The sequence below is a fragment of the Xyrauchen texanus genome, chromosome 17 (assembly GCF_025860055.1).
Source record: "Xyrauchen texanus isolate HMW12.3.18 chromosome 17, RBS_HiC_50CHRs, whole genome shotgun sequence".
Classification (NCBI taxonomy): Eukaryota; Metazoa; Chordata; class Actinopteri; order Cypriniformes; family Catostomidae; genus Xyrauchen; species Xyrauchen texanus.
The window spans coordinates 31,630,296-31,740,783 of NC_068292.1; the positions used below are offsets into that span (position 1 = coordinate 31,630,296).

The 110,488-nt window shown below is 36.9% G+C and overlaps 3 protein-coding genes across 5 annotated transcripts; 1 reads left to right on the top strand and 2 right to left on the bottom strand.

Moving 5' to 3' along the window:
* Positions 1–15,816: 15,816 nt before the first annotated feature.
* On the bottom strand, positions 15,817–75,506 carry LOC127657547 (R-spondin-1-like). Of its 2 annotated transcripts, none has more exons than XM_052146392.1 (6): positions 75,426–75,506; positions 38,646–39,243; positions 29,819–30,010; positions 25,291–25,434; positions 22,053–22,262; positions 15,817–17,470 (listed from the first exon to the last, which is right to left on the bottom strand). In XM_052146392.1, the coding sequence occupies exons 2-6, from the start codon at positions 38,746–38,748 to the stop codon at positions 17,313–17,315; spliced, it is 807 nt and encodes a 268-aa protein (XP_052002352.1). In that variant the 5' UTR covers positions 38,749–39,243; positions 75,426–75,506; the 3' UTR covers positions 15,817–17,312. The 2 variants fall into 2 exon arrangements, with proteins under 2 accessions (XP_052002352.1, XP_052002351.1); XM_052146391.1 differs by lacking the exon at positions 75,426–75,506 and adding an exon at positions 42,752–43,192.
* A 16,540-nt stretch (positions 75,507–92,046) lies between these two features.
* LOC127657926 (nucleolar GTP-binding protein 2-like) lies at positions 92,047–105,613 on the top strand. 2 transcript variants are annotated; one of them, XM_052146919.1, is made up of 17 exons: positions 92,047–92,204; positions 92,875–92,959; positions 93,131–93,225; positions 93,415–93,431; positions 93,468–93,554; positions 95,971–96,155; positions 96,512–96,578; positions 96,681–96,839; positions 97,454–97,567; positions 99,398–99,526; positions 101,635–101,739; positions 101,832–101,990; positions 102,681–102,785; positions 103,228–103,706; positions 103,875–103,954; positions 104,375–104,451; positions 104,580–105,613. In XM_052146919.1, exons 1-17 carry the CDS (start codon positions 92,141–92,143, stop codon positions 104,709–104,711), a joined length of 2,139 nt encoding a protein of 712 aa, XP_052002879.1. In that variant the 5' UTR covers positions 92,047–92,140; the 3' UTR covers positions 104,712–105,613. The 2 variants fall into 2 exon arrangements, with proteins under 2 accessions (XP_052002879.1, XP_052002878.1); XM_052146918.1 differs by having other exon boundaries at positions 93,415–93,554.
* A 1-nt stretch (position 105,614) lies between these two features.
* LOC127657927 (axonemal dynein light intermediate polypeptide 1-like) lies at positions 105,615–109,959 on the bottom strand. The gene is made up of 6 exons (XM_052146920.1): positions 109,778–109,959; positions 109,139–109,275; positions 108,871–109,040; positions 106,730–106,908; positions 105,812–105,976; positions 105,615–105,729 (listed from the first exon to the last, which is right to left on the bottom strand). The coding sequence occupies exons 1-6, from the start codon at positions 109,853–109,855 to the stop codon at positions 105,688–105,690; spliced, it is 771 nt and encodes a 256-aa protein (XP_052002880.1). The 5' UTR covers positions 109,856–109,959; the 3' UTR covers positions 105,615–105,687.
* Between the last annotated feature and the right edge of the window lie 529 nt (positions 109,960–110,488).

Sequence of the window (110,488 nt, forward strand, 5' to 3'; positions counted from 1 at the left end):
AAAGGAGGAGACCGGAACCGGGTGAACAATCACAAAAACATTTAATCAGACACAACTCAAACATTGATGCACACACACAGCTCCGTGTGCATATCTCTCTCTCTCTCTCTCTCCCGAACTGGCTTCTCCAACTCCTCCTTATACACCTCCCAGCTGATTGGTGTAACTCATCACCAGGCGTCCATTCTTTTGGCCTGGCTCAATTCAGGCAGGGGAACAATACGGCCTGACTAACCCCACCCCCCATTCCTGGAGGGGATGTGTTGCCCTTCCAGCAATTCCACAGCTGGCTGGTCTCCCCGCCTCCTGGGAACATGAGCAGGATGAGGTGAGAGAGTGGGAGAGCCTGAGAGAGAAGAGAGAAAAGAAAGAAAGAAAAAAAAAATCTGGTTCCCGACTACGCCGCCCACCCGGTCCTCAGCCAGCTGGAACACCTCTGTCAGCGACACTGGGCGATGGCACTGGACTTGCTCAGCTGTCCCATGGCCACCACCTCTTGGCGGTCGGCAGAGGGCTCCTCCACCTCCTTGCGGACCACATCAGTAGCCTGCTGATGAACTGCTCTATAACCACCTGATCGTGTATTCTCGGCATCGCGTTCTTGCGAGGTCTCCAGGACAGCGTGGTCCTACACGTTCATTGCATCTTTTATTTTCATATTGAAAATATATTGTGACTGAAGCTATCAGTCCCCAATATTCACCCTAACACATTCTTTTGTGTTCCATGGAAGAAAGAAACTCATATGGTTTAGAAAAACTTGGGGGTAAATAAATAAGTTTTATTTTTGGGTGAACTGTGCTTGAAGTGTAGCCAAAAACAGAGTGGTCATAAATGTATTGTGATACAAATTCTGACTGATGTTCTTCTAAGTAAATTTTCTTCAAACATAACATTGCTGATGTTCAGAGGCTGAAAAGTTGGCAATGTTTTCATTTTAAACCTAAATATACAGTATTCAGCAATATCGCTTATGTAATTTGTGCAAACAGAATTAGGCAGGATTCCTTGAAATCTAGTACTTTAATGCTTATGTATCCAAACCATGCATAGCCCATCAAGAGAGACATCTAGCATAAGAAAGTTTGACATCTAAAAGCTTTGTTTATTAGGTGCTGAAATGTTCATAATAACTAGCATCACTGTTTTCTCCCACCTGTCAAATAAAGCCAGATGCTCTATGAAAATAACAGTCAATTTAGTGAACACAGTGCTGGTTCCCATGATGACACTGAGTGGAGGATAATGAAGCACTGTGGGAAACAATAGCTTGTTTAGTTTTGGGGTTTTCTTCAGTTTCATGTCCCTTGATCAAATTATTTATCAAAAATGCTGTCCTATTTGTGTCAGGATTTGGCCACTTCTAGACATAACATATCAAAATCCATTGACCAGACACCCGATATTGGTTTGTATGTCTGGCTCTTATTATTAAGATGCATTTTCAACTCATGCCAGAGACATCATGCTAAATTTGTCCATAAAATCGGTGGGGGGCTAATGGAACTTAAACGCTCATTAAAAGTGGGACTTCAGCTCAACAGGAAGTGGCTCTATAAAGCAGAGTTTAGGCCTTCAGTTTAGCTTCATATTGCTTCCATATGCTCTGGATTCAGGATTCAGAGAGATCCATAACTATTACCATAGAATCCAGTAAGTTTGGAAGCTATGCGATAACAAGTTGGTCACACCACATGACAAACCCTTTCTCGCAATTTGTACAGTATTGTGCACAGTGTCAAATTCGGAAGTTTTCCTTTCAAAGCACAGTTTAGCGCCTCATTTAGAGTTTGCATGTTCTTAATTGTAATTCCCAGAAATGCATTTAATCTTGTTTCAATTAAAGAGGCCTCTTAATGTAGTTTACCCGAATAAAGCCTTAATAAAATCTATGGATGAGTTGAGTAGAGAGATCAAGGGCATATTTGTGGGGAAAATGGTCTATTTGGTCTCTGTCAAAGACCATAAAAACACAAATAGGGCATATATGATGGCTAAACAAAATAACTGTCCATAGCAATTTGGGAGCTAAGGAGATTTGCAGCTGGTGAGAAACCTCATTTCGCAATTCATGTTGATTGCGCATTTCAACCCAAATTCTTCCATGTGTCATGACAATAAGAAAGGAAAACGTAACATTTACTGTCATCAATGATGTCATAGCAGATATAGTATCTCTTAAAAACAGCTGCTGTTTACAGTATGACGAATTTCCAAAGGCAGATGTCTAGACAAGCTTTCAGAATTATTTGTAAGCTTGATTGGTGTTACACAGAGTCAGTTATTTTAAACAAACCATTAAAAAGCAATAACTTGACTGTTCTCTGATATCATTTCAATCCAAGATGACAGAATAAGTAATCTGGTAACTATTGACAAGAACACTTGCTGATTTTATAAGTCGCATGGGAGACTCCCTGGCACCACTACATGTCACAGCTGTTTGGTTGTGAGGATTGAGTAGGAGGGAACTGGGAGGGAAGTGTTGGCCCTAACACTTACAAAAAAGTAACTCTGCATTAATATTTTTTATTTCAGACAATGTACCAAGGTAACACCATGGTATTCTTTGAAGTATGGTAGGTGGTTGCCAGGGCATTGCTATGCTCTTGCTAAGTTTAGTGGTTTTTACTGCATCACTATGGTGTTCTGGGGGGGGGGGTTCTAGGGTATTGCTAGGTACCCCCAAGTCTCTGAAATTATTCTTGTTCCTAGATCTGGCTTGTGTCCCTCATTCAACATAAGCCTATGAGTTTTTCATAATTTATCTGGCTAAATCATTGTCTAATCACTTAGAAAGTACTAGCACTCTTCAGTGTTTCCTGCAACATTTTTCAGCAGTGATGCTCTGCCACTACTGAATCCACATAAAGTTATTTTGTAATAAATATTGAACAGAGTTTTGACTAAGCAGTCTACAATTAAGGCAATGGAATAAAAACTGTTTATTTAATAATAATTTGTGTATCTATTTACAGCTGAAGTCAGAAGTTTACATATACTTAGGTTTAAGTCATTAAAACATTTTTTTTACACCAGTTCTGTCTGGAGGAATGGGCCAAAATTCCAACATCTTATTGTGAGAAGCTTGTGGAAGGCTACCCAAAAAGTTTGACCCAAGTTAAACAATTTAAAGGCAATGCTACAAAATACTAACAAAGTGTGTGTAAACTTCTGGTTCACTGGGAATGTGATGAAAGTAATAAAAGCTGAACTAAATCATTTTCTCTACTATTATTCTGACTTTTCTCATTCTTAAAATAAAGTAGTGATACTAACTGACCTAAGACAGGGAATGTCTTAAATATATTTGGCTAAGGTGTATGTAAACTTCTGACTTCAAGTTAAAGTCAGAAGTTTACATACAAGTTAGCCAAATATATTCCAAATCTATAATGACTGAGAGGCTATTGGGCTGTGGATGCCTCCGATGATGTGTCACGTGACAGCCAGTTATGTTTTTCAACCTCTGGTGTGCAGACAATGATTGCACAGTTTGAATGCTGAATTATTTAAAAATCAAAGCATCCTGAAGAATTCCTATAAACCGTAGCGTTTACTACCTCATGGAAAGTGAACCTGCCCGGGCAGAATTGCTCATTTTCCATTGATTAAGTATAAGCCTACTATGTTGCAGGCTGTGACGGAGATTATTTTTGTTCGACTTTAATGTGATTTTATCATTTGAAAATCTATGTATTGTAATATTTAGGCACATAGCTCACTGTGTTTTTTCTCTGCTATTTGAGATTGTGTATGACTCATTCATGGCAATAAACGTTCTTGATTCCCGAGTCCCAATAAATAACAGAATAACTGTTCATGGACTCTCACGGTTAACCAAATATTACAAAAGGTTACCGTGCACATATTTGGGGTATTACATTTTTCTTTATCATTAAACTTTAAATGCAAGCAGGACTTAAACATTTTAAAGTCCTCTATACTACTGCATGAATTCTGTCTTTTAAATGAATTTAAACCATCAGCTTTGTACACCGCCAGGGTAAACTGCACCTGACACTGTTCTCTGTAGTCCTTTAAATAAACACACTGCACCTGTGAGATGCAGATTCCCTGAGCGCGCACTCGTGTGACTATGCTCGCGCAACTGTCGTCCAGCATGCATTCGGCCGAACAAATGTTATTTCACATTTACCTAATTTATCCTTCAACTCACAATTAGGCTGCTTTAGTTAGGTCTTCTGGAACCAGAAACCAGAAGCACTGATCGTGATCTATATCTCTGCAATTAATTAAATGGCATCTATGCTAATATTATTCTATTTGTTTCCCTGTCTCAACCTCGGGAGTCCTATACTGAGGTCTCCAGAACTGGTTGGATCCAGCTCCATTCCTGCTTCGTGTTGGACTCCACTGCTACATGTCTCTGAGTGATGATGACTAAATGCAGCCAGTGCAAGCCACACATCACTTCAGTCTATCACAATGGACCTCAGAGGATGAACTGATGCCAACTCCAACCATAAGATAAAGGATACTTCATACACTGTAAAAAATAAAATTACCATTTGTCCAGCGTACTGTGATTTTTGAGTCACATATATTAGGAATTGTGAATAACTGTGAATCTACATAAAAATACATGTTAATCCAACAGAATGCTACAAAATGTCACACTACATGTTAAACAATGTTTTCTGGACAAACGTTTTTATGTTGACCGGCAAAGCTGGGAGCAAAATAGTTTGCGCATGCGTGATGAGAAAAAACATTGCGCCAAATGCACAGGGTTTCCTTCTCCATTTTGTGCTTTAGCTTCTCGTTTTATCGGTCCCATGTGGAATTCGCTCAATCCTGATTCTACGAGGATCTAAATATTGCCCTACTGCTGTAGGTGAGTATTAAAATTACTTTGAATTTCATGCATGCAATGAATTGTATATTCCTGAGCTGACGGTGTTTTATTCAGTGGTGATTTCGTTGACGAATAATTTTCGTCACTGAATTTTTTACAGACGATAACTAAATAAATAAACCGTTTTGAATGGGAAAAAACTATGACAAAAATCTGAAGTTTTCGTCAACAAATAAAAACTAGACGAAAGTGTTAGATATGGAATATTTGGGAAGAGATCCAGTCAGAGCATGTCCTGGGTTTGTGATATGTGCTTGCAGAAAACTATGAGAGCCTGGCCACTACCTATTACGTTTAAAAATTTTAATGTTTAAATGTATATTAGCTGTTTCTATGTGCAGTTTCAAAGTTGAAATTTCACACACGCATAAAGACGCGCCGATTTATGTTTCTGCCGGTGGATGCTCTACGTAAATTTGGTCCGTTGGTACCTATGGTTGCTACACGTGAGTGCTCGGCATTCTCCGTGAGTGCTCGGGCCCTGAAGCACCCAGGGGATCGGCGCCTGCACGCATATGTATACGTATATTTGTGCTTATAGAACAATAATTCTTAAAAGATTTCTTTGTACATCATATGATTTTAAATATGGGGACATAAAGATATTGTTTAGGTGTAAAATGTGACTCTTAAATGCATTACATTCTATATTTTATAATAAATGTAATTAATATAAAGTTGAGATTCTTACAATTTAAGGTTCTAACTGATCATTTTCTATTTTCCAGGATGATCCAAGCACTTAATGCAGTGTAAAAACTGCAAATTCAGCAGTTCAAGTGAAGATGTCCTTCTGAAGCACTACCAGCTGCATCACCAAAGACTTTCTAACTGGCCTTGCATTCATGCGGAGTGCGTTTGTGTTTTCAGAACTGCAGGTGCTTTAAGATCCCACCTATCTAAATCACACCCCATCAGTGACACGGTCAATCGAGAACTTTCAACATTTAATTGTGAATTGTGTGAATTCGAGAGATTTGTAATGAGAATTTATTTTTTAGTCAGCAAATTCAGTGCAGTTTGATATTGTTTTGAATGTTAATGGATCTGGTTTTGCCTATGATTTTTTCTAAAGACATCTGAAGTAAATTTGGACAACTATTTCCATGTCTACATTTTAGTTTAAATTGTTAATTAAAGGGAAAGTTCACCCAGAAATGAAATTGTCATCATTTACTCAACCTCAGGTTGTTCCAAACTTGTCGCGAGTTTCTTTCCTATGCTGAACACAAATTAAGATATTTTAAAGAATGTTGGTAACCAGACAGTAGACAGTAGAAGTAGACTTCATTTGTGTTTTGGAGAGGAAAGCAGCTTGCAAAGATTTGGAATAACATGAGGGTGAGTAAATGTTGACCAGAATTTATTTCTGGGTGACTATCCCTTTAAGATTTCAATAACACTTAGAATTGACAAAATATTTTATACATTCTTAATGCAATGTTTACAATTTGCATGTGTTCAGAACTGAAATAAACGGATGAAGGAATAAGAACATGTTTGTCATTTGTAAATAGATGTAGAATCACTATATATATGAAAAGGATATGTGCCGATGCTTTATTTGGCCAATTAAATTTTTACATCCAGGAAACAGAAAAAAAATAATAACCTCAACAACAGTAATTGTTGTTTCAATTGCTGTGACAAGAATATATTTATTTGCAAAATACGAAGATCAAAATAGCATGAACGAACAAATTTACGTTGGCTAAACAAGGTAGTATTAATGAAAAGAACTAAAAAATAATTGTTGAGACAACTCAAAAGTCTTACTGCATCAAGTTGCCTCATATTTTTATGTTTTCTCAACTATTTATTTTTTACAGTGTATGCCATTGCCTGAACCTCCATAGACTTATAGGGTATACTGAAATTACCAGCTGGTTGAACTGCAATCCGCCTCACTGATCTCTGCCTGCATCACCTCGGTCTACTGATTGAATTAATGATTGAATTAATGACATTTCTGTACTCTTTTGAACTGGTTCTTATAATGAGTATTTTAAAACACTCAAAAAACTCAAAAGTTACCAATTTAAATCTGTCTGACAAAACCTTTACTGACTGACTCAACATTTAACTCACTTACTGAACTGAAGTTATTATTACTTTCAGAAATGAAGCAAGACCTGTTTTGAATACTTAAGATTAGTTCACATTAATGTTAAAGTGATTGATTAATTGTTTGTATATATATATATTGTTTGTTTCTTTGTTTTAACTTATAAATCAATAAAAAAAATTATTGCAAAAAAAAAAAGAGATTAGTTAAACTTAGTCAGTATTCCTGACAGGTTGTTCATGTGACAAGGTGTAGTTTAAAAGACATTTGCAACAGTAATGAAGGTTTTTTTGTAATAAATTATATTTTAATTAAGATGTATTGTTGAATCGTTTTTGTTTTATTAAAATGTTTTGTATTTATTTGTTTTTAAACTTAATATATAAGGCTCAACCTGGGCTCCCCTACTGCAAAAACAGAAATCTGTAGTAAACACTGACACATCCCTACATTACAAGTCACACAAGTCTGCGATATCAGCAGTGTTGGAAAATGTAAACGCAAAGTTTCTTACTTAGGGTTAGGGGGTTGTTCAAAGCACCAATGCCACTGTGTGGTCTAGTTGAACATGTTGTGGGCGTTAATGTTAATGCATTAATTACTGAGATGGGAACATATCTCAGTACTCAAGGGGGCAATAGAGTTTCCTTCAAAAGTCATTAAACTCCATGTGATATTATTCTGGTGAGTACAGTGGCCCAGAGGTGCACAACCCAATTTACAAAGCAAACCAAAGTTCACAACACAAAGAAATTAAGCCACAACACTTAAGAAATTAAGCCTCATACATTTTCAGTCTGTGTTTTAGTAAGTCTTCTAATTTTGGCTTCAACATCTGCAGATGAAGCTACATTTATTTTCTTCTGTACAAGTCTTCCATGGTTGTTCATATTATCATAGCTGAACAGCTAGTTCAAGTAGCCAAGCCCCACACTCACACTAAAGGTTTAGATAGAAAGAGATGGGTTGCGCTGAGCGGCCACTCTGTTTTGATAGTGCCTCCGAGGCTTTTGGTGGAGGTAAAAAAAATGGCGTCATTGTAGTTGTCAATGCATAATAAACTGGGAACGTTGACATAAAAAAAACACTTCACCTTTAATTTCTTTGTGTTGTGTCTCAATACATTTTTGTTGTGGCTTCATTTATTTATGTTGTGGCTTCATTTAATTGTGCTTTAGATTAATTTCTTTGTTTTGTGGATTAAATTCTTTGTGTTGTGGCTTAATTTATTTGTGTTTTGTCTGGGTTTATTTGTTATGTGGCTTAATTTATTTGTGTTGTGGCTTGATTTCTTTATGTTGTGAACCTTTATTTGCTTTGTAAATTTCATTGTGTTCTGCACCTCTGGGCCACCAGAGGTGCAGTAAGTTGCTATAAATATATTGACTTTAATCTACAGCAATTTTCTCTTCAAACTGTTGCTCAACCTTCACTGTAGTTGGCTTGAAAAAGAAAACTCACCATAGAAGTAAACAGTTAACACTAATGTTCATGAAGTGCCCCTTGTGGGACATTGTTCGGTCTGACATATTTTGGAACATAACTATGCATGAAATCGAGCTTGTGTAGCTAGAAACGTCTGCAATTCACATACATGTGTAGAGTATGTTTTGGCCTTAAAGACATTATAGCCTATAAAGAGAAAGAAAATTATGATTCTGTTTTGAAGTAAAATCAAATAAACACAGAGCGGTACTCACTGTTTAGCTGATTTCTCTCTTTCTCTTTTCTTCATGTACAGTATATGCACACATCATATCTGGACATTTGAGATCTCTACAGGCTACATCATAATTTTGAGGTTTGTTTAAACTAGCGAGAGACATGAACAGAGGGGTAGGATGAGGAGGGAAAAGGAATTATGGAAAAAAAATAGATGACCTTTCAATGTTGCTTCTGTGAAACGTGGCACTAGGCATGTGCAGTGTAAAATCATGCAGTACATTCCAAGGGTTTACACATAATCTTAGAGAAGATCTCTACTGGCCTCTGTCAAGGTTTGGTTTAGAAGGGGTGTCCACTAGACACAGTGCCCTGGCTTTGACCAAGGACGTGTCTGTGCAGTCAACATTTGGAAATGAAGAGTTTGTATATGCAAATGAAAAGGAATTAAAGGGATCACACTCATGTTGTTCCAAATCCATATGACTTTATTCTGTAGAATGCAAAAGGAGATGTTGGGCAGTATCTTTTTTACATGCAATGGAAGTGAGTGTTGACTGAGGCTGTTATTGTAACTCAGATCTCCATTTGTGTTCCACTGAAGAAAGTAAGTCATATTGGTTTGGAAAATCATTGGATGAGTAAATGATGAGAATTTTCATTTTCGGGTAAAAAAAAATATCCCTTAAAGAAGGTTCTGACCAAATAAATTTATGGTCTCATGAAGAATGGGATTTTGTTCAAAATCTATTCCTGAGAGGAATTAAAACTGGGCACAAGGGCTGTTACCCCATCAATATTAGTCAAGTTCAAAAGCACAGTCAGCATCTTTGATATTTTTGTCAGGGACAACATCAGTGAGGTCTAGTACAGCAAAAGGATCCAGATTTGTTTTTGCTGCAGACATCTTTCAAAAACTCATCACTCTTGATTGCTGTCATCACGATGGTGATCTTTGGAGCTGCAATATGAAATGAGAAAATGTGATGTGTAGTTCAGTGGCAAAACACAAAATCTGCTGTGTAAGTCTTAAGTGACACCCTCAGGCTTGATGTTTAATGGTAAATGTTTGGAAGCTGTGTCCGTGGTTTAGCCTTGCCCAAAATGTATTCCACCACCACCTCTCTCTCTCTCTCAATCTCTCTCTCTGAGGTCAAGACTTGTCTTGCCTGTGGATGGACTATGATGGTTTGAGTGGTTAAGAAACAATCCATTCTCCAAGCCGCCATTACTGTGAGTGAAAAAGTGTTGTGTTTTCTAAATATAACAACCTGTCAGGGCTTACAGAAAAATACCAGAGCATCATCAATTACATTGGTGGCAGTATATGACCAAAACCCTACTTGGCAAAACTGTCCTTCTGATTCCCGGACATACATATGTTGTTGCATTTTGTCAAGCTGAAATGGCTGAAACTGAACATTGTTTATTTTTTTGTATGATAAGCTATTGTTATAATTGTGACTTTGTCTAAAAAGGAATAGTTATTTAAAAAAATGAAATTCTGTCATCATTTACATGCCCTTATGCCATTCCAAACACATATGACATTCTTATTTTTGAGGAATACACAAGGAGAAGTTAGGCAGAGCAAAAAGTGCAGACTTCTTGTGCAAAAAAAACTTTACTGATTCTATAAGTGAACCTCATGGGACACATTAAATTAATAAAAAAAGGCATGCCATCTTTACATTTGCAGGCCATCAGGATCAGTTTGTATTTCACCAGTAATTGGTGTATTACTGCTGGTATCATAAACTCCCAGACATGCTTTGAGTACTGGGATGCGTACCTGGTGGTGTTCACTGAGACATGGCTGCATTTTGATGTCCCCAGCTCACTGATTGAACTTGATGGCTTTTCCCATATACGGGCAGACAGGAACGAAACATCGAGAAAAAGCAGAAGAGGGGCATATGTGTGTATGTAAGAGACAGCACACGGTAAGAGAAACGGTGTTTAGTCATGATGTAGAACTTTTGTGTTTATCGATGAGACACTTTTATCTTCCATGGGAAATTGGGAACATTCTAATATGTGTAGTATATGTACCACCGGGAGGGAATGCAGTTATAGCCTCAAGTTGTATTACAGACTGTGTTCATCAGTAACTGAAGCACACTCCAGGAGCTACCATCTTTATCCTTAGGGATTTTAATCATTGTAAGTTAGAATTCTCCCTCCCTGGATATGAGCAATATGTCAGGTATGATACTCGAGGAAACAAAATCTTAGATAAGTGTTATGGGAATGTAAAGAAAGCGTACACTGCAAAGTTTAAACCCCCTTTGTCAAACTGCGATCACAACACAAATAATTTAATCCCAACGTATAAGAGTATTTAAAAGATTAGTGAGCCACATACTAAGACAGTGGCAGTGTGGTCGGAGGATAGCATTGAAATATTAAGGGGTAGTTTTGCTTGTACAGACTGGAAAGGTTTTCATGATATGGACATTGATAAGACTACAGAAACTATAACAGTTTAACAGTTAATTTTGTGTGGACATGGTTGTTGAGACAAAAAAAATTACAATGTTTCCTAATAACAAACCCTACATCACAAAGGAAGTAAAGGATTGTATAAATAGGCAACAGAATAGAGGTTTAACTTAGGGGACACCAAAAACTGTGGGATGCCATGAAAAGAGAAACAAAAATGGATTCATGCAGGAAGAGAGATATAACCAATAATGATATGCAAAAGGAGAACTACCTAAATTATTTTGACCTTAGATTTGAAGTCCTCTGTGTCGGTGTTCCATTATGTAAGTTGAACAGTTTCAAAAATGTATTTGTGCCAACCTCAATCAGGCTTTAAAATAAGATTTCTCAAGAATTTAGAATTTTATGTGATAGAATTGTATATTTTATATGTGCACATGTATTTATATTTAAATACTATTTCTTAAGGTTTGGCACTATAGGTCCATGGGAACTATTTTGTATTTTGTACATTGTGTGTGGAATGTATACTAAAATGATATTGCTCTGTGTTAGTATATTTTTGTTATTTTATTTTATTTTATTTTATGCTATTCATGTTGTATGTTTCTGCTGTCCATTGGCTGCTGTGCTTTGAGTCCAAGACAAATTTCCCTATATGAGACAATAAAGTATATTAAATTCAATTATATGTTTCATTCCATTTTGGTCAATGGTCAATTTTATTGGGAGTGGCGCCCTCTATAGCACAGAGAAGTATACACAATCTTCTTTTGAATGAATATGAAACATGAAGTTTTTACATTACATGTGAAGTCTGTCGTCTTGTGGAATATTCGAAATCTATTAAATTAATAGACTCAACTAGTTATCTTATGTCCTTTTGTGATTACATCAATACTTGCAATTGGAATATACTGAGACATTGCATCAGATGACTGAATACAGAAGTAAAAAAGGTTTTAGTGATTGCTAAAGATAGCTCTATAACTTACTTTTTAGCTGGGCTGAATGGTCAGGTGGCTGTTTCTTTTACAAAAACCCTGTCTTGAATTTGTAAGTTTTCCAAAGGTTTTTCTAAATCCATTTTGCGTTTTACAGAAATATGTGTCACCTCAACATTGCAGAGAGCTTCTTGGTGTATTTGCCTTCAGGAGATTCAGGAATAGTCATGAATAAACAGGGATACAATGTATATATTATACATGTTTTATACACCAAAAAAATATATTATCTTGTCTATATTGGCAGGACCTTATTTGGTTTTTGATTTTAATGTACAATGAACCTTAAAACTATAGACATATCAACAACAATATCAATGTATCTAAACACCAACATAACAAAACACAGAAAATGTAATTTGTGAATTAGTGAAAAATCCTTTCTCTCACCCTGAAAAAGACCATCATACTGAAGCCATTAGGTGTGCTACTGTGCAGGAACCAGTAAGTGGCAGCACCTCACCATAATTTTGGAAACTTGTATATTCACATATTTAAACAATGAGAAATAAGTTCAGTTGCAAAACAAAATGCTCTTCGTGAGATTGTGTTAATCTGAATGAATGAACACCTTCCAAATCACATCCATGTTTTTGTGCTCATCTTTGTTTTGCAGTTTATGCTAAGTAAATAGGTTTGATGAATTCTCTGGGGCATGATCAGAGCAATTCTTTGTGCACTTTTGGTCATGGGCAAACAAATGTACCTGGTTTGTCATTTTCTCTTAAAGAATCATTTAAAAGGGATAGTTCACACAAAAAGGAAAATTCTCTCATCATTTACTTGCCATCCCAGATGTGTATGACTTCCTTTCTTCAGCAGAACATGTATGTCCATACAATGCAAGTGAATTATGATCAAAACTGTGTAGCTCTAGAAACCACATAAAGGAAACATAGAGTTATCCATGTGACTTCAGTGGTTAAATCCATATCTTCAGAAGAGATATAATAGGTGTGGGCGAGAAACAGTTCAAAATGTATTTATTATTTTATCTAAATCGCCACTTTCACTTTTACATATGAAAGTCACATGTGGTGTCTGTTTAGTTTCACTTTCAAAAGTGAAAGTGAAAGTGGAGATTTAAAGTAAAAAAGGACTTACATATTTTTCCGTTTCTCACCCTCACTTTTCTTTCTTCTGAAGATATGGATTTAAACATTGCATATGCAGGGTGCCGATGAGCAGGGACAACTGAACGTTGGGCTTGGGGGGGGGGTCCATAAGCGCAATCAGCGGGATACATGGATATAAACACAGAGACAGCAAACAACAGCGAAAGCGTAAGCCTCCAGGCCAGCATACATTGATGGTAGAACTGTCCTAGGGTTGTTTCTGTTAGTGTAGATGCCCATCACCTCAAAAGCTTGTGTACACTTGAGTCCTGAGTCCTGAGCCAATAAACCAGTATCCTGCAAAGAGTGAAGAACATGATAGTCAGTTTCTTCATTTTCGTTTTTATTTTTACATTTGGAAAACAATAAACTGTGCTACAAATTGCCATTTTAATAACTCATTTGTCATATTAGTGTACCAAAATACCATGCTTGGTCTAGCTTCTGCATTGATTCAATTCAGTTACATTTAGCCAATTTCACTCTTGTAAAATTCTCTGGGGTTCCTGTTGGTCAGATACCGCACAGATATTGGATAGATATGTAGATCTTGAATACTGGCATGATGCCTTACACACTTCATCACGCACTCTTCCAGAGGCACCCTTTTAGAAACATGCGCTTTTGGCCCCCATTTTCCCTCCTCTCAGATCTCGGGCCATATGAGAGGCTGGTGTGTTTCAGAGCAGGAGAAATGAAAACTGTGGAGCAGTATCCTCTCTGGGGAATCCCGGAGTTCATGTGAGTTGAGCTGATTCAGTTATGATTCAAAAAAAGACAGAAACTGGGTAATTGGTAATAACAGTGGGAGAGCACTGGCTTATATGCCGAGTGTATATGACATGCGAGAGTCTTGTGGCCTCATTTGCCCCGGTGGAGTCCGTGACCTGAGAGGGAGGATGGAGGACTAGATTTTTGTGACTAAGCAAAAATGCTTGGCACTTGCACAGCAATATTTTCAGATGAGACATACATTGACAATATTGAAAGGCAACTATTTGAATGTTTATGTTTTTCATATAGGGGAAACTGGGGCAACACTTTTTACTACAGTCAAGTTTAAGTGCATTTCTGTGTAGGGACATAGCTTCAAGTATGGGCTACAAAAAAGCATATAAACATTTACATCGTTATTGCTCAGGAAAAAGATTGTTGATTGAAGACACATTGACCCCAAAAGAAGGGTACGTTCCCACAATGGAACCTGCCATTAAACACTAAAACAATTTTGAAACACAAAGCAATTAATGAAACAGCAAAAAATGTAAAAGGTATAACATAAAAAAATATCAAACCATTGATTTTGTCAATAATATCTTTTATTAATAAATTGTATAAAATTCATATAAAACTTGGTCCGACCTGACCCTTGTCCTGAGAACAAAGTTCAGCCTTTGAGTTAAAATGTATCTTATATTTGACCCTTGCCTGAATGTATGCCATTTTATTTGTATTACATTGACTTGTTTACCCAACAGCTAGAGGAAAAATATGTCTGAAGGATAGAATTCACAAAAATACTCTTATTTTGAACTACAGCATACACATTCTCTGCCAGAGAAAACACATTTGTCTAATTGGAATTTTGACTAAAAACCATGTAGTTACTGAGATATACCCCTATGTGACAACTAGTCCTGGTGTCTTCTACGTATATTACTTTTTTATTCAATAGGCCAATTAACAAGGAAGCAATAGCTGATGAAATGACAAACATGGTGAAATAAGGGCAAAAAGAGGGAGAGAAGGGGAAACCGTGAAGGATACAAGATGAAAAGTGTAAAGGGTGCAAGGGAGAGAGAGGATGGGAGAGAAGGGAGAGTAGAGAAAGAGGGTGAACAAGAGGGAGAGCTTTGTCCCATGGAGCCGGCGCAAGAATTTATGGTGAGGAAGGGGGATGAAAATTTAATTTACGGCCCACTCTCTACCATTCTTCTGCCCTCCCCTCTGTAATGAGAAACGGCTGTTGCGTTTGGAGGGTGCAGTCATGGTTAAGCTCCTCCCCCTGGCGATGACACGTTTTTTTTAATAGTTTTTATTTTTGTCTGAAGTTATACAGCCCTTGCCCGGACTCCAAATATTGCAGTGCATTCTGAAGCTGACCCACAATCTCTATGTTTCTTTAATGCATCGCACGCACATGTACACTCACACCGTTCCTCCCAAATATTGTCTCCCGTCGTGCAGTCGTGGCCTGGATGCATAGATCACCAAAGATTAAAGTGATAATGTGATGTGTTTACCTTTAAATCTGAAGTGTGTAACTTTTTCATTGTTAAAATACTTTCTCCTGTCCCAGCTTAATACTCAAAGAGACAACTAAATGTGAGCCAATTCACATGTTAATTTTGGAGTAACCCGTCCAGCCTTACACAGCAACATTAGCTCAGCCAATGGCGTGAGTTGAGGGCGGGGCTATCTGTTTGTTTGATTACCAGAAGATGGGCGTTTTCAGAAGGCTGTTTGAACATTGTTTACTTATGCAATGCCATTCCTTGACACTAGTGGTTCAGAAATTACACATAGGTTTGCCCTATGTGTAAAAACAAAAAACAAGACATTTTTTACACAAGAATGCACATAAACCTGATTACACATTACAACACAAAAAAGATGCCTCAAGTTCTTTGTAAATATTAACTGCATTTAAATGTTTATTCAATTGTACCTTTCCTTTTATTTGTATGCAAAACATTCATAGAAATAGATATATAATTACAATACATATGCTACATCAAGATAAACGGAGGCTGACATATTCAGTGTCATATTTCTCATTAGGGGTGTATATGTTATAGCCACTGATTAGCTCAATATGCTGTGCAAAGCAAACAGACTACAAAAGCTACAAAAAGTGTCACTGGTTGTTACATTTAAATAAGTGTATGATAAATGTATTATTCCTTTGATAAAACTGTAGTGTGTGTTGCATTATGAATTATGTGCTATATCAACCCTTTTGCAAACATGATAAATGAACAATGAATAGCCTATATGGATGAATCTTATATTTGGAGGCTTGTGGTGACTGCAGCTTTTTAAAAGCATTATGCTGGTGCAGTTTTTTTCAATGGCTAGGTCACAAAGAAGTGTATAGTAGACTTCTGTTGACAATCTCACTTACATTCATGGCTACATACTGTATATGGAAGCATTTGCAAGTAGACCATTTTTTTGCCTCTGTCTTTCCACATCTTAAAACATAGAGGACACAGATTCATGAACATACAATTTGACATACATCAGACATGCACACAATCTCTCATACACATACATAATTGTTGAACATTCCTCATATTTCTGCTACCTTTTTATGCAGAAAATACTGTATTTATTTTCCCCTAATCAAAAAAGACATTTCTTGTAATGTACAATGACTGTGAACACAATTAAAACTGGTCTACCAGTCCTGTTTGTCTCTAATCACTTTTTGGTGATGCTTTGGATTGTTTTCTCCAAAAAAAAATCATAGAAAAAGTTAATCTTTCTCCACATTCTCTCTGTAAACCACAATTTCTGTTCCAGTGCCTTTCTTTTGTTATAAACAACAGGGGAAAATATATATAAAAAACAGAGCATTATAATACTTTTCACTCCAAGTCTGTTTTAGAAAATGCTACCTGTCCCGAACTTAAGTGGAGCCACCAACTTTGGAAGAAATAATGTGATTACAGTTGGATTACGTGAACTATATGGGATTCTTATATATTTTAGATTTCTTAAAGCCATGTAAGGATGGTGGGACTCATTTGCAGTGTCGTCTATAGCTCGGAAAGAGTCCAAGGCATTTTGATAGGTCTAAAAAGGAACATATGGAACATTTCAGCAACCACAAACAATGCTGTTTCCTGTGAGAAGGCTTATGAAAAGACATCCTTGCACACACAGAGTCTCTCTGTGTGCTTCCAATAGCATAAGAATAACCAACCCGGCTCCTTGGTTCTCATAAGCTTTACCTAGTTAACACAATTCAATAATTATTACAGCAATCCTCCCGTTCTCATCAGGCAATTATGTGTAGCAGCGTTATTCCTCTTTTTTCCTCATCACGATATTGTCACAATCAAATGCTGTATTTCTGCAGCCCATGTGGGATTACCAGATGTTCTCCATTCTTCGGCCCGCCTGACACCATTATAGGGTTAGGTCACCGTGCTTGTCGTTAAGGTGGGGGCAGTGGTGGGTTCTTTTTGTGGGTTCTTTCTTCTCTTATTTCCCCCTCTGCCACCCTCCTTGGAGTCCCGGCCACGGTTCTTGCCATTTTTATCTGCACGATTTCGTGAGTTCTTCTTATTTTCTCCTGAATAAAATAAACAAATAAATACCATTAGAAAACTCATGATCAAATCACAAAGATTTTTATAAATTTTTTTCATCTGAGGAAAAACTCTCAATTTTAAAACTTCCTTCAATGGGAATACAAATGTGAAACAAGTTGTTGGAGGGATTTGAATGTAAGAAAGATTTGTGACATCAGCCCAAAAAGGAAAGCAGTTTCAGAGGCAAAGCAAGTTATTACATTTTGATAAGAGATTATAAACACAAACATTTATGTACTTGGAATAATGTGCACACATGGTGCATTAAGAAAGTGAATGTTGTCAATGATGATGTCGTTTTGAAAGAGCATAGTAACACCATCAAAGCAAACATTTATTAGTAACACTTTACAATAAGGTTCCATTTGTTAACATTATAAGTCAATATGAATTAACAATGCTTTTACAGCATTTATTAATCTTTTCAAAATATATAAAATATAATAACAAATTTTAAATCAAAATGTATATTATTTAACATTAGTTAATTCACTATGAACTAACAAACACTACACACACATATATATATATATATATATATATATAGTTTGTTCATGATACCTGATGCATTAACTAAAGTTAATGAATGGAACATTATTGTAAGGCTTTACCCATTTATAAGAAGCATGGCAAAGTTTGAAAGCTGAAAGTCTCTTTAGAGGGAGTTCAAAAGTTACTCTATATGTGAGGTATGCATAGAGCTGCGTTTGATGTGAGAGAAAAGTTTGAAACTATAAATCATACAAATAAATACTAAAAACGTTTATATCGAACAACAGCATGGTCCAAAAAAAAAAATACATGAATAAAAGGGTATGTAACAAAGTTCTTAGGATGGGGGCAAGGAGGAAGCAGGAGACGGGGAATCCAACTCAAAAGATACTTTTATTTGTATACTTTTCAGTATTTAACACACTCAATGTTTGCTTTTCAGCAGAACTGCTTTTTGATTCACACATGCTGTAAGCTCAGCTCTCTCTCCCGGGACTGGCGTCCGGCTCACTCTTAAAGCCCGTCTCCACTCTCACTGCAATGGCAAACAGCTGTTAGAGACAATCATTGCCAGGTGATGATCCATACCATTCTTATCTCCTGATCTCGCTCTCCATTCACAAACTGTCACTTAGCCACGCCCCCGACACCACACGGTAACACAAGTTACTTCATTTCCCATTAGCCTTGCTTTGAATAAGGGGGAGTCTGGGCCTCCGAACTGACTGATATTTGTTATGAAGTTGGTTTTGTGAGTCTCAGTGTTCCCTGGAAACCAAAGTCAACACTCATACAGGGCTGGAGAGCATTTGCTCTGCATTTGATAACATGACACATACACAGCCGCTTTGTGGCTCCTGGAAATACCTCTCTGCTCATCTTAAGCCCCTGATATTCCACCACAAAATATTATGCATTTTTACATAAAATGCAGGACTAAAAATAAAATGGAAAGGGGGGAAACACAATGAAAAAAGAACCCTTCTGGGTTCACTAATTTTATAAAATTATCTGTACACATTTGACAGACTTTTCACTTGAAAAGGCAGATTGAGTATATGACCATAAACATATGACATCATTTTCTAAGAGTGACTTAAACTAAATATATAAGGGATTATGCACAGTCACTCTGTTATTATCACAAAATAAACACTCACAAGGTGATTGGGACTCCGACACGAAGCAGAGGGGTCTTGTATCACCCTGAAAAGGTTTATTTTCAAATTTTACCAATTTTATAAAAATGTATAATAAGCAAGTCATTATACAAAAATATCTGACAACAGAATGCTGTGACTGACCTATCAGAATAGCCACATGATAAAAAAACTATTAAAATAGGCTTATCAATAAGAAGAATCCTGTGGAGTTCCACACACAAAGCAACATGAGGACATCTATCAAAACCAAGATGCAAAATTGTTTGCAAGCGTTCTTTACTCTGAGAGCAATATTATTCACATGAGGAAATTAGAGGCCTTGAGTTCACAAACGCCTCCATTCTGGTGTCAATTTAATCATGATTTAAAAATCGTAGAGTCGAAACATGTGAAAACATGGTCTCTGCACTCAAAGGAACTCAAAGGAAGTGGAGCTTTAAACTTTGGATCCACATGTTAGCTTTGATAATAGCGGTAACAGCGCTTGGGGAGGATCCCTCATTTATGACAGCAATGATTACAGTGCTGCTCAATCCAAACTAAACACCATTGCTTGACAAAGGCAATCACGCGTTTTGCGCATTCAGTTTTCGTGCAAAGACATTTATTAAGCTACACGAAGGGGAAGAGAAAGGGTGCGCTTGGCAAAATCAACACAAATCGTGAGATCCACAGACCAGTAAATCACCGGTGTTATACAAGCACTGCCCCCTGTGATTTTTACAGCAGCCCTGTCAGCTAATTTCTGCAGATGCATTCACAGCCTTGCTAATTTAGCATGTTTATGCACTGGGAAAAAAGAGGACATTCCGGTCATGCAACCCATGCATGGTCTTTAACACCTAAGTTATATTAATTCTTTTACCCCTGAGAAGTGGCTGTTGCTGGTTTGCTTTGGACCGCAAGGATAAGAAGCTTGTGTAGTTGAAAACATTCCATGTTTTCGCTCTAGCCAAGAAAACTCTTTGCTAACTGATAATATCTTAACATCGTTAAGGCGAGCATGATATTATGAGATTGACCTACAAACAAATGATTTTTCGTGTCCAGCCCTATTAGTTCAACATCTCTTTGCTTGCTTTCCGACAAGTGGACTCTAAGTTTAGAAATTTGGCAGGCGATACAGCACTTTTATGGGGCAGTTTATAATATTTCACAGTTAATTATTCTTATGGACCCTGGGTGGAAATTCTTTCCACAATACAGGCGTCATGCAGAGTAAATTTGCCTCTCATTTCTCAAATGGTGCTGTCACACCTAGTCCAGCATGGAGCCCACGTCTCCCCAAAGAAGAATGGCAAGCGCTTGATCTCAATGAGGCTGTTCACACATAGAAACATAATTTCCAGGAACACACTGTTTCTCAACTTTCCAAAAAACGGAACAGATATCCTATCATTTGTTTTAAGAACCACTCAACGGGTGACTTTAAAACTATTACCTAAAAGTGAGTTCTGATATGTGAGCTATAGCGTATACAGTAGACTGAATGATGTGTTATGTAATTCCCTAAACACAAGTAGACAAACTGATAAGAATGTGTGGTACACGTTGTCCACACTTTTTCCACACAGACTGTAGCACCTTAATGTGAATAAATGATTTGGTTAAGAATCTCTACAGTCTCATGTTTTGGGAATTATCTACAGGAAGAAATAAAAGAAATAAAAAATGACACTAATACCTATGAAAGCCTATAATATACTTATAATATGTTAACAATTCTTATTCAACATGATCCCACCAGAAATCGACATGTTGCTTCCAAAAGTAAATGTACCCAGAAATAGACTCTAAAATTCCATTTTTTAAATTTCATTTTTATTCTACTTATGGTTGGGTTTAGGGTTGGGGTTTGGATTAGGGCAAATGGTTAATAAAATATGCATTCCTGTAGACTGTATCACATAATTTGCAACTAGAAATACAACTCACTTTTGGCACCACTCTGTGGACATTTCACCCGGAAACTAGGCCGCAAATGTAGGCTACCATTACGTTCAGCAACACTTCAAGGTTTGGCCACTGAGAGCATTGGTTCACATTTAAGTAAACACAGAACAAATTCACAGTGTGATCCGTCTGTCTTATTTGGCTGGTTTGACTTCTGAAATGTAAATCTTACAGGGCTTAGCTCATTGTAATGTTGCGAAGCCTGTTATAAGCTAATAATTAAATTACAGCATTCATTAAAACAAGCTAATCAAACAAGATATCTGTATTTCCATTGCAATTCATGCAAAGTGATGAGCAGCAAGATTGTTGTGCTTACTAATAAACAAATGTCATAACGAATTAGCCAATGATCAGAAAACTACATTCTTAATAGGGCAGCTGAAGGCTATTTTGGACAGCCATGATTTGAACTTAAATATTATGCTGAAATCTACAGGAGCGATCCAGGGAAATGATGGAGAAGGGGCCAACTGGATATGTAGAAAGCAACATGTTCCGATATTCTCTTATAGGCTTAAAATATTTATAAACAGCTTATCCAGCCAACAGATCAGCTACGTGTCCACTAACATTCTGTCCCTCTCAAGAGCCAGAACAGCATATTGTTGTTAACTTCACTTTCCAGTAATCTAAAGCAACAAACAAATAGCCGCCTTCAGATCCATTGCCAGTGATGGAAAGATTACAAACCAGCTGGGCTTCTGTTTTGTTTACTGGGTACAAAACCCAATGATTTATTTTCAATGTGTTGTGTCTGAAATGTAAATAGAATAAATCAAATTAGATTCAGATACTGTTTATGTGTTTCAGAGTGGCCAAACAAGATAAATGATCAATAAGTCAACAAATCTGTAATTTGCAAACACATGCATCATAGTCTGAGAATAGATTCCCTGGTGCAAGTATTTCCTATCCTTTGTCTTTCCAATATTTTTTTGGTTCTCTGATTTACCTTTGCAAGGGATCTTTTTTTTCACGGTACATCTTTGGGTCTGTTTCTCTGGGACACAGCCCGAGGGAGGAGCAGTCCCAGTGGAAATGGCAGGACTTGGAAGCTGAACAGGCTCCCTGGTACGGGTCTGGTTACCCTTTTTAAAGCCACATGTTTTGTTCTTCTTCATACAGGGACCCCATGAACTCCATTCACTTAGATCACATTGAACTGCAACAGAGAAGAATCAAAATTACCAATTTTCAGAATGAACCTAGAATGCAACAGTTACACATTTGAGGGGTGCCTGGGTAGCTCAGCGTGTGTTGACGCTGACTACCAACCCTGGAGTCGCAAGTTCGAATCCAGGGTGTGCTGAGTGACTCCGGCCAATCTGTTAAGCAACCAAATTAGCCCGGTTGCTCTCAATGGGGCATGTGGTAATTGTGAGTGGATTGTGGAGAGTAGCATGATCCTCCACATGCTGGTAGTCTCCGCTGTGTCATGCACAATGAGCCACATGATAAGATGCATGGATTGACTGTCTCAGAAGCGGAGGCAACTGAGACTGTCCTGTCCTCCACTACCAAGATTGAGTAACCGTGTCACCATGAGAACCTACTAAGTAGTGGGAGTTGGGCATTCCAAATTGGAGAGAAAAGGGATCAAATTAAATAGAAAAAACAATTACACAATTTAATATCTATTTAATATATATGTTTTTAGATAATGGGAAAAGAGCAAAAATTATTTGGTGTTTGAACATTTTGTTGCTCTGCATAGGGCTCCAGATATTCCAAACATATGTAGAGAAATGTTATTAGGAAACTGCAAAGAATTCACAAGAGAGTCTCAGACTGCTTACATTTTACATCACTTATATTTTCCAATTAATATTTTTAAAAGGAGAGCCTGTGTTGTGATTGTATGAGGTAGGCTTCATTTTTATTAGACATAATGACAAGCTGTCATGCTCCAGGCTTTCAATTGGAATGAGCTGTTCTGAAGTTTCATTCTAAATGTGTAGACATCTCAATGTTATTTCATAATTAATTTTTATTTCTTTGGGCAGGAAGGTCAAAGAGAAGGTCACTTGTCTCTGCCAAAAACAATCACCGGCCGAAACATGCACACAACAAAGTGTTAGATTGACCTAAGTTAATGCATCACAAGCCTTGGCAAAATGTCACACTGGAAGTTGAGTCTCTGCATTTAAAGGCCAAGCAGCCTGGAGGAGCCAGCACCACCAATGCGAGTAATGCTTTTAGTGCAGGGTTTGCTTGCTTCTGACAGAAATATTTTTAAAAGAAATCATTAAAACATTTATCATCCAACAGGCCTTTTGCCAACGGTCCTCTCAACAGCGATTGAGAAACCACAGTGAAAAGGAAAGCAGAACATTGGGGAATTAAAAATTATATGGTATTTGAGAACTTTTGAGTTTCTAGTTTCATTCCATCAGCATAATTGATTTATGAAATACAAAAAGCTATATTATGCGAGTATAGAGGGAATGTGTATTAAAGGGATAGTTCACCCAAAAATGAAACTTGTGTTATCATTTAAACACCCTCATGTTTTAAACCTGTATAACTTCCGTGGAACACAAAAGTTGATGTTAGGCAGAATGACAGCCTCAATCACCTATCATTTACATTAAATGGGCAAATGATGCAATGAAAGTGAATGGTGACTGAGACTAACATACTGCCTACAATTTGTATGGGTTTGAAAAAACATGAGGGTGAGTAAATTTTACATCATTTTCATTTTTGGGTGAACTATCCTGTTAAGAGTATATACAAATAAAATAAACAGTTAATAACAAGCCCACAAACACATCCTATTGATAACATTTGAAGGCCACAAAACATATGATCTCATGTAGTTTCAGCATTTTCAGCTTTTATCTAATTGTTTCATGTTTGGATAAAAGTGTCTTCTCATAACCAGGAGTTAAATTTGAAAGAGTTGTACCCATAACAGATAGGGTACGACAGGAAGGCTCCCCGGGAAAAGGCGCATTTGATTTTATTTCCTCCCAAATCACTAAATAGCAACAAAAACTATCCCAGTACTTCCTAAACACCTGTTTGTCACAATGCACTGCTAAATCTTCCTGATCCATGAGATGCCAGTTTTGGGCCAGTGGTGGCTCAGCGGTTAAATCTCTGGGTTACTGACCAAAAGGTCGGGGGTTCAAGCCCCATCACCACCAAGATACCACTATTGGGCCCTTGAGCAAGGACCCTATCTGCTCCAGGGGTGCTGTTTCATGGCTGACCCTGCGCTCTGACCCCAGCTTAGTTAGGATATGCGAAAACAACTACATTTCATTGGCTCTGTACCTGTACTCTGCACAATGACAATAAAGTTGAATCTTAATCTTAGATCATTGTGTGTAATGTCTAAAGGTTGATATTGAGGCAATTTGATCTAATATGACATGTTTTTAAATGCTGTAAAATTATGTAGCTCATAATCCCCCAATGAAATTCTCACATTTTATTTTGAGACAAAATACGTATTTTCAGATTTGTTCAAGGTGATAGAATCAAATTTTTTTTAATAAATGCCCAATAAGTGAGAGGATGGCAGTGAGGTAAAAAGCCCTCCGGTTCCAGAGGCTAAAGTTCCCTATAAATCTCTTTGTTTTTCTTAAGTGTGGGGAATAGATGTATGAAAAATGTTCAAAGTGGGCTCACATTGACTGATCCAGTCACAATAGAGATTAATTTGTTTATTGAATACTTGAAATGTTATAAAATGCCACATGTTTGAAATTAACAGGAAAATGTGCACTCTTTTCTGAAGTAGTTATTTTGAATTAGCATTATCTTAATTTGTTACACATAAAAAACATCTGGCTGTCTCAAAATTATTTGCACTAGTTGACAAATTGTGCCCTACACCTATTGCCCCTACCTCTACAAGATATCACTATAAGCAACAACATTAATGTCAATCTGTTACTCATACAGAGCAATTGAATGACTTCAGAAGACCCGGAATATAGCTCACAAGTCATTTGGACTACTTTTTGGTGCATTTGCATCCTTATTGAAAACTGAAAGATCCAGTTTAATTCTAATTGTATTGGAAAACATGATCAATACATTTCTCAAAATGTCTACTATTGTCTACACAAAGAAACCCCAAAAATCATACAGCTTTGTCTTGACATCATGGTGAGTAAACAGTTACTGAATTTTCATTTTTGGGTGAACTATCCCAAACCTGCCATGTGGAATTCACTCACCTGCACACTCCATAGTGTCATTGACGGTGCTGAATCCTTCTGGACAGCTGGAGTAACACCGCCCTCTGTGTGAGTACAAGCCCTCCTTACATTTTGTGCAAAAATTTCGGCTAAAACACGCCTCACAGTTTTCTATTTTGCATTCTGAAATGAAGAAAAACAAATATTAAGAGTTGTACATTACTCACTTTTTCAATTGATTTTACCTAAAAATGTGTAACAATATGACTCTGTGGTGCTTTCAAAAAATTCCTCTGCTTGTTTGAGCGGCCCCTCATTGGCCCCATTGGTGCAACATTTGCTTGACCAATGGTGAGTTTAGGGCCAGACTATCTGTTAGTACAACCAAAGCAAGTGGGAGTTTTCTGAAAACTGTTTGAAAACAGTGATTCATTTTTAAATTCCATTTGGTGATGCTAGTGGTGCAGAAAACAAAACACACACTTCAGCTTTTAATGAGATGACTGAATACCCCTGTCTGCTGATTTATTGTTTGGGGTGGGTAAGGCGAAGATTAACGGAAGCAAATGATGCATGTATGCAAGCATTAAAATATCTTTCAAACAATACCACAATCATGTATCACTCATGTGCATCCACCTCTTTCAATTACACATTCAGTAAAATGTACTCCATTCATGACACCAAAGCATCAAGATTCTCATGGTTTCCACACACCTCATTGCAAACTCTGATTCTTTGGTCAAACTGCCTCAAATTGGGGGCAATTATGTTTTTTGGCAATATGAAAACAAGACCCCTACCAGTGAGACAGATCCACTTCCCCACATACTTTTTAACAATTATCATCATTATCATATTCTGTTTAAAACCAAAAAAATCTTACATATTCATCTCCATCTGTTCCTTTGGTCTTGTAAACCCGAGGGGATAAATATCATGATTAAAGTTTTCCTTCACACATCCAATATTCTCAATCTTCTGATTGCCTCTAATGACTAATTTGCAGCTACAACAATTAAACTCTAAATCAAGAAAGAGTGCACATCATTACACAAAGAAGACTCCAATGAATTGTCATGACATATGCTAAAATGTGTAAAAATAAAAGTTCTTAAACTTCACTGAAGATCCGGGACACTCTCGGAGCAGCAGCACACGCATATCAGCCTGGCCAAAAACAGTAGAGACCCTAACAACTTTCTTCAGCCATGTTTTCTGTTATAACCTGCTCTCAATTATTACTTTAAATGCCTGACAATTAAATTTGACATTAGTAATGTTTGGAGCAAATTATTTTACACTCAAGCATTTACAAATGTACCCTTAATGCAAGACAAATGTTGTTATCAAGACATCATGGGTATTTGGAGGGAAATCAAATGTGCACAGCTGACTGAATAATTGCAGTGGGCCAGCCAGAGAGAAAGATGCTTTCACACAGATGTCTTTCAAATAGTCCAGCAAAAATGGCATATATCAGACCCACACATGCAAAAGCACTTGAACACATCAAGGTTTAAGGTTCAGTGAGAGAAGTTGTTAACAGTAAGAAGTCCTGTGACAAGAGTTTTGACTATTAGAGTAATTTGTGAAGGAGTCAACACCTGTGTGGATACAACTTATCTCAGGCTCAATGCGTGGGTCATAAAGATACTTAGGCTAACAATCAGACAGCTGCATATGCTATTTCAAAGAATACAGTCAAGAAATGATGAATTAAAGGCTCTAGAGTGTTGTGAAATAAAAACACCACTCCACTCTCACTTCCCTTGATGCTAACGTTCAAATTTAAGGTTATCTAGAATGAAAGTTTAAACCAAAAACATCTGAGAGGTATTACGGGGTGTGATGCAAGAGTGTATCTTGGTAACAAAAGTATTTTCTTCCTATAACAAAATATAATGACTCCAAGATGTGGTTCCCACTAATTGGCTATCAAAACATGCTAGAAAAAGGATCAGTATGTTCAATTTACAACTGGAAAAGCTTTGGTGGTTTTAAGTTAGAAAATGCTCAAACAAAGCTAATAATGTCCTTGCACAACAGGAGTAAAAACATACCACCAATCAATTTATGAGAAGTATTCCCTTATTTATCCACAGTTCTGCCCTGCTTTCTTTTAGTAAAAATGCTCACACACAGCTGAAAACCTAGAGAGCACACTATTAAAACAAAGACTATGATTGGAGGTAAATCCTCATAAGACTTTTTGTGTGGGGTTTTGCGTAGAATGGAATAAAAATGTGGTCAGATCTGAACTAGCATAAACTCATGTAATAATGTAATAACATAAACTACCTAGCAGAAACAAACAAACAGTGCATTACCAATGTTTTGCTTTGGATGTTTTCCCCTAACCATGTTTTTCACCCACAAAGTAAGAGAAAACAGATCACTGGCTCAGTATTTGGCATCCCTAGTTCAGAAATGCTGGTTTAATGCCAATGGAATACAGTACTGTGAATATAGTGAACAATATAACTGCTTTATCATTTTCCTGCTTATGTTAAAACATGTGTAACTGATGTTGTAAAACGAGTAACTGACAATATAAACTTTGAAACGGTTATACTATATATATATATATTAGTGTTGAGAGTTCGAGCCCACCTTAGTTGAGTCCGAGTCTTTAATCAGTCGAGTCCGAGTTGAGTCTGAGTCCAAAAGCGGCCGAGTTGGACTCAAGACTGAGTCCATAACAGTCTGAGTCGAGTCTGAGTCCGATTTAATCTGTTCGTGAATCTGAATTAAAATTGTAACCGTAAACTCAACATCAATATTTTAAGCTTATATTAAACTTCATAAGTAAGAAAAAAAAGGTTTGTCAATATAAATGGAACAAAAACACATCTGTTGCATTTTATATATACATTTTATGATTTGTATCCTGCTGAACAAACTTCAGAATAAAATCATATCCTTTAGGTGTATGAAGACAGAACTGTTCTTATTGCGGTCTGTTGACATTTCCACTATTTGTTGCTTTTTCCCCTCCACTCAAACATAGACTAAAGAAAGTGAAAGCTGTGTTAGTCATTACAAACAAGGTTATAATATTTCCAATTTTAATTTAGTTTTTATATCTACTTATTCTTCAATTTGTAAATTCAATTTAATTTAGTTTTATTTAAAATGATCCCTATCTAAAGAAATATAACAGTCTATACTGAGATTTTTTCTCTCTGCCGACTGAATGCTACATCCAAAAACACTGGAAAAGCCCACTGATAAAATTAGGGCCATGTCTGACAGGATTTTCTAGTTAATTTGCGTGCAACCACACAATGCAGGGCAGTTCTGCATGCTGCTCTTGTACTCTTCCGTGTGCATCTCACAGCCGCTGCCGCAGAAGATAAACGTTTTTTTTTTAATATTTGCTTGAGCAGCAGTTGATCTGCATTCAGTGTGAAATCTTTAAATACAACCAAAGAAAATTTCATTGAGCTCTTCTTTAACCGCAAAACTTGGAGTATAATAATATTGAGTCATAAATTTAACAGAATTATCCTTCAAAAGTGTCAGAGATATAGGCTAACAAAAGACATGCATAAGTCACCCGGTGTTTTACAATAAAAATATAATAAAATAAAAGTTTAAAATAAAAACGTCATAACCAACTAAATTCAACTTGTAACATGAAGTTTAGCTTCATACACAAACTCTGTCATCAAATAATATATTTATTTTATAGTCTATAATGAAATTATAAACAAAACATTTCACTGCTCAAAATATCCTAATATTTTATTGTGCATGGTTGAAAGTTGTGAATGGTGGACAAATGCTGTAAAAGAATGTATTTTAAGCAGCTCGTCAATCCTTTGAAAATAGTCAATCAATCCCTGAATATTTAAAAAGTTACACAGTTAATTCATCAAGCTATAATGGACCTGTTCAAGCTGACAACATTGCGTGGACCACAAGAGACTACAGAAGCCTACAATGAGTCCCAAAGGCTTGAGTCCGAGTCAAGTCCACGTAAAAATGCATCCAAGTCCGTGACAAGACCAAGTCCATTCAAATTGTCCAAACTCGAATATCCCAACTCTAATATATATATATACACACACACACACACACACACACACACACACACACGTAACTGATATAAAAACAAACTGTCAAACTTGCGTAAAAAATCGAGAAATGGACTTTAAACCCTGTGAAACAGTTAAAAAAAAATTTGTAACTGATGTAAAAACCTGTGAAAATGATATAACAAACCAGGTAAGTGACATTAAAACCTGTGTAACTTATGTTAATGATAGAGTAACTGACTTTAAAACCTGTGAAACGAATAATAAAAAATGTATAACTGGGTTGAGGCTAAATTTCAATAAATTCTCATATTGGACTAGGGAGAAAGTATTGAGGTCTGCAAGTTACCATAAGTTTTCAAAGTTAAATTTCTTATGATATATGAGCCCTAAAAAGGGAGCATATAAAGGTACATGTTCAGAAAAGGATCATTTTAGACAATATAGTCCAACTGTGCAACTGTGCATCTTCATTTAACAGTCCTTGTTGATTTACAGTTTTGTAAATCAGAAGAGCAAAGACTCACGTGTGCATTTGTTCATATCCCGATTTCGAATGCCATAATATCCAACAGGACAGGCAGTAAGGCAAATGCCTATCTGACGGATGTCATTCCGCTCCAGTAGGATGAAAAGCCTGGGCCGACATTTAAGACAGCCGTTGTACTCCGAGCAGATTTCACAGCCATTCGAGCATGATGGTGGTACTTCAGTGCTAACTGATGGAACAGAGAAAGAGAAAAAGAAGGTAAGTATGATACTGGCCATATTTCCTTAACATTTAGCAGACACCAAAGTGCTTTAATTCAAAGTACTTAATGAGAAGTTACCAAAAGGTGACAGTGCAGGGTTACGATCTCATCAACCCTACCTGAATTTAAAAGCTGCAAACTTTGATTGAGCATCCTAAGTTCTTACCCTACACCCCCAAATAAAAATATGGTATAATCTCTGCACCTTCCCTGCTGAAAAGACTGACCTAGACAAGCAAGAATTTCCATTCTGCTCTTGTGCTGGTCTAGTTGGTGGACCAGCAAAGCCAAGCTTTTAACAGGCAAAACTGATGAGACTAATCAACCGGCACTGTATTTTAGATGAAGCTTGTTTTTTGCATGATCACATTGTAAGTCAACATGTTGTGGTACGCCAGGATCGGCCACATTTTGCCGACTCACAACAAGCGGGATATCCTATCAGATATTTTTGCATCGGCTCCAGCATGTTACCTTCCCTTGTGGCAATACCGGAAGCGTGGAGATTACTGTACATGTAATACAATAAATTTAAGTATAGTCAATGTCACTTTAAGACAAGTTTAGTCATCTTGGTAATGCCCCCGGGCAGCTATTGTCAATGTATACAATAGGTATACAACAGGGTTCCTCAAACGGCGGCCCGCAGGCCACATCCGGCCCGCAAGAGACAAATGTTTGGCCCGCACTAAAGGCCTGTTCACTGCAAATATTTCCAAATACAACACAAACTTCCAAAGAAAGGTCTATACACACAGAGTATGTAAAAAATAAGAATGAAAAAGAATTACACCCCTATAGAGTCGGCAGCGCTGTTGCTCTTCTACAAACATTTATACCAGTCTCCTGCCCAGCTGTCAATGCTAGAGATTTATATATTGTTTGCCGTTAAAGCATTTATTTACCTAATTTGGCATTACTGTTTCATTATGTTCTTTCCATGGTGTTGATGCATTTTGAGGAGTATATAATCTGTGTTTTCATGTGACTGAGTTGAGCACTGTTGCACCTCCTATTTGTATTTGAACATGTATTTTGCTACAAGTATATTCCAAACGGACTCACAAAGACAAGTAATCTTTTTATAATGTCTGTGTTAATGCCTGGATAATATAACACAAGTTACTGTGATACTAATACACGTTAAATAGTGCACATTAAGAATAACATGTATAGTACAGTATAAAATATGACGCATAGCCTTGTAATAAAACTATTATACATATAAGAAAACACTGGCTCACTGTCTTTTTCTTTATTGAAATTATTCTAATACTTTGTTATATTATCCGACAAATAACAATATTAATTCTAATGAATGAATGATACATTTATATAGCACTTTTCTGACACTACACACAAAGCACTTTACACAGTGAACAGGGGACTCTCCTCAACCCTCACCAGTGTGCAGCATCCACCATCCACCTGGATGATACAACAACAGCCATAGTGCACCAGTACACTCACCACACCCCAAGAGGAGAGAGGAGTGATAGAGCCAATTAATGGGCTGGTGGTTATTAGGAGGCCATGATTGACAAGTACCAATGGGGGCAATACAGCCACAACACCCCAACTCTCACTCCCCAAATCTCATCTGAGGGACAGTGCCTTTTTACAGTATAGTGTCCCCATCACTATACTGGGGCTTTAGAATCTACATAGTCCACAGGGTGAACACCCCCTGCTGGACTCCCTAATACCACTTCCAGAAACAACCTTAGTTTTTCAAGGAGGTCTCCCATCCAGGTACTGACCAGGATCAGTCCTGATTAGCTTTAGTAGGCAACCAGTCTTGAGCTACAGGGTTATATGGCTGCTGGTAATAGGTCTAATAATTGAATCTGCAAATAGGGAAAGGGCAGAGAGTAGCTCCTTTTTGTAGATGAGCAAAAAAAAGTTGACTCACATGGAGGACATGGATATCCAGATTGTTCTTTAATTTGTATTTATTTCAATTGTATTTATTTTGTGTATATGTATATAAACAAAGTGTTCAAAATTGTTTGTACAAATAAAACAGGCTAATAATACTGAGAAAAAAAATAATATGTATGCCAAGACTCTTTTAATAATAAAAACTAAAATAGTAATAATAACAACAACAATAATAGCAGCAGCAGCAGCAGCACAAACCATTTGTCATTACATTGTGGACCGTGGTCCTTGACATTGCAATTTTAACAGAATTTGGCCCTTGGTGAACATTTTGGGGAATCCTGGTATACAAGCATAGCGCCCATCTACTTGAATGGGGAAAGACCAACATCTCCAAATCTGATGATCAAGATGGTCAATAATATACTTTGAATCAACAGTAACATTCTATCATCATTTACTCACCCAAATGCCATTCCAGATGTGTATAACTTTCTGTCTTCTGCTGAACACAAACAAAGATTTTTAGAAGAATATTTGAACTCTGTGGGTCCTCTCTTTATAAGTGAATGGGTACCAATAATCTGAAGCTCCAAAATGCACAAAAAAGCAGCATAAATGTAATCCAAAAGACTCCAGTGGGTAAATCTATATCTTCAGAAGCGATATGATAGGTGTGGGCGAGAAACAGTTCACTGTTTACAGTAAGCCCTTTTATGGTATACATTCTCTTCACTGCCCTGTTGGTGGAGATATGCATGAAGAATGCGAATCGCCAAAAACAGTTGTGAAAGTGAATGTGCAGATTGATAATAAAAAAGGGCGTTTCTGAACCACACTAATCATGTCACTTTTTACGATATGGATTTACTTTTATGCTGCCTTTATGTGCTTTTGGAGCATCAAAATGTTGTACCCATTTGCTTGCCCTAACCTAACCCTAACCCCACTGTGAGGAACTACAGAGCTGAGGGTGAGCAAATGATGAGAGAATTTTTACTTTTGGGTGACCGATCCCTTTAACTGGTCACCCAAACAAACAAGGTTTTTAAGGTTGATGCTCTATTGAGTACTGTTAAATGAACTAAACCTACCTCACAAACATTAAACTTAAATATAAACCTAACCAATGGTGTCATAAAAAGCAAATGTGAGATGAAAAACAGATGAGGTTTTTAAGGTTACGGCTCTATAGAGTTTTCACATTCAGAAAACTGCCCTAAATCTTAAGCCTGATCCTAACCGATAGTGTCAAATATAAGATGAGAAACATGATTGCTAAAGCATCATTTTATGGTTTTATGATCATTTCGCCTCACGTGTCGACTTGCATGCTCTTCTGGACACATACCACAGTCCTTTGCACAGCAAGTACGCACTATTAATTGAGCTATCGCACAATTTGATAGCGCTTGAACAAGCCTGTAAATATAAATTATTTTGTAAAGCAAAATTAAAATGTATCACATTACAAATCATGTGAATAAAAGTATTTGTTGTTATAGCAGCTCTAGTGTTTATTTCACCAGGAGACTGGCGTGATACGTACCATGAGCAATGTAAAAAGCATTTCTTAAAAATGTAGTTTGGCAAGGGCTTGGTTGAGCATCCTTCCAGGGAGAGAGGAAGCGGTAAGGATTCATCCCTGGGTGATAATTAAGTCTAACCACTGTTTCTTGTTGCAGTAATTAAGGACGAGCGATAAGAGAAGCCCATGCCAGAGCCCAGACAGAGAGAGAGTATTACACATGCTGAACCTACACAAGTGTGCTTAAAAATATACAGACTACATTGAGAGTGAATAAAGAAGTGTGACGTTACCTGAACCCTGCTTCCTCGTTTCTGCAATGTCCAGACCTGTTACATGTAGGTACTGTATAGTAATGTTATTCTGAGACCAAATTGCATTTTCCTGCTAGTGGCCCATCTCCTCCCCCTTATAATGACCCTCGTATAATGTAATTAATTTGGGAGTACACTGGGAGAAAAGGCATCTAATTATGACACATTAACATGAGGTTTTCTTAACAGTACTTCAGATTGCAGGGCTATAAACATGGTAATGGTTCATTTGATATCCACAGTGTTCGGTGTTTGCAGCTAATTTACCCCAATGTATGCCAAACATTTGTGTGGAAATCCTTTTATTGTAAGAAACCAAGGTATTTTTTATTGAAGTGCTGGGTGTCAAATCAACATCAGGAACGTCCCACTCATGGAAATAAGGCCATGGAAATGGAAGAGATGGTTCCTTTTTTTTGTTTGTTTGTTTTCAGAAAATCAGTACTCATCTGCCAAGATGCCCAAAATCATGCCCACATGATTTAATAAAATCACCTACAGAATGTAAGAAAACTCACTCATCCCTTGTGACTTTCCATGCCTTGCTTTCATGGTCCAAATATTTCAACCTTTGAGGCCAAGTAGAAATAAACGATAACTCTTAAAGCGTGTCAGAGTGCACATCCTGTTCCTGGTAGGCCCGACTGCAGTCAAATCTGCAGTCATTTGCTTTAATTTATGGGACTATGTATGTATCATCAGCTCTAAATATGCACTGTCAGAGAGTTATCAATCTGTAGACCCTGTATCATAGGGATGCTAAAAGTAAAGGGGCTTTTCCACTGCACGGTACAACTCGACTCAACTCGACTCACTGTGGATAGTACCTGGTACCTGATCGTTTTTTTTTGTACCGCCTCGGTTGAGGTTCCAAGCGAGCTGAGCCGATACTAAATGTGACATCAAAATCCTGCAGATCACTGATTGGTCAATGAGAATCGTCACTACCAGCGTCACTGGATTTCCGACACGCGATATCAACCCGCTAGTTTTAAAGTTAGCAATAGCAATAACAGTATCATTTGTTCACGCAACTTTCGAATTGTGAAAAAATAAATGGCTGTGTGCAAAACCACGCTGTGATCAATAAACGAGGTGCAGACTTGTGACTACAGAACCATCAAGGAAAAGTGGAAGTGGTTTGACCAAATGGACGCTATCTAAACCAGCGAGCAATGGGAGGGAGAGTGTCCTGGACTGGTGTTGATCCACGATGGAGGATGGTACATTTTGTTACGTTAACTCTATACTATGCTTGAAAGCTTCACTTTATTTAGTTGACCAGCTACTGGAAGCTTGCTTCTAAAACAACCAGGCCAATTTAACTGTTACACTTGTGTAAAATTACCATGCAACAACTGCACAATGAGCTAGTAGCTAACAGCTAGCGGTTGTGTTATTATTTTGGTCAGTTTGTGTCGTGTTTCAGATGATGTCACGGCAGTAGAGGCGGCCAACTATGGCGATCAGCCTATAATCCCACCCACGTTGAGGTGGCACTAAACTGCAATAGAAATGCAAACTCAGAAATGTAAAGCGAGTAGAGTTGAGGCGAGTCAAACCGTAACGTGCAGTGGAAAAGTGCCATATCAGTCCTGCTGTAAATTAACTGCACCTATGATATGTGATTTAACCTAATGAATGGATGCAAGCACATGAGAAAGGCAAACACTTGTCACATATATAATGACATTTTTTTTTTTATCATAATTCCATAATATTAAGTCAGGTGTAACTGGTCATGTACCCAGAACCAGATGGAATATTTTTAGACTTCTTTTTTGCATTCTCTGTGCTAATTATTTTGGGGGGGAAATAGGCAGAATTATGCAAAAGTGATTTAAATATGGTAAAACATGTTAAACAGAGCTGATAGTAGGCCTACTGCACTTCTATTGGTAGATGAAAGCAAAATTAAATTAGCCACAATTCAAAATCTATTCTCTCATAACACCAGAATTCCTTTTGTGTCATATTTTTGTATGTAGGAGAATCATACTGTTTTTCTTTATTGGTTAAATTTGGTTTTAGATGGTCTAGCTGTTCAACAAAATATTCCCTTCATGAATATTTAGACCACAACTAGCCCTATTACTATAGCAAGAACTCCCAGAGTATTTCAGGCAGGGTCAATTTGACAAGGACCACTTACCCCTGAAAGTTCTACAAACACATCCTCAGAAATGTTTACTCTTTTGGAGCATTTTCTGAAAAAAAGGACATTTTTCATCACTGTATTCCTTTTTTCCCTTTCTAATAACAGAAATAAATGGAAAAGCGTTTCAGCAGGAGCAACAAATTATTAAAAAAAAACAACTCCAAGATCTTAAAGGATTTAGTTCTTACTCAACAGGTAAGATATTTTATTGATATGGTTATGTATAGCAGTGTAATCACACACCTGCAGTGAAATACATATTATACTGTAATCGGTGCAGAACTTTTCACTTGCTAGCACAACGTGTTTATTTTATAAACAGCAATCATTTATATAAATAAATCATTTAGTCCTAGGCTTGCCAAGGACATGTAAGTCTTGAAATTATGTTGACCACTGGTCGGTAACAATGACAATCTATAAATTAGTTACTACCATGGTCTATTTGGCACAGAATATCCTGTAGTTGTAAAAACTTTAGAACGTTTGACCTTATCAGACTAGCAATCATTGTGTCTAATGTTAACAAATGTTGCCTAACTTTTGTAACATCATTTATTTCAAAACGTCAATTTTTCCAATATGTCAAAACAACAGCATAAGATATGGCACTTCCCTGCTCAGATGACATGTTTTCAGATATCTGTTTTATCCTTTTTATCATTATTTATTTGTCCATTCGCTCTGATAAGATGGCCTGTATCCTTGTGTGCCTCGAACCACATTCATCCGCGCAGAGGAGCAGAGCCGAAGCACGACTTACGTCATTACCAAAAAAAGTTACATAGTGTAGCTTTAAAAACCTCATCTTTTTGGGAGAACATTAACTCACTATTAGCGCCCCTCAGAGGAGATTTCACCATAAAACTACAGTGAAACATAATGTCATTTTGCAAAAATGTTGCCACAATCATAGAAAATACATGAGATCAGGCTGAGAAAAGACCTGCATGAATAATATTCAAAAAGAAAATTCCACAGAAGAAATGTATATGGGTTTAGAACATGAGTGTGATTAACGATAGAATTTCAATTTGATTTGATTTCAGACACATCTGTCACACAATCTCACAAAGGTAACCAGAAGTTCAGCTGATGAGCTCACAACATGACTTTTATGAAAACATGCATCTGTTTTAATCTCCCACCTCTGTGAGTGGGCAGAAAAACTGGATCCCTCCTTTCTTGGAGCAGAAATTGCATTAGGCACCGTGCCATAGAACGAATGTACAGCGCAGTATAACAATTTAAGATAGTTTATAGCATAACCGTAACTAAAAACTTAGGCAAAATTAAATATAGATGTTTTTGTGGGTTTGGTTGGGATATTTTTAGAGAGAGAGAAACACAGGAAAGTGCCGACAGGCACTAAATTCTGATAGCTGATCAATCAAGTGTGCAATAACAGTTGTCAGGGATGTTTGCTTCTATTTCGTTGATAAAACAGCAAGAAAATAATGACTACTATTAAGAAGGTGGACTGCTCATATCAGATACAGTGAGGTCATAAGATTGTGAAGCATCTGCAAATTTATTTCAACAAGCAACTTACTCTTTTCTCTACAGATCATTAGTGCTTGATTTCCACTTCTAATCTTCCTTATGGTATTAGCTTTGGCAACCTGTTGTGATTGTCACACTGCTATATATGCTCTTTCTGTCACCATGGTAATAAAGTGTCTGACAAACAAATAAATGCAGATGTTTTAATACTATTACCTATTGATAACTACTGCCGATTAACAAGTTGTAACCTAAAGAAAATCCAATGTTACAGATTTGAGAGAAACCAACACAATGTTGATCAGAAATGTATCTGATTGTCAGGTTGATTTTTCAACATTATATCAAAGCCCTAAATTATCTACTACAGGTTTGAGTATATTAACGGAATGCAAAACACACACACACACACACAAACACACACACACACACACACACACACACACACAAACACACACACACACACACACACACACACAAACACACACACACACACAAACACACACACACACACAAACACACACACACACACACACAAACACACACACACACACAAACACAAAAGGCACAGCAATGATAAGTACTTTTTACTGAGATAAGCCTTCTCCCATCCACGCAAATGTTATCAGCACTCTTACTATGAGATGTGCGTGCACATAAGAGACCAGATGCAATATTTCAGAGTGAGTTTTGATGCAATGTGGGAGTTTCAAAACTAACATTTCCATAAAAGAAACAAAACATTAAAAAATGACATTTTCAAAATGTCATAAAACATGTACGGTTAGAGTTGCTCCGAAGCCAGATTAATTTGCAATAAATACTATGTGCTAGGCTATGCATTATATTTAGGTATTCAGACAGGAACGTGTGCAATTTGGCCAAGCTTTGGAGCATGACATACTCATTAAAAATTTGCCTTAAAAAGGTACAGTATGTTCCAGATGATAATCAGCCAAATGCACCACTAAAACTGGCGTGAGAGTTAAACAAAGATTAAAAACATGCCAAGAAGTCAGAAAAGCTCTAGTGAGTAACATTGACATGCCAATAGGAATGAAAATAATAAACAAAATGCATTCTTCTGTGCAGCAGTTTCAAGTTGCCAATGTGCCTCAATGGACAGTGAACCACTTGGCAGCCACTCAGTTGTGAGACATTAAAAAAGAAAGTGTGAGAGAGAGAGAGAACTCAAGTAGCACATATGTGATGACTCACTCCGTCTCTGTCTTCGTCCTTTGGAGACCTTGAGGTTATCGGCGTGACCCATGGTGAGGAAGCTGATGAAGACCACTGCCAGCGCCACCAGTCCCAAATGCATAGTCCCTGTCGCTGGGACCCCCTTGCAGGCAGACAGATCACAGCTGAGGGGGCCCCTTTCACGCTGTGGCAGGTGGACTGCTGGTGTTGCCACTCTCAATCCAGATGCGCTGAAAAAGCCAACTACAGCCGGTTACAGCCCCCTTCGCTGGAGGCGTCTGCTACTGCAAGTCCAAACATGCTTGGAGGACAAACCATAGCACTCAAGATGATGGAGATGTTGAAGGTTGGGTGCAACACTCAGAAGTGGGGATAGATGTGATCTTGTGGACAATGCAATCTGCCCTTCAACCCATGAAGCCGGGCAAAACTGAGAGGAGAAAGAAGCCTACAGCAGTCTCGGCCAGGAGATCCTAATGTGAGTGAGCAACCCAGCCTAGAAGCATGTGTCTTATTAGGGATGCTGGGAGGAGGAGGGGGTGTGCCAAAAAAACGAGAGAGATGGAGAGAGGTTCTGGACTCCTACGCGTGACAATGCATTTGTCAGTGCCAAGATCTGTTGCGGAGAGACAGAGAGCGGGAGAGAGAAACAGACAGACAGAGAGAAGGAGGGAGTTGGATGTTGAGAGGAGAGGGTGAACGGGGGGAGAAGAGTACAATGAGACATGTATATACAACGGTACTTTATAAAGTCAGCATGTCAAAAGAAAGTCATAATATTTTGCCACAATTTTTTAAGCTACAAACTCAATTTTGTGCTTTCAAAAGCAAAATAGATCAAAAAGACGATCTCTACATTTTCTGTAAACTATAATAAAATATTCTTTTTGGAATCAAGGAAAAGGTTCTTACATAACTGCATTCTGTCATCTCTATCACTGCACTTTCTCAACAAAGTTCAGCTTTTCTGCGTTCCAAATTTGTTAAATTGATTAATGGAAGTCTGGTCTGGAATTGTAAATATGGACACAATAGTTTGTGCAACATAACCCAAAACTGGTATTTTGTCAGTTAAAAACAACCATTCTTGCCATGCTTATTTTTCCTTGGTCAGATAGATGCATGAGCAGGGAAAGCAAACAAATTGTTTTCTTTTCACTGTAATTCCCCCATTAAAATTGACAAGGCTAAAAAGTTCTGTCACTTAAGCTTATTCTACTGAAAATAGGGCACAAACCGCAATAATATTTAGTCACTTCAAAATGCCTTGTTGAGAGAAATAATGAATGGAAAAACAAGTTTACCTTATCCTTCAGAAAACAAGCACGGTGGTCAGAAAAAAATATGTGTCTCAAGAAGCATAGGAAAAGATAGAGATCAAATTCGTGCCTAGCTATGAAAGAGATATGTTTATAAAATTATTCTTAATCACATTCCAACAGAAATAGATGAGCGTTCTGGATTTACGTAAGAGGGACTTCATGCTTGGACGTATCAGGATAGGAGGACCATATTTGGCTACAGGTTCTTTAGATCTTACATCATTTTTTATAAGTGAAGGCATCATTTGATAATACTTAACATACCAAAAAGTACTTTAAAATGCAGACAAAGCTACAGACTCTATATAAATTTTGTGACTACAGATGACAAGAAGTTGAAGGTAAATGTTTCAGTGTAATGAAACATTAATTATTAAAAATAATTGAACCAACATATAAGACAAACATGATTTTCCCTCAGTTTGGTTTACAGATGAACACAAAACTAATTTGATAATATGAACACATGACTAGAAAGCCCGTCAACAGCAATAGGTGAAAATATGAAAATATAAAGCTGAAAAGCCCCTATGTGGAAATATGCCATGTCACTGTGAAATATTACAAATGAGAACTCTAAATGTAATAGTAAAATATACATTTTTAAAGTAATGTCTGAGTGGATTCTTTTTCTATGTTGACAAGATCTTTTACGCACAGCATTGCGATCCAGCACCGATTAACAAACCGCACACACAGATGTGGTTGTGGATGCATTTCAAATAAAACATAACATATTTCCTATGTTTTAAAAAGGAAAGAAGCGAAAATAATGGGGAAAGCATAAACAAATAACATTTATCTCCTTTATCAAGCTTTAGAGAGATGAGAAGGAATACGATTTTATCTTCTTATAACCACCTCTCTTTCTCCACTAAAATTGGTCCCACAGGATTTCTCTTCTACCAAAGTTTATTTATCTTAGATAATGAATAATAGTTAAATGTCTTAGACACCTTCTCCGTATTTATTAGCCAGGGCCAAAAAAACATGAGGCACTCATCAGCAATATTAATTAAGAGACACATGTCAAGTCTGATGCACTGATATGCCATCTCCCTCAAACAAGATTCTGTTCAATTCTGAATTCTGCCTTTTCCCATCTTGTGTTCCCAGTACTCTGCTGAACATGTGTACTAGTGGTTGTATTAGACAGCAAGTTCAGGCGGAACCATGAAAAAGGTCAAAGCAGTAAACAGGCCATAAACAGAGTATGTATTAAAGCACAGTAAAAGCAGAATGGATGTCTGGTCTGTTCTGAAACCACTGGCCAGACCAACTGAAATTAATTCTCTCCAGGAACTCCAGCGAAATTAACAACGACAGTTAAGCCTTCAACATCCACCACAAACAACTTAAGATAAAAGCTAATGGACTAGACTCAAAAGCAAAAATGGTAACGGCTGTGTTCAAAAGCTGAAAAATGCAGCCTTTGCACCTTATAATTAATGCTGCCGTGCACTGCATGGACACAATTGGAATATACTATATAACCAGATTGGTCACAAATTCTATTGACAAATACATCAATGGGAAAACAGAGACGAAGGACCAAGAATATAAATCTAAGTCAGCACAAAGCAATCCAAAGCAAGCATGTGACACAGCACACCTAGGGGTAACTGGATAAATGAGTACAAACACACTCTTTTTCCGAAAAAGCTTAATTTTAGTTAATGGGTTTTGTGCTGTATCTTTAGAGTGAAATGGACAGCAGATGTGGATCAATCCTGGCCTTCCTTCACTTTGCCATCAACATCACACTCTCTCTTTATCTGAGGAACGCAAACCCAGCACCGTCCTGTCCTGCACTCCATACTAATCAGGACTGTTGAGTCAGGACCGACAGACAATGATACTGTTAAATCTGTTTACTGGCACCATGGATGAAGCTGTCAGACTGCACCTGTCTTTATCCCTAGCGTCATCTCTCCCTCTGGACCAGTCTCTCAACAAAACTGGTTTTAGCACAGAAAAAGATTATCTGAGACTGGGCCAGAGGCAGTTTTTTAAAGCCGTAAGAGGTGGATTATAGAAACTGGCAGCACAAAACTTGGAAATCCCTCTATTTTTTATTTCTTTCTTTTTTTTTGTCCTTGAATAGCTACTGAAATGGAACCTGGTGAATTCACATGGGTGCATTAGGTTTCACTTCTCAAATAAACTTTTATTTATGTGGCAGACACTTTTATAAAAAGTGTCTTTGCGACAATGCACTCAAGGTAAACATTTTGCCAGTTTGTGTTTCCTGTGAATTGAACTCACAACTGTTCCAGGTGCTCTACCAATTGAGTTTTAGGGATTTGACCCCCCAAAAAATAAGAGCATGTCAGACAGAACATGTCATTGATGAGGTTATTAAAATTAAATGTAACTATATTGTAAGCAGAACTTTTCAGAATGACATAATAGTAATAATAATAATAATAATAATAATATAGTGTAATAATTAGGAAGGGAAAATAAAAGGAACAAAGAAAAAAATCAAGTGTAGGAGCAATCTTTTAAAAATGTATAAGAAAATAATAATGCTCAAGTATTAATACTATCAAAGAGTAGGGCCACCATGCAATCGATTTAATAAAAAAAGATCGGTCAGATAAAAATAAAATAAAAATTCACTCAAGTGAACTCTATGTTTAGTGTATTATAAGCGAGCAAGATTATGAAAAAGCTCTACGATTATAGTAATAATTTAATTAAATTGGCCCTCACTAAACTTTTTAGATAAACCCATGATGTGAAGCATTGTTTTGATGCAGTAGAAATGTTGCACAGAGAGACGCTGACAGAATAACCTACCAACAGTGAACCGCGCGCCTCATACTGATCCACAGTGCGCGAGGCTTTAAATGAGTTTAATATGGGGATCTCCGCGCGAGGTTCTCAGATACCACCATCGGGTAAGCAACAGACTGTCAACTGTGATTGTTATGGGACAAGCGTTTCTTAATTTGCTTGGACTTCTGTATAAATGGCAAACCATTTGCTCACATCAGTGTTCCCGTGCGTAATCGGAGTGGGGAGGGAGAAAAGAAAAGAAAGATAACAACAACAAATTACTTCAAATAGAATATCCCACGGAAAAAATCCCTATAATTCCACAGAACTGCACTTATAATACAGCAACCAGGGACCTGGTTTTATTTTTCGGTTCTCTGTCGTAATTCTGAAGCGAGTCCCACATAAATCCACTTTTAAACACCGGACAGCATCCAAGAGATTGTGGGGAGCTTCTCCCTCAAGAACTTTGCGTCCAACTCCATCTAGAGCAGTTTCGGAGTGCTGAAGGTTGAGCTGGCCCCACCCATCAGACACCACATACTGAGAGACGAAAAACCTGTGATGGAGTTGTTTCGGAATGATGTTTGTTTACATGTTGTCCTATTTGTCCAAACAATAAATATCTATCTATCTATCTATCTATCTATCTATCTATCTATCTATCTATCTATCTATCTATCTATCTATCTATCTATCTATCTATCTATCTATCTATCTATCTATCTATCATCCTGAATTCTAATGATGATTTTTGAGTAACATAATATCCTATCATAGGTGTAGAGGACAGAGGACATAGGACAGAGGTTGTGCCATTGGGTCTTTAGTATTAACATTATTTAATAATTATTTAACTAAAATGTTTCTTTTAACACATTTTCTCACAGAAGCTCATTTGGTCTATTTCTATTTTTCTTGAGGTAATTTTGGAGAAGCATCTTTGACCAGTTTTAATCTTTTAATCTTAGAATGAAACATAACCAAGAATTATTGTTGTAAAAGAACAGCCTTTGAACGATTATTTTTATAGTTTGTCTTCATTATTTTGGGACTATACCAGGACATTTTATTGGAATGTCTGCTTTAGGTGACTAGCGGGGCACTACTAGACAATTGAGATTGACTTTATGCAACTATGGTAATTTGGCCAGTAAGTGAACTAAAAGTTTAAAACACACTTGGTTGAATGATCCAAGAAATTATTCTGGTTCATCTGTTCTTAAATTTAATTGAAAATAAATTATTTTAAATTTGTATCTTGTGCTGCCTGCCAATAAATGTAAATCAGAATGCAAACTCTTTGCCGTACTTGTTAACCACAAAAATAGGAAACTTATTTTCAATAAAGAAAAGGTAAACATTTACTTGAAAATCTTTCACGTTGAAAAAAAGAATGAGTAATCCTTGTTTCAATGTTTATTTCAGATGGATATTGGACTTTGGTACAAGACATTATATTCTCTGCATGCCTATTTTGCTTTTTACTTTTACTTACGGGCACCATGATAACAATGTCATTTTGATCTTTTGTCTCCAAGAGACTGTTTATAAAGTAAACAAATATAAAGCTGAAAAGAAAAAAATGAAAAATAACATTTATTGTGTGCCAGGGTTCAGAGAAATGCATTAAGCAGTAAAAATCAGATTGTTAATGCTTACATTATAAACCCTGTCAAATAATGAAACAAAGAACCTTTGCCTGCCAGTGAGCTATTAATCTATGCTAGCAACAGGAAAGTCATGCTAACATAAACTACGAGACAAAGAAGATAGTTAATTGTTTTACAAAACTCTTTCAAACACACTACATCCAACAACACTCCCAAGAAACATTGCAAGTGCTTCTAAAATAATATTTCACTGTTTTAATCAAGGGCATAGATTTGGCTTGAACATTGGGAGTGTTGCAGCGTGAAGCATTTACATGTTTCCATTGATCGTGGTATAAATATTGGGGGTTGTACTTGCTTGTTTTGATTATTGGGTATTATCTATCTATCTATCTATCTATCTATCTATCTATCTATCTATCTATCTATCTATCTATCTATCTATCTATCTATCTATCGATCGATCGATCGATCGATCGATCGATCGGTCGGTCGGTCTGTCTGTCTGTCTGTCTGTCTGTCTGTCTATGTATCACTATCACCAAAGATATTTTTTTTTCTGAATTTTCAAATGAGGATGTTTGAGTAATATAAATATCCTAACATAGGTGTAGACAGTGGTTGTGCCATTGGTTCATTAATATTAACATTATTTAATATTAGTAAACAGGCTATAAATAGAGTAATCTAAAATGGTTGTAATAGTGCCAATCTAGATGTTATGTATCAAAGCTCAAATAGGTAAGAAGTCACAATGACAAGGTAATTTATGAAGTCATTGTATTGACTAGCAAAATTACATTTTCAAGAACTATGATTGCCAGTAAAGCCATCAAAGTATCTCTTATCTGCATTCATTCGATACTGCCTTGAATACACAGGATCGAAGAGCTGTTTTTTTTTTTGTTGTTTTTTTTTAAAGTTGCCCAGACAGGGAAACCAGGCAGATTATAAGGACCGGTTTACTATTTGCTCAACTGGCAAGACAAAACGGGGGCAAGACAATGTCAATGTTTTCCAAAAGTAGCCACCACTGTGCTGAATCTGTGATGGAAATTTTAAGGTTGGTTAGTTCATTAATAATACTCTATTGCTAAATGTAATCGTTTTGACAGTTGTTAAGATCCTATCTTATAAGGTTGATTTAAAACTCTGTGCCTAGATATTATTTACCCCTGAACATATACACAAAACTATTTTAGATGTGCTCTTTCAAAGTTCAGTTCTTTGTAAAGAATTTTAACAACACACAAACAATTGGATATAAGAACTAAAAATGGCATACACTCTCATAAGAAATGGTTCTTTATAGAACACTTACAAGCCTTTGTTCAACTCTTAATTTAACTCTTAATGTAACTATCAACTTAATATAGGGTGGAAATAAATGTTGTCAAAATAAATTTTTGAATGATAGAAAGGGTTTGGAATAACATATGGGTGAGTAAATGATGACAGACTTTTCATCTTCAGGTGAACTAGAGTTGGTATTGTATGAGCTACTTGCAAAATGTAATTTAGTGCAGCTTTTTATCCAAATTAAAATCTACAGTAGGGGCAAGCTAACCAAAGAAATGAGTTTTTAACAGTTAAACACCTACTATCATGATGATTTTAAAGCCCAACATAAAGATTTCCTTCATTGTTTCAGATTGACCTCTCGACAAATCCTTGCATTGTTTTTCGTTTGTAAGGACAAAGTTGAGAGTGCGTGCCATTGTCTAATAAAGAGCAGGAGAGTTTTCTGAGTTTTGGCTGGGCTACCAATATAAAAGAAAATATGTATTGTTTGCACCAGAACTGGCCTTACATCAACCAATATTTCATGACATGGAGTCATACTAAAAGTTTCTCCTAATTCAAGGATAGACGTTTTATCAAAGGTTTCCACAACAAAAGTTAGCTGACAGCACAGCTTCCCTCCTGTCTTCCACAGTCTGTGAGTTTAAACAAGGTTTTAAATTGAAGTAATTGAAGGTATTTTCTGTTAATCGTTATACTGATGCCAGGAGGGATGACGGCATAAAAGAAGAAATATTTGTAGTAATTAATATTTTGTCTTCTGCATCTGTAATTGGGAGGTTCACAATAGTTATTTGGATACATCAGACTGTCATTTTATGATTTAGAATTAAAGTATTAGCCTAACTATATGCCTATTTATATTGGTTGGCGAGAGTGCAATTCTGCGATCAGCATTCTGTATTTTTATGGTGTATTCACAGTGGCTACAAGCTGAACTGACCTGACTGTGTATCTGAAGTTAACATCAATCTTAAAGCACTTTCCATTTCCTCACAATCCAACAGGGGGCCATAAACAGCAGTTACTGGAGATATTTCTGACTAGATTCCCGTTTAATCGTTGACCAGTGTACTTGAGATTTTCAGTCTTTTGTGGCTTTTTGTCTAAAAATTTTAATTCAATTGAACTGAATGACTTTGAAACAATCAGTGCATTACATTCATGTGTTCAATAAGGGAAGGCTCAAATCCCAGCAGTGGCACTTCCGGTGTCATGCTCAGATGCCGCTGACTTTACAGCATTTGCCGCTGTTTGTGGCTGGTGTCACTGAATTTAAACTGCATTTGCCGCTGTTTATGAATGAGGCCAGTGAATTTACGAGGCAGATGCCACTGAATATGAATGGTGCCATTTAATTTCTACACCATCTTGGACTATTTAAAGGGTCATTCACCTCTGGCCACTGTCCTTTTAACCAATTCATGCCCATAAAATAATATTTTTGCTCAAAATATGGGACTATCCTACTGATTATATGAATGGTTAAAAAAAATTCAAAATGAGCAGGTGGTAATACAGAAAGGATGTTTATTTAGCTACATTTTGTTACTCAATAGCCTATTAAGACTTTGTTTGCTTTGAAGCAGATTTTATTAAACTGGATCAGTTCATATCAATAGATTATCAATGCAGTATTTTCAGTGATGTGAGAATGATGTCTGTGATACGTTAATTTTAAGAAATCATGTTAGGTGACTATTAAGCAATTATGATAAAAGAAATAATAGGCCTAACAGTAGTATTTTGATTGTATCATACTTATACAATATGATCATATTAAAAAGTATTTTTCTATAGGCATACTTAGTATTATTTTAGTTTGTATTGCTATTGTTTACAGGATGAGGTTCCTACTTGCTGGGACAAAATATTACAAACATCTTCATTACCACAACCAATTCAAGGAGAGCTAAGAATATTTGTCCTAAAATTTGATTTGCTGTTCATAGGTTACATTATGATTCAAATGCATTCAAAATTCACCAAAATGCAATATTAGAGGATCTACAATAATGCTATGCCCTTTACTTTGAACTGATGTTTAAAATTCAGTGGCACCAGCCACAAACAGCAGCACATGCCGTAAAGTCAGCGGCATCTGAGCATGACACCAGATGCCCCTGCCTCGATTTGAGCCTGCTGTCTCTCCATGTGTTTTTTAATCACCCATCATATGTTTATGTTTTAAAATAGGTCTAGATCTTGATGAAAATGGTGATGGCAATTATTATGAAATTATTAGTAGGTTCATTAAATATAAATTTACAAACCAATTACATTAAATGGTTTATTAAAAAGTATTTTGATGCGTTCCTCCTCTTAAAGGTGCATTATTTGATTTTTTTTTAACTATCATATAATGTCTCTATTATCATTTAAACATGCAGGACAAAGCTGAGCTCAATCTCATTTTCCAGATCTGTTAGTCTCAGTCCCAACCAATTCTAATATAGCTGAAGAAAGATATCCATAAACATTCCCATTCATCTTAATGGCAATTGCTTTGCTGGCACATTCAACTCCAGTAGTATGTATTTTTGGCATGTTGCTATGAATGTTCCAGTACCCTGACATTGGCCTGACATTCTGTCATGTTACTGTCAAGTACCATATCCCATCAGACATTTTTGCATCATTTGAACCATGTTGCCTTTTCCCATGCATTCCCAAGAGCATGTATAGAAAGTAATCTCATTAACATACGTCAGGCCATTAAGAGCGCGATTCTGAGCTTCCATTTTCGCTCTTAGATTACATTTTTGTTTCACTGATTGTTAGGTTTAGGGTTGGGGATTGGGTATGGGGCTAGAGTAAGTAAAATATGCATTCCTCTTCTCTGTATTACAGTAATTTACTGCAAAAAACGGTTGCTTTTGGCACCCCTCTGTGGGCATTGTACCAGGAAACTAAAGCTCACATGTGCTCTTACTTTAAAAAAAAAACACTTCCCACTTTGGCCACTGGGGGCAGTGCTTCGAATTTTGTTAAGTACAGACCAAGTTTAGCTCAAGAAATCTCAACCTAGTGTTTTAGAATTCACATTAATTTAATTTGAGGTATCACAATTTGAGGTATCATTCTTGTCTATAGCATAAGCGGAGCGGGATCGGTTAGATTATATTTCTTTGCATTTAGCAAGTATGTGCGATTAAGCACAACTAATGAACTGTTTTTCTCTCCGTCTATAGTGAATTGAAGCTTTCATATAGACTATAGTTTTTTCTCAAATTAAATATGTTTGCAGTGGATTTGATGATTCTGGTAGATGCATTGAAATACTTCTGGATAATTATCAGCCCTCCAACATTGTGCTGCTTTCTCCACCTTAAGATAATTTTTTATTTTACAATATAACCTGGATAACCGATGTTTATATTGGCAAAGGCTTGTATTAAATTATATCACATTCAATATAAAACATTCATTATTTCACTGAGTATAGTTTTGGCCAGACATGGGCTGAATCTTTGCTTGATTAATCTACATGTTTCTGAAACTGTTGTCAAATTTTATCTCAATTGCTTATCAAGTTTTATCTTTAAACCTGATCTTGCAGGCTTTGTTCTCAAGGCAACTTGAAAGCTTTGAATATAGGTTCCATTGATCATAAAAAAATTCTCAGAGGTAGCAGTGATTTACACTGTTTTTCAAAGTAGATATACAGCATCTGTTTCTTTTCATTGGCACTTTGTATAGTAACGCAGCAATGACTCTTACAGACACCATGAGATGAAGGAGTTCTATTGTCCTGGTCTTTTTCTCACATATCATGCAGCACCTTTGAGCCTTGAGAAATGAATAAACTGTTATTGCCATAGTCCACCCACCTCCCCAGGATTTTAATCCAGCACCGGCTGAAGAGAAGAATCCCATCAATTCAGAGGAGAAAGGGAAGCAGTGGTGGTCTCTCTCATATAGAAGAGGATAATAACTGTCTTTAAGCATGACTTTGAAGAATTTGAAGATTTTCCATTGGATGCAAGAAATCAAAAAGGGCATTACCTCTCAGGGGTGGTGGGAAAAGAGTTGCTGAGGTTGGGGGCTCATTCAGGGGAATAAAGCCTGTCTGAGAGCCCAAGACTTTCAAAAGACTGTACCTTTTTGTTTACTGATCCATTCTACATATAATTCAATCAAATAAACCCTCCTTCCCTGGCAAACTTCGTAAAGATATTTTAAGTATCCCTGATCATCTTAATTAGTGCTAACAATTACGGATCAATTAGTTTTACTCATGAGATTCTGTATGACATTTCTATCTTGTAATGTTTTGAAGGGTGATTTTAAAAAACAACACAGCTTTCACTGAGATGTGATTTATGACCTGTGGTTTTCATTTGGGAGGGAATTGAAAAAGTTTATTGCCAGGCGTCTGCTTACTATGGCTTCAGACAACCCTCGTTCACAGTAAGCAATAGAGAGCAAAGCTCTAAAATTGCCAAAGCAATTATCATGTGGCTTGGACAATTTGTCATTCTCTTCAACAAATTAACAGGCTACATGGAATCATTTAGCCTTGATTTTCTTATCTTACTGGGTCCCTGTAATACTATGTGTCAGTGATCTTTAAGATAAAAGTTAGTTTGTGTAATTTCTGAGTTTTGTTTTATTTTATTATTCAGATTTATCCATCGTTCTGTGCTACTCACAAATAAAGATTGTTCGCAATTTGTTCAGTTGCTTGGGTCTGGCTGGTTGATCCACCTGGAACATCCGCTAGCTGCTTTATCAACAATGTATAGATGAAAAACATTATTCACTTTAGAGATTTGTGATAGATAGAGATAGATAAAAAAAATACAAAATAAAATAACATAGTTGTGAAAGCAGTCTCATATTTGTTTTATTTTATTTTTGCTGTGAACTGAAATTGCGCTATTTACCTGTAGTGCAAGTATCATCAGGATTCTTTGCACTTTCTATCCCTAATAAAATAACGTTCCCATTTCCCACCATCATCACTATTCAATGTCAAAGTTTAATACCCATAAACTGTTTTTGGACAATTAATTTTACTTGCTTCGCTGTGATCATTAATTACATTTACGGTGCAGTTCATAAATTTGGTGATTGCAGATGCCTTTTGCTTTATTCAGTCTCTGGAGGTCTACTGCATGAAGTGGCGTTGCACTAATATTCTCATATTTTTAGCAAAAACTGTATAGACAATGTTGTAGAGAAGGCAAGAATGGAGAAGGAAAGGACATGGATCACTGAGGTCCTACTCCAAATGGGAGTGCCACACATCAATTAGCCTGCCAAGAAACTTCCCCAAGGGTGCACTTAAAAGAAGCCAGACAGTCTTTTCAGTGTCAGATATAATATGCTTGTGCATGCAAATATTATAAAATAGACTTTATTAAGGTAATAATTTTTCCTGAAGTTATCAGCCAATGGTTGTTAAGGTTGTTGTAATACCTCCAGGGTAGACTGTAGAATGGCCAGTTTAACGAGGGACCTGGGGATTAAAGATGTTTAATGATAGGTTTATGACTCCAGTATATGACTAGTCAGAATGGCAGGATGTGAACATCAAAATAAAACTTATGGATGGTCTTCAAATCCATCACAGCATCATAATCATATAAAAACATCATAACAATCCTTCGGCCAAAATAAGGAAAGGAAAAATAGGCCAGAGTAAGACATGACATAAAGCTCAATTTTCACTGGTTAATGACTTAAACATGTCTATATGGAGAGAGGGAGAGAGAGAGAGAGAGAGAGAGAGAGAGAGAGAGAGAGAGAGAGAGAGAGAGAGAGAGAGAACAATGTAAAATTCAGTCTGTCAAGAGACCATTTTGAGACATGAAACTCTAAATGTACACAAATTAAAGCTTCTCAAAATTACAGTATGGATGTTATTACATGATGATCTTGCTTTCCCTTGTTTTTGTAGCTTAATTTACAGGTAATTAGATTATTTAGATAGATTTATTTAAAAATTTGAATAGAAGATAATTGTTTAAGAACAGTATCATTTAATAGAGCCAATTGCATAGGGATCTTGCCCTCTCTTTTATTTGTAGATTCATTCACAGCTAATTAGATTATTTAGATACATTTATTTAAAAATTTGAATAGAATAGAAATTGCCCTTGTATTTGTGGCTTCATTCTCAGGTAACTAGATAATTGTTTTAAGAATAGAATAGAATAGAATTGTATAAATTGCATGGGGATATTGCCCTCCCTTCTTTTTCTAGATTCATTCACAGGTAGTTAGATAATTGTTTTAAGACTAGAATAGAATAGAATAGAATAGAATAGAATAGAATAGAATACACTGCTTGTGTATATTGCCCTCCCTTGGATTTGTAGCTTCATTCTCAGGTAAATAGGATATTATTTTAAGAATAGAATAGAATAGAATCTTTATTTAACATCACCTGGACCCGTGGAATTTGAGAACTTATTACATGGACCGTCGCTCAAGGAACATCCCTTGAACTTTCATAAGCAAATTTATATGGTTTCCTTGGCATTGTGTCTGCTTGTCACTGCTTACCATAGTACATTATGAACATGGGAGTATAGATATATTTGAAGCTGTTTCAGTACAATTACTAACTCACTCTGCCGCTTCCATAAACAGTCATACTGTTAATTAAGACAAGAGTCTTAAACTTTCCTTCATGACTGCCTAAATAATAACATAATTTGTGTTTCTTTGTGAGGATATTCAGTGCTGTGGATAATTGCTTTCTGTCTTCACCACAACACTCTTCTTGTGTTCTTGTAAAAGCTTGTCTCATCCATCCATTAGGTGCTTGTATAGTTTACTGCATATGGTTGTCATTGACACACACATTTTGTACATGTGTTAGTGATGAAAGGCAGAATAATTTATATTAAGCAGGCAATCGTTTGTTTGGTTTTCTTTTTCTGGTCATCTCTATCTGAGATATTTTCATCATTCTAATAAATCAGACCAAACAAACCACTATGATGGGAGGAAAATGCAATAAACTTAGGAATCCTTATACTCAGTTTTCATACATTTATCAGTTCACATTTACCAAGAAATCTAGTTTATATGTAAAGGCCATTTTAGTTGTGATGATAAACGTTTGTACTTGATTACAATAGAATAATTTTGTTATATAATGGAAATAATAGCCAATTAATCCTTCTCTCCTTTCACACCAAGAAACCAAAAATGGCAATAGCATGAAGTGTAAAATAGAGACATGCCGTCTGAAATTCAAATCAAATCGGCTCTGACATAAATCCAAACCAGATTTTCGTGGATGCAGCCTGCAATACAGCCTGGCACAAGGAGTTTGACCTTATCCTACAGCTCCCTTATTGCTGGGCAGCATTCCATCTTGACTGATTTGGCATTTCTGCACACTTCAGCTGAAAGGCAGGGGGATATAAACAGGGTGCGATGCTGACACCCTAATCCCTCCACAGCTCATATATTGTTTCCCATTGGGTCAGTCGGGTCTGCAAAATTTTCAGAAATGTTAATCCCCTTTCCAAAAAGAACATGACCATCATCTAATGCTGAAGACTGGGAATCCAAGGGAACTGCTTAATAGTGCTAGAGATGTTTCTAAAATCATCTCTGTTAACATTCAGCTCAGTTTTAATAACGCAGCATATGCAGTGTCTCCACAATCTCAAAGCATGAGGATCAGAGTGCTTTGAAATGAAAATGAATATTATTTTGTACTATTACAGAATTTCTTAGATTCTAAAGGGATAGTTCAACCACAAATGAATATTTTGTCATCATTTATTGACACTCATGCCATTCAAAACCTGTCTGGCTTCCTTCATTTAGTGGAATAAAAAGGAGATTTTAGGAAGAATAGCTGTCAAAACCAGTCAAGGAGGACCAAAAACGAGAGAGTATAATTCCAAAGTGTAATGACAACAAGCAACAAAAGAAAAACAATAGTCCAAAAGGTGCCGAGCAAGCGGCAGCGAGATATTGGGCTAAGGAGAATGTCCATTGAGTAGGGCGATAGAGACTGGAAAGCGTGACCCAGAACAAAAAGGTGATGGCTGATGCTGATGAAAATGGCGGTAGCAGGCAATCCGGGTAAGTGATTGGAAACAGTGAGGAGGAATAAACTGGGAGATACAATCCAATAAACAAACAGGCAGAAAGAGAACCGACTGACTGGAGCAGAGAAACAAACAGAACGGCTGACTGCTTGAGGGTAATTAACAAGACAATATGGCACAGGACAGCAAACATGAGAGCAATAAATAGAAGAGGGAAATCTACTGATAACATTCAAATAATATCTTGCCTTGCCATGCGAATAAGTGTATGTGGAACTCAAGAATGTTATGGGATGTATTTTCTTTGAAACCATTCCCACTGCTTCAAGCTGAGGATTGATCATGCTGGAAACAATGTGCCCAGAACATCACAACTGCCAACATGTGCTTGCCACATTGTAACTCATATGACCAGTCAAAAATATCAGTCTTCAAGTTCACTTATCAGCACTTAGCTGACTCTTCTCAGCATGTGGTGTCTCCTTTGCTACCTACGTCCAATCCAGTGGAAGTTTATCAATTGTTGCTGTAATGCATTTACTGAGTGTTATTTTTAAAGGACAAGCTCAGAGTGTGCCTACATAATATCACATAAATCTAACAAAACCACATTAAAGAAAGTCAAAAAGCACCACAAACACAAGCAAAGAGAGAAAGAGGCAAAGGAATTTTATTTTTATCAAAAACACCATAAAGATGTTATTTTCTCAAAGAGAGCTATTATTTTTTTATGTGCAGTATATCTTGCTCAAAACAATTGTACTGTAATATGTAAAGCATTATAATGAATTTAAATGTTAAAAAATTGAGCATACTCAAAAAAATGTGTTACATACACAATGCATACTAAAACAAAACACAAACAACAAAAACACATTTGTAAATACTCAGACCAAAGACCATATTTTCTTCTGAAGTTTTGTTTAGCCACATCATTTGTCTTGGCTTTCCTGTTACTAAGGACATGGCTCCAAAGAGCCTAATGCACCCTTATGTTTTCCTGTGATGGATATACATATAATTAGTCAAATAAAGACCATGTACTGAACTCTTCGAAAGTTTCCAAAAACAGCATCAATTCAGCAGTCCTGCTAATATTTATCAGTAGCCTGCTGGGTTCGCAATCCTAGTTTCCGTCTCATCCTTGGCATTTCCAACAACAAACATTTGCAACCTGTTTTTATATATATATATATATATATATATATATATATATATATATATATATATATACTGAGATGACATCCAGCTGGCTTTCAATAGACAATAACAAAGTAGGAATATGCCCTCTATTAAGTTGAGCTTTGTATTATGCTTGTGCTGTATTTGGCAAGGGCCCTAGTGTTCAGTGGTCTAGTGCCATGCTACCTAAAGCTGTGGAAGCCCCTGGCATTCCGAGTGCCAGTCTACTGGTTCGGTCCATAATCCAGTCATGACTTTATTACGTTTTTATATAAGAGTTTATATAAGAGTTTCTGTCATAAAGGAGCATTCACACACAATCCTGCTGGTTATATATATATATATATATATATATATATATATATATATATATATATATATATACATAATCATTGTTCACATAGGTATGACTCCTTAGGGATATGAATCAAAGAATCATTTAAGGTTCTTTTCAGAAGCATGTATCAAGCACACCTTTCAGTGTGATGTCTAATCTAGAACATCAGGGTTTTTTTGTAATCGTGCTGCCCAGTCTATTATAATTTCCTTTCCATTCCTCAAACGTAACTCAGTATTGTCTCTCAAGGGACACTAAAACACTACATGTGCTATTCACAGACAATCTGAAACAGGTGTGAGTGATGTGCTCTTAAATAAAAATAAAAAAACATGAAACACTCACAAGTTTAATCTTATATCACTGTAAACGCATCAAACTATCTTTCAGAATGTGATCTAAAACATTTAAATTAAATTATAGGGTACATTTTAAGTTCCTGGTTCTGGGGCCAAAGAAACAGCATGAAGACATTGTATTGTCTAGAGAATTTCTTAGGTATTCCAGAAATACCTTTGAAGAAAGTGTTTAGAAATGATTGGTTTTATAGGGAAATTTAAAATAGTATTACAAAGATCTGGTCTGTTTTTGTAGCTATACAGTCTGATTCCATGTATTTGAAAATGGTTATCCTACTAGAGAAATGCTGAGAGGCACACTAACAAATGAGCCATCTTGATTAAACACCCTGCATGTGCTGTGGAGGCCACAGAAGAATACAATGGCCTAACCAAACTGGTCTCATAACAAGTTGTAATAATTAGTACGAGATGGTAAAATCATAAGAAACTGACACATCAAGGTGCTTGAAAAAGCATTCTTACGATTGTTCCTAAGTTTAACCTCTTACCCAAACCCTAAACTAACCAAGATTTTAATAGGAAAATCACGGTTGTGTTCTTCACATGAAAGAAAAGTTTGGATAGGAGGCCTAGCTAAAATATGTGTTTGTACTGTATTGACCTGAAATTCTAATTGCTGATTGGTTGGTCTCTGCGTGAATAAAAGTCGAGATGAGCTTGTGATTTTGAGTTGTCGTGAGACTGTTGGCCTTTCATAAATCTGAAATTTCCAGTGCTTTTAAAGCAAAACCCTCAGACTTCAGTTAAGCCATTTCCAGCATATTTTGTACCAAAAAATAGACAACAACTTTTGCTGCTCTTTCTGGTTTCAACACATTCAAATGCATTTTGATAAAGTGAGAGAAATGTTGACTGTATACCTGTACTGTTTTTATTTTGATTGCTTACCCAAAATATGTGTTTGCTATGTCAAGAATCATGTCGTTGGCTTAGCAACATGCTAATGTCAATCTCAATTGTGATTCAGTTGTGAGTTGAGTCTCCCCGTGCACTTCTCACAAAGAGCCCTATTTGTGTTGCTGCCTATGTAGCATTTTAATTCAGTCCCTTATTAGGTTTCATTTCAGTTAGGATTTAGGCTGTAGTTTAGTTATATGTAGGTAGATAGCAAAGCTATTCAGCAAACTGAATTTTGGAACAGAGGATTTTGGAATTAGACTTCCTTTTTTCAATAATTTCTCTCAAATACTGGTGGTCATTCAAACATTATGAACTTTTGCTCTCTCTCTCTCCCTCTCTGTTCTTGTCTTCAGTCAGATAACACAATTTTCTACAGAGCCCTAACAAGCAGAGCAATTTATGTCTAGGATGAAACCTCCAATGGTGTGAGATCTTTGGGCTTGAACTCAAAGTCTATGCCCTTGTTTAACCGATATTGCTCATCTCCAAGAGGCAAAGGCAGCCTGAGGTGAAGGTGGAGCCCCTGAAAATCAATGCCATAAAGCTGAGGAACTGCCTGGCTTTTGTGCAAAAGGATGATCTATACTAGCTTGTGGAGCATCAAACAATAGCTAACATTAGTGAGTGCCAACCTGATGTAGGCGTAGACAACAATCAAGTATCAGTGAGGCTCAATTGATCACAAAGAGAGACACACAAATGAACCAACAAATTAGACACTGCAGATGATTCTTTTTAAGTTTTTTTTTTTTTTTTTTTGCATACCTGCAGAAAGAGAAAAGGCCAGTTTTCCAGGGTTATAAGAGTTTATAAAAATACTGAACTGATGTACTTTCTTTCTATTTGTAAAATCCTCAGAAAAACAAAATAATAATAATAATATATATATATATACTGTATATATGTATGTTTTATTTTTATTTTTTTGGCTAATAACAAATTATTTTATAATACACACTGGAAGTTTTCTATTCTGGGGGTTCAGGCAGAGAATCTTTACACTTGTCAGGTATGTCTGAAGACAGCTCGGGATTTACATTTATAGAGCATAGCGAGCATGAAAGTTCAAATGCCAGAAAGATAAAAGAAAAATGTGCTGATTTTGCTGATTTTGAAACTTTCAAATCAGCTTCTTGAAATCAACTCCACATTCAGTCTGAATATATATTGAAAATCTCATATTCAATATACACTTTCCCTGATACAGTGTCTGTATGCTTTAAAAAGGATGATTGCCTTCGGATTTGACAATAAAAAGTATTTCAGAACACTTAATATGAGACGATTCGTGTTACCGTCGTGCACTGTCCGGTGATGTTATGGTGCTGTCAACTGGTCATGTTGGGTTTTTTCTGACGAGGATCGTGGCATCATCATCCCCTTTCTGTCTTGTGTTTTGTATTTTGTGTGGGCGCAGGGGTCTGGTGGTGGGCAGGGCTGGACTGGGAAGAGAAATCGGCCCGGGGGGCATTTTATGGTCCGTTCTGCATAACGCGGCGGCTCATTGTTGCCTATCGCGGCCCATTCGCCACGTTTCGCGGCCGAACCACTGGCTCGCTTGGTTCTCCCAATGGACATTCCGCCCATGATCAACCCAAAAGTGCCAGATTACCAATCCTGCCCTGGTGGTGGATTACGGCTGTATGCGATTTGCCGCCGTGCGCCCTCCGTTGATTTCACGGTCATGGCACCTTGCCAGGTTGTGTGTGCACCTGTAGGACCATGGCATCATCATCATACCTTATCTGTTTTGTCAAAGCGTGTTTATGTTTTACCCTTGTGTGTTTCAGGTGTCACTGGCATGCTGAATCAGCATTTCCATGGGAGCCCTGATCGTTTCCATGGAAACGCTGATTGTTACAACCCTCAGCTGTGAGCGACACCTGCCCTTTGTTTGTTTCTCTTATTGAAACACCCACGTGTGTCATGTCCGATGTCGGATCATTGTGGTGTTATTGTCATTGTGAAAGTTGTGACTGTGACTGTTCACATGCTTCGTTTTTTGTGGTCAAGTCTAACGCTTTTTTGCTTGTGTAGTTGGAGCAAGCTCGTTTGTCTGCAGGTTGCTTGTCTATTGAGGTGCGATTACCTGTCTGCTTGCATTCACTCTCATCAGTAGGTGCCCAGGACTGTGGAGAAGGATTCCTCAATTTTGACCCACATATTTGGAGATTCGCCTGGGCTTTGCTGCTATGAGTTTTGAAAAGAACAGTTTGAGTTGAAAATAAATTCCTATTGAACTTTCCCTCTGCTTTTGGGTCTCTCCCTTCCCCACACTGTGACAAATGTAGGCAACATGCAGTGGCTTTAAATGTGTTATTACTTGTACCAGACAAGATTTTGGTACCAAACGAGCCAAAACCTCTCAAGTGCTTTGCAAATGTTATAAAAGTTTGAGCAAGAATATTTGTGATCTTCAAATCTGATTTTACCAGAATATTTTCTATAATGGTTTAATCGTTTCTAAGGGGGTTGAATTTGTTGAAACCAGATATGTATAAAGCATCTGCCTTCACCAGAATAAATTAAGTAATCCAAACCCATGCAGTGTGTTTTTTAAAGATTCATTGCAGATTTGATTAGGCTGTGTGGGGAACAACTGATTAATATTTTTTAAACTTGGATCTTTAATGAGAACTGATAACTTTGGATAAAGGATTAACAACTAAATATATCAATTAATTCATATATAAATCTAGGATATGCCTTGTGATGTTTGTAACACCATTATTGTCTGTAGGTTCATCTTTCCTATTTTTTTTCTTATTGTCAAATATTGGCAAGAACAAAAAATGTTGCCAAGTAAAGCATTTTTCTAATGCTCCCATTATTTTTCTTCTACGCAATGTATATCAGGTTTCCACTGCCTTGGAAAAAATCAAAGAAACAAGGATTTGTTCGTTAAATTTCCTAAATGTGTTTTGCCTGGAGTGGACTGTACTGACATCACAGAGTTATATTTAATGCTTCCAAATGTGTAGTTATTAAAACAATAAAATCTCCCTCCTTAAACACACTATAAATATTAAACTGATAAGTAATATCGTAAAGAAAAAGCTGTGTCATTTGGGAATCTTATCTTGTTGGATACCCATTCAAATGTCCTGTTAGATCACTCTGTACTTTGTTAGTATTTTATTGGAACATAGATTTTCTGTGATAGCAAATGAAGGATTCATTATTTGTTGTAGTTATTTTAATATGTTTTTGGACAGCATGTTGCATTAGTTTTTACCCACTGTGAATGCAGAAGTACATGATTGTATTAGGCATTATTTGCCTGCTTACTGTAAATCTACTGGAAGAAAAAAAATATATATATAGCCATAATCTGTTCTTTCTGAAATTACGCTTTGTTATAATTCATTACTCTTTTGACTTATTTTTTGTCACTGATGAACATTTCACAGTTGTTACTCCATAGAACATCATGTAGACCAGCTCTTTTTAGTGGCCCAAGCAGAAACATTACATTTGAAATAGCAAACATTCAATTTAAATGTTGCAAGAATTCATATAAAAAATATTTTTATGTCCGTTGTCATGTTTTCTTGTCCCCACCATGAATCTCCAAGCTCAAATCACCCAATAAAAGTCTGACTCATCATATTTTACTATTATTACTAATTTATTAGTATTAGTTTAACTTAATACCTCTACACAGATGTTCTGGAACTGTTAAAGTTGTTAATCAATTGAAATGTCCTCTTTTTCACTTTTTGTCCTCTTGTCCCTGCCAGTATCAACTGCTGTGCTTTTCACATTATGAGGCTAATGAGTTCATCATGTAGAATGGAAGTGATGGTTAGAAACTCCATTGCACCTCTGAGCATTTGGCTCAATGCATTTGTCTAGTTTTACACCTTGATTGTCATTTTGATGTTTTGCTTCACTTTGAGTTCAAAATTCAACACCGTTAACTTGTTAAATCATGTGATTTTTGAAATGCTATGCAATCATAACATGTATTTTTAAATCTATTAAAAACTTACATATTTTCATATTTTACATTATACATTTTATTAACATCATTATTAGTTTATGTTAACTAACGTTATTAACCGATGTTAACAAATGGAACCTTATTGTAACCTTAAGTGTGACCCATATCTTTTCAAGTTAATCATGTTTTTCACTGTCTGAAGAAGGAACAGATGAAGGAACTGGAATCAGTATGATCCAGCTGATGAATTGAAACCATCTGAAACAACCTGTACAATCTTGCTCCATAAATATACTTTTCAACATGTTTTGTGTGATATAAATATATAAATAAGACAAGAGATAAGCAACAGGTTTGCCAGCTTCATCTTGTGGTTTCAATGTTTCGCTGGGGCAGATGCCATATTGAGCAAGTGCAGTAACTGACAGGCTTATTATTCCAAAGTCTTGTTTGTTTTCTGCATATTCTGTTAGTTTCTCTAAGAGAACATTTGAAACTGGAATATTGCATGTCTCTGTTGTTCACAAACAAAATCAACAAATCTAGGTCAATGATCTCAGAAGAAAACATTGTATTGTATGTGGCATGCTACATGAGCCTCTGCTATTTTTCACTAGACTTCCTCTCAGTGTTTTCGCTCTGGGTCCTATTGGTGGTTAAAAGCTGATAATTTAAGTGCTAGCCAAATACTTTTGAAGTATTGTTTTTACATAGACCTATGTTATATTCTTGCCCTTTGGGGAGCATACTATTGTCAATTGGCTATTTAGCACTCAATTAAGCACTCTTTATCCAAAGCAAGATAGGACTAAAGGTGCTATAGTAATAAAGTAGGGTTGTTATTGTCTCAATAACTCTCCAGATCCACATTCAACCCTGCTGTGTAGCATATGGAAATAAATGGCTAGTTCTTCTAATGCTAATTACGGTGTCGGCATGCTGATTGGCTTGGACTTTCACATCACACTCAAAATTCAATGACTTACTGATTGAGTGGAGAAATAAGGTTAAGTATTTTTCGAGCAAACGATAATGCTAGTAGTGCAGAGTTACAAGTAGGCCTAGTGCGTGTGCATAAGAGTGCTATGATTATGAGTACACCTAGATCATGAACGTCTTCAACTATAATCAGAATGTGGAATATTGTACACTTTATGCACTCAATGGTTCCAGCTGTACCTACAGAGCAGACAGGGTGAGGTTACAGGTTGTAGTTCCATTCATGTTAATAGCGAATGTTGCTACTACCGAAACTTCTGTGAAGATCACACCTTACAAATGGGAGTTCAATGCTCTACCATCACCCCACACTGTGTGCCTATGTACATTATTTAAGACAAAAGTATTTAACAGAGGTTGGCTAATGTGCTAAAGCTAGCAGCAACACATTGCATGTGTTTGAACATCACTTCCTTCAAGTGAAAAACTGTGAATGCTTCCATATAATAAAGTAATGAGATTGTTCCATTTTAGACGATACTACCCTTTGAATATCCATATACTAGATGGCTGAGTACATAGTGCATCATTTGAGACACAGCTAATGTTAACTTTTTCTTGTAACTATTCCCTGCATCCAAAACCACGTACTGTCATAGTATGTACTGTATTTGATGAAGGACGCACTTCACGGCCGGTAAAACAGTACGTTCTTTTTAAGTATGTATGCGAGTAGTATGAATAGATTTTGGACATATTTCATCCGCCGACATGGGTATTGACCTGTGACCTGAATATATGAAGTAAGAACAACAACTACAGAAATAGCTCGTGCTCGGTTTGTTGTACTCGGAACCGTCATATCCTGACGGAGATAGGAGTCAGGGGCGAGGAGCCTACCCCTGTGCAGGACGGGACTCAACTTGTGGTGGTGGGGTGGTGGAGGTTGCAGTGTTAGCACACTGAAACAGCAATGTGACAGATTGTGAGCCGACTTATAAAGCAAAGGCTTACATGTGATTGCCTGGGAATTACTCAGCTAATGGTGCAATGATGTTCAGCTTCTAGTCTTCCCACTAGAAATAAGCTACGCTTACATTTCTTGGTGTATAACACTTTCAGTTAAGAAGAGCCATCCAACTCGTGGTTCAATGGCGTTCTTTTAAAACTAGCATTTTGAATGTGCCACAGTTGCTTAGGGATTATGGGATCGTAAAGTGGCCAGTCGATTCGGACTTCAGAATCTCGCTGAATAAAGAAGGTCATCTGTGTATTTTCTGTGGTTATATTAATATTTCGCTTAATGCATCATGAATACTGAGGATTCAGACATTAAACACATGGCCAATGTACTGGAAATGTAAAAATGCAACTACATTGTAGTCAATATTATAAATGAAAATTATTTTTATTTTTTTTAAATCGGACAAGAAATATAACCTCTTGTAATGGGGAAATAGAAACAGACTCAGGATTTAATGCATGCATGCTTCTTATGGCACATTAAGGCCCCAGTATACTTACAAATATGTTCTTCGTTCTTTGTTTAGAGCCAAAAACAAGTTCAAAAGGTCTGAGCAACGTCATAATGTTTGCAAACATTCAGACATCTGCCACATTGCTGTATGAGGTGTTTAGAATTACATTTAAATATGAGGAAACACAAGATTACATGTAAAACATCAACTAATATGTCATTATCTTGAAATGTATTGGAATATTGTTACAATGGCTTTTTATCGGTTAATCCAGAAACCAAAGCTTCTTTATAACTGGACAGTCTTGCATATCTTATATACTTTAAAAATGTTTGGGCAGGTAGTTTAAAATGTACTTTGTGTGGTAACATCTAAATTAACTGGTTTTAAGTCAGAAATATTGCAGTAACACTTTACAATAAAGTGCCATTTGTTAACATTAGTTAATGCATTAGGTATCATTAACTAACAATGAACAATATATTTATTACAGCTTTTATTAAGCTACATTACTGTTAGCTAATAAAATTACAATTGTTAGTTAATGTTAGTTCATATTGCATTAACTAATGTTAACAAATACAATTTTAGATTTTAAACATTTATTAGCTAATGTTGTACTTAACATTTTATAAACTAATAACATCAACAAATTAATTAAGGCTATTAAAGTGTTGTTCACTGTTAGTTTATGTTAACTAATATTGTCAACTAATGTTAACAAATGGCACTTTATTCAGATCAGGTAGAAAAAGCTCATTAAGGTAACATTTGCTTGTTTACAATGTAGGTCATTTCTTTCATATCACAATTAGTTCTGTTGATTTGTTTAAATGTTTTTAATTAATCACAAAGTTATCATACACATGAGCTGCCACATATTTATGCTAGTTATAGTGTTAAAGGTGCACTAAGTAATTTTTCCCCATTAAAAAAGTTTGACTTCTAAAGAAATTAATTGTAATTTTGAAACATATGTATAAAATCATGACCACTCACATGAGATGAGGACTCTAGTCACATCAGTAACCTTATAAATGCTGTTTCATTCTACATGGGGGGGCCCTCATGGGGGCTGACATTTTAGACTCCACATGCCGAAGTGAATCCAAGTTGCTCCCAATGGCAAGTTAGTGCCTTGCATGGCAGCTCTGCCGCCATTGGTGTATGAATGTGTGTGTGTATATGGGTGAATGAGTCACAGTGTTAAGCGATTTGAATAAAAAATCAAATCAAATCACTTTATTGTCACACGACCATATGCAGAAGTGCAACAGTGGGTGAAAGTCTTGGGTGCAGTTCCTAGCAACTTAGCATATACACATATACCAATTTACAATAAACAACAGATTTACACAACACAATTTTCATATCTAATGTACACATAATTACACAACACAATAAGAGTATACAATGTACAGTAAACAATACACAAAATATGGTATACACGTACGATAAAAAAGTATATAAAGTGTATAAAAAATATACAGTAGGTTGTGTTGCAAGAGAATATAATTTATATACTTTATGACAGTCCAGTGTGAAATTAATAAAGTTTATATATAATAAATATATTGATATATACTGATATATTGATTGTGAGAAATCAAGTGTTCAAAAGTCTGATTGCTTGCGGGTCCTGATACCACCTGCCTGATGGTAGCAGTGAGAGCAGCCCATGTCTCGGGTGGATTGAGTCTCTGATGATCCTCCGAGCTTTTTTCACAAGCCGATTGGTATATATGTCCTGGAGGGAGGGAAGCTCACCACTGATGATCTGGCAGTTCGAACCACCCTTTGCAGGGCTTTGCGGTTGTGGGCGGTGCTATTGCTGTTCTGTATTGCTGTCAGGATGCTCTCTACAGTGCTGGTGTAGAACCGTGTGAGGATGTGGTGATTCATTCCAAACTTCCTCAGCCGTTTCAGGAAGAAGAGGCGCTGGTGAGCCTTCTTCACAACGGCTTCAGTGTGGACGGACCATGTGAGTTCCTCAGTAATGTGGACACAGAGGAACTTGAAGCTGCTGACTCACTCCGGTGCTCCATTGATAGTGATGGGGCTGTGTTCTCTGTCTTTTCTCCTGAAGTCCACTACAAGCTCCTTGGTCTTTCTGACATTGAGGGAGAGGTTGTGCTCCTGACACCAGCGTTAACAGAATACAGTTAAGGTTAAAAAGGCGCTATATAAGTGCAGCCCTTTTACTCTCACTCTTGGATTAAATTAATCATGGCTGATTGTGAGCATCTGAAACTGAAAACTATTGTTTTGAATTATGCTGAATCCAGGCCACTAGGTGTCACTTACAAAAGATAACACACTTACAAAAGATAACACATACAAACAGTCACTGAGTGCACCTTTTTGCATTTTTGACTGGTCTTGGGCTGCAGTGCTCCAAGTCCAAAGTCCAAGGCTCTGAGGTGAGCTACTTTGCAAGCTAATCACATTGGCCATAGTGTTTATGTGTAGGTGGGTCTGTAACACAAATGTTAATATGTATTGTTTTTCAAAAGATGCATTAGAGTAAAAATTTATCAAAATCATAACATAGCATGGTCTAAGTAATAGAGAAAAAACTTCTCACGAAAAAGTGATTTGAGTGAAAAGGGAATAAAACACACAGTTGTTGTAGCACCTCTAGAATTTATTTAATCTGGTAACAGCAGGGAATTTAACCTGGGGACACTTATAACAAGTTTTGCAAAGGTGTATACAGAGTCATGTTTTTACTATGAGACCAGGTTGGATTCATCGCGAAACACCATGCTGCTAAACCCTATGTACTCTATTGTGTACTTTCGTGCTATTTTTCTTCAGAAATGAAAAAGAGTTAGGATGAAAATAAGTGCATTTCAAATCGTTCGGAGGCCAGTGCAGACATACAGCACACAGGAGGTTAAGTCAATCACTAAATAGGGAGCAAGAGAGCATCCTATAGCTTCAAGTGCATTCACTCCTAACATCCAACCAAAAATTAAGATTCAGGCTGAAGATGATGTTTGTACCAATCAACATGGTTGGCAGACATTGGACAATGGTAATCAGTACTTAGATTCAGAATTTATTATAATTTTATTTTAACATGAATGGCAGTGATTGGAAAACGCTGGCCATTACTTTGAATATGCATTATTTATGATCATTTCTGATTAGTCAAATTGTTCAGCACTGGCTATCACTTGTTTGTTTGATGTGCAAAGAGAGAACACTGAAAGAAGAATAAAAAAAGATTTTGTGCATTTGCTCATTTGGAGTTTAAATGTTAGCAGATTTAGGTTCAAAACCCCAGAATTGATGAACACTTCTTTTGATGAAGTTTTGTGTAGCCTGAAGTCACCAGTTAGGCTGATAACAAGGTGAAGTTTGCATGCACCCATATAGCGCTGCTGCCTCATTAATACATCAAAGCTTTTGAACCTATAAATGAACCTACATGATGGCTGTAGCTGATTTTGTTCTCCAAATTTGTTCTCCTAAAATACACCAAATCCCTTGTGCTTCTACACATATACACTATATATGCTGCAGGCAGCTAGTGTGTATATAAGCAAATAGACTTCCACAAATTGAAAACACTGCAATGACAGACACTTTACATGACGAATAGGCCTCTTGGCCAAAGAGCTTGATGATAATAAGATTGAATGACACCATATGAGCATGGCTTTTCTTTGTGCATCTCTCTGGAATTATGTGGTAGTTCACACATCATGCTCAATTTAAATATTCTGCTTTGTTTAAAGAGCTTCTTAATTTTTCTTCAACCTACTCATCTAATCCATTCCAGATGTGAGCCAGAGGCTAAGTGAGATGGCAGTAAATTGCACACTTATGTTCTTATTACACACCGCTTGTGTGTGAATCTACAGTATATTCATGCCCTAGTATTTTTATTGTTCTCATATTTCATATGACAGACACTCCTTATTCTATGGAGTTGTCATAATATTGCTGTGCCAGATGGGTTCTGTGCTCCCACCTTCATATATGTCAAAAAGTCATACGTGGTGTTCAACACAGGTACTGAAAACAACTTCATGAAGTTATGGCACCAGACGTCTCTTATTTTCTGCAACTCCACCCCAAGAGACAGTAAAATGGAAGAGCCTCAAAATTCCCCTCATCCATAAGAAATAACGAGGAACAAGACTCACTTGGGTGCAGGTTTCATAGGGCTGAACATCAGAAACAGGGCTGGCTTGTTATAATGAGGGCAAAAGAGGATATACTGTAAATTAATAATGAGTACCACTTTTACTGTCTTTAATAGAGGTCTTCAAGTTCCTTTCAGTTTTTCAAAGTCATTGTGGGTATACAGTGGTAAAATCACTGTAACATACAGATTCAAGTAGCTTCTTGCATTTAAAATGACTGCAAAAGCTCTATGATAAAAGACACTAATACTTAATAAACAATACAAAACAAATGCAATTCTTTTTCCAAATTGTAGGTTATTGTTTTTTCCAAGCAACAAAGCAATTTGGGGCAATAAAAGGATTGTTCACCCCAAAATTAAAATTCTGTCTTGATTTACACTTTAATTATTCCAAACATGTATGACATTTGTTCTTACTTGGAACACAAAATAGAGATTAGGCAGAATCTTCGCCTCAGTCCCCATTCACTTTCATTGTATGGAAAAATAAAATAAATGATATTCATCTCCATTCATCTCCTTTGAATTTACACTTTTGTGTAAACTATCTAACTAAGTATAATTATATCTCCGTAGTTTTCAACCTATTGACGATATTCAATATATTATAATTACTTAACCTTTACCTGGAGCTTTTATTTTGACACTTCACCTTTACAGTTTTAATATGACGCTGAAGTTGCAGTTTATACAATATTCCACATCAGCACACTGGTTAGCTTAAATGAAGACTGCTTGTAGTCTTGATGTGGTTTATCCCAAAAGCGCTTTTTAAGTGATAATTGCGCTTCCCATCTGTACATCTGCGTCCATCCTCGTGCTGGGCGCATCTTAAACCAGGCTTTACTCGCGAGGAGGGCTAAACACCGTGTTACAGACCACAAGTCCTGAATTAAACAGAGAATTTTCAATTTGCAGAAGCACTATGGAGAATTTCAAACATCTCATGAGATCAGACAGACCCGACATCTTAAACAGCTCTGATGAGGAAAAGATGGGGAAACATAGTGTGTACCATTTCTGTAGTAACACCAACTGTAATAATAAATGAATTAAAAATAATAAATGAATTAAAATTAAAACTATAAAAGGGGAAGGAGTAGTCAACTTAGTTTTAATCTACAATGGCAGTTTTAATTATAGATTTTAAATGTTTAGGCTACTGTTTTGTTTTTTGTTTTCTGTTTTGTTTAGATTTTTTTTTTTTTTTTTCAAAACAAAATGTTATATTTTGTTTTATAGAAATCAATCTACATTTACCTATTCAATAACGATGAGCAATCCATGGTCAAACCTGTGGTAATTCTGACAAATACAAAAGAAGAAAAAGTAAGGGTTTTAAATTATGGACCTCTTTGAATTATGGACCAAGCAATCAGTAAATCTGTTAGTCTAATTCCCTTGTAGGGGGTATAATGTACAGTATAATGCAGCTATTGTAAGCCTAGACAACAGCCTCCAAATCTAAAGGGTGAATAAAATGCCTTTTAAACCTTGAAAAACAAGATAGTTTTGTTCTAATCTTAATCAAGCATTTTACAAAAAGAGAAAAGGTTTGTGATGAGGCTGTTAATAAGGCAAGTCAGTCTGTGGCCATCTTGGGAATGCTCCCAGGCAGCTTTTTTCTATGGATACAAGTTGCAGAAAATGACAGATTTAGCTATCAACTTGAGTGGTGTAGTGAAGTTAGGAGAGACACGAGACAGGAAAACAAGTGAACTATCCCCAGATGGCACTTTATTAATTCCAGTGAAGTTAGAGAAGGAAGAGAAAGGTGAAGAGAACTTGTGAAGGGGAGCTCGTGCTGGCAGGGGCAGTGTAGGTGCTGCTTATGGGGATCGGCGAGAGTGTCTCACCTCTCGAGGGTGACATACACCAGCAGGATGAAGAGTGCAGGGCAGTCAATCGCTTCCTATAAACAGAGAGCACATTGATGGGGAAATCTGCTGCAGGTACGACCAATCAGCCAGAGAGACTCTGTTGATTGCTGTTGCCAGGGACGATGCTGATCGTCCCTGGCAAAAAGCTTGTTTTCCCTGTAGGACCAGGTTGACCCCCCCCCATGTCAACCTGGTCCTACAGGGAAAACAAGCTTTTTTTACATAAATTGGAAGGGAGGCGGGAGGAATCTCTTACCAGACCTGAGCATGAGGATCCAATGCTTTAACCCCGCGTTTGTGTCCTTGGCGTGGGCCAACCATGGTCCGCAATTTGCATGAATGACTAGCCGAGCATGTATTATTGCAGCTCCAGGACTGTCCACTTTATTGCCAGGGCTTCCTTCTTGAGAACACCATGTTTGGTTTTGGCCAGGCTCAGCTTTTTGCTGATGTAAATCATGGATGCTCCTTTCCTTCCAAGCACTGGGACAGGACGGCTCCCACTACTATGTCTGAGGCATCCATCTGGAGCGTATAGGGCTGTGAGAAGTACGGGGAATGAAGGACAGGGGAGGTGGTGAGGGCTGTCTTCAATGCCTGGAATGCCCTCTCCGTCTCCTTTGTCCCATATGATATTTTCTGAACACCCCTTCTTGATCAGGTTTGTTAAGAGACAGGCCACAGAGGAGAAATACAGTGATAATACCAGGATAAAGCAACAATAATACCAACCCAAGGAAGGAACATACATGTGTCTTGGGAAGTCCATCGCGGCGGCTGCTTTTTCTTCCTAGGGGAGAATTACCCCTAGGCCGATGCAGAATCCTAGGTTCCATGCCTCCGAGAGTCCCAGGTAGCATTTGCGAAGGTTGGTGGTTAGTCAAGCCCTACATAGGTTTGACAATACCTTACCGAGATGGTCCAGATGGTTCTCCCAGCTCTCTGAATGGATCACGATGCCATCCAGCTAGGTAGCAGTGTACTATTGGTGTCCATTGGGCTGTAAGATAATGTTCATCGTTCTTTGGAATGTTGTTTATTTGGAAAGGCAGTTTTCTCCATTGCCTTGGTGGTTAGAGTGGTATGCCCAACTGATCAATAATTTAGTTAATTTCCACTACCGTAAGAGGCCCTTGCCAGGATGCCAAGAATTTACAGGAGGCATTTGACACAAACACCAGGACTGTCTCCTAGGTGGAATTCACAGACCTGCTACTCAGACCGGTGGTTGTATGTTCGCTCCTTGGTGAACTGGATGTCCGGCAGTCCTCACGGCTGCAGCCGAACAGTAGTTTGAAGGAAGTGAAGCCAGTGGACACTTTAGGAACTTCTCGTATCCCAAAGAGATACCAATCATGAGGTCCTAGTCGCGGCGGACCTCGGCTATCACCCGATGCAACATCCGCTTCAGCGTTTGGTTGAATCTCTCAACCAGCCCGTCGGTCTGGGGATGATAAACTGAGTTGCGTAGTTGTTTAACCTTCAGGAGCTTACATAATTCCGCCATCGCTGAAAGACGAAGGGGGTGCACTGGTCCATCAGGATCTCCTTGGGAATCCACACATGGCTGAAGAGTAGCTCCAGCTCTTTGCCGATGTTAGTGGAAGTGGCCTTGTGGAGCGGAATGGCTTTGGGGTGCCGTGTCGCGTAATTCACAATGACCAGTATATGTTTGTGTCCCCAGGAAGACTGCAGCAACGGCCCAACATGATCCATGCCTATGCGCTCAAAGGGCACCTCTATGACTGGCAGTGGGACCAGGGGGCTGTTCTGCTGACAAACTTTACAGTTTCAGCAGAAACTGATGGGGAAACCAGTGTCCTTTGTTGTTGGGTGGCCTTCTCCACACCTAGGTGACCTGCCATTGGATGGGAATGGGCCAGTTCCATCAGCAATGTGTGTAGAATAAATAATAAATAAAAAATTGATCAATTTTCACACATTATACATACATTTCTGCATATACATGGTGAAATTATTTATTTTTCACATAGCCCAGCTAAGCCAGGGTCAGAGTGCAGGGTCAGCCATGATACGGCACCCCTGGAGAGATAGGTTCAAGGGCCTTGCTCAAGGGCCCAACAGTGGTGTCTTGGGGCTTGAACCACTGACCTTCTGGTCAGTAACCCAGAGCCTTGACCGCTGAGTCACCACTGCCCCAGTGGGGTAGAGACGGGTTGGTGTTCTTTTCCCTCCACTACTCTGACCTGGTTTCATCAGTGCTTCAAGCAGTCATCCTCCCTTTGTTCCCTTGTGAAGGAGCCCCCAGTATTTATTTGCATTCGCATTGTGTGACTCACCCTTTCACTTGCCATTAATACCGGCTGTGCGCTGGTTTTCCGAGGGGGCCTTGGCAGTCCCCAAGGCGTGGGCTGCTTTTTTGGGGTATAGAAGGTCGTCCAGACCTGGCCAATCCTTCCCGAGTTTGTGTTTGTTTTATGTTGTTTTATTTTTGAGTTTTGACATTAAAGTTACATTTACTGTTTAGCCGGTTCCCGCCTCCTCCTTGCCAGTGCTTATACTTTTACACATATATTTCAAATCAGCAGTAAAATCTGACAACAGTGGTATAATAAACTTTGCTTCTTTACTCAGATCGTGGAAAAAAATTATGTCAGAACACATGCACTTGACCACAGTCTACAGAGGCAATTGCTGGTACAAATATTGGCATGCATTCTGAATAAAGACCAGCCACAGGGAAATACAGACAAGGCTAATTCAGACCAGATAACATTCTGTGTTCCACATGGCCTGCTTATGCTGTTGGTGATATGCTGGTAAAAACTTCTTTCATTCAACACAAAAGATTACGGCCTCTGTAATGAGGTCGTAGACATGATTTATTCTGTCATAACTCAGCAGCGAATATGTATATCATTCCATTTGAAGCTTATGCTGTAAAACACAATTATTTTACCAAAGATTTACTAGTTCTAATTTATAGCTTTTAGATTTTTGAGTATTTAATAACATTTTTAAAAATCCTAAACTGAAAAAATGGCTTTGTGAAGATATGATTTTCTGTCCCAAATTATATAGCTGATTTGTTAACATATTAAATACATTTCCTTTAGTTCACATGGAGCTTGGACAGACAGAAATGTCATGACCTGGGTTTCACCAAAGTAGATTATGGAAGTCAGTCTAGGCAGTGTCTGATGCCTGCACCATTAGAGTACACCATTATCTGGCAAATCTCATTCATGAAAGGAGCATGAAGGACCATACTCTTAATTTACAGGACCTGGAGCTAGCATCAAAGTGAATGTTATGGTTGGCTGAAAACATCATCTTTACTGAGAGCTGGCATAGTATAAAAAAACATTTTGAAACTGCTGCATTCAATCCTCCATTAATGCTGCAGGTCAGCATGACCCATCTAAATGTTTAAAGATTCTTGAAAACCTATATTTTTTAAAAGTTACTGCACTTTTCATAAAATTGTTTCTTTCAACTTACACTTAATGTCTTCTGTGGTGCAACTCTCTTGTTTTATCTGTTATCTTGCATTACATTTTTTTTATATTTGATCTTGTTATTGTTTTAGTGCCTTGGCAGACACTGTAGTGGCCTGTAACTGTCTACAGTGACTGTATTCAATTCTCAGTTCTGAGTGTTGTTGAACATGTAGCTAATATGAAGTGCTTTATTTATAATTTCCCTTATTTGGAATTCTTTCATATTTTTGCATTTATTATTGATTTGATTTAAGAAGAAACAGTCATAATGCCTAGGTCACAAGCTATCTTCACGTTGTGCTGAGGTTCAGTCACTTTGGTCTGAGATTTCAGGTTTGTGTGTGGCCGAACTCTTGCACATGTGTCCTGTCTTGTTTTTGTTGCCTGTTGTGTGCATCGCGTGGCGTTTGCATTACGATGTACGCTCAGGTGGCGTTGCTATACATTTTCTCATCTTGTTTGTCGGTTGGCATGGCCGTTTATTGCCCTACTGTCTTGGCGATGTGCTCTCATGCATTCAGGGGTTTTGTTGTCTTGGAAGAGCACGTGGATTTGTTTTGTTTCTGTATCGCCACATATCTCTCTGTCTTACGTCATACACCTCCTCCTTGTTTGATTATTATTCATTTATTAGTCACACCTGCCCTGTCTTGTTAATCTGTTGATTTCTCTCCATATTTTTGTCTCCTTGTGTTTGCTGTCCAGGGCCAGATCATCTTGTTTCCAGTCTTGTGTTCTTGTATTTCCAGTCGGTCTTGCTTGTTTGTTCCCTCTTCCTTATAGGTCCTGTTTCTCCCACCTGGTTCCTGTTTCAGTCCGGTCGGTCCTGTTTCCCCCTGCCCCAGCCTTGATTAACCTTTTTCTCCATCGGGGTAGTTTATTTCCCCCCTCGTCTGAGTTTTAGGTTTGATTGTTTTTTGCCCTTTTGTTATTTAATAAATTATTTTTCAACTCTGGATTTGGGTCCTGCCTCTGCGTTCTCTGACACTAAATGGTTAGAAAAATATATTCCCTAATAAAAGTAGAAATACTGCTGAAAATCAATTCCAGGGGGAAAATATTGACCCTTAAAAAAATACAACAAATAAGAATATCTGATACTGATGATGGACATATACACTATATTGTATATTACTGTAAATCCATTTCTCTCCATTCAACCTGTCTCATGCTAAGTGGTGTGAAGGCCACTGGAATTCCATTCTGTTTCTTTTCTTTCACATTAGAAGAGCAAAGACAATAAACCTGATTAATTTATTGGCAGCTTCAATAAACAGTATATAAAAAGTTATTGATTTCATTTGAATTTATAGAGTTTAATTATGAACAGTAGAGCTGTTGGTAAAAGAAGAGATTTAAAATGTCTATATATTTACTGACTGCAGCAGTACTTTAGATCATCATATAAAAATCACAGTTTTATGCTATGCTAACAATACCAATGGACTGTTTTGTGTCTCATGGCAACAGATGTTGTACACATCTCTTGTGCATCCTTCATCTCAGGCTTTACTCAGAGGCTCATTTCTCAATGTCTGAGTCACTTTTATTCTATTGTAAATGTTTGCTCTTTTAAATTAGTGAGGAAGAATATTTATTTGGAGCTGTCATAAGGCACACAGTTGAGCACTTCTTGGTACTGGATGGGTTATGTGCTGATATTTTCAATGATATGAAATCAAATATAACATGCAGAATGTTTCCTTGGTGAGAAAACAATATTTGCCTCAGAAACTGCTGTGTCAAAATCCAGTTGCTTACCATCCTTTGCCAGGTACAAGGAACACTTGAATCATAGTTATGTTTCCAAAGTATGCAGGAGCTCTTGCCACTTCAATTATTGTTTTTGCAAAGTGGACATACTTGGTTGGCTGAAGTGTCAGAGGAAATTGTTTAGGATTTTTGTACATGACAAAACCCCACTCCAACTATCCATAAAGGGAAATATAGCTCCCTTGCAAAAGCTTGCCACAGTGACTGTCCACATTTTTAGTATCCTGGGTTCCAGAACTTTATCTTTGTCTTTTATTTTCTTAATTGGCTTTCCAGAAAACTCTTCAATAAGAATTAAAGGTATAAGGCAGTGTCTTTTAAATCTTTTAAGTGGAATTTACGTGCTACTCATCCCATAAAGAATTATGTTAAGAAGAATGTAATATTTATTAAATTAAGAACTACGTATGTAATCAAATCAGTCAGTGTTTTTGTCAGTTTTAATGTATTTTCTGAATACTCACACATGCCCTCTACTATTAAGTTTGGGCACTTTAAGATATCGTGGTTTATACTCGAGTAATCTGTACATGCATACGTTTCTGTAAACTAAGTGTGTGCATAGTTGTAGTGCATGGCACAACATGTATGCAACGAATCACTTCTAGCCTACTCAATAAATGGACCGTTCCCATTACAACAAGAGTGAATATTAACACATTCTTCATGGTATCAGAACACAGTATGGAGTTTTAGACTATTAGTAACGTACTCTTGTAAGTGGATGAAACGAACAGCGCTTAGTTTGCTAGCCTGTCAGTGCATCATGATCAATGGTTTTCAGAGACCAGACCCATTCACATTCGATGGGAACATCACTGAAATTTGATTTTCGAGAAGGTGTACAACAATAAGGATAGCAAAATCTTGGTTCCTGGCGAATCCAGGGAATATCCTGGAAAGCCTGAAAAGGACATTATGTGAAATATGCAATCCTCAACCAAACAAAACAATGGAAAGAAACACGTTTTACTCAGATACAAGGTGAGAGTAGTGAATCATTTGTTAGCATTCTCAAATTCAAACCCAAAGACTGAAAAAGGTGAGAGTTTTGAATAATTTAGAGATCTCAGAATCAAATCCACTTTGGAGAAATGTCAGATGAGTGACTTACAAATGAGGCACATAACAAGCTATTTGTAATACAAAGTTTAACAACATCTTCAGCGTTTTGCTGCCAAGTTCTCAAGGTGGCTGCTCTTCATTAACGAATCACACGGCACACTGCTATCATATGAAGCATTAGAATGTAACAAAATTGCCCAAACATGCATAACAATGCTTCAAATGGCCTTCTACTGGTAGCAGTAATTCATTTATGCCATTCCATATTATCAAAAGCAGTACTCACATTTAATGTGAAACTTGAGCTTGTTTTGATGAACACGAAGCTGATATCCTGGCTGGGATTGATGACAACAGCACACGGAGCTCTTGGTCAACTGCTCTCAGTCGTTCTCTGTTTTTGTTCTTTATGTAAGTCAGACTGGAAAAGCTGAGCTCACAATGGTAGGTTGTGGAAAATGGAAGGAACACTGAGATTGCATCGTCTGCAATGACTGGATTCTCCTTGGCAGCAGTCAACCAAAAGTTTTCCAAAGGTAGATCACTGAATGTCATTTTCAAACCATGGCCCTGTCTCATTTCAATGAGCTGCTCTTGCTGCTGAAATGACAAGCTATTTGTGTGATCTATTGCAGATGAGCTAAATGTATATCGTACCCAGTCAAATGTTTTGATGGACATTGAGGAGAAATAAAAAGAAAATTTATCCTCAAGACTTTTCAAATGCTTAGAAACGACCTAACATAAAGCAGCAGTCCTGACTGAATATCCAGTTTGGGTGATGGGAAACATTTCAAGAGAGCCTCTTTCCACATGTTGTCGCCAAAGAGCAAGCTTTGATCTAAATCCATGCACCTTGTCTGTGCTAGTCAGCAAATTCTAATTTTTTTCCATGCATTCGTATATTCAGTTAATTGAGGTGTGCAAAAATGTCTGCCATGTATGCCAGCCTTCCAAACCACTCCTCATCTGCCACCAGCAACGCATACTTGAAATTCTCCGCAGTCAAGAAGGTTTTCAATTCTTCCCTCAGTTCATTCACATGCAATACAATTTTACCATGGGACAGCCATCAGACCTCCTTATGAAGCAATAAAGTCTGATGATCTCCTCACATAAGTTGGCAAATCGGCAGCTTTTCTAAGGTCTTGTTTATACAAAATTAACAATCTGCACTGCACCATCCAACACATCCGACAGCTCTTTTGGTAAAGTCTTGGCAACAAGTGCAAAACACGATGCAAAACACAATGAGTGAAATGACATTGTAATTTTTCTCTTTGACTCTGCTTATAAATCCTTTGGTAGGCCGGTCACAGATGCCACTCCATTGGTGCACACACACTATTTTCCCATTTTAGTCCTCCCTGTTCAATATACTCCAATGTCACCTGAAATATTTCCTCTCTTGTTGTTTTTGAGGGCAACTCTTTGCAAACAAATTCTCTCTGATGATTTCACCATCCACAAAGCTCATGTTTGCTAACAACTGAACATGTCCACTCACATCTGTTGATTCGTCAACCTGAAGTGCGAATTTTCCACTAGATCAAATTTTTTCCAGTACGACACTTTCAATGTCAGAATACATGTAATCAATGCATCTGGCGATTTAATTGTTTGAAAGAGGCACCTTTGCCATTTCAATCATGCAAGATGTATAATGTACAGCTGTACAGTGTTTTGTATTCCTGACTAAACATTTGCTTCCCCTTTAGGCGTGTACAAACATAATTGTCATGTTTTCTCCACAGGCACTTTCAATGTCTAAGATCACTACTTTTATAGTAGTGCATCTACAGCAATGCAAACACAGCAGTGCTCCCACAGGAGCTCCTTCACTATGCCGCCTTTCTACTATTCCATCTCCTCTACTCCACTGCCACAGCACTTAACCCTGCTCCCGCAGGAGGCGCACTTTACTCTGCTGCCGAGGCGGTGTTTTAACATGCTTGCTCTAAATCCCTTTTGTCCTTACTTCACAGTGGCTGTAACAAACATTTCCTTGTCTCTGGGTAGACCTTTTGAACGAGGCTACCGTCGCAAGCGAGTTGATCTGACAGTAATCCTATGGTACAACAACCTATTCTCATAGGGAATCGTTTTAATCTAAACCTTCCAACCGGCCCTTATGTGAGACTGCCTCTGTAAGCTGGCCGATTAAATGCAATATATCAATGGTACAGCCCCCTATAGCTCCATAAATGTCCTCCATCTAAACCTTCCACCCAGAGCAGGCCGTTGCGTGAGGCTGCCTCAGCAAGCCGGCTGCTTCAATGCAGTTTACCAACACCTAGGTCCTGTAGATCACCAGCTTAGACAACTCCACGCCCTATTTATGGGTTCAATACATAAAGCCATCTCTGCTAGAACACTCTAAACCTACTGGATAGCTTGGAGTTCCTTAAAAAACTTCCACAGAGCATACAACATAGTTTTTCCAGATTCTACCCTCCTCTCCATATCCTCTGTCATATCCCACCTCCATAATACCAAATAAATTCTGCCAGGAACAATCAAAGTCTACCTCAGTCGCTTACATTTCTTCTTTAAACTCAAACACTTCCATTACAAAACCCCTGATAGCTCTCCTAATCAAGGGTTTACACAAAATAAATCCCACCCGTCCAGACACCAGATAACAACTAACCATTGACATCCTAACCAAATGCCCTGTTACGCTTCGCTTCGGAATCTAAAAATTATCCTCAACAGATAATTCCTCAACAGATAATTCCGGCATTCCTTCTGAACATTTCTCTTCTCATTCCTTCTGCATAGGGGTCGCTACTTCAGCTGCCCAGAAAGGTCTATCTGAGCATCAAATTAAAATGCTCAGTCGGTGGTCATCCCACACCTTTGAAACATACATTCGATCCAACCTCCATCACATCAGACAAGCACACCAGACACTCCCATCTTTTTAGGCTCGGGCCATGCCTCCCTACTATTACGCACCTCGCTGCTAACCTAGACCCGCTTGGCTCGTATCCATCTGGACACAGTGATGGCTCTCCCATTCGAGTGTGTGTGAGCAGATCCTTCCAAAGCCTAGGCAATTACTGACATGCCAGTCCCAAAAGATGTCCTAGCATTACAAATCTTCCTTGGCACTGTAAATTATTTGGGGAAGTTCATTCAAAATTTCAGCTACATCACTGCCATCCTGAAAAGTTTACACACTAAGAAACGGCATGGTGTTGGTTCCAGCAGCACCAGCAAGCATTCGAGTGCTTCACCAGTCTAATCGTACTATGATGTGAAATGACCAGTCATGCTTACCTGTGATACATCCTGTTACGGACTTGGAGCTGCATGCCTACAGGACTGAAAACCGTTGTGTATGTGTTTCGCTCTCTCACTGACAGTCTCAGAACTGTCATTCAACACAGATGGCCCACCAAAGAACCTCACATCTGGACTTTAGTATGCCCATACTTCCCCTAGAGGGACGAATTGACATTAGATGACTGAATAGTGATAAAGGGACACAAAACAGTTGTTCCCCCACTCATTGCAAAGAGACATCATAGCAGAACTGCTTTCATGCTCAGATTGCAGTATCACCAGGTCACACCAGCAGAAATATCCTTCCAGTTCCCAGAGCCCACCTACATTGGACATTTGTTCCCCCTGCACCACACACACCATAGCAATAGGTATATTCATAGTTTTTATAGGGATATTGTTTGGTTCAGTGGTCCATTGGGTCGGATTGCATTCTCACCACAAGCTAACTGCTCCAGGACTCATTTGCAATCAGTCCATGAGGTATTGGACAGATTGTTTTGTTGTGGATCCGAGTGCAATTGCCGTGTTCGTATATGCCTGAACATATTGAATTATGGGAGAAAACACAACAAGTTCTGAAACAAATGATCCAAACAAGCCAGGTGTGAAAACGCCCTAAGACTGCTTGCACAACACGCTATCAGTCACACCACAGGAAAAGGTAAAGTATTTAAATTGATGCTGTGATGTCGGATGGACATATTTGGGAGATGACGCTTGTCAGTAACTCGGCAGAATGGGGTCGATGTCAGGGCAACTGGAACAAATGTTTACAACATGTTGAGTTCCTGTCATGTCATATTGTTTTCATTCTATGAACGCTCATAGTGTCCACATCTGTCAAGCAATAAAAAGGACCAAAAAACACCATAAAATTACTTTAAAAATAGTCCTCATGACCTATATTCTGACTGAAGAGACCACAATTTTGGTCACTATATACGGAAAGTCCTCCTGTCCGCTTTAGCTCTTAAATTAATTTCTCCATCCTGCACATTTAAACTGGCATATGGCGATTACATGCAACATCTTGGTGGCAATTACATCAGACCTGGTATGACACATTGAGGTGCTACTTTGTATCTGAACATGATCTTGAATAAGATTTCAGAGCTTTGGCAAAGTGGACTATAACTAGTGAATAATGACTTCAATTTGTTATAAATAATGTAACTTATGACTGAATTTTAGTTTTTGCGTTAAGTACTGCTTTAAAGAAGAAAGGAGAGAGAAATTGGTAGCGAGGTAGAAGGAGAATTAACTTCCTATTTCCAACCATCTTGGATGAAGGAATTGAGAGTAGTGGTACCTTGTTTTGTAGGACTTTGACAGTGCTGGGTAAACATGTCATGTCACGATGCATCTTAAATGTTACAATAAATCTCTTTCTATGACCTCTTCTTTTGACTGAGGTTGATGCAGGTTAGATATTAAGACCTGTGTCTGAAGAGGTATGGTGAGAACACAACACAGAGTGAATGTGTAACCTTAGAAGGCAACAAAGGCACGTTGGAAGTGGTCTGTTATATTACTGGATTGTGGTTACGAAGGGCCAATTTAAAGTCAGTGTATTCGAGCTGATCAACAGAAACATGTGTATCAACACACTGTATCTACAGTGCTTCCTTTACTCATGAACTGGAAATTTCTGCCCCAGGAGAATGCCAAGTACACTGTGCCACAAGGGTTGCATTGGAGATCTCTCTTCAAACTAAACCCAAACATTATAGAACAAGGCTAAATCCAACAAGTATATATGCAAGTTTAAGGGTGTACTTATAAAAAACATGCCTATGCTGTAATCTCAGACCATACAAAGTCTATGTTGTGTTTAAAACATCTACAAATTAATAAAAATGTTCTTGGACCCATCAGAATTATTTAAAGGAATAGTTCAACAAAAATTACAATTCATTCATTATTTACTTTCTCTAATGTCAATCCAAACCTGTGTTGCTTTCTTTCATGGAACAGAACGCCACCATAAAACCATAGAAAAAATAGAATTGATTCAACTCATGCGACTAGTCAGGGTAAAATAGTGACAGAATTAAAATGTTTGGGTTAACTGTTCCTTTAAGGGGTTTGTATTGACATAAATAAATTCTTTAACACTGAAATAAAAGAGTGCTTTGTTTATTTATTAGCTATTCAATGTTATTTTTACCTCACAAATGCTCTAGCGTTAATAAAAGCATAAAAATGCAGTTAGGACTGGCATATGACAAGTCATAGATTTTTATACACCTAGACCACATGTTTCTTATGGAAACAGCTGCTGAAATTCAATGGCAATTTTTTAATACACATAATTGCATTTATCAGTTTGTGCATATGCATGCATAAGACTTTGTTTCATGTCACACATGTAGGCCATGTGACAAACAACTCTGGAGTAAAAGGAAAATTATGTTCTCACAATGTTGATTGATCCAACTGTTCATTGGCAATACATCTACTATAACATATTTAAATATTTGCCATTTATGTCACTTGCAAAAAAACATTATTTGACAGAATACACAGCTACTTGTGAATGGCATCAATAGAGATTAATTCTTTATCTGACATCCTTTGATTTTAATTTCAACATGTAACTTGAATGTTACATTGTGTGGGGCTTCTGTAAAATATGATCACACTGGGTATCGACATGTTGCTACTGAATGTTCCGGTACCCTGCATCGACCCAATTCTGTTGAGTTACTGACAAACAGCATCTCCCATTAGACATTTTTGCATTAATTTCAAAGTGTTTGCCTATTCCTGTGACACAATCTCATGGACACAGATTCTATTCCCATGAGAACCAGCAAGTAATCGCATTCACAAAATGATTAGTGTTATTCAGAGGTTGCAATTACCCTCTAAGATTACATTTTTACTCCTCTGACAGTAATGTTGGGGTTTGAGGTTTGGTTTTGGATGTGGATGAACGCCATTGCTAGTGCACAAATTCCTGTTCACAATATACTGATTCAGCACATTCAGCTGGGTGCTGATTTAGATTCACCCAGTTGCACATGCACATTGCAACATGCTATCAAAGCTAACAATGAGAAAACTTTTTTGTTCTATAATATAGTGGTTCTTTTTGACCTTCAGCAATCACAACAGACCAAGTTCTTATGAACTTTGTGAACTTTGCCTACCAGTAAGCAAAAGGGTGGGAGCTGGGTGTTTTCATGTAGATAGAATGGACTAGTATGCTCTCCTTTTGATCTTTACTAAGTAATTTTCTCTGGAGAAATGGGCCTGCACCACACATTGCAGTCTAGGTAGCAAACACAGAACAGCAGCTTGAGTCAGATAGTACATGGCTGGGAGCAAAATGGTCTGCACTGTTGTCCATATCTGTGTAAAAGGCCAAAAAGATAAACAGTCAGAATCAGAGGCTCCTGGATCTGCAAACGGTACAGAATATTTTTTGGAAGACATACATTTACTTCTATAAAAAAAACTAACAAATGGCTGGTGACCAGTGGAACATTTTATTAATCTCATATGTTTGGAAAGGTAACTGTTACCTTAACTGGTAATTGAATCATAATTTGATTAATTGATAACAATCCTCAATTCAAAAATCTCAAGTAACTGAACAAATAATGAAAAAAATGTGATAGCTTTTATGTAGGCTTTTTATGTCATTTACATACATGAATTACCCAAATAGCATCGGTATTAGTTTCTATGTAAGCTCTGGGTGAGAGCAAATATTTTTGCTGTTATTTTAAAATCTTTTTTGTTTTTAATGCATATTGTTCTTTTAATTTATTTTCTCTCAAAAGAAAAGCATAGTTTGTTGAAGTTATCATATTTTGAAACCATTCTTGATAACATTGTTGAATATAATAAAATGTAAGATTCACGTACGTGTCATTTTACATGTTATTTTTTATGTGTATTTTAATTTACGAGTTCTTTCATATGTGGGCAAATGGACAAAAGTGAAATCTACCCAACTGAATTGAAATCAAATGTAATAGAGAGCTTGTAAATCCAATGAAATCGGGAAATATGTAACAACCCAGCCCCACTTCACAGACATGTTATTTCTTTATTATATTAAAAGTGTGTGATTAAAATATAGCTGTGTATTTTGTTTTGGTTAGATTAAAAAGTCTAACAAATATTTAGGGGTAGGCTATTCGTTATTCCTTCGGTATCAAGCATGCATTTCCTAATATGGTATTTGGCTTTAGGCACATCCCTAATACGCATATTTGTTTTCACTTGAGGTAGAGTTATAATTGTTATTAGCTATTTTTAAGATCACAACAATCCCGAATTTGATGCCTGACCATCCAAATCATACTCTCAAATCAACCCCTCTTCCCCCAAATAACCAAAGACCATCAGTAGACCAGGTGCACTAACATGATGCAAAAGGATTTTCATGACAGCTTGTCGTCATCTTGACTTTTTGAGATGTAAGAGCTTGTTTGTTTTGGCAAGACTTTAAACAGACTTAATCTGGCAGCAGTATACATTTTTGAAATTGAGATTGTGGGTGGGGAGCCATTTTTGCATTTCACTTCTGGGTTTTGAAGAAACTCTTACTGTGAATATTTTTTTTAATTATGATATTGTTACTTTAAATAGCATTTAATTAGTCTTTGTGCTTATCGAACATTATAATAGCACTACTTCCCTGTACTGCATGAGTTTGAATAAGAAAGATGTGTTGTGTTCTTTTGTGTTACTGATTTGGTATGAACCCTCTTTCTTCAATCAATGGTATATTCCTCACGTGTTGCAATCTTCAGTTTGCGGGAAGCACTCTGAAGAGAGTTATGTTTCTCCGTTAATGGACAATTCAAACAAGGTTTTAGAGCATATTAAAAAGAAGTTATTATGAAATCAGAACAAAATATGGTGGTAATACTGTTGGTGACCCTGTTGTGTGTTAAATAGATGGTTCTTCATGTTTAATATAGTACATAAACTGTATTGCTTTAAACGTGCAATTGTGTCATATTTCTATGAACTGTTTACATTTTAAGTATCAGTTAATGCCCTTTGTTGGTTTTCATGGGTATGAGGATGCCTGTTAATGTTGATTTGGGTTTCACTTAATTTCATTTTGATGAGAAGAGTGGTTAATCTGTCTGCACCGAGTGAAATGCGCGCCAGTTATCAGCGGTGCATTTTGGGTAATGTAGTTCATGACTTAAAGCATGTTATGTGTGTTAAGAGGAAGCTGAAACTGTGAATTGTTTCTTTGATATTGTAAGTTGCCTGCGTATTAGAAATATGGGACAATGTACTAACTGAATGATGTATTTGCAGATTGTCAATCCAGAACAGATGTTTGTAACACTGTCCCATTTTATGCTTGCAGGCATGAGTTGTTGCATTCATTTTGTCATTATTGTTTTATTAACTTTCAGAATTCATAAATCTTATTAGTTCTACATAAAAAATATGCCTTTGGTGTTATGCATTTTATTAAATGGAACAATTTAAGATACTGTAAAGAAAATACATCTTGTAATATGGAGTTTGCGGGAAGCACTCTGAAGAGAGATTGTCAATCCAGAACAGATGTTTGTAACACTGTCCCATTTTATGCTTGCAGTAAACACACAAAAGTAAAAAGGCATTGCTGGTGTTTCTCTTTATTTGGGGCTGATCCTGTGGTGCATCCAGTGCTCCGCTACATATATTTTCTACTAATAGCTCCCATATGTTTCATTAAACATTTATATTTATCTGAATTGACAGAGAAACATACACTGGTGACCAAAGTTTGGAGTAATGTACATATTTTGCTATTATGAAAAGAAATTGGTACTTTTATTCACCAAAGTAACATTCAACTGATCACAATTTATAGTCAGGATATTAATAACATGAAAAATTACTATTACAGTTTGATATTTTTTACCTAATATTGACTTTAAGACATGCCAGACTATTGTATTCTGTGGCAACTCAAAAACAAAACACAAGCCAATGTTAAGCTTCATTTAATGAACCAAATAGCTTTCAACTGTGTTTGATATATTGGCAAGTGATTTTCTAGTACCAAATTAGCAATTTAGCACGATTGCTCAAGGATAAGGTGTTGGAGTGCTGCTGGAAATGGGTTCCGTCTAGATCAAAAATAAATTTTTCAAATAGTGATGGTGCTGTATTTTACATCAGTAATGTCCTGACCATACTTTGTGATCAGCTGAATGTCACTTTGGTGAATTAAAGTGCCAATTTCCTTCCGAAACAGCAAAATCTGTACATTATTCCAAATGTTTGGATGCCATATATATATATATATATATATATATATATATAAGGTAAAAGCATTGGTAAATGGTAAAAACATATTGGATTTCAAGTCTGTAACAATTAATCAAATTACATCACAGATGCACTAATAGCAGCAATATGAAAGAGCTACAAATGAAAGATAATATTCTGAAATATTCTGTCCATTTGCAAGCTTTTTTAATACTAGAGAGTTATAGGGTTACAGATATATGTTTTCCTGTCTATTACTATGAAACAAGAGCTGTGAAGAGCTTCTGACTGATCTTTACAGAACAGACAGTGCTGACACACATTATGAAGAGGCCCACTGAGAGGGCCAAAAAGGACTAAAGCAAGGTTCATTGGGTTCATCATGCTCTCATGCAGTTTTACAGATCAAAATATTAACCTTATTATTTCCTTGTCCTTCGGTACATGGTGAATTACATGTAGCAGTGGGGCCCACATAAACACCACTGATTAAGGAGCGTGCTCCTGGTGCTCCAGAAACTTGTGCCAACACATAATGCAGTGCTGTGATTTATGTGGTGTGAAAACTGAGGCTACAGGGAGCAGACGTCTAAACAAGTGGATGTTAGGGCAGTTAGTGTTTGGGGTCAGGGGTAATGGTTCTTTAAGGCAGTGTTTCCAAACCCTGCTCCTGGAGTAGGCCTACACATAGAGGTCCATAATACCTGGAGAAAACTATATGTTAGCGTTCCTATTCATATCAATGGCAGTTGCTCGGCTGGCAGGTGACACCTGGAAGTATGTAGCTTGCTTAAAGCAATCTTTGCTTTTTTTAGCCAATCACCTGTGCCAGAAATGCTGGAAAATGATGTCCTGAACTCGACCACAATAGACCTATACTCAGAGGAGTGCAATATTAAAAAGAATTCTCTTCAGTGGGCTGTACTGTTGTTTAAATTGGCAAACAAAACATTAAAAACATCTTTCTAAAGAGGTTTAACAGACAAAAACTATCCCTCTTGTTTTCATTCATGTTAAAAATTCAGCCTGATCTCATGAACATAAGTGAGCTTGGCAACATTTTTGCAAAACAAAATTGCATGCTTCATTACATGTTTTGTTGCAGTTTTCCAGCAAGTAAAATATTTTCACAATCAAAAGAGGTTTTTAAGCTGAATATCAGATCTTTAACTAAATCTCTAATATCGCTAAATCTTTAACCTATAACCGTGTTCTAAATCAAATGAGAAATAATTTTATTATAATTATTATTGTCTCTTCCTTCTATAAAAATAAAAATAAATTATGCTAAATGAAACTGTAAAGCGGGTCAATGGAAAGAAGGAGGTGAGAACCGGCTTGACAATATAAATAATAATTTAATGAAGAAATAAATGAAAAACACACAAACATAAACACACAAACCTCTGCCTGTAATTCTCTCTCTCTCAAACCGTCGTCACTGGCCGCCTTTGTCCCTCCCGTGTGCCTTGCGCCCCGTCTGCCTTCTTGCTTGACCTGGGAGGAGGCAGGAGGGTTAAAACAACTACAAAACAAAATACGAGAGGGATAAAGGCCAACAATATAAATAATAAATATAAATAAAGGCCAACAATATAAATAATAGTTTAATGAAAAACTCAACCAAAAACATAAACACACAGAGCAGCTGCTTGTAATTCTCTCTCTCTCTCTCTCTCTCTCTCTGTCAAACCGTCGTCACCGGCCACCTTTATCCCTCGCGCTCCCTCATCAGGCTAATGGGTGACCGGGCGTGCGTTGTTCCAGCCCGGCCCCGCCCTCCTCCGCTCTTTTTTTATTGAAAAAACTGCTTTAAAAATATTAACTGCAATTTATTTCAGCTTTATTTCTAATGAAAGAATTGTTATTGAAAATTCTATGAAAACTGAGTTTTGCTGAATATTTAAATATTACACTTTATATTTAAAAACACACACTTACAAAAAAAACTGAATGAACTTTGTCTCACTACACTAAAGCATTTTAATAATATACTTTTTAAAATATAGAAAAAATTATAAATCAATTCGTTCCAAACCATCAACTTTTTCATGTGCCAGATTTACACTCTACGATGGTGTTTTAGTCCCACATTTAAAAAGTAAAATCTAAGATTTCGAGAATGAAGTCAAAAAGTTTGAGAATCACATGCCTTTTACGAGAATAGATTCATTATGAAAAGTTATTAGATTAAATTTGAGGCATTATGAAATTAAAGTTATAATATTTTGAGAACGAGCTTCATAAATGCAGCTTCATAAATGCAAGAAATGGATGTGGTGTTTTTAATTAAATCCCGCTCGAGTCGTAGGTGATGCTTTGTCTGCTTTTTTGTTCTCAAAACAATTTAAGCATGTACACTGTCTTGAAATGGGCCTGTATTATTCACAGCAGTTCCAGTTATTTTTCACTTAACTTACATAAGTGTAAGCCTATTTTCTCACGCCTCCCTTGACAGGTGCCCACAGGTTGAAAACTCATGTACTAATGCACACCTCATTTATGAACAGAGAGCTCGCAAATTCTTTCCACATTAAATTCAGCTCGGCTAAATTGACAGCAAAGTTGCATAGCCAATGTTGTCCACCACATCACTTTAATGTTTCTTTCCTGACTTATTCTCAAAATATTAAGATTGTATTCTCATAATGCTATGACTTTATTCTTAAAATATTAAGATTGTATTCTCATAATATGACTTTATTCTTAAAATATTACTTTATTCTCGAAATCTATTTTTTTTTTTTTTTTTTTTTACGTGGCACTAAAACGTAATCCCATAGCAGTTTCTGAAAATAAAACTAAAAAGTACATTTTTTGTCCTCATAATTACCTTGTTCTAAATGACTAAGCATAGGGATGTTTAACTGTGTTAAGGCAAACTATGTTAATTCGTCTACAATTATGCCATTTTACGTTTGCTTGGCATAAAAGAGCAACTGTTTTGTCTTTAGTCAGTTAGAGTTTTGCCAGTAGTCAAGTGTTGCCAATAGGCTCTTTAACTTGATGGTGAAATTACCTGTTTAGCCTAAATCCTCCTTTGAGCAAAGTTTTATCTGTACTTCCCTTTGCTGATGAGAATAATTGATAGCATTTGGTCTTTTAAAGGGACTAACTATCTGCTTTCAATTCACATTTTTTGCTTTCATCTTGTATCATTTGTGTGTGTGTGTGTGTGTGTGTGTGTGTGTGTGTGTATTTATCACTTTGTGGGGACCAAATGTCCCCATAAGGATAGTAAAACCCGAAATTTTTGACCTTGTGGGGACATTTTGTCGGTCCCCATGAGGAAAACAGCTTATAAATCATACTAAATTAAGTTTTCTGTGAGGGTTAGGTTTAGGGGTAGGGTTAGGTTTAGGGGATAGAATATAAAGTTTGTACCGTATAAAAACAATTATGTCTATGGAAAGTCCCCATAAAACATGGAAACACAACAAGAGTGTGTGTGTGTGCGTGCGTGCGTGTGTGCGTGCGTGCGTGCGTGAATTTGATGTGCATCCGTTGGGACTTGTGGCTGTTTATGTGTGTAAGAACAAAGTGCTGACGTAAATAGAGAGTATGATTTACTTGGGTGCTCCCAGAAATTTTGGTAACTACTCTATGTAATAATACTCCATTTCACTGATTTTTACTATTATTCTTAATACATAAAACAGTAATAATAAAGGAGTACGTGTCCAAACTTTAGACAGGAAGTGCATAGGGGAGCAACATATGTCTAATCCTTTAATCTTAGAAAGTGCATAGAAATAGTTTAATCAGGTATTCAATTATTTATTAAAGCATGCCCTATTCATTTCAGTCAAGTGTATGCTTGCATGATAACGGTGAGGCAGGCCCTAAACAAATAGCCTGCTCAGTGAATTGCAGAATACAGCATAGCCTGTGGTCTGAATCCATCATTACTCTCTCCCATGTGGCTGAAGGGCAGTTTACTGGCAGCGGTGAGAACAGATTAAGCTAATATCTAAAGGGATTTCATGACCCTGCAACTTTACCTAATCTTGACGGAAAAATCAAACAAGCAATTTCTCCCTCCCTGACTAAAATTAAGCAGACCTATCAGCAAGCCATATTAGAAATACCTTTCACTCTGGCGTCAGACGTCAAAGTATGCCTTTTTGTTGAATTGCTCAATAAAATCTAACACATGATGGATCATTTTTTATATCTCTGTCCATGTCCTTTCGCCCATGTCCCTGCAAAGATCTGTGCACGTCACTGTGTCAGATGAAGAGGAAAATTATAGGCGAGTGAATAAACCTGTTTGGTCCTCTTTGGATGTCCCTCTTGTCAATTTCAAATACAACTCAAATAATTTACCATTTCTAATGACTAAATAGCGAGAAATGATATTGCAAGTATGATAAATGATAAATACTTGCAATAGTGAGATATAAATTCACAAACACACGTAGTAAAGATGCACTTACAGTATGTGAATGACCGCATGATGTGTGTAATTCATCGCAAAAAAGACAACAATGTTTTCCCCCACATTCGTTATACTATTTATTATGGTAATATCTACCAATAAGGCTAGATTTCCCTCAACATACATCTGAAATAAAAACAACAGATCCCTCTCCAGATATTTCTTACGTCTGTTGGTGCTTCAATATAAATATTCATTAAAACCAAACATGTCATGTTGCTCTAAATAATAGTTTGCATGAGATTCCATTAGAAACTTTCTCTTATTTTTTTTTTTAATTATTTTTAGGCTTTTACTAAGCAATCGTATAAATGAGCATAAAGTCTAGAGTTTTTCACAAAAGGGTCACAAACATAATATTGAATTACACACAACTGCAATTTCATTCAAATTTATAGTTTTTCAGAGAGGGTCCTGTGAGGAAGAAGTCTCAGGAAAACTTCTGCCTCTTATTCTGTTTTATTATGTCAGTTTCTTTTTTAGTTCAATCTGGATGCCAAAACATGGGTTTTAAAATGAGAAATTAAATCTGAAAATAATTTAAACTTTTTTTCTTTTTTGGTTGACCTCGAACAACTGGGTAAAAAATGACAAAAACTTTCCAGAGAGCTGTCTCCTAAATAATAGTGTAACACTGTGCTAAAGTTCACATTTCTTTCTTTCTGAAACCAAAGTAATTTCACATATTTACTTTTGTTTCCAAACAAACACTGTGTAAAAATTCATTTAAAAAGAAAAGTTGCTCGATATAAACTATCAGTAAGGAATTTTAAGAAAAAGGAATATGTTTGAAGATTTTCATAAGCGATAAAAAGGAAATAATTATTGATATGAACAAAATCTGAAAAAAAAAAAAAAATGTGAGCTTTGTAGACAAATCAGACTTTTTAAGAATATCTCCAGTATTGTCTGAGATTCCTGTAAAATGTCAATAGTATCATACAAGGTATGCCTGGTTTTTATTGTCTGTGAGGGCTGTCCCAGAAGCCATTATCTACGCATTCCACACTAACTCTGTGCAGGTTTTAACTTTACACGATACACCGGCTGGCAACACAACATATATGTATAGTTAGTTTAGTTAAATTTGAAAATAGTTTAACTGCATCTGTGTAATGTTACTTTAATTCCATTTTGACTATATATGTAGTTTTTTTTTTTCCTTTTCCAAATTATTTTTATTGACCTTTAGTTCAATCTTGTAGAATAACTAAGAAGAACATGTGTTGAAGCAAAACAGGTAAGTCATATATCTTTTTATGATGTAAAATTCGTTTTGTTTATTTGTTCAGAGAACAGAGGATAAAGTCTTGATTGGATGAAGTGAAGACGCACTGGCTGAAGCTCAACTCTCTTTCACAGACACAGGAAAGAATAATGCTACTTTAGTAATAACTATGCAGGCATGCCCTCTTCTGGGTATACAGTGAAGTTATATATGTATATATATATATATATATATATATATATATATATATATATATATATATATATATATATATATATATTATACCTCCATTTGTAACACACACACAAAACTAATTTCAAGATAAAAAAGACTTAAAGGGGTCATGACATTTTTATTATTTAATGTCCCTTGAGGTTCACTTATAATATTAGTAAAGTTTTAACACACACACACACAAAACAGTAATATATTTGTAAAACATAATCATTTTCCACCCTCATTCTGACCCTCTGTCAGAAAAGCTCGGTTTTGGCGCTGATTCTCCTTTAAAACTTGACAGTAAAAGTCCACTGTTATGATTGGTTCTTTGCTCTTGACTGACCTGCTCTCTCCTTTCCATCTCACTGTAAAAATTATTATTTAAACAACTTAGCTTAAATAATACCAAAGCTTTAACAGATGAATTAATGTAAGTGCTTTTATAAAATTATAAGCTTCATATTATAAGCTGGTTTTTACAAGGTACAGCGAGGAAGAAGGGTATGACCAAGGGGTCACACAGATTATTTATTTATTTTTACATTATTTATTTTTATGGTGGATATTTACATATGAAAATATGTATGTTTTCTTTGTATTTTTTATTTCTTTATTTATTTGGTGTGTGGGAATAAACATAAATATACGTAGTAATTGTAAATAATATATTAAGATAGGATTAAGATGATATAATTATGAAGCCAATTTGATGATTATTAACTAGAGGTGGAGAAGGGGTAGGATTAAATAAGCGTATGCTTCTTCCTACTCCTTTTCGGACATGTATAAGTTAATATTGTTTTGTTTCTTGTTTATTGTATTATTATTATTTATTATTTTTATTATTGTATTATTTTTACATGTTCGAAATCAAGTTTTTCATTCATATTTTTGCCTTAAACCCCTCCAAATATAGCCCCATTAATTTCCATTGTAAGTGCCTCATTGTAACCATTTTTACTTTTATTTTTGTGGTAATTAATATTATGCCACAAATGCTGTCGATTTAGCTTAACATGAAATGGACCCGGACTATTACATTAATCATATTTCTTATTTAAACTTTATTATTATTCATTTATTTTACATTAACATAACAGATAAATAGTCTGGTGATACCATAGTACGATGACGCCAAAGGTATACCCAGTGCGTCAAAAAGTGACGCCAAGGGGTCCTGGCCAAGCGTCCATATGTGACGACTTGGGGTGTGAGAATGTGTTGCGATATCAGATGGTAATATTATGTTGCTTTGATGGTTTACATTGTTATGCCATGGTAGTACTATGAATATGTCCACACACACAAAAAAATGCTAGGAACAGAGTAGATTGAAAAAACATGGTAGTGCCATTGTAATATTTGCAAGGCTGTAAACAAATAATGTAAATTCTTATGTTTTCTTAATGTCAGTTTGCGAAGAACTGCACAGCGGGGGGGTCCCGTTTATTTTTGTCGCTTCATTGATGACGTACTTCCGGGTTTGGTATTATATTAGAGCACGTGGAAGTCTGCAGTGGTGTGAAACCCGGCTTAATTTCTCTATATTACAGAGCCAAGTGGGTTCCCAGTCAGTCCGTCCGTCACCATGGTTAAGCCACAGTTCAAGGGGAAAAGCTCCATAAATCCCTCAACCTCCAGCAGCAATCCCGGTAAGTTGAAATAAATCACTGGCCTCAATGTGAACTGCTAGCCAGCTAAAGCGTTAGCCAACTCTTATAATGTACATAAATCTTTATAGTATTATGTTTTCTCCGTTGCTCGGTGCAGTATAGGTAAATAATGCATGTGTACGGGAAGCTCGTTGATTGTGCATATTTAAGGCTTCTGGCAAAGCTGTCAGTGATCAGTCTGAAGCTTCTGGCTGTACTTGGTGTATAGATGAACATGTCATTGTGCGCCAGACGTATCTGTGCCTTCAATCTCTCTGTTACTGTTAATCCATTTTATTGTTTTGCATGAGTAATTAATGCTTTACAAGATATTACTACATTTCTGTCGAACTGTTTGTTGTCTTAAATAACGCTTTCAAAAATGTTTGGGGTTCTCATTATAAACTAGTTATTAAACTTAAGGCTGTCTCTCTTAAATTGTGCAGTAGCTTAGGTCTTTTCTGCATCAGGTATTAATTAAACACGAGCTAATTTGCATATAATCATGATACGTGACCCCATGGCTAAACAGAACTTCACATGCATGCATGCATGTGGAATAAATCAGGAATTGGCTTAGGACCAAATGAATAAATCTGTAAAAAATACACATAGCTAAAATGACTATACTGTATGTATAATGGCATCCTTAACATTCTCTGTTCCGCAGACCGAGTTAAGGGAGCTGGAGGAAACAACATGAGGGACCGCGCCACCATCAAACGCTTGAATATGTACAGACAGAAGCAGAGATGGTAAAAGTCTGATCTTTAAAAAATGGAAGCATTTTCTAAATTACCTCTATCAATAATGGTAATAAACTCCAGTCATAGTGGACTGTGAGGTTTTAGCTAGATCAAAAGTATTTAAGTTGTAATAAAGCATGCACTTCTGCTTTTATTTTGTTTTTTCATTCATGACAACAGCAACAATCGTGGTAAGGTGATCAAGCCCCTGCAGTACCAGAGCACAGTTGCTCCTGGGACTGTTGCCAGAGTTGAGCCCAACATCAAGTGGTTTGGTAAGAGGAGTGCATATTAAACACTTTATTTGAGATCATACAGTCCAAAATACATATTGATACCAATTGTGACGAATATTGCCAATCAAAGCAGAGGTCCTTTGTTTCACACATATCATGGAGCAATTCTGTAACTATATGTGAATATACTAATCTCTCCAAAATGTTTTCCTTGTGCTACCTGTACAGCCAATACACGTGTCATCAAGCAGTCATCCTTGCAGAAATTCCAGGATGACATGAATGCAGTAAAGAAAGATCCTTACCGAGTAGTGATGAGACAGAGCAAGCTACCCATGTCCTTGCTGCATGACCGAATCAAAGCACATGTGAGTATGCAAACAAGTACTGTAGGTTCATATTTGTTAACTTTCTGTCGTAGTGCACATGGTGAAAGGGAGTTTCAAATTACTTTGGAGCCTTTTGAACACATTTAATCTATTGATCAGTAATTATTGTGCATGCTATTCAAGCAGCGTTCACTGTTAGTCAGTTATTGTTGCATTTAATAGTGCTGTAGCTTTGTTGTGAGCATTGTTGGGTTTCTCAAGGTGAAATCAGCAGGAGGCTCATCTTGGAGGTGTACTGTTACTTGGGATAGAGCTTGCTTTTTGGCACCTAAGGGCCTGCCATCTGCCAGTAGTAAAGAACAGAGAAAAAATAAAACTATGTGCTCAAGATAAAACACAATGATTTGCTCAGATTCTTGTGTGCCTTCTGCAAATGTTTTTGTATTGCTCTATTTTTCTTCACCTAAACTGTTCAATGTGTGGGCAAAACCTTTTAGGAATTTGTGAAATGAAAGTTCCACTCCGCTTATGTTTTACCTTAGGACTGGCTTGTGTTTGTGTTTGGTATTCCACCTTAGAGGAAGAAACTCCACTTCAGGCAAATTAGATGTATCAGTTTAACAATTTAAGTTGGATTGTAAGTTTCAATAACAAAATACAATAAGTTCAGCAAATTCATGATTATTAATAATTATATGTAATATACATAATGATGATTATTAAGTTGGACAACTGTCCATAATTTTCAATATTCTAGAAAATAATGTAAAAAGATATTCTTTATTAAGGAGAACTTAATTTCTAAATAAGATCATGTGTTAGCCTCACCAAAGTACCAAACAATTGGTCCAACTTAACTGGTGGTGTAGGTAACAAGTACTGTGAAGTTTTTGAAGTTAAATCTACTTAATAACTTAAGAAATGTCTTTAACACTAATCATCACACTGATTGTGACTTTAAACTACTTTTCACAGCAACACAAAAACACATAGAGCTAAAACATCAATTAATTCCAAACAGATTATTTACATGTCGTCATAAATTAGTATGGTTTGACCAAACACACTTAAATTCAAGCGCAAGGGATTGTGGGTATTCAGCCACAATGCTTCTCCAGTGGGCATGCTTAGTAGCAGATACAAATATATAAAGTTCATAGTGCTTAGCCTTACAGGGTGCCCACTAAATGGACAATCCTATGCCGTTATTTAGCTAAATTTGGATTATTCTGCCACAAATGGCCCCCTCAGGACTGAGCATTAGTGATCAAACTGAGCATGCTCAAAAGCCTGTAAGTTCTACCTTCACCACCAAATTTGACATACTATGTGGTCACTGTTGACATTGTAAGTTGCTCTGACTTAAATTAAATAAAAAGTAATGTTATAAAATGTGTAAGAATTGACTTGTTTTTTTTTTTTTTTTAATGTAATTTCAATTTTTTACATGGTTCAATCAACTTTAAAAATGTAGTTTATCTGACAAATTTCAAGTTGGATATTTACAGCGTAATAAAAAGGCATTGCTACGTTTCACCCACTGATTTTCATCCTCTCCTTTTCAGTTGTGGGGTTGATCAACTGGTCCAGTGTTTGTTGTCATGTCTGTTTGCGCTGTTCTTTGTGCACATTTGTTGCACGTCTTTCTCAGACATATTTTGAACATGTTGTGATGTGGTGGTTAACCTCAAATCAGGTTGTTTTTCATCATCCACTGCAATGTTTGGAAATGCAATCTTACCAAAAGTAGGATTTCTTATGAGAAATGTAACTAGTTTTGACAAGATCTGTAAATTGCTTGTTTTATTCCACCCTCTATTGCTTCCCTTTTTGTTATTTTTTAAAGTCATTATAGATTGCTATTTGGCCTGGCGCAGCTGTACCCTTAATTGAAAGAAATTTATTTAATACTCCATGGGCTTTTGTTTGATTTTTGCCTTGATAAAAGGCCATTTTCTTCATTCACACAATCAAATTACCAACCAGTTTATTTCTCGGCACAGGTTTAGCTTGCTGTATTGTGTATTGTTCTTTCACTTATGCTTTATAGTGGGGTATATATAATTTATATTGTGTAACTAAAATTCTCAACCAATTTATGACACACTGTAGCCAGTCATAAATTTTGCAGATGAGTACACTGTTCTCCCATGAATCATTTGGGTCTTTTCCTCTCGGGAATGGACCACAGAGAGCTACCAAAACACTTAAGGCATTACACAATAGGCTGCATGCTTTGCTTGTAAACGTGGCAACTTTTTCCCCATTGAAAATGTACTGCAATCTTGCAGTTACTGTGTAAACCTGTAATACAGAAATGTCCTGCCTCAATCCTAAAAGATCTTGTGATATTGACTGAAATTTCCATGGTTACTAAACATATGGGTCAGGACACATGTAATTCTGAATGACAGAATTTTTCTGTAATGTGTCCCTTGTTCCTCTTTCTTTTTAGAACTCCAAGGTGCACATTCTGGACACCGAGACGTTCGAGACAACGTTTGGGCCAAAGGCACAAAGAAAGCGGCCCAACTTGTCTGTGGGGGAGTTGAAGGATTTTGCTGAGCAGGCAGAGGTCTTAGCTCAGGGCTACATTGCTGAGAAAGACCGTGACCTGGTGACTGAGGACACTGGAGTGAGGTGAGAAGAGTTCAACTTTCACTGGTTACATTCACAAAGCAACAGAATACGGTTGTCATTGTGGATTAGAGGGCTAAATGCAGTTCTGTTCACACACAGTTCAGTTATGAAAGAATTTGACAACCGCATTCTATCATTTTGAAGGGACTCGCAACCAAATTTTATAGCAATTTGGTTGATATTTGCTGTACCGAATCAACAATTTGAGTCACATTTGCTCAGCACAGTTGTACCAATCACTGACTGTGTGAGTGTTGCCTTTACAATTTAGCTATGTCCCGTTTGCTTGGAAAACGCAGATCTGTCATGATGGAAATGGGTAAATGAACAAAAACCATCACTTTTACTTAATTTAGGGATGAGGTTCGGGAGGAAATCTTCAAGAAGGGGCAGTCAAAGAGGATTTGGGGCGAACTTTATAAGGTGACAATGACCATTGACCATCAGAATGCTCATAGAAAGTATTAATGGAAGCCATATTATTGTTACTTGATGGCACATCCCCACTGAACCATTTTTATACAGGTGATCGACTCCTCAGATGTTATTATTCAGGTGTTGGATGCTCGGGACCCTATGGGCACCCGTTCTCAGAGCATTGAGTCCTACCTGAAGAAGGAGAAGCCTTGGAAACACCTCATCTTTGTGCTTAATAAGTGCGACCTTATTCCCACTTGGGTCACGGTAGGAAATTTAACCAAACTTTTTTTTTTTTTTATTATTAAATGTGTCACATTTGAGGTGTTCAGATGGGCATTGAATATATCTGTATAACACAGCTGAGGCTACAGTAATACAAGTAAAATGGCCCATAAAGAGAATATTATAACATGCCAGTCCAGATATTGCCCTGATGTTGTGTCTGAGAGTGCATGGGTAGGCAAATTGTTTGCATGCATTTTTAGAAACTAATGAAAAAAATGATTAAACACAAAGGAGATATTTGCAGAATGACAGCCTCCGTCACCCTTCACTCTCGTTGTATATAAAAAGATGCAATGAAAGTGAATGTTGACTGAGGCTGTCATTATACCAACATCTCCTTGGAAGGAAGTCATGCATGTTTGGAATAACATTAGGGTTAGTAAGTTATGACCGTTTTCATTTTTGGGGGAACTGTCCCATTAACTTCAGCCCTTTCTAATCCCAAACCATTACTTGGATCCCCTCTAGTGTCTAGTCATTTGGAGGCATGGACTTCATTAGACTATTTAACAAAATTTCCCAAAAAAAATATTTCAATGACCTTATTTGTGGAACATGTTTTGATTGTATCTTCCTTATTTGCTGTTTGCTAGAAACGCTGGGTTGCGATGCTTTCTCAGGAATACCCCACTCTGGCCTTTCACGCCAGCCTTACCAACTCCTTTGGCAAGGGCTCCCTTATTCAGCTTCTGCGGCAGTTTGGCAAGGTGAGACCGTAAATGTTTACTATGCATTTTATGTCTGCTATTTATCATGCCTTGGAAACAAAGGGTGAAGGTTTTAGATGCACAGCAGTTGCACTCTACAGAATTTCTCCGCTTAGGCTGCGGTTTTATTACAAGGTCATGCTTGTTATCTGGTCCATTATGGCAGCAGGTGTTCTGAAAGAGTATTTAGGCCAGGTACCAGGCCCCCCACCCCTCATTACAATGCTCCATTCCTGTCTTCACATCTGCCTCAGTGCTATTTTTGGGACCTCAGCCATAAACAAAAACTTGGAAATACTAAAAAGGAGAGAGGGCTAAAACATAAATTTTGTTGAAGGATATATGACAAGACACTCTTTTAGAGGTAGAAAAAAGCAGGACTAAAAAAATCCTGGTTACATGGAAGCAATATAAATCTGCAGGTGTAATGACATTTAAGAAGCTTTTGTAAGAATGTATCAACTTTCCATTTATTGGTTCTCGGTTCCCCTTTTATTGTAAAAAATGGAATGTGTGGGGGATGTTCAAAGTTCTTTTCCCCCAATATAGATTCCACGGAACAGATGTGTGTGGTGTGTGAGAAATTTTAGGGCTTAAAAATAAGGACAAGGAAAGTTGTTTTTAGCAACATACTTTTTAGGTGTGCAAAAAATTCTAAAACTGTTGTATTTTGTTGATGTAAACACGCATTGGAAAACAGTAGCATATGATGCAATTTCCATCCAGCTAGATAACATTACATTGGTGACTTGTTTAAATTGTAGAATTTGCAACAACCGTTGACCATTTGCTAAGCTTTGACCCTCTTGGCCATTGCTAGCCCTTGACAAGCTTTGCAGAACTTTCCATAGAAATAAATGGAATATTAAGTGGTTATTTGCTAAATATTCTCATATACTCTGGATATTATTCTTTCGTGGGCTGGAATGAAGGGTACATTGCAAAGCAATGTTTTAGAAAATTGAATGTGCACTAAATTTTTGCTTATTAAAAAGGTTTAACATGATTGGCATTATTTGGGAATGTGCACTCACATTAGATGTGTCCAGAATTCTCAAGACATCTCAGAAAACAAATAAGAGGTGTTTAAATTTACACCTTGTCAACCAATCATGGGCGCTGCCATGTTGGCAACACCGTGTCATACAATTGAATGAGTTTCTATCACTAATAATAGCTTGTTTACTTTATATAGCATTTTCAAACAAAAGTACATGTAAACAAAACAAGCAAACCAAACCATAAACCAACAAGCACAATATACTTCAAACAACAATGGAACCCAAGTCAACAGTGTAGTCCAGAGTGATTTGTATGGTAATGATCAGCAGGAATGTGATCCACCAGAAAGTCCGAAGAGAAAATGAGTTAATGAGATTAAATGAGTTTCCTGCTGGAGTGAAGAAGCATACCAGTACTACCTATAGCTCTCACAGCATTGATCACGGTTAAAAAAAGTGCTACATCAAACGGCAAGTGCGAGCTCATGGTGGTTCCACCGACAGAGAGCTTGCGAGTTAGAAAACGGCAAACACTTGATGGCACCAGTTACTAAGATAGAATTGGTCAGTAACACTTTTAAGATGGGGCTAAGTGGAGAGTCGGTATCCAATAACAAATACAGAAAACCAAATGTTAGGTTTGCATGGCATAGAAACATGGATGACCAGTGATTGTAAGATGTAGTGACAACGTTGCACTGGCACGGGAGAGCAAAGGACAGTTCTATCAACTGGCCGAATCACACTTGAGCTATTGCTTTTTTTTTATTTTAAAAATGTAATTTGTTATTTGCCTTGTATTAACATGTCCATGTTGATTTTTGATTAGCTCCACTCAGACAAAAAGCAGATCAGTGTTGGCTTCATTGGTTACCCCAACGTTGGAAAGAGCTCCGTTATCAATACTCTGCGCTCCAAAAAAGTCTGCAATGTAGCACCCCTTGCTGGAGAGACTAAGGTAAGACCCATGAATCTTGAAGGAAGTAATATTAACTTCATTACAGTGCAGTTTCTTTTATATTTTGTGCTCAAGTTAAATGTTCTGTACACGTAATATCCATTTGCAGTCCATTATCTATTGATCATAAACATAAGATGCTTTAACGACTCTTCTACATGACATTAAACATTCCCGACATTGTTTATTTCAGAATCCACTTGCGAGTGGAAGATTACATGCAAGCAAGATGTTCATGCCAGCTCCTAGCATGTGTTAACAGTTTAGACATCTTAGATTTCCAGCATTTCGATTTTGGCCGCAACATGTGTGAATTCGGGTTTTTGTGTTAAATGGCTTTGTTTTACGTCATCCACTTGTCAAAGTTTTCCTCTCATTTTACAAACATGGAACTGCGTAATGGCTCTCAGAGAGTGGAAAAAAAAAAGTGCAACACAAAGGAAAAACTTGATAACGTCTGGAGGTTAGAATGAAAACAAATGTAGATTTTCCCTTTTGTGCCTTTATTTACAGACAAATGTCTTTTAATATAATAGTTATGAGAATAGTTCACCCAAAAATGAAAATTCTCATCATTTATTCACCCTCATGCCACTCCAGATGTGCATGACTTTTTTTTTTTTTCCTGCCCAACACAAAGATTTTCAGAAAAATATCTCTGCTCTGTTGGTTGATTCAATGAAACAGATTAATATTGGATTCTTTTTCTATAAATGTCCACATTTACTTCAACATTCTTTTGTTTTTGGTGATTCTTGTTCTTCGTGCATATCGCCACCTACTGGCCTGGAATGAGAATTTGACGCAAAAAATCAATGTGATTTTAATATTGATCGGTTTTCTAATCAACACTTATCATATCACTTCTGAATATTGATTTTTAACCACTGGAGTTTTATGGATTTTTTTTTATGCTGCTTTCATGTGCTTTTTGGTGCTTCAAAATTCTGGCATCACAATTCACTTGCATTGTATGGACCTACAGAGCTGAATATTCTCCTAAAAATCTTGGTTCGTGTTCAGCAGAAGAAAAAACAAAGTCATACACAGAGTAATATAAATTGATATGCTCGCTTGAAGTGGATACTTTTTTTTTTCTTTTTTTTTTTCTTTTTTTTTTTTATTCGATATGTAGAAAAGTGCATAAATTATGATGGATTAAATTTTATATATATATTCTGAATAAAATCCTATTGAATGACTAACTAGCACATCAATCAGCACATCTGAAATTATGCTCTGGTCATCCTGAAATAACAGTGTCTTAAATCCAAAGTGCACAAAACGTTTGTAGAGCAAATATGTCGAATACATACTTGAACTGTGCCGAAGAGCAGGTTTATTGACACTTCTGAAAAATATCTTGTAGATCCACATGGTAAAGTCATAAGGGTGGAGGAATACACACACGCAGTGCTCCCAGAACTGTGAGATATGTTTTGATTTATGTTTTTTAGCATAAAATAAATTCGCAACTTTGATGGAAACGCCACAAATGAGAGAATTTTAATTTGAGTGAACTATTAACCTATACGTTTATACACTAAAAATGTTTTAAAAACAAACTAGTATTAGAGGCCTAAATCAAGGTTTGTATTTATTAATGACCTTTATAATTCCAGTAAATAAAAGAATATTTGTACTTTTTAATTTATTTGTATTTATTTTTTCACTGGCAAACGGGGCTGAATGTTAAACCTTGAATGCAGTCAACACTGGAATTTGTTGACATTGTTGCATAAAATAAAAGTAATTCTATATAATTAAACAAAAAAAAAAAAAATACAATGCTTGCCTTTGAATATCAATTAGAAAAACTCTCACGATTATGACATACAGTAGTGAAGAGTAAGACTGATGAAATCAAAATGTTTTAAACAAGCTACTTTTCATTGATGTTTATATTAGATAACAGTTATTTCAACAAGTTCTCTCTCCAAAGAACATGCTTTTGTGCCTTTTATCTCAGAAAATTGCATTTTTATATTGAAATGTTTTTAGTCTTGCCGTTTCTCAAATGGAGGAATTGGTTTAGCCTCTGGCACTCTCTGTCCGATGACTCAATCCCAGCCTTTATGCCATTACCAACTCTTTTATTTCTTTCCAAGGTCTGGCAGTATATCACACTAATGAGACGCATTTTCCTGATTGACTGCCCTGGGGTCGTCTATCCCTCCGAGGACAGTGAGACTGACATTGTGCTGAAGGGAGTGGTAAGATTGCTAAACCTTAGTGTAGCATTCACATTGGGTAATCCCAATAGCTTTGTCTAGTCCCATTTGTATCTGTTGAATTTTTCTCTTAGGTCCAAGTGGAGAAGATCCGAACCCCAGAGGATCACATCGGAGCGGTGCTAGAGAGGGCAAAAGCAGAGTACATCCAGAAGACATACCGCATTCCGTCCTGGAGCTCTGCCGAGGACTTCCTGGAAAAGTTGGCCTTTCGCACCGGAAAACTGCTTAAGGTCTGGCCTGATTGTGGAACACATCTGATAAGATGTCCAGTCAGCTTGGAGTTCTCATGGCATATTTGTTTATTCTTTCCTCTAGAGTGTCAGATTAAGTTGAGTAGTGAGGGGTTGCTTACTTTGAGCCAGTGGAAAAAATTAGTGGTAACATCTCATTTCTAGTTAGAATAGCCAATTTGAGTTTCTCAAAATCAGATAAAAGGGATAGTTCATTCAAAAATAAAAATTCTGTTTATCATTTACTCACCTTCATGTTGTTCCAAACTTGTATTACTTTTTTGCTTCTGTGTAACACAGGAGGAGATGTTGGGTAGAATAATGGTTTCTTGGAATAGGAAATTAAGGGATTGATGGCATCAGTTACCATGCACTTTTCAATGATATCAAACAGTGAAAATGAATGGTGACTGAGACTGAACATTCTGCCTAATATGTACTTTTGTAAGAAAGTAATATAGGTTTGAAATAACATGGAGGTGAGTAAATGTTGGGTGAACTGACCGTAAACTGCCCCTTTAAGGGTCTTTTCATTCAAAGTTGGTTGTACTGGTTAACTTGAATGATTGATTGATTCATTCATACTGGTTAACATTTTTCATTGTAGACTCCATTTCAAAATTGTAATCTTTCTCTAAATACTATTAATGTCAGTGCTGTAATGTTTAGTGTTTTGTACCTGTAATACAGGGTGGAGAGCCAGACCTGTCTACTGTCTCTAAAATGGTTTTGAATGATTGGCAGAGGGGACGTATACCCTTTTTCGTGAAGCCCCCTGGAATCGAAATGGAAGAGGTAAATGGACATTCTTCCAACTACTTTAAAATGTATTGCATAAGTTCCCATAAAGTTTGGATTCCTATAAATAAATTAAATGCTCAGACTTAGGAATGACTCAGACAAAATGGAATATTTAGAAAAGCCTTTAATGGAAAGCCTTTTTTTTTAAGTTCATCGTTGTAATTGCATGCATTGGTGAATTTGGAGCTTTGTGTATTGTAAACAACTTCAGAAGGCATTGTTTGTGTGTGCTCCCTAAGTCTAAATACTCTAACTTGAATTCATATTTGATTACTTGGTGCAAATACTTTTTCTTGAAATAAATGAATGTGAATTACATAAAAATAAAACTTGCTTTTTCATCTTAGAATGTTTGGCATCCCTTTTGACCATAGTGACCCATTTGAAACCTAGTTAAGCTAGGATGACTTTTTTTTTTTTTTTCTTTCTTTCTTAGAGCAAAGCACAACCACAGCTGGAAGCACCTGAGATGGAAATGGCAAAGACTGAGTTAGATAGTCTTGATGCTCAGAACGTGGAAGGGGAATCATCCAACGATCAGGATGTGCAAAAGCTGCTGAAACAGAAACAGGAGGAGATGCAGAAAATCTTTGTCAATGTCAAGCAGAACTTCGGCAAAATAAACGTTGCCCCAGAGTTCAGTGAGGAGGACCTTGTGCCTGTCGAAATGCCAGACTTACTGGATCTCTCAGGGTCAGAAGATGAGAAAGATGAGGAAAGTGAGGAGGAAGAGGCCAAAGAACAAATGGATGAGCAGAATGGAGAACTAAAGGATGGAAAATCCTCTGTGACTGAACCCCCAACCAAGGAAGAGAGCAAGAGCACACATGAAGTGAATAAAGAGCTGGATGAGAAGATCTCCAAATTAAAGCAATTTCTTGATCGAGCCAAATCGAAGCGCTTCTCTGCCATACGGTTTGTTTACTTTCATTGTTTTATGAGAATGTTCTGTGATGTTGACAAGCCATCTTTCCAGTCAGAGCCTACAGATCAGCTAAGGGACTTGCCCATTTAGCTGATTTATGCTACATTTTCCCCTATTTGATCTTAACTTTGTAATGAGTCTTGATGTCTCTTTTATAGCATCCCCAAAGGTCTTTCTGACAAAGTATTCACTGAAACCAAAGCAAAACAGAATGCTGCAAAGAATATGCAACCGAAAGGTAAGTCAAAACCAATAATAGAATGTATACCCAATGAATCCATGTTGATGCCAAATGTTTTTGTATATTAAGAGATTTGGCCCATTCAGTGTGTATCAAAGCACAATTAACCTGTTACACGAATGTTCTTTAAAAACAAAGCTGAAAACATAAAATTTTCAAATATATATATATATATATATATATATATTAAATACATTATTTATATGCAGTGTATACTGTAGAAGTATGAATTGTCCCTCAGCCTTTACACAAACTGTATAGTTCAACAGATTTGAAAACCCTGTTGAACTTTGGGGCAGAAAAGTATGCAAGAATTTTTTCCATAGCCCTTTTTACCATTTTGTGATGGGTCAATGATAAGAGGTCAGCTGGTGCTTTAAAATATTGAGTAATGTCATCCTCTTTGTTTTCCACCAGCAACACAGTTGGGCAGAAAGAGGAAAGCTATGGAAGATGAGGAGCCTGCACAGCCTACCAAACTCACATCTAAAGAGGTATGCACCATTCCTCCAGCTCCCATGCTGCTGTCAATCATTTTATATAATCTGTCCAAACCAATTTTATATATGTGAGCTCCTCAGATTAATTTGTCTATTTCTCTGTAACCCCCCCCCCCCAACAGAAAAGAAGACTGGAGCGTGCCCAGAGAGTGAAGAAAGTGGGCGTTCGCTATTATGAAACACACAATGTCAAGAACAAGAATAAGAACCGAAAAATGCCCTCAAATGACAAGAGAGCCAAACGAGCCAAGTGATGAGACCTGGTCCAATACCCCATCACATTAATTACCATTTCCATAGTCATGTTGGTGGCTAAATTAGAACATTTGGATGTCAATTGCAGTGATTTTTATAAAGGTGAAGGTCTGTGATCCGTTCCAATGCACTTTATGGACACTGTGGCACCAGCAATCCTTGTGAACATGACAAAAGTCTGCGACCACTGCATTTAGCACTGCTTTTACAAGGTTTTTAACTGAAATGATTATTCCAGGTTCAATACAAGTTAAGATTAATTGACAGCATTTGTGGCATAATGTTGATTGTCACAATTTACTTCAACTTGTCCCACCTCTGGGTTACAGTGAGGCACTTACAATTGAAGTCAGTTGGGGCCAACTTAACGTAAATGTTAAAATACTCACTATTTCCAAAGTATAGCCACAAAACTTGTAATATGAACTTGTGTGTTAACATCACATTTGTGTGATAAAAGCACCTACTGACCTTTTCTGTGTAATATTAAATCTGTTTAAATATAAGAATTAATGTTAGAGCTTTAATAACATTATGATCTTCACATTTCTGCCTTTTTAAACCCTCCAAAAAATTGTCCCGATTCACTTCCATTGTAAGTGCCATTGTGTTTTTTTTGTTTGTTTTTTTTTTCACTCCCCAGTTTGGAATTCCCATTAACCTTGTTGTTTTTTTTTTTGTTTTTTTTTGGTTCTGAAAAGGTGGGATGAGTCTAAAAAAAATTGTGATAATCAACATTATGCTATAAATGCTGTCGATTGAGCTTGATTTTTATTGCACCTGGAATATTCCATTTAAGAGAATGTCCTGATTTAGCAGTATTAAAAAAATGGATAATGTATCTGTGACTGTTTTCATACTTCTCTTTGGAGAAAAGAATAAATACAGACAGCCAATTTTTTATGCTTTTTATTGATTAACCTTATGAGTGGAAAAAAAAATAGCTAAAGATTATATATGTTTTCTGAATAATATTCAGGCTTTATTTTTCAGGGTAATTATGCCCTCCAGCTGTGCCTAGTAAAAAGAAAGAAAATAACCATTTGAAAAATAATTCATCATAATGGCAAAATGATATCATCTATGTGACCTGTTGTACCTTGAGTTGCTGATTGGTTCGTTTAAGGAACTGGACCTCTTCAGCGTGCTTCTTTTCCTCAATTTCCCGCCGCTCAGCTTCCCGTCTCTCGATGGCCTCACATTTAGCCTTCTGCTCATTCACCTGCTTCTCCAAATCCCGCTTCTCACTCTCCAACTCCAAAATCTATCAATCACATGTAAAGTTGTTACACTCAGAAAACGCTAATGCTATGTGGGCTTGTCGGCCTTGCTTTACAGATAATGAAAGTAAAGCGATCATTCACCCACAATGTAGATTCTGTCATTTAGCCTACTCACCCTCTTGTTTTTCTAAACACACATGACTGACTTTGTTCAATTACAGGTGAAAAGTGAATGTTGACTGAAACTAATATTCTGCCTAACATCTCCATGGCCACGTACACACTACGAAGTTTTGGGAGTGACAGCCACATTTAAATGTGGGAGCAAATCCCCTACATTTTCATTCCTTACTTGTACAGAATACAGGACTGACTCCTACATTTGCGGTGATTGACAAGTGATAACCATAGCAACGCTGCAGCGTCTCGCACCTGTTAACAAGAAACATGAATACCACCAGTTTAACCTGTTTTGAATCCGCTGTGGATTCACACAGTGGAATTTGTTTAATGTGGTTGTCTGCCTGAATTTGTTGGGAGTTAATTGGGTTGTAGAATAGCTGACACTCCCATAAATTACCAAACTGTGTGTACACATCATGGCATTAAGCATTAAATGGTGAACTGACAACCCTATTTAGCTGCAGTGTGTTTGTGCCCAAAATGTGTTGTATGGAAGAAAGTGATATAGGGTTTGAACAACAAGAGGGTGAGGGAAAATGACAGAATTTTTTTTAAATGTATTTTAAATATCCCTTTAAAGGGGTGACATGGTTTTTTTAATGACCGTGTACCCTGTGCTCCATGTCAGACTTTCCTTGCTCCCCCTGCAGTGCTTTTCTCATGCCGAAAGCCACGCTGCTCTCATACAGTGTTTGATAGGCAGCGATGGTCATGCGAATCTCGTCCCTTACTTGCAGCAGCAGAAGGCCTCTCTCAGCACAGTTAATGGTAACCTGCCTGATTAACTCATCTATGAGGGAAAGGGAAGGCCATGTAAATCTCAAGAGCCATTTAAATGAATTATAATTTGATACATGGGTGGGTGATTCTCACAAAACTTGTCAAGAAAGTGTTCTGGGGCATTATGGTTTTTCATACCTGTTTTTGCACATTTTCCCCCTAACTCTTATTGCTGCAATGCAAAAAAAATATATGGTCAATTATGAAATTCTCATTCTGCTGTATTTATACACTGCCAGCCAAACGTTTTAAATATTGTACAGATTTTGCTCTTATGGAAAGAAATTGGTACTTTTATCCACCAAAGTGCATTCAAATGATCCCAGTGTACTGTCAGAACATTAATAACTTGACAATTATTATTCAAATGTGAGAACTTCTTAAACTACTTCAAAGAGTTCTCATCAAAAACATCCTCCATGTGCAGCAATGACAGCTTTGCAGATCCTTGGCATTCTAGCTGTTAGTTTGTCTAGGTACTCAAATGACATTTCACCTAAATTATTCGCGGGCCATACAATTGCTTGAAATTTCTGATTGTGGGTTGAAATTAATGTACGCATTCAGTTACGTGCTCACACACCAAAAACACTAAAATGTCTGTCTATTATACAACATTTTGTGGTGTTATTTAAAATATTTTGAAACATTATTTGAAAGGAACTTTTTTTTTTCATATTAATTGAATCAAGGCCATTTCTTTACTTTTCAAACGATATCTCAAATGCCCTCACGGGCCGGGTAAAATGGTCTCGTGGGCCTTATACGGCCGAGTGGGACGTTCCCCACTCCCACTTGCCATAGATGTGGCTGTCCTGTCGGGTTCTTCTCACGCCTTACATTCTAGCTGATCCCACAAAAGATCAATAGGGTTAAGATCCATAACACTCTTTTCCAAATATCTGTTGTCCAATATCTGTGTTTCTTTGCCCACACAAACTTTTTGTTTTTCCTGTTTCATAAGTGACTTTTTCTTTGCAATTCTTCCCATAAGTCCTGCACCCCTGAGTCTTCTCTTTACTGTTGTACATAAAACTGGTGTTGAGCGAGTAGAATTTAATGAAGCTGTCAGCTGAGGACATGTGATTCATCTATTTCTCAAACTAGAGACTCTGATGTGCTTATCCTCTTGTTTAGTTGTACATCTGGCCTTCCACATCTCTTTCTGTCCTTGTTAGAGCCAGTTGTCCTTTGTCTTTAAAGACTGTAGTATACACCTTTTGTATGATATCTTTTGGCAATTTCAAGCATTGTATAGCCTTCATTCTTCAAAACAAGGTTTTTCTGACGAGTTTCTAGATGAAGTGGTTTCTTTTTTTGCCATTTTTGACCTAATATTGACTTTAAGACATGCCAGTCTATTGCTTAATGTGGCAACTCCAAAACAAAACACAAAGACAACGTTAAGCTTCATTTAACGAATCAAATAGCTTCCAACTGTGTTTGATATAATGGCAAGTGATTTTCTAGTACCAAATTAGCAATTTAGCATGATTCCTCAAGGATAAGGTGTTTGAGTGATTGCTGCTGGAAATGGGGTCTTTCTAGATCAGATCAAAATGACTTTTATCATATAGTGATGGTGCTGTTTTTTACATCAGTAATGTCCCGACTATACTTTTTGATCAGTTGAATGCCACTTTGGTGAATTAAAGTACCAATTTCCTACCGAAACAGCAAAATCTGTACATTATTCCAAACTTTTGGTCGCCAGTTTACATTCAAGTAGTACTCCCTTTTGTACTTTTTAGTTTTACATCAATACTGAAAAAATTTTTTTACATTTACAGTAAAAGCAAAACATCCAAACGCATAACAGTAATGAGAATTGAGGGGTAAAATGTGCATAAGTGACCTGAAAATAATGTGGCAATACCAGTAAATAATGTCAGAATTAGTTTTGCACTGATTTGGGGTTAAATATGACCAGGATATTTTGTTGACATATTTTGCGAGAGTCATGTTTTCTTACCGAAGCACTGAGAGTAGAGATCCCTACGGACTGGACAAATGCCTGTCTCTCTGGCCTGCTTCTGCTGCAGTTTTTGATCCAGATCTTTTTGCAAGTTAATGACATCCATTCGTGTGCATGGTGCACTGGACACTGGTTGCACCCATAACTGATTGTCCTCAATCCATTCCCTGCAACAAAATAATTTTGCAAGATTTACAAGTAAACAAATACCCAACTAAACTACAGTGTGATGGTAGTCATATGGTTAAGGATGAGGTTTTTATACTTTGGTGGTAGGATGGCATTTAGGATATCTTCAGTTTGTTGCTTGTAGGCATCTTCTGGGGTACTCTTGGGTTTGGGTGGAGGTGGGACTGGACCACTGACTGCCATCTGTTGAGGATTCACTTTCAAAGGGTGACTCTAGGTGAAGTATGAGAGAGCATACCAAAATAGTTCCCTTTTTTTATTATTATATAAATTGTTGAGGTTCTGCATCATAGTGATTGCAAGTGGGCAACTTACAAATAACATGAACATTTTCCCAGATTTTCTTGTTGAAACTGAATACATGTATAAGGGAATGTGTTTATTTATTTTATTCGGTGATATAGTGACCATTAGTTTTCACCGTCTTTGTTGTTACACTTATATAGTCCTGCTGCATGGCATTTAATGTTTTAAAAGTGTACATATTCCATGTCACTCAATAATAATATTAATCATTAATAATCATTCGTTAGTATATAAATGTATAATATATATATATATATATATATATATATATATATATATATATATATATATAATGTAAACGAAATATAGCAGGCATGTCATAGGCTACTGCTGCCGTCACTGTTCGACTTGTTAACTAGTCAAGCATACTTTTTATTTACTAGTAGCATAAAAACAGCACTGTGCTCACCTTTGGTGATTTTCTCTCTGTATTCTTGCTCACTAACACTGGATTATCGTACTTCAACAGGGATTCTTGAGAAATCATGCTTGCAGTGTGAATATATAAACAAAATGTACATAAATTAAGCCTATTAATGCACTTGAAGTTCCGTCTGCACCGCTGAAGATGTTTCGGTTTATTGTTTTCAGTTGCCGTGGCAACAGACTTGATTCGTCACACGAAATTATCGGGGAAATATACTCTTTGTATATATTCTTCTGTCCATCTGTTTTGGCTATAACTATCTTTGTGACAGAAGTTCCCTGTTCCTCATGTTCAATTTTAGTGATATTTCAGTCATTCATGAATAGCAGATATGGATCATTAAAACCCGTTTTAAAGAAGTTGCACTCAAAACGACAATTTTTAGCTGGTGAATTATTTTAGAGCAGAGCATAACTCGAAATATTTATATTAATGTCCATGACTTTTCCAGACTTGAAAATAACTATTTTAAAATGATCTGATATGTCCTGGTATTCCCACTGCTGTAAACTATATGGTATTAAAAAGGAAAATCCAATAACAACAATTAATTAATTTCAGATCCATTCCATTAAGAGTTTTCACATTTTAATCGTTTTTGTGTTCTAGGCACTGATCTATATATATATATATATATATATATATATATATATATATATATATATATATATATATAGATCAGTGGTTCTAGGG

What these genes read in the sequence shown, in the direction of transcription:
- LOC127657926 (XM_052146918.1), top strand. Translation starts at nt 92,141, where the DNA reads ATGGTTAAGCCACAGTTCAAGGGGAAAAGCTCCATAAATCCCTCAACC. An exon ending in TTATTCCCACTTGGGTCACG is followed by an intron (nt 96,840 to 97,453) that starts GTAGGAAATTTA and finishes GCTGTTTGCTAG; the next exon opens with AAACGCTGGGTTGCGATGCT. An exon ending in TTCTGCGGCAGTTTGGCAAG is followed by an intron (nt 97,568 to 99,397) that starts GTGAGACCGTAA and finishes ATTTTTGATTAG; the next exon opens with CTCCACTCAGACAAAAAGCA.
- LOC127657547 (XM_052146392.1), bottom strand. Translation starts at nt 38,748, where the DNA reads ATGCATTTGGGACTGGTGGCGCTGGCAGTGGTCTTCATCAGCTTCCTC. An exon ending in AGGACGAAGACAGAGACGGA is followed by an intron (nt 30,011 to 38,645) that starts GTGAGTCATCAC and finishes CTGTTCCATCAG; the next exon opens with TTAGCACTGAAGTACCACCA. An exon ending in AAAAAAGATCCCTTGCAAAG is followed by an intron (nt 17,471 to 22,052) that starts GTAAATCAGAGA and finishes TATTTTATTCAG; the next exon opens with GAGAAAATAAGAAGAACTCA.
- LOC127657927 (XM_052146920.1), bottom strand. Translation starts at nt 109,855, where the DNA reads ATGATTTCTCAAGAATCCCTGTTGAAGTACGATAATCCAGTGTTAGTG. An exon ending in CAGAGAGAAAATCACCAAAG is followed by an intron (nt 109,276 to 109,777) that starts GTGAGCACAGTG and finishes TACTTCACCTAG; the next exon opens with AGTCACCCTTTGAAAGTGAA. An exon ending in AATGCCATCCTACCACCAAA is followed by an intron (nt 109,041 to 109,138) that starts GTATAAAAACCT and finishes ATTTTGTTGCAG; the next exon opens with GGAATGGATTGAGGACAATC.